We start from the raw sequence: 144179 nt of genomic DNA on the forward strand, positions 1-144179 counted from the left end.
CTACATCTAAGTAAATACCAGTTTATAACGTCACTGATCGTCGTATTTAAAGCAGACACGTTGGTTAAAGTTCCCTCTACATGCTCTCTATGAGAAGTGTTTGGCTTGGCCCGGGCGGTCAAAATCAACTTTAAACATACAGATGTATCTTCAAATGTGTTTACATCCATAGATTAGTATTAAATCTACCTATATACCACTTGATAATGTCACGGTGCATCATATTTAAAGAAAACAAGGTGCTCAAAGTGAAGCCCATTTCCCTCTACATTCTCAACATAGTCTCTATCAGAAGTGTTTGGCTTGTGTTGGGTCCGACTTGGCCCGGGCGGTCAAAATCTACTTTAAACACACAGATGTATCTTCAAATGTATTTACATCTTTGGATTAGTGTTATATCTACCTATATACCACTTTATAATGTCACGGTACATCGTATTTAAAGAAAACAAGGGGCTCAAAGTGAAGCATTTTTACTGTATTTTCTTAAGAAAATCTATGTCAGAAGTGTTCGGTCCGACTTGGCCCGGACTGTCAAAATCAACTTAAACCTCAAAGATGTATCATCAAATGGATTCACATCTATAGATTAGTATTATATCCACCTAAATACAACTTTAAAAAGTCTCGGATCGCCGTACTTAAAGAAAACAAGGGGCTCAAAGTGAAGCCGTTTTCCCTCTACATTCTCAACATAGTCTCTATCAAAAGTGTTTGGCTTGTGTTGGGTCCGACTTGGCCCGGGCTGTCAAAATCAACTTAAACCTCACAGATGTATCACCAAATAGATTCCCATCTATAGATTAGTATTATATCTACCTAAATATCACTTTATAGTGTCTCGGATCGCTGTACTTAAAGAAAACAAGGGGCTCAAAGTGAAGCCCTTTTCCCTCTACATTCTCAACATAGTCTCTGTCAGAAGTGTTTGGCTTGTGTTGGGTCCGACTTGGCCCGGGAGGTCAAAATCAACTTTAAACACACAGATGTATCTTCAAATGTGTTTACATCTTTGGATTAGTGTTATATCTACCTATATACCACTTTATAATGTCACGGTTCATCGTATTTAAAGAAAACAAGGGGCTCAAAGTGAAGCATTTTTACTGTATTTTCTTAAGAAAATCTATGTCAGAAGTGTTGGGTCCGACTTGGCCCGGGCTGTCAAAATCAACTTTAACCGCGAAGATGTATCATCAAATGGATTCACATCTATAGATTAGTATTATATCTACCGAAATACCACTTTATAGTCTCTCAGATCACTGTACTTAAAGAAAACAAGGTGCTCAAATTGAAGCCCTTTTAAACGCCGCACTCAGCCATATTCCAGCTATATGACGGCGGTCTGTAAATAAACGAGTCTGGACCAGACAATCCAGTAATTATTATCATGAGCATCGATCCACGCAAATGGGATCTATGACATGCATCAACCAAGTCTGCGAGTCTGACCACCCGATCCCGTTAGTCGCCTCTTATGGAAAGCATAGTCGCCTTTTACGGCAAGCATGGGTTACTGAAGACCTATTCTACCCCGGATCTTCACGTGTATAGTTATCAGACGTAAATTTTGGTATAATTAATGACTGTTTACGTATTGTTACAGTATGCTATTTTAACATTGCATAAAAAAGTACCACTATCGATTCTTTTAACGTCGTAAATTGGACGGCGTTATTGACCTTTTTCACACTTTCGCCATCTTGGATCGAATTACAATGTTAATCATGAAAATAATTCTTGTGTCAAAATAAATATTCAGAAGGGGAGATAACTCTATTCAGTGTGTACAATGACAGATGATACTTTACTTGTTCTTCAAACATCACTTACTTAACTGATTATTGCTGATTGAGATTGCACCGTGCACGACAAAAGTAATAATGTGTGAACTGTTGAAAATAAGTTAAAAGGAAACTAAAAATTGATAAATATAAATAATGCATGAAATTGAAGAAATATAAGAATTGATACAACTATCAACTTCTTGAACACCCTCACCTAATCCTGTATGATGATAGGTAATTGTATATCAAAAGGAAGCTACTAATACATTTATCCTGAATAGTTTGAAAATGTCTTGATCAGATATGAGTACAGATAAAATAACAAAAGATAAAAAGGAATCAACTTCAATTGGTAATCAAGCCAAGATAAAATATATGTATCGGTACAAATTATGTTGATGGAACAATCTGGATTTCTCATATTTAACAAAGAAAAACAAACCAAAATTTTCATATCTTTATTTCTCACAATATAAGTTTTCAAAACTTAGCATGGACTGGGTGTCTTTGTCAGTCAAAAGCACCTAATTAAATTCCAGGAGAAATAATTTTCTTGCTTGTAAACCAATGGTACAATGTGCTTTTTTAGTGTCTGATAAATAATGGCCATGTTGTTTTGTGAGTGAATAACGCTTTTCACTTCCTCGTCCTATTTAAGTCAAATGTGACAGGAAGCACATTTGTTGACAGGACGCACATTGTAACCATTGTGTTACTGTCAGCAGAAAGCTCCTCCAGACATCCGTCACCCGAATACTAGTACTTCATTGTGTTGAGTCGCTGGCCTGAAATGAATAATTCAATAATATTGTAATAATATTCCTACTTCAATAACATTTTTTATAAACAATGCTTATTCACCTTCTCTCAAAATATTGCTTATTTAGAAAAAAACATTCTTCTGAAATAGAGAAGTTTAAGGAAAATTAATCACAGTGTGTAACATTACATGCTACTTTAGAACAATCTTGAAGGCATAAATTCATCTGATATGTCTAAAACTCAAACAGTATTTTCTGTGTAAACAGTAAACTCAACAGATACATCAATTTAATGACAGTGTACTACAGTTCTTTATATCAATGTCACACAGAAATTCACTCTTGTTTTAATGAAACACGTTTTGATATTTGTATTATGTATTTAATCATGAAATACTTTGTTTAGTCTGACCATGCTGAAAACATACTTTCGCCAGAGTGAAATAAATAAGATTTTTATTAAAATCAGGTGAAATATCACGTTTTGTCACACCTACAGTCAGTCTGCCTCATTGACACTATGGTTTTCTGAGTAAGGTCAAGAAGATCACAAAGAAAATATAAGCCTTGAATTTATTTTGTCAAATGCAATGTTTATCTCTTCATGTTGTTTACTAAAGTTGATATCTTGAATTGATAATATTAACTTTGTCAGATCACAAGATGAGATATTATTAAACATATTTTATTGTCCAAAAAGACAAAGGGATTGGGCACAAGGGCAGCACTTATTACCACCTTCTCCCTATATACAGTTATACATAATATTGCATAATGAAAATGAACAATTTACAGTTGAAGCTTCACATTGTGGAAACATAGTGCGCAATATATATACAGTGCTCATATGAAGGATATGTACAATGTGCTGGAAAGTGAAGACAGTGTGCATCTCATACATATCCCAATACCGTATTCGACGTAATAAGCGCTCCACTCTAATAAGCGCCCATGGCGGTTTTTGCTAATATATTGGCTAGTGAACAATCCTAATTAGCACCCCTTCCGATTGATCAATGTTCACAAGACTTATTTATTTGCGTACAATACGCACTCGTGTTATATGCACCCTTAATTATGGGCAATTAAATTCTAGAATAATATATCTGACGTACATAAACATTTCAGCATAAACCACAAAATTTATCTTTCAACTCTGTTTTTTTTTCACGAAAATAATATTCCAATCAGAGCCCCCTATTTTTAATTTCGAGAGCGCTCTGGGCGCTTATTACGTCGAATACGGTATTATACATTTTAGTGTTGAATATAGATTTAACAATATTAATGATTAACAGTTTGGAAACAATAATATGCTAGCTACTGAATCTGTTTGTCGTTTCTATAAATTTGTGTACAGACAAGAATATTTTTGTATTCAGGAAAACATCTAAGTTTGTCCTCCAAGATTTGTCCTCCAAGATTATCGATAGCTGTCAGTAATGTATCCCTAAAATCATCATATAAGGTACATTCGAAGAAGAAATGGAATGAATTTTCACAAGGAGCATGCTATACAAGGAGCATGAGATAAATTCATGCTATCATCGTTATTTGACAAGGAAAACAAATTTCTTATATGTATTTATATTTTTTTATTTTTCTCGTTTTGATTGAATTATAAAAAAATATCAAAATAATCACACCACTTGACTTGATTGAAATAAACTAAAGTTCTAAAGATTGTTAGCAATAGTAAAATATTACATCATAACAATATAATTATTGCAAAATGACACAGTAAGCACAACTATATTCTTACATATAAATTGATATGATTAATAATCAATAATACATGGCAAAAGTTTCAAAACATGTTTGTGGACATAAAACCAGATGGGTTTCACAATTAAACAAAGGGAATAAATGAGTTATGATTGCAATACTCATGGGAATTAAAACTAATTCTGTTTATACTTTAAGTTTTTATTAATGTCAATATCAATTTATGCATTTGAAATATTTGAATACGAACTGTTAAAGAGTTATCTGTTTCTGTAAATTATATAAAGATCACATGTAGATTGAACATTTACTGGACATTAATTAGTTGGGTTTTTGTTCATTTCATGACATGATTAAATTGGTACAGTAAAGTAAATATCATTTTGGTAGAAATATTAATTGTTACCAAAATTGCAGATCCAACTGTACTTTACTTCAAATATTTACACACCCTTTATGTAATAATTCAGTTGAAATATTACACCTTATTGTGAGAATATTGCGGGAATTACCAAATTTAATCCCGCTTGTTCATAAAATTTGACTTGTCCGACATTGCCGCGGACGGATTCTGTTCAGGGAGTCATCATTATTTAAATACGGGTAAATATTTTGAAAGCAGGTACTTTAAAAATTGTACTTACATCCTTAAAGAGTGAGTAGGGGCGGTCGGGTAGCCTAGTGGTTAAAGCGTTCGCTCATCACGCCAAAGACCCGGGTTCGATTCCCGACATGGGTACAATGTGTGAAGCCCATTTCTGGTGTTCCCCGCCTTGATATTGCTGGAATATTGCTCAAAAGCGGCGTAAAACATACTCACTCACCCACTCACTAAAGAGTGAGTATGGTTTTCCGCCGCTTTTAGCAATATTCCATCAATATCACAACGGGGGACACCAAGATAAACGCGATGGCTCAACGATCGCATCCAAAGGTGGGAGAGGCATGACAGTCGATATTGGGAGAAAAGGTACAGGTAGCCTAATCCACGTAAGAATTGTGAGAATATCTGGGAAATTCGTCATCATCGTCAGCATTATTATTATTATTATTGTTGTTGTTATGATACCATTACGTTCCGATCACACATTCCGTGAAGATCCGGGGTAGAATAGGTCTTCAGCAAACCATGCTTACCGTAAAAGGGGACTATGCTTGTCGTCAGAGGCGACTAACGGGATCGGGTGGTCAGGCTCGCTGACTTGGTTGATGCATGTCATCGTTTCCCAATTGCGTGGATCGATGCTCACGATATTAATCACTGGCCCAGACTCGATTATTTACAGACCGCCGTCATATAGCTGGAATATTGCCGAGTGCGGCGTAAAACAACAAACCAACCAACCAATTTAACCGATCACACATTCACAGATTAAGAGTAATTCAAGTACTCTTAAAAATTGTTAGTTTACAATCATTTATCCTTATACCGCATGGTTGTATCGCTTATTTTCTAATCTATTTATTTAACCATTGGCTTGTTTTCATGGAACGTCTATTCACTGAATCATTTATTCATAAATACTCGCGTTTTTCGGATTGTTTGAACTCTTCCGTTCTTCTTTCCGATTTGCGGTAGCAGTTACCTCCCTTGGTTATCTCGGAGTTTTGCCCGACATAATCCGGGCTGTCGTGTCGTGAAGTAAAATGGCGGATGGGACACAACTGTAGTAAGGTCAAATACACATAACAGCCCGCAGACCACATTGGGGGTTATCAGACGATATCAAGAACATAGAGTAAGCTCCTTTGTTAGTCAGAGTCATCGTTTGTTTAATTTTCAAGTCGTTTTGTGTTGTAAATATTGATAATTTGGTTGTTTCAAGCGATGGTCCTAGCATATTCAGGTCGCTTCTCGGAATTTCGTAGCGGCGGAGAGTGATATAGTTTAGAAGGTGTGAGTGTTCTGCGAGTAGATCTTTGGCATTGGTAGTGACAATGTATGGGGGAGTGCGATGTCGACATAGAGAATGCTAAAATAGCATGTGACACTATCATATATTTTTAAAGCCTTTATTTTTCCTTTTATTAATAATAAGTTGGACGAATTCCTTGTTATTTTGAAAAATATAAAACATATTCCTGATTAATATGAGGGACCTGTCATTTATTTATATAGTGGGTTGGGTCGGGGGGGGGGGGGGGGGTGGGTCAGGAAAGGGTCACACATAAATATGAATCTCCGGGGGACGGTCATAAAAAGTAATGGTAAAATATTGTACGTATTTGGGGAGACTGTCATTACACGATGGACATTTTATAATGAATTAGAAAGTGCTTTTGCAATTTATCTTTTCAGAAGGGTCATGAAAAAAATGTACAAGGACATGGAAAGAGTCAACCAAAAATATGAACAGCTTTGGGGGAGGGTCATTATGTAGAAGGGAATGTCAGAGAAACACCCCATTCCTTAAAAATAATGGAGCCAAGACCCATTATTTTTAAGGAATGGAGAGTTACAAGCATATTCCCCAACTTAAAACACATCCTACTTGTACACTTTGACAAAACATTCTCTTGTGGAAAATATTTTTAAAAAAGAACTCTGTATTTGTAGACTGTATTTATGCTGCGTGAGTGGCCCTTGCTTTCTGCACGGCGCATACGTTTTCATGCAGCCACCGTTGCATGTGCACAGAGCTCCGTAATTTCTTGGGGTCCTATACTAGTATTTTATCAATCTCTTGACCTTTGTAAATACATGCCGACGGGTATTATTGGAAATATAGAGCCCTGAACAAGGATACCTATCGAAATGTGTTTTACTTGATTTATTTTTCTTGTCAAAGGTTTGTCAAATTACTTCAAATATGAACATTGCTTTAGGGAACCTAGGGCTCAGGTTAATGCCATCAAATCAAACAATGTGGGTTTGATCCCTGCTGGCTACACATTTTCTGACAAAATTTGAAATCATTCACCTGTCAAAATATTTAAAAAAATAGTTCTGTCTATTCCAAGTGTAAATTTATTGAAATGTTGGTTCAAGATATGTATCATTGACAATCATCCGTACATTCCTGATTGGTGATAGGGGAAAAAGAGTTATGTGTAAAATAAAATAAAGAAAGTATCAAATAAAATTATGTAAAGCATAATAGGTAAACATCTGCTTCTGCATAATGATAAGACCTGTGAAGATCCGGGGTAGAATAGGCCTTCAGCAGCCCATGCTTGCCATTAAAGGCGACAAAGCTTGTCGTAAGAGGCGACTAATTGGAGTTAAGATCGTATTAGCACTACACTCAGCTTGTAGATGGGGCCTTACGTGAAAAGAAGATCATATGGTTTTATGTCAGCTGTCCTCAAAGTTACGACTAAAATGGTCGCCAATGCGACCTAAATATAAATTTGTCTGCTGTCTAAAATTCAGATGTAGCCAAATGACTACCTTGAAAAATATCTTGTGGCAACTAAATCCGATTGCTACACATATGTAGACACAAAAATAATTATGTCTGCTACTAATTGTACTCGCAAATAATTCCTCCTAAAGTCAACAATGAACTGAAAAACATGAATATTTATGTAATTAGTATTTTATTTTAGTTGATACTTTATTGGATAAGCAAGGATATACCTATGTATTCTAGTATCATAAATTGCATCATTGTTCGAGGCACAAATAACAAAACTCAAGTACAGTTTCCACTAATATACAATTCCAAGGCTAGTGCTATGCCTTGTATATGTAGTAGTTATTTGATAAAAGATTCAAATTTTGGCTACCTACAATATTGGCTTGACTTCTTGATTTTACCACTGGCTACCTGGAAAAAACTACCGTCAATCTATAACGAATTTGACTTTTAACGAGTCAAAGTATGGCATTTATGATACATGTATCCATTCTCTGTCAACTAAAGTTCATTTAAAGGCGTCAATAGCGGTAATCTGACCGTGGTTGCTGTTAATATCGGTGAGTTGTGCGATCTTCCGATCGCTTCACATACGATTTTGCCGAAATTAATTAAAACAATATTAAAAGGAATAAAAAAAAATTGAATAAAATTAATGAAATAAGTTACAAACATAAATCCAGATGTACAAAGAACACTTTTTATAGCCAGACAGTGTAAATTTTGATTAAAGTGATTAATTTACATACCTCAGTATGGATTTGTTGACATGGTATTTTCGGTGTTACGTGCTCACGGTAATGTCTTTCCATGGGGGGGGGAAAACATCAAAACTCATTATTCCGTGTATAATGCACACACCCCTCTACACAGCTGTGGGGTTTTTTTAATTTAAAAGTGCGGACTATACAAAAGAAAATACAGTACTTGTAGCCATATGCCTACGTGGTAAAAAAATAAACTTTGAGGCCTGTGTCATGTTAATGTTTCAGAACTCAAGCATAATGGAAGAAGCCCTGGCGTCCGTACCGATACCCCACACCGTCACGGTGACTATAGATGCATGCCAGCAGATCGTCACCCCACCCATACAAGTACAGCTCCCTTGTGAAGTGTGCGGAAAAACATTTGGCAAAAAGTTCCAGCTCAACCGCCACATGAAACTACACACGGACGACAAGCCACACAAATGTGATTTCTGTGACAAAGCTTTTTTCTACGCGAGCAACCTCAACCAACACCGACGTTCACACACAGGTGAGAAGCCCTACAACTGTGGAGAATGTGGGAAAAGGTTCGCCAAACTCAGCGGTCTGAAGAATCATATTTTCACCCACACTGGTCAGATGGCCAGTGGAAGCGGTCAAGGGAATGTACCAAAGAAAGAATTCACCTGTAACGTGTGTGGAAGGTCATTTCCGCAGAAATACCAAATGAAGCGCCACCTTGACATGCACATGGCAGGGAGGTCAGAGAGGTCGTATAAGTGTCGTGTGTGTGGAGACGTAGCTCCAAACTATCACGCTTTCATTGCACATACAAACGTTCATCTGGTGCCACCGAGCGCCAACCCTGCGAGGAAGGAAGGAAAGTGGTGCTCCATCTGTGAGAGGAATATTTCCGATTCTGAACTCGTGGACAATAAATGTGAAACATGTGGCAAGAAAAAAATCACGAATGTAACATGGAAGACTGTTTAAGTCGAGACTCGCATCGGAACTGAAACAGTCCGATCAAAGCATGGCTTGTTGAATATTTGCAGGGAGAACGCCTGTAATTGATTCATTCCTCAGGTGATTTTGATGGAAGCATTCTTTATGTGAAATTTAGAAACTGTATTCACTCTATTTAATGCCCAGGAATCTGTTAAATTTGCAGAAGCCATTGACCCAATATCTGTTCTGTTTAATGCTGACACAGTGCAACTCACTATCTTACCAAATCTCGTATTCTACTGTCACACAAGGGGAAAACGTCATAGTTCCGTGAGGGGAGTAATCACTGCATGCTGTGAGTCAATGTGATAGGGGTTAGGTCTATCAAATGATGGACCTGGCTTCTAAAAGAGAAAAGTTGAAACTTTCAACGCAAGATTTTCTGTAGTCAAGACATCAGATTTTGAGTGTCTGAATAATCATTCAGTCCAACAGATACACAGAGAAATACATATGATGAATTCTGATCACAGTGGTGATAGCATAGTATGATGGAAGTGTTACTATGGTTACTGAGTGAATATCTGAACTCTGCATCGGAAGTGTAGTACTCATTTATACGTACAGAAGTATTGTAGTGCGGAATATTTCGAATGGAGTCTTTCAACAGTGTTTCTAATTTTCCATATGGCACATGTACAAATATTTATATATATTTATATATATATATATATATATAGGGGTGAAACGATACATCGGTGCACCGCTGCGCGATACTTTTAGTTTCTGTATCAATACAAGACACTTGCTCAAATAGATTACTTACCTGCTTACTACTCGTGTAATGTCACTCTTCCCTAGCTTTTTTGTTTGCCAGATATTGCAAAATGTGTTGTTATTAGCACTTCAAGTTCACTAACCGCTAACAGAAATAGCTGCTATGAACATGTGTCTACAGCTAGCTTTACATTTTGAACCAGCTCTGAAATATTAAAAGTCAAGAAGTTTCCAAGCGATTTGACGTAAATATGGGTATCGCGATACGTATCGTACCGTGACCTATGTATCGTGGTACTATTATATCATGACCTTGCTGCATCGTTTCACCCTAATATGATATACTTGTGTGAAACACAAAAGAAGAAGAATGTAGTACAACCAATGAAATAATTACCGAATCTTGATAATCACTGAGTGTCCAAAACTTCTTCAATACAGGGATGAGAATTTTCCTCAGATTTTGTTGTGTCAAGGGTAACTTTCATTATACATGCCATTAGTGATTACAGTGTACGCCTGTACGGCATCATATTCCCTTGATCCCTGACCAACTTTTCAGATTTTTTGGTTATATAAGAAATACATTCTTATCTCTGACAGATACTGTTGTCCTAATTACTATTTGCATAGTACTATGAGGTTTGACGTAAGGTATAAATTTGTTATAAATGGTATTTTCGATTTATCAACTCAAAAATGTGATATGTCGATATAATAAAATTGTTCTTTTTGTACAGAGCTGCAATTAATCGGTTTAATGCTAAACATGAACTTAATTATATGTTTAAATTGAATTTTCTGCCTTTTCATTGTTCATCCTTATCATGGTGATATTAGATGTAAACACTCCAGTGGCAGTGAGTTTTCAATTTAGTATTGCTATTCATCAATTGTATCGATTTGATACAGTATCAACATTTAAATATATATATCAATGATGATACACCATGAAAAATTGATGACAGACTGTGGACTTGAAGTGATCAGGTGACTATGAGGCATTATTTGATATTTTAGAAACAATAAACAATATCATTTGTTGCATGAGCATTTTCAAAATGGCAGTTTTCCGAACATCTTTTTATCTGGGTGTGTGATTATGACTGAATTTTTGTTTGATGTCTAATGCCGCATTCAGCAATTTTTCAGCTATATGATGGTGGTCTGTAAATAATCGAGTCTGGACCAGACAACCCAGTGTTTGACATCATGAGCATCGATCCACGCAATTGGGATACGACGCATCAACCAAGTCAGTGAGTCTGACCACCCGATCCCATTAGTCGCCTCTTACGACAAGCATAAATGCCTTTTATGACAAACATGGGTTGCTTAAGACCTATTCTAACCCAGATCTTCATGGGTTGAAGTGATAGAATGTAATTTAATGACAGTCTCTCACTAACCTGCAGTGTCAGAAATATTCCTGCCATAAGGGGCGGTTTGGTAGCCTAGTGGTTAAAGCGTTCGCTTGTCACAACGAAGGCCTGGGTTTGATTCCCCACATGGGTACAATGTGTGAAGCCTATTTCTGGTGTTCCCACTGTGATGTTCCTGGAATATTGCTAAAATAGATGTAAAACTATAGTCCACACTCAAACTCACTCACTGATATTCCAGCCACATACATAGTGAGGTCTGGACAAAACAAACCTGTCACAGAAATAATGAGCAACGATCAAAACCATCGTGGCATATCACAATCAAAATGACAATGAACCCGTGAAGATCCAGGATTGGATAGGTCTTCAGCAACCCATGCGTGCCGTAAAAGGCAAGGTGAGATGCACGGTTTCAAAAAAGCAATTTGCGAAGACGATTGTATCTCCTTCTTTAACACACACTTGAAGACAGTCACAGCACCGACATCACTTCATCACGTGACAATCTGGGGTAGAGAATAGGTCTTCAGCAACCCATGCTTGCCATAACAGGGGACTATGCTTGTCATAAGAGGCGACTAACGGGATCGGGGGGTTAGGCTCACTGACTTGGTTGATGCATGTCAACGATCCCAATTGCGTGGATCGATGCTCATGATGTAAGTCACTGGATTGTCTGGTCCAACCTCGATTATTTACAGACCGCCGTCATATAGCTGGAATATTGCTAAGTGCGGCGTTAAACATCAAACAAAACATGTTTTTTGAGGTTGAAAGCTGGAATCGGGTTGTATCCAGTCAGTACCATCATGCATCTGTATAGTTCTCCATTCAACGAGGTTAATCAAAGTCATGTATGAGGATATGACATTCATATCCATTAGCTGCTCAGTGGTACTACCCAAATATTTATGTTACACTTGCATGTTATATTCCTCATCGGTCATTTTGGCAGTATTTTGTCAGCATGAAATATAAATTCAACAATGACAACAAATTACAATGTATATCGTGTTTGTTTTGATTTGTCTTTCCTGGATGAAAGTTTACCCTGACAAGAAGTTCTCATTTGGGGTGAGTGAGTATGATATAATCCACTCTCTGCAATATTCCAACCGTATAACGGCAGGGATAAAAGATGTCTGCGACTGGGCTCCATCTAAGCGCAAACGGTCGTAGCTAAAACAATTGTCAACTTGTTGCGTGGTGATTCACGTATTCTTCCACCATATATCATATTTATTCCAGATGCTATTGAAAACACATTAGGACTTACAGTATTTATCCAGTAGGATTGAACACATTTAACTGTATCTTGGGTATATTTTTAATGCAAGACATGTAAAATCAAAAATTATTTCTGAGGGATTCTTTGACCGAAATACTTGTAGTCATACACGCATTCTGATTGGATGTCATATTTTTTAACATAATCATCATGATCATCAATAGGGGGGACGGAAAGGGGCGAGAAGTGACGAATGCAGATAACTTATTTGGAGATGAAGGGGAGACAACTCCTACTAACCAAGTGCAGCTCCACAATGGCAGCAGTTTCTCAATGCTGGAGCCAGGGATCCCAGGAATGGTTAAAGGAAGGAGCTTGTTTCATCATTCAGTCAAAAGGGAGAAATGAAAAGTTCAGGTTTCCATAAGGCCATACATAACAAATTAAAATATTTCCTTGCACACTCACCTCATAGAAAGGCCCAGCCTTCACATGACATAACTTGTTGTCCCCAAGTAATCATGGTAATAGTTTATTATCCCCCGCCACGAAGTGGAAGGGGGATATAGGAATGGGTGCCGTCCTTCCGTCCGTCCGTCACATTTCGTTTCCGGAGCAGATCTTGAAAACTGTACCATATTTCTTCACCAAACTTGGCACATACATAGGTCTAGTGGTGAACTGGTGTCTTTTGATAGTTTGGAGTTTTTAAAAACATGGGTGCCGTCCGTCCTTCCGTCTGTCCGTCACATTTCGTTTCTGAAGCAGATCTTGAAAACCGTACCATATTTCTTCTTTTTTTAGTGCTGCAATTAGGCCATTTACAAAAAGGCCCAGTGAACATAGTTCACAGGGTCTAATGCATTGCACACAGCCAGACATGTCATATTTGTGGGGGATATGAGTATTTCATGTTTGTTTGTATTGCACTTTTCTATGCTGGATATCATTCTCATAACACACTTATTTGCCTGGTCAAATTGGGTCAGTGTGTTCTCAACTTTCATTCTCCACTCCTTGGCTATCATCCAGTCCAAGATGCCTGGGAGCACGGGTGGCCCAGTCTTCCACAGTGCCGTGATTATCTGTGCAGAGCATCCCTTGGGCACGCCAGAAACCTACAATTGTGGGTTTGATTCCATGTCAGCACCATATCCATGCTCGTTGGTTTCACTGAAGTGGTTAACGTCTGAGACCTGCATCACTTCTGTATCAAGTACTGGTATGGTGCTGACAAACCTAGAAACATAATCGGGGCGAACCGGGATTCGAACTCACAATCATAAGTTTCTGGCATGCCCAAGGGACACACAGCGAATCGTGGTACCTTAGACGACTGGCCCACCCGTGCCCTCTTGATGCTCATGATGTCATTCACTGGATTGTCTGGTCCAGACTCGATTATTTACAGACCGCCGTCATATGGCTTGAATATTCCTGAGTACGCCGTTAAACAACAAACATCATCATGAGATGCAAGGAGGAGAAGGCACCTCTAATGACAAGCACAGGTTACTGGGGGCTTGTCTCTACCCCATACTTCCCACATTACAGTGTGGCTTGACATTTACATGTGTGTAATACTCCTGGCTTACAGTCAAGCCGTATATCAGTCGTTGACATAATGATGATGAAATCCCCATCTGTGTACATAGTCAAAATGTCACAACAAATGACATAAGACCCGTGAAGATCTGGGGTAGAATAGGTCTCCAGCAACCCATGCTTGCCGTAAAGGTGACTATGCTTGTTGTGAGAGACAACTAACAGCATTGGGTGATCCGCCCGCTGACTTGATTGACGCATGTCATCATATCCCAATAGCATAGATCCATGCTCATGATGTCAATCACTGATTTGTCTGGTCCAGACTTAATTATTTACAGACCGCCGTGATATAGCTGGAATTTTGCTGAGTGCGGCGTTAAACAACAAACAAACAAATGACACAAACACATCAAATATTGTAAGTATTTATTTTGGTTGGGTTCTCTGCCCATTATAACCATGACTTACAATATAACAAATACATAAAATAATATCTCTGTATATATTTGACAATATTGCATATCGGTGAGTAACTATATTTCTTTGCAGGGACAGAATCTCAGTCCACAAGGTGACTTCCACATCTCGTTCATCTTGTGTTCATTTCTATAAAGGTCATTAACCTTGACTTTCAGTGAAATAAATAGAAACCCAGGCTTTCATGTTTACAGACTCAAAACTCAAGCTTTTTATGGACCATTATCACATTTCAAGGAAATTTCATTACCTTTAAGCAATGACAACTGCTGGAATTTTTGACATACATATATTGAAAAAAGAATTGGCGATCATGAATATGTTTGGGATATTTGTATGAAATTGTGCACTGTATTCACTACAAAAACATATCCCAATAATATTCATGATCCCTAACTTTGTTTGTTCAGTATACATTCAAAAATTCAATACATAACAATTTTGCAATCGGAGAATTGTCAGTAAAGAACTGGAATTTCTTCAGTTAATAGGCATTTGATTTACTTCAGATGTGCCTGTTATTCAAGAACACTACAAGAAATTTCCATGGATGTCCAATACTTCAATGGACACCTCCAATATTTATAAGCACTGAAGCCAATTGAATTAGATCACTGATTAGATCACAAACCAGTGCAAAACCAGAGTGTTCTAATTAGGGTAATTGTGCTCTTTGGTATTTAGACATTAATGCTGTGGAAATCCCTGCAATGCAATTTGTCATTACAATTCCACATGTGGACTGCCTGTTCTGTCTCTGTACCCACGGTCTTCTCAAGCTCACAGCATCCTCACACACAAGCATCCTTCCGTAGAGTGAGTGAGTGAGTTGGGTTTAACGCCGCTTTTAACAGTATTCCAGTTATATCACGGCGTGTCAGCTTAATGTGGGAGGAAAGCCCGAAGTGATGCAGGTCTCAGACGTTTACCACTTCGGTGAACCCACGAGCACAGGTATGGTGCTGACAAACTTAGAAACATAATTAGGGCGAACCGGGATTTGAACCCACAATCATAGGTTTCTGGCGTGTCCAAGGGATGCAACTCTGCACAGCGAATCGCGGCGCCTTAGACGACTGGGCCACCCGTGCCCCCTTCCTTCTGTAGAGAGTACTACACAAAGCAGTTTATCCACACGCTCACTTCATGATGTGGACTTTAGATTTGATTTTCAAGGGGTGGGGGGGAAGGGCGTCAGGATTTTTTGGAAAAAAATAATGAAGCCTCTGTTTTACCGAAAATCAATCGTTTATACCTCGCATTAAAGGAACTACAATAATGTGTTCAAAAGAAAGTGTCAAAGTTCATTATTTTATATTTTAAAAATAATATTACAAGAGGACCTGTTAGAGTTGGAAAATATAATTGAGTTCCTAAACATCCAAAAGAAAATTCTGATCTCAAACTAAAACATTCTCCCCAACCCCCACCCCTAGTCTGTCATACAGACTCTGAAACAAATGTTTGGCAAGTCTAGATTACTGCAGTATCTGAAAATGAAGAAAGTCTCTGAGCTCCTTTTTATTACATTTTTAGTGTTATTATTTTTTTAAGATATATTCTTTTCAGAGACTAGATGATAGTCTACTCCACCCCTCTGAAATCAAATGGTTTCATCAAGGTGTGACTGGACAGCACAATGAAGACACTACTGGAACACTACTGAAGCAGCATGAGCTGGATATATGGTTTGTTTATGTATATATATATCGATATACTCCATCCACTGACAGGAACCAATGACAGCCCTGGATTATTTCGAAGTCGCTGCTCATTGTGGAAGGGAATGTAAGAAGTTGGAGAGGTGTGTCTCAATCTCAGAAAGGCAATGTCCGAGTTTAACTAATCCGTGTAGCGCTAACGCTGCATCTTAAATCTAATCTAGTGGATGACGATGATGGGGATTCATGCACCAGAGCTATAAGCAATGGGCAATATCTCGTAAGGGAATGACCCTCATATTCTGGTTGGGGTGGAGTCGGTTCTTTTTGAAAAAATAATCTCATTTGAACACATACATTTAGGGGGAAGACCAACCTTACTCAGACCATGGACATCTACCACTACACACTGACATGGCGCAGACAGTCCAAGGGTAATAATCACAATCAGTGGAACCAGGCGCAGGGAAGGGACACAACTCTGCAAAGCAGGATCCTGCACCATAAAGGGACACAACTGCACAGGACTCCTCTGCAGACCTCCCCCCTTATCACATGCAACGCTTCTGATGCTGCACTTTCTGACCTTTTCTATATTGGTATATCGACTCATGATGTATTGAGTCATGTGATGAATGAGTGCATAACACTCTAGATACTGTAGGAGCTGATCTTACTATGTTAGTCATGAACACTAAACTTATACTTGTATAATTCACACTTCGAAAAGAAGTAATTTTAAATAGATAATAGCTAATGAGTGAGTGAGGTTTAACGCTGCTTTTAACAGTATTCCAGTTATATCACGGCGTGTCCGCCTAATGTGGGAGGAAGGCGGAAGTGATGCAGGTCTCAGACGTTTACAACTTTGGTGAAACCCACGAGCACGGGTATGGTGCTGACAAACCTAGAAACATAATCGGGGCGAACCGGCATTCGAACCCACAACCATAGGTTTCTGGCGTGCCCAAGACACGCAACTCTGCACAGCGAATAGAAGCGCCTTAGACGACTGGGCCACCAGTGCCCCCTTAATAGCTTATGAATGGTTCATCGAAAAAATTATTTATTGTGGAGAAGAGGACTCGTGTAGCAAAAGCAAAGAGCTTGAAGTTTCACAAAGCATGCTCGTATACAATACCAAGTAGCATAGTGCGATATAACCATCTTCCCGACGCAAAAGTGTTAACTGACTTTTCCACCGAACTAGGCTGGAATTCCTGGGCTCGATCGTAGCGGCCCCAGTGGTTATTACGAGTTATGTCCCCTCTAAGCCTCTCCTATGGACCAATCAGATTCCACCTCTCATATCACTTGCATTTGCTTCAAACAAAACGGTGGTGCCCAGTCAAGACGATCTAATTGATAACCAAGATCTATATTGTGATAAAACAGGTCTTACATTGCAAAGTGCATCAAATCATGTGAGCACCTTGATCAAAACTATGAACAGATTTGGAAAATATCTCTTGAATATGAGTTGGCAGTGCACATCCTTTGCAAATCCTGCATTCGACCAAAATCTCCATGACAGTTTACGAACCAGATTTCGATTTCATTGCACGATTTTGATTGGACTATGCATAGACTCTTTAGTCCAGCCAAAATATAACTTCATAATACCAGCCTAGTTTGGCAAGGGTGGAAACTTGGACTTTTCTAGTCAGTTAACTCTCTTGCCTCGGGAAAATGTGATATAACTGGAAATAGTGATGGGTGGCTGGAACAGGGAAGATTAGTGTTCATGGTATAACTGATATATATATTGACTTGGTAGAACGATGTTCTGATACATGGACTATTTCTGTAAACTACCCTGTAGATAGTGAGTGGACTGTACTTTAAAAGGACAAAAACTGATTTACTGAACAGCAACCCTTGGAGGCTTCTACAAACATCAACACCAGGAATGACAACTCAGGAGCAACAATCTGAAACCTACAGCTTCACAAGGTCACTGCACGGGAAATATTGCTAGCATGGTGTTCCATGTTAATGCTGTTATTATGTTACTATTTTATTTCGATGACGACGTCAAGCCTTGTACCCTGGGTCTGTAAAGTGTACTGGCTCAGTCAACTTCAGATATAATACTGCCATTGGAACTGTTTTGTTTGTTTGTTTGTTTGTTCTTTGTTCGTTGTTAAACACCGCACTCAGCAATATTCCAGCTATATGACGGCGGTCTGCAAATAATTGATCCAGTGATTGACATCATGAGCATTGATCCATGAAATTGGGATACAACGACATGCATCAACCACCTTTGACCACCCAATTCTTTATCGCCTCTTACAACAAGCATAATCGCCTTTTACGGCAAGCATTGGTCCTGAAGACCTATTCTACCCCGGATCTTCATGGGTCAGAACTGTTTTAAATAGAGGTGTAATGACTCATCAATTCTATCCAAATGTGCACAGTAAACAGCCCCCTACTAAGTTTCACTGCATTTCTCATTTGTGTGTTGATTAGCTCCACACTCAGCAATATTCCAGCCAATCCAGTGATTGACATTGTGAGCAACAATCCACTCCGCCAGGGTATGATGACACCCAATCAACCAGATCACCCTGACCACCTGATCCCGTTAGTCGCCTCTTCTCACCAGCAAAGGTTGCTGGAGACCAATTCTAAACCGAAATTCTTTCTTTGAAAGTATGCAAAACATTTGACTACTTGTAACATACTGCTTAGATCAGGGGGCTTTCAAAAGGCCTGGTAGTATATTTATTATTTTGGATATATAAACAATATAAATAGTCAAATTTGCTGACAATAAAGGCAGATATAGTTGCAAGTAGGCTACGAAAACACAACTCTAATCAAGTAGGGTATTGCTTCTCAGGCACTGCCCGCATCATCATAAAGTTCGCCACACATTTCGTTTTTATTTCAATTTTTTAAAAATATATACAAAATCCTTAAATATTCCAAGTCCAACTTGTATTCTATTATCGTACTCATCAAGGAATACATTTATGTTGGGAGGCCCTTTCCCAGGTTCATTGTACACAATTGTTTTATTGATAACACAACTGTTTATTGGTTACATATAAGGTTTGAACAACCAAAAAAAAATAAAGACACCGCCTGCCCGCACTATATTTTCAAAAACCATTGCCTGAGAACCAATTCTTTCATTTTTTAATCCTAAGGAAATTGTTAAAAGGTTAACAAATCCATTACATCCAGTGTAAGGTATTCAAGCGTCATGCAAGTTTTGATGCATTTGTGAGGAATGTCAATGCAGGTTGCAAAGCATTACAGTAAATCAATAATATTTATTTCCTGTCAATTTTTTTCTGCATACAAACTGATATATTTTTATTCTTGTAAAAGACAGTCCATCTACTTTCTACTGTTCGGTAGCAAGGCATATTTCTTGTGACTTGATTCTTGCATATTGTATAAATATATCACAGACAATCAGGAACACTGAATGGTGGTATCAGGATTTGACACCAGAGGGCTCTGTACTGTCGTTACCGCTGTCATCGGAGAAGTAGTTGTCTTGGGAGACTGACTGTTCGGCCAGACGCTGTTTCCTGGATAAGCGAAAAGCAAGACATAATATTATAGACTTATAATCTTCAAAACAGAAACAAGGTCAGACAACATCGTTATCCTTGCCGTTGTTTTACGCCGCACTCAGCAATTTTCCAGCTATATGACGGCGTCTGTAAATAATCGAGTCTGGAACAGACAATACAGTGATTGACATCATGAGCATCGATCCACACAATTGGGACCCGATGACACGCATCAACCAAGTCAGCGAGCCCGACCACCCGATCCCGTAAGTCGCCTCTTACGACAAGCATAGTCGCCTTTTATGGCAAGCACAAATTACTGAATACCTATTCTACCCCGGATCTTCACGGGTCTTATCCTTGTCAAATGGAATGATAACATGTAGCAGATTTTCATGTCAGAATCTCTTATTAAATAGGAATATTATTCCACAAAGCAATCATTGCCCTATAACTAAGGTGAGGTGAAATGGGTTTAACGTCACATTGTAGTTAATTGCACGTGTGTGTCTGTGTGTGATGCTTGTACTAGCCCGGACTAATGCCGGTTTTTATAGTGCTAGCCCACTGAGATACCATGCCTCAGTCTGACATGGATACCACACTCAGCACAGCATACTGACTCCAAGTCAATCAGCCCTCATTATGTCCCTTTATGGTGAGTGCCAGGTAGGGAATCAACAAGTACCAGATATTAATGATCTAGATGCTCCATCCACCAGACCACAGAGGTGGCCTAGGACTAAGGTAAGTCTATGTTAACATACAGCTACCATAGTTCTCAGATCACTGTGTCAAAAGAAGCCCTGTTATTAAACTACACAAATCTATCTTAAATATTTATTTATACCAAGAAAGCTGATTGTTAAGCAATAGACAAGGCTCTCTAGCTCACCTGACTGTAGCTCACCTGACACAAGCAGAATCATTTTCATGACACTTCAGCCTTATTTTGGTACAAACATCTACATTGAGAAAAATGGTGCAAAAAAATCCAGGAAAAAGCAAAAGAGGTATCTTTGCAATATTATTTTGGACAATATTCTGTGCTAATAGTGATGCCTTCATGGATCTTCTTGTATTGATTACATTCACACTAAGTTTAAGCCCTCAAAAAGACGTTTTTAACTTTTTGTAAAATCTGAGTTCCTTCGCATTTAGAAAAAAACAACAATAAAATCAAATTGATTTTAACAAGATAAGATTTCTTCATAAAAAGGGACCTGCATGCCAAGTTTCATCAGTCAAACAGTATCAGAGGACACAGTTAAGACCAAGGTTATGTGCACAGTTCAACCAACTGCAAAGGTCAGGGTTACTGGGGGTCAGGTACCTTGTGAGTAGTCAATCACATCAAGAGGTACGGTGAGGTGAAATTTGGTTTAAGGTCGCGTCCAAGATTATTGCACTTATATAGCGATGTGCATGCACGTGTATGTGTGTGTGTGGCTGCTTGTACTAGTCCGGACTGATGCCGATTTATAGTGCTAGCACACTGAGATACCATGCCGCAGTTTAATATGAATACAGTATACTGACTCCGAGCCGACCAGTCCTTGCTTTAGCCCCTTAATGCCGAGCGCCAGACAGGGTAACAACAAGTACCATCTTTTAACGTCTTTTGGTATGACGCGGCAGGGGATCGAACCCCGGACCTTCCGCTCTCTGGGCGGACGCTCTACCACTAGACCATGGAGGCGGTTCCATCACATCAAGAGATCCTTATTTGAAGTGATGTAGGTCACTAGCCTTTGCCTCGACATCCGAAGCAATGGCTGTTTTGGCTTTGACTGGCCTAGGGGTTACATTGTCCCAAGTGCTGGCCTGCTATCTGACTTGATAAGGAATTGTTTCATAGGCATTACTTAGAAGTTGACGGATGACAGGGTAGACACAATTCATGGATAACAGCTTCTTTAATTACTGTAAAGGCAACGTTTCTGTCCAGATACGGATCTATCCCGAAACGTCACCTTTACAGTAACTAAAGAAGTTGTTATCCATAAATTGTGCCTTCTCTGACCTAGTAATGGCCAAGAATGACAATTTCAATATGGCCACCATAGCAGCCTTGTATGAAATCAGATCTTGATTCTGTGATCAAGTTTTAAAGACACCATAGCTGGATCATTCACACAATTTCAGCTTCATAGGCCTTGATAGTTTCGGAGGTGATGCTGAAAATGCCAAAGTTAATGGAGGACTGACACACGGACCACACGCCCCAACATAAGCTCTCTTGACTTCAGTCAGGTGAGCTAAAAAAGTGTAGAGTTGTTCTTCATCTTACCTCAGTTCTATCCTGGAGCACTTTGGACATTTGCCTGGTATGTAGCAGGTCCTGTGATAGCACGCATGGCAATCTGGAAACAAGGGCATCACATCAGAGCATTGACGTGTTGGTTTCATGCCGGAACGGAGTCTGGGCTGTGCAACGAGAACTGACCAGCAGATTTCTGTTAATTCTAGTCTATTTTACAAGTTTGGGGTACTGGTTGGCTGGTTGGTTTGTTGTTTTACGCTGCACTCAGCAATATTCCAGCTATATGACGGCGGTCTGTAAATAATCGAGTCTGTACCAGACAGTCCAGTGATTGATATCATGAGCATCGATCCACATAATTGGGATACGATGACACTGACCACTCGACCACTCGATCCCGTTAGTCGCCTCTACCGACATTTATAACTCCATAAACGCCAAAACAATTATATGTCAATTCTTATAAATATTGTGACAACTGCTTATTTATCAGACAACGGTGACATTGTACAGCGCAATGGTGCAACACAAAACCCTGTTCATCCTTTTGTCATTAATTTGGTTTATGGGGACATATTTATTGTAAAATAACAATATTTTGCAAGAAGAGCATGTGTAGTCTAGTCAGATTTCAGACGAGGAGACTCGTGGCTATGTCTCTAACATTTACCACTTTGGTGAATCACACAAGCAGGGGTACAGTGCTGACAAAATCTAGACACATAATCAGGGCAAATCTGGGATTCCAACCAACAATCACAGGTTCCTGACACACCAAGGGACACAACTCTACACAGCAAATTGTGGAGCCTTAGATGACTAGTCCACCCGTGGTCACAAGACCTGTGTAGACACTGCAAAGTATATATGGTAAACCTGCTCTTGATGCAAGCAGTAAGTAACATTAAGAGATGATTCACATACCTGCACAGTGCTTAAGTCGATGTTGCTTACCTGGACACTGGTACACCTTGTCTAGCTGGAAGGGGAATACCTGGACACTGTTAAGTAGATGTTGCTTACCTGGAAACTGGTCCACCTTATCTAGCTGGAAGGGGAATACCTGGACACTGGTAGACGATGTTGCTTACCTGGACACTGGTACACCTTGTCTAGCTGGAAGGGGAATACCTGGACACTGTTAAGTAGATGTTGCTTACCTGGAAACTGGTCCACCTTATCTAGCTGGAAGGGGAATACCTGGACACTGGTAGACGATGTTGCTTACCTGGACACTGGTACACCTTGTCTAGCTGGAAGGGGAATACCTGGACACTGGTAGACGATGTTGCTTACCTGGACACTGGTACACCTTGTCTAGCTGGAAGGGGAATACCTGGACACTGGTAGACGATGTTGCTTACCTGGACACTGGTACACCTTGTCTAGCTGGAAGGGGAATACCTGGACACTGGTAGACGATGTTGCTTACCTGGACACTGGTACACCTTGTCTAGCTGGAAGGGGAATACCTGGACACTGGTAGACGATGTTGCTTACCTGGACACTGGTACACCTTGTCTAGCTGGAAGGGGAATACCTGGACACTGGTAGACGATGTTGCTTACCTGGACACTGGTACACCTTGTCTAGCTGGAAGGGGAATACCTGGACACTGGTAGACGATGTTGCTTACCTGGACACTGGTACACCTTGTCTAGCTGGAAGGGGAATACCTGGACACTGGTAGACGATGTTGCTTACCTGGACACTGGTACACCTTGTCTAGCTGGAAGGGGAATACCTGGACACTGGTAGACGATGTTGCTTACCTGGACACTGGTACACCTTGTCTAGCTGGAAGGGGAATACCTGGACACTGGTAGACGATGTTGCTTACCTGGACACTGGTACACCTTGTCTAGCTGGAAGGGGAATACCTGGACACTGGTAGACGATGTTGCTTACCTGGACACTGGTACACCTTGTCTAGCTGGAAGGGGAATACCTGGACACTGGTAGACGATGTTGCTTACCTGGACACTGGTACACCTTGTCTAGCTGGAAGGGGAATACCTGGACACTGGTAGACGATGTTGCTTACCTGGACACTGGTACACCTTGTCTAGCTGGAAGGGGAATACCTGGACACTGGTAGACGATGTTGCTTACCTGGACACTGGTACACCTTGTCTAGCTGGAAGGGGAATACCTGGACACTGGTAGACGATGTTGCTTACCTGGACACTGGTACACCTTGTCTAGCTGGAAGGGGAATACCTGGACACTGGTAGACGATGTTGCTTACCTGGACACTGGTACACCTTGTCTAGCTGGAAGGGGAATACCTGGACACTGGTAGACGATGTTGCTTACCTGGACACTGGTACACCTTGTCTAGCTGGAGGGGGAATACCTGGACACTGGTAGACGATGTTGCTTACCTGGACACTGGTACACCTTGTCTAGCTGGAAGGGGAAGATGACGTCATGGGAGCTGCACAACTCACAGATGAAGCCCAGACCCTGACAGAACTGAAACAGCAGCAGTTCACTGTCAACATCAAGATTACTATGCTAAACCTGCTTTCACTGTCAGTATCAAGATCATGATGCTAAACCTGCTTTCACTGTCAGTATCAAGATCATGATGCTAAAACTGCTTTCACTGTCAACATCAAGATCACCATGCTAAACCTGCTTTCACTGTCAATATCAAGATCAAGATGCTAAACCTGCTTTCACTGTCAATATCAAGATCAAGATGCTAGACATGCTTTCACTGTCAATATCAAGTTCATGATGCTAGACCTGCTTTCACTGTCAATATCAAGATCATGATGCTAGACCTGCTTTCACTGTCAATATCAAGATCAAGATGCTTGACCTGCTTTCACTGTCAATATCAGGATCATGATGCTTGACCTGCTTTCACTGTCAATATCAAGATCATGATGCTAAACCTGCTTTCACTGTCAATATCAAGATCACCATGCTAAACCTTCTTTCACTGTCAATATCAGGAGCATAGTGCTAAACCTGCTTTCACTGTCAATATCAAGATCACCATGCTAAACCTGCTTTCACTGTCAATATCAAGATCACCATGCTAAACCTGCTTTCACTGTCAATATCAGGAGCATAGTGCTAAACCTCCTTTCACTGTCAATATCAAGATCACCATGCTAAACCTGCTTTCACTGTCAATATCAAGATCACGATGCTAAACCTGCTTTCATTGTCAATATCAAGATCACGATGCAAACACTGCTATATCAGATCCTACAGTGTAAACTACTGTCATTATTCCGTAATTTTAACCAGGTCAGACATGGGCTGTTTACTACCACACTCAAAGAGACTGGACCAGAAAATTCACAGATTATCATCATGAGCATTGATCTACACAATTGGCAGTCAAGGGTTGATATGCACTAATAATGCACCGTTGGTCCAGATAACGGAGGACTTTTTTCATAAAAAGGTGTTTCTATAAGTGAGTGAGTGCATGTTGTTTTGTACCCCAGTCAGCAATGTTCCAGCCATATCACAGGGGTCTGCAAATAACTGGAACGAAGCTGTTGATGTGACAAGCAATCAACCAAGGCACTGAGTCAATCCAGTTGCATCAAATTTGTGTTTCTTTGTTTGTTGTTGTTGCCATGCCACCCCTTTGGACTAGTTTCAGGAAACCTTAAGGTTACTTGGCAATGGTCTCTTCACGCCGCCTTCTTGGTATGTTATGTCTGCTGAAGTGAAACCGCTGTCTAATATCGGAAGTGTATTGGTTGTTGTGCCTTTCCTAACTGGTGCTGCACTCAACGATATTCCATCTACATGATGTAAATAATCAAATTTGGACCAGACAATCCGGTCATTGATATTGTGAACAATGATCCACACTTTCAGGTACGAGGACACACAAACAATCAAGAGAGGTGAGATGAGGTGAAATTGGGTTTAACGTCGCGTCCAAGATTATTGCACTGATATAGCGACGTGCATGTACGTGTGTGTGTGGCTGCTTGTACTAGACCGGACTGATGCCGATTTATAGTGCTACCCTACTGAGATATCATGCCGCATTTTAGCATGAATACCCCACTCAGACACAGTATACTGACTCCGAGCCGACCAGTCCTTGTTTTAGCCCCTTAATGCCGAGCGCCAGACAGGGTAACAACAAGTACCATCTTTTAACATCTTTTGGTATGACGCGGCCGGGGATCGAACCCCAGACCTTCCGCTCACTGGGCGGACGCTCTACCACTAGACCACGGAGGCGGTCCAATCAAGAGAGAGAACCAGACCACCTGACCCATTTGGTCGCCTCTTGAAACACTGAACCCCTACAGGGTGCATCAAACTGCCTACTCTAATGACATGCATGGGGTAATGGGGTCAACTCTGCCTGGGTGTTTCTCTCAGACTAATATCTCAGACCTTTGGTGGGGATCACCAACCCAAATCCATATTCCAAAGGCAAGGGCGTTAACTGACTGTAAAAGTCCAGTTTCCACCCTTGCCGAAAAGGCTGGAATTTCTGGGCTTCATCGTAGCGCCACCAGTGGCTATTACAAGTTATGTCCCTTCAATGTCCCTCCTACTGACCAATCAGATTTCACCTCTCATATCACTTGTACGGGCTTCAAATAAAATGGCAGCACCAAGTCAAGACCATCTCGATCTCATCAATAATCCAAATCTATATTATGATAAAACGAGTCCTACTTCTCAAAGTGCAACAAATCATGTAAACACCTTGACAAAAGTGAGTAAGTGAGTTGGGTTTAATGCCGCTTTTAACAGTATTCCAGTTATATCACGGCATGTCAGCTTAATGTGGGAGGAAAGCCTGAAGTGAGGCAGGTCTCAGACGTTTACCACTTCGGTGAAACCCACGAACACAGGTATGGTGCTGACAAACCTAGAAACATAATCGGGGCGAACCGGGATTCAAACCCACAATCATAGGTTTCTGGCATGCCCAAGAGATGTGACTCTGCACAGTGAATCGTGGCGCCTTAGACGACTGGGCCACCTGGGCCCCCCCCAGGAAGATGAGCCAACATACCGGGCAGTCTTGGATGTGGGACAGAGCGTTGTGGACACAGTTCTTCAGTTGGTTCACCATGTCCCCACTCTTCACCTGCAACAACAAACAAACACATGGAGAGCTGTCAAACAATACCACAGCAAGGCCTTTATCAGTCAAAAGGAGTGAGTGAGTGAGTTGGGTTTAACAACGCTTTTAACAGTATTCCAGTTATATTGCAACATGTCAGCTTAATGTGGGATGAAAAGCCCGAAGTGATGCAGGTCTCTAGATTCAAACACCTCCCTCATTTCAAACACTTATTATGACAGTTTCTTTACTCATGCAAATTCCATGGATTATAAGTACTACAGCCTTAGCAATAGTATCTCTTTCATTGGACCATGGGCTGCCAGTCTGTTTGCTGGGCGCCTTCGGCTCGTCAACTCACTCGTGTTAGATCTTCCATGGAGAACACTGTTGTTTCATCCAACCAGTGCCGAGGTAATTTTTCTATATCATCTAGCAATCTGTAAACATATGGAGAATTTCACATTAGTGTCGTTTGATATCAATATATCAACATGCGTCAATAAAGTGTATTTGTAAGTCAACAAGTGTACTTATCATCCAAAATCATTCTTCCAACTTTTTCAGTTTTGTAACGGTAATAACCTCCTCTATGTGATAAGACTGCTAACCAGCTTCGGAGGCAGAGAGTGAGTGAGTGAGTTCGGTTTTACGCCGCTTTTAGCAATATTCCAGCAATGTCATGGCGGGGGACACCAGAAATGGGCTTCACACATTGTACCCATGTCGGGAATCGAACCCGGGTCTTCGGCGTGACGAGTTAACGCTTTAACCACTAGGCTACCCGACCGCCCCTCAGAGGCAGAGAGGTTAGTGAGTGAGTTGGGTTTTAACCCGCTTAATGTGGGAGGAAAGCCCAAAGTGATGCATGTCTCAGACGTTTACCACTTCCGTGAAACCCACGAGCACAGGTATGGTGCTGACAAATCTAGAAACATAATCAGGGTGAACCAGGATTCGGACCCACAATCATAGGTTTCTGGCGTGCCCAAGGGACGCAACTCTGCACAGCGAAGTACCGCCTTAGACGACTTGGACACCCTTGCCCCGCAGAGAGATTAGTGATGTCATGGTAACCAATGAGGTCATAATGGTCTGCCAGGTATTGTCATGCAACTTAATTATCTCCGAGAATATATTGCTTCTTAAGTTATGCACGTGATATCTTCTGTGGAAGCCAATTTTTGAAGATAGAAGAAAAAGCAAAATCACAAACAAAAATATGTCCCTTATAGCTTGTTACCAAACTATCAGTCGCAATCTGTTTCCTGTCGAAACCTTTTCATCTAGAGGAACAAACAACATTGTATTTATTTACATCTGATGTCTTGAATATACTGTTGCATCAAGTTGGAACATAATCAATTTCTTTGAGTCAGTTTTATTTTCAGACTCCAAATTCGTTTCAACCAAAATGTTCCCAACACAGAAACATATAAAACTGCCCAGATTAAAGTAGAGTGAGCAAAGATGACACATTTTATCTGACTGTTCAGTTTGAGAACAAAGAATGTCTACTGGCTCAGATAACGCTTACAACTCAACAGTTAAACCAAATTTTAACCAGAAACAGGGACAGATAACCCTCAAATTGTCTGGTCCAAGCCATATTTTAACCGTCAATATCAGGTATATATACCAGAGACTGGAAACACTGTGTTACTCTCATCACAAGCAGCCACCAATGTCTGAACACCTTACAGTATCTGGTCTATATACCGGAAAATTTAAAATCCCAATCGGACATTTGCATTTAGGCCACGCCCCCATCAAATAGCGTATTTTAGTACGACTTTTCACACACATTACAAGTTTACGTATTCATAATATGATGAATTATGAATTGTTTCAATTTAAATTGTTTAAATCACCGGACAATTAATAACAAATAATATCATTTTAGATTTAAATGGAAAACATACGTTTGTTTCTGTTATAATAACGATCTATTAACGTAGTGAACGGTCTAATTAATATTCATGAGTTATATTCATGAGTCTGCTCAAGTGTACGCGTTGTAACATTTGGATCGAGACTATTATCCCATATTTGGTTATCACGTGACCTCACGGGAAAAGTGTTTTTTTAAACTAAAGATTTTTTTAAAAACAAGACAGATAATTTAATCACAAATACTAAAATATCGTTGATAGCAATAGTTATTTGAATACTTTTTTCATCTGTACTTAATTATTGACCATAAAAAAATTGGATTTCGATCGTCCGAGAAAGCAAAATGGCGGTCAATCAAGATTCAATATACGACTAGCTACTGAAAAAAATAAAATCTGCAAATCCTCATTGTATGTCAACCAAGTGAAAGCCGTTAGCCACGACTTACAAAATGATCGTCCAAACTTTGAGGGTTTGGCAGATCCGCTCGACTGATCTGCATCGGTCGACTGGCTGTCGTCACGCTTTCGCTTCTTGTCTGAGGTTACGTATCGTAGCAGTGTGAGGATAATGAGGTACATCGATGATGCAAGGTATTAATGTACAGTTGTAAACACCTTTCACTCAAATTAACAAGATTTTCTCAGTAATTAATCCTCAATTAATCAGTGTCAACTCAGTTTATTGCCTATTACAGTGATTGACCGATTGGACTATCATGTAGGTATGATGTATTTACAGCAATCAAAACAAACAAAGCTTGTCAGTGTAGTTAATCTTCATTGTGTTGCAACTGCAGACAGAAACTGCTCAGTCCTAACTGTTGATCATGTCCGGTCAAAATTTAAGAATGTCCGGACAATACTTTTTAAAATGTCCGGTAAGCAATATTTTAAAACGGACATTTGAGATTCCCAATCGGACATGTCCGGCGCATATGATGGTTTCCGGACCCCTGCTATATACACCAGAGAATGGAAACACTGTGTTACTCTCATCACAAGCAGCCACCACTAATCACTGGACCCTCACCTGCTTCCCTGCTTGCAGACTCTGAGGAAAGATTTAAGATGGAAGAGCTGTTTCCGACAGTCACGTATTGTCTCCAGGTTCCGAACTCGCCGGAATAACAACGCATTGATGTCAAGGATATTAAACAGAGGGTCCTGGAAGATCTTCGCCAGTAAATCATGGGCAAAGTTTGACACACAGTATCTTGTAAAGTCCCACTTGCGGAGCACCCTCCCTGGCACTAGGTCCACTGAGTTGGAATGGCAGCACTGACAGAAGTATTTGCCGAGGTACTCACAGTACCGGAATCGTTTCACATATGCTGCAATGAATAGAGAAATACCACATGACATACGTAACAAACAGGACGTAATAAGCGCCCAGGGCCTCTCAAGATTAGAAATAGAGGGCTCTTATTAGAATATTATTTTGGTGAAAAAAACAGAGTTGAAAGATAAATTTCCTGGTTTATGCTGACAGCCTGAAATGTTTATTTACGACAGATATATTTTTCAAGAATTTAATTGCCCATATTTAAGGGTGCATATAACACACAAGTGCGTATTATACGCAAATAAATAAGACTTGTGAAAGAAGAAATGATTTTATTAGGGAAAGGATTGATTGATTGATTGATTGATGGATGGATGGATGGATGGATGGATGGATGGATGGATGGATGGATGGATGGATGGATTGAGCGAGCACAGGTATGGTGCTGACAAACCTAGAAACAATCAGGGCGAACCAGGATTCGAACCCACAACGATAGGTTTCTCACATGCCCACGAGTCGCACCTTGCGGCACCTTAGATGACTGGGCCAGCCGTGCCCCCTATACGGAGAGGAAGTTCTAGCAAAAATACAAACCTGGCTCGACTTTCATCCCACACCCAGCACACCGGTAGTTCTGTTTGGCTAATATAACACTACGTCTGAAACAAGCAAAGCATCTCTCTCCATTATATATACAAGGTCTTCAGGTATTGTTTGTTTGTTTGTTTGTTTGTTTGTTTGTTTGTTTTTTAACGCCTCACTCAGCAATATTCCAGCTATATGACGGCGGTCTGTAAATAATCGAGTCTGGACCAGAAAATCCAGTGATTGACATCATGAGCATCGATCCACGCAATTGAAACCAATGACATGCATCAAACCAAGTCAGCGAGCCTGACCACCCGATCCCGTTAGTTGCCTTGTATTACAACCATAGTCGCCTTTTACAACAAGCATGGGTTGCTGAAGACGTATTCTACCCCGGATCTTCATGTGTCTCTTCAGGTATTGAACTGTTGAGAGGCCAAAAACCAGATCAAAATTACAAAATTTCCTTAACAACCTGAGTAAACCTTAAAATCAGGACCCTGTGCTTGGTTATCGTGGAGTGAGTGAGAATGGTTTTATGCCGCTTTTAGCAATATTCTAGCAATATCACAGCGGGGACACAAGAAATGGGCTTCACACATTGTACCCATGTCGGGAATCGAACCTGGGTCTTCGGCGTGATGAGCGAATGCTTATATCATCACTAGGCTACACGACCGCCCTGTATATGGTGGAACTACACAGTCTAAACATGGTAAAATCTCCCACAGCGTATGGTGATGACCTACTTGGGAGGGGGATGTATGTTGAAGATGATCTGTGGCCGTGGAGGAGCCCACTCAAGGTTCCCTCGTATTCGTGTCTGAAACACAAGCAGAACATCACTAATGGGAATCAATTTTAACATTAAACTTCACAGGAATCTTCAGGAAATTTTTCATAAAAAGAGATCTGTTTGTTTCAACTGTTTGTTGTTTAACATCACACTTGACAGCAGTCTGTAAATAATCGAATCGGGACCAGACAATCCAGTGACTGATATCTTGAACATAGATCTATGCAATTGGGATACAATGACATGCATCAACCAAGTCCGTGAGCCTGACCACCCAATCACATTAGTGGCTGAAGACCAGTTCTAACCCGGATCTTCACAAAGGCAGGCAAACATGAGGTGCTGAAGAACCTGTTTGTTCACGGGTTGAGATGTGGAACGAGACTCACAGAGCTCCAGATAACTTTTAAGCAATTCAGTTTTTAATCGAAGGTTTCTATTTTAATTGGGTTATTACATTTTTCATTGGGTAACCAATATTTTTTCACTCATTTAATAATCACTCTATTGGGTTTTTCCCGAAATGAGTAGGCATTTTGAGATTTAAAAAAATACAAAATAATGATTTAGATGTATATAACGGTTCTACATATAGGCTTGACTCAGAAATTAGCTTCGTTGTACACATGCTGAAAAAGCTTTATTGGGTATGAAATGTGCTGTTTTCAAACAATTGAGTTTTCATATAATGCATGCGTTTCTGTACGCATGTTAATTGAAAGTAATTGGGTTTTGAAAAGTTTTGGGGGGTATTTTACACAAATATGCAGCTTATCTGTAGCTCTGACTCACCTTTCTGTTCTTGAGCAGGTCAGCATTTTCTCCATCGTCAGGCGACACCGGGTAGGAGTTGGGCAGGGGCAGCAACTACAGCAGGGATAATGGACAAAATAGTGTAGAATATTTGAATGTTCAGCTTAGCTTGCAGTTTTGTTTGTATGTTTGTTGGTTTGTTTGTTCAACACTGTGTTCAGCAATATTCCAGCTATATGAGGGTGGTCTGTAACTAATCCAGTCTGGGTCAGACAATCCAGTGATTGACATCATGAGCATCAATCCACGCAATTGGAATACGATGACATGCATTGACCAAGTCAGCGAGCCTGACCACCCGGTCCTGTTAGTTGCCTCTTACATTTGAATTTTACTGCTTTAGTCATAATTCATTATTTCAAAAATCTTATTCTTCAGAAGAAAATGTCTCATTTGTATTAAGTTACCAATGGATGACAACATGATTTTTATGGGCTTACAACCAAGAATAATAATAATAACAACAATAATCACAACAACAACAACAATAATACATCACACTCACGGCCTGAGGAGCATCTTGTTCCGAGACCAGCCACTCCAGGTCCGAAGCCTTGGGAAGCTGCTTCTCCGAGAACTTCTTTAGTAAAGAGATGGCCACAGACTCGGCTGACATGTTGGCCCCACCGCCGTCCTGGATTGAACTACAAACACATGGTCAAACTATAGCCTTCTAAAGTGAGTGAGTGAGTGTCATATCACATCTTACCAAGGCCAAGGAGTTAACTGAAAGCAAAAGCATATCAGATTCCACCTCTCATATCACTTGCATTTGGCAGCTTGCTAGTCCAGCCAAAATGGTCGGAATTCCAGCCTAGTTTGGCAAGGGTGGAAACTGGACTTTTACAGTCAGTTAACTTCCTTGGCAAGGAAGATGGTCATATCATAGTTTGGTAAACCCACAAGCATAGCTATAGTGCAGACGTGCCAGTGATCTATTTCACGTGAATATACAAGCACATCCCAGACTTCAGCGAGTGAGTGAGGTTAACACCGCTTTGGACTGTATTTCAGTCATATACAGTGTGTCAGCTTGATGTGGGATGAAAGCCCAATGTGACAGATATTCAGTGTTAAACATATATACTTTGGTACTACCCACCAGCACGGGTATGGTGCTGACAAACCCAGAAACATAATCAGGGCACAGTTTCAGTTCCTGCCACGTGCAAAGGACACAAATCTGCATGTGTTCAAACTATGTTATGTTTGTGTTTGCTGTTAAAACGCCTCACTCAGCAATATTCCAGCTATGTGACAGCGGTCTCTAAATAATCAGTCTGGACCAGACAATCCATTACATCATGATACGATGTGGTGCACACGATCCACTGAGTGGACAAGCATGGGCTGCTGAAAACAAATTCCAACCTGGATTGTACCCGGGGTTCATAATTCAGAAGGTCATAGGCTCCTTGACCTGCTATGGTTTCTAAATCCAAGCCACTAAATTTCTGTTAAAACTTTTTACATTAGGGTTATTAAACAAAGCCGATGAATTATATGGTTAATTTTCCATCACTGTGTAGATGTCAGCTATATTGGACTTGGTAACATCCAGTGTTCAATCCAGTGATTGATATTGAGAGCACCATCAACCAAGTCACTGTCAGCCATTATGGACATAATTCCATCCATCCTCACACTAAATAGTAAATACTGAAACAGAGTCTGTGAAAGGATTTCTTCCTTGAAACTGATACTTACTTCTGTTTTTCTAGAGGCTGGCTGCTCTTACGTAGGTCAGCATCTGGAAGGGAGAGACACACATTCTCTACATCACATCATCACTGTCAAGATCAAAAGATTTTCCATAATTGAAATTGGATTTTTGAACACTGTAAGTATAAGCTTAAGAATGTCAAAAGGTCATATCTACCAAATCTGCCAATAGACAATAGGATCAGTAAAACATAAAATGACGGTTGTTGTTTAATGCCACACTCAGGAATATTCCAGCTATATGAAGGCGTTTTGTAAATCATTCAGTCTGGACCAGACAATCCAGTGATTGATATTGTGAGCAACAATCCATGCAATCGTGGTATGATGATCCATAATCAACCAAGTCAGCAAGCCTGACCACTCGATCGGTAAGTCGGCTCATACGACCACCATAGGCTGCTGGGGACCTCTTCTACATTGGAATCCCCATAGAGCTAGCAAACATTTCAGCCTACTTATTTTATTTACAATAGAACGAAAGAAAAGAAATTCAGAGCATATTTCAAATTCAGTGGTGTGAATATGATATCAGGCTTATTCAACCGATGTTGGACATGTATTTTCTACAGGGTCAGAACATTTCTCCAGGTTTCCGGAATAACTGAGATTTGTGAAACTGTTCACGCTAACCACCAACGTGTGAGAAAATGTTCATCAGAACGCGCCAGCCGGGACAGCTAGGTACAGGCCTCAAAGTTTAAATTTTTACCAAGTAGCCATATGGCTACAAGTAGTTTTTTCCAGGTAGCCAGTGGTAAAATCAAGAAGTCAAGCAAATATTGTAAGTAGCCAAAAGTATTTGAAATTATCTTTAATCAAATGACTATTATATGTACAAGTCATAGCACTAGTCTTGGAATTGTACATTAGTGGAAACTGTACTTGAGTTTTGTTATTTGTGACTCGAACAATGATGCAATTTATTTTAATAGATTACATAGGTACATGTATATCCTTGCTTAGCCAATAAAGTATCAACTAAAATAAAATACCAATTACATTAATATTTATGTATTTCAGTTCATTGTTGACTTTAGGAGGAATTATTTGCGAGTACAATTAGTAGCAGACATGTTTATTTTTGTGTCTACATATGTGAAGCAAAAGAATTTAGATGCCACAAGATATTTTTCTAGGCAGTCATTTGGCTACCTCTGAATTTTAGACAGTAGTCAAATTGAAATTTAGGTCGCCTTGGCAATCGTTTAAGTTGCAACTTTGAGGCCTGAGGTAGTTATTCCTGTTACAAGCTGATTTCAGTTTGAAGTAGCCAGTTTTGTACCCAGCCAAACACATGGAGGAATCTGGTAGCAGAGGGGAAAACGTCAAGTTTGACCAAGGTTTTACCTACAGTCTGAGTCAATATCAAACAGGTTTCTGTCACTAACAGAGCTAGTGCAAGTAGTGGTAGCTGAATAACACGTCATATTATTGTTTTAGTAGAAAACAAATCTTATTTTTCATGTGAACATTTTCTATTTTCGATGGGTGAATATTATATATTGCAGCTCACAAAACAGAAAACTAAGCAAGCCTGTTGGGCTAGTAAGACTCTATTTTCACTGGCCAGAAAGAAAGAAAGTATAGCCATAGGCTACCGGGTGCTTATTTCTCACACCGCTAGCCACTCGCTAGTCGTCTATATGGTGTAGGGATGCTGTGCTGGGATGTAGGTGTTAGTGGGGAAATAGTGTGTTAATACGCTACATCTTCTACATCTCCAGGGCTCATATTTCGGTAAACCTACAATAGCCCCTGGATCAATTCCTATGGTTCACGCAATCTCAGATAACCCGCCCTTGATTTCATAAGCAATTTGCTTGCTACACCACTGAGTCTATCGGACCAATCAGAATGCAGGTTACAAACCAGCCTTGGGTTGACGACATCAACAACATGGTTGCCAGTCGAAAAGATTACGATAGAGTTAGCCAGGAATTCAATATTGAAAAACTGACTGACATGCAAAAGAAAAACTCCAAAAATCTTATTGATGGAAAGGCGGTTTTCATGTCCATAAAAACTGACAGTGCCAAGTCCTGCCTTACCTATTTCCTTCCACCTCATCTTGACATTTGATTGGTCGGTAAAATGTTAATGAAAGTCAAGGGCGGATAGTTTGAGATGGCGGTAACCATGGGAACAGATCCAAGTTCCTGAAATGCTAGCCCTGGGGATACAGAGGATGTAGCTGGGAGGATGGGAGGAACTCCTCACACTGACAAATCTTCAAAACCCCTTATCTACTCTAGGATCACTCTTTTAAACTCATGAAACAAATACAAACTCATTATTTTACTCGTTGACACATTACTTGAAAAATTATAGTAAAAATGACAAAAATATTTTTACTTGAAACATGAATATAAGAAAGAAAACAACTAAAACATCTCTACAGCGACTATTTCGTTAAAAGCGTTAATGGCGTATAGAGTCAGCCTTACAACAAAAGTACAACATGGTTACCAGAGTATAGAGATGCCATTGAGAGAGATAGACCACTGGACTTTAGCATTGACAAGTTGCTCTGCTGATCTGCTGCCGATCCTGACACTACAAACAAATTATCTCCCTTTAACTCATTCACTGAAAATTCAGTGGAGATATTTCCAATCGGAGCATAATAAAGGGGTGGTGCTCAATTGGGTTACATGACAGGACATGAGTGGCACATGGTGGTAGTCACGCATTCACATTGTCAAAGAGAAATCTGCAGAATATGCGTTATAAAAAAAGTTCATAAATGTTTGCATGCGAGGTAATCGAATGCTGATAATACATATTTCACATTAACAAATTGATACAGATTACACACAGATTATTTGCAAGACAAGTTGTACTTTATTACAGCCTTGCAATGCTTCTGTGACAAATACACCTTCATCAGACATGAGAGTGATCTGTGACAGGCGATGGACAAAATATCAACATTTCACCAAACAACAGACCCACTGCGCCGAAAAAGTCCCTTTAACGATGCAGTTTTCTCAATATATCAAGTCAATTAAAGTGGTTTGCAAAGGCCCGCCTTGCTGGAGAGCTGAGATATATTTGCGTCAGCTTCCAAACTGAACACATTAACATCACAGTTTCAATACACCAAACTTATCACTAATGAGTGAGTGAGTTGGGTTTAATGCCGCTTTTAACAGTATTCCAGTTATATCACGGCGTGTCAGCTTAATGTGGGAGGAAAGCCCGAAGTGATGCAAGTCTCAGACGTTTACCACTTCGGTGAAACCCACGAGCACGGGTATGGTGCTGACAAACCTAGAAACATAATCGGGGCAAAGCGGGATTCGAACCCACAATCATAGGTTTCTGGCGTGCCCAAGGGAGCAACTCTGCACAGCGAATCGCAGCACCTCAGCCAACTGGGCCACCCGTGCCCCCTTAGCACTAATGCCATTCAAAGACTTCAATGTTGCTCTTTTCGTTTATATTACATGAAATAACGAGATCAGATCATGTTGAGGGGAGTAATTACTCCATGTTAATTAAACATTAGATTTTGTTGACTTGGACATAGTACTGACTAAAGTGCGGGTACAATGTGTGGGGATATTACGCAGCGATAGATGTCATGACAAGCAGTAACTGGCCGTGATACGGCCGAAGGGACATAAACAGGGCGGGGCTTGTGCGCAGACTACTGTCCTGGTATCTACAAAACTTATGTGACATGTTTGTAAATACTCACATAATGGGATAAAATATCATAATTGTATCATATAGATGAACAGGCTAGTGCTACTGAAAACCTTATTTTTTGTATTTATAACATCTATATGCCAAACTTATCAATAATAATAATAATGGTTCCTTTCCATGTGTGTATATAATTATGAGTGTTTGCAACAAATGAAACATAAACTGCAACGAAATAATTTGAACACAATCAATCATAAAAACTAACTCATGTTCATGGGATCATGCATATGATAACTTTTTGTTGTTTAATGCTGCTCTTATAAATATTCCAGGTACATGACGGCAGCCTCAAAATAATCAAGTCAGCACCAGACAATCCAGTGATTGATATTGTGAGCATTGATCCATGCAGTCGGGGTACAATGACACACAATCAACCAGGTCACCGAGCCTGACCACTCAGTCAAGGACCTAACTTAACCAGTAATCCATAAGAGATGTAAATAAAGCTGTGAAAACAATCTGTGAAATGCAACATGTACCATCTTAATTCAATGATTGTCTCTTCTACTTCTAACTTCAAAGTTTAAAGTCCTAATACTGTTCAGCTGACATTTATATTTTCCTGCTCTTTCAAGAGCAACCCCTTTCTTACTTACACAGAAAGACACGCCCGGAGACGATGGAGTTGCTGAACGAACAGAGGGAGTGATGGTCATACTTACACGTCAGTTCAATTTCCTCGTCATCTACATCGTCACTTGAATCATAACTGTCTGCAAGACATAAAACAGACTGCTAGACAGGTGATAAATGAGTAGTTTTACACCACAGCAAGATTTCAGCAATATATTGACAGGGGACACCAGAAATGGGCTTCACACACTATACCCATGTGGGGAATTAAACCCTGGTCTTAGGTGTGACAAGTGAACACTTCAACCACTAGGCCACCCAACCACCCCACAAGTGATGAGTGAGTGAGTATAGTTTTACACCACAGCAATATTCCAGCAATATCATGACAGGGGACACCAGAAAGGGGCTTCAAACACTATACCAATGTGGGGAATCGAACCCTGGTCTTAGGTGTGACAAGTGAACACTTTAACCACTGGGCTACCCCACCACCCAAGAAGTGATGAGTGAGTGAGTATAGTTTTACACCACAGCAATATTCCAGCAATATCATGACAGGGGCACCAGAAAGGGGCTTCAAACACTGTACCCATGTGGGGCTTCAAACCCTGGTCTTAGGTGTGACAAGTGAACACTTTAACCACTGGGCTACCCCATCATCCCACAAGTGATGAACTGGATGAGGGTGACTGGATGATACCACTGTGAATAGACTTGACTCACGGTCCCACTAGTCCGAAGCCCGAGTCTAGTCAAATCCGAAATAATTAACTTTTAACATTACGTTATGACAAGGACACCTTTCATGCTTCAATACTGGTACATTGTACAAAATCTATGTGAAAATGTTCAAATACAACAACCATCTCTGCAAATACAACACTAACATATTATGTATTGATTATCATTTACATTAATGTGAATGTTGTTTAATACCTCAGTCAACAATAATAATCATGTAAATATTCGGGTCTGCAATGTCAGCGTATGCATAACATTAACCTGATATGGTTTATTGGCCAACTTTGTGTGTGATATGAACCTTTAATGGCTTATTGGTCAAAATTGTGTGTGATATGAATCTGTAATGGCTTATTGGTCAACATTGTGTGTGATATGAATCTGTAATGGTTTATTGGTCAACATAGTGTGTGATATGAATCTGTAATGGCTTATTGGTCAACACAGTGTGTGATATGAATCTGTAATGGCTAATTGGTCAACACTGTGTGTGATATGAACCTTTAATGGCTAATTGGTCAACATTGTGTGTGATATGAACCTGTAATGGCTTATTGGTCAACACAGTGTGTGATATGAATCTGTAATGGCTAATTGGTCAACACAGTGTGTGATATGAACCTGTAATGGCTTATTGGTCAACACAGTGTGTGATATGAACCTGTAATGGCTTATTGGTCAACATAGTGTGTGATATGAACCTGTAATTGCTTATTGGTCAACATAGTGAGTGATATGAACCTGTAATGGTTTATTGGTCAACATAGTGTGTGATATGAACCTGTAATGGCTTATTGGTCAACATTGTGTGTGATATGAACCTTTATTGGCTTATGCTCAACATAGTGTGTGATATGAACCTGTAATGGCTTATTGGTCAACACAGTGTGTGATATGAACCTTTAATGGCTTATTGGTCAACATAGTGTGTGATATGAACCTGTAATTGCTTATTGGTCAACATAGTGAGTGATATGAACCTGAAATGGTTTATTGGTCAACATAGTGTGTGATATGAACCTGTAATGGCTTATTGGTCAACATAGTGTGTGATATGAACCTGTGATGGCTTATTGGTCAACATTGTGTGTGATATGAACCTTTATTGGCTTATGCTCAACATAGTGTGTGATATGAACCTGTAATGGCTTATTGGTCAACATTGTGTGTGATATGAACCTGTAATGGTTTATTGGTCAACATAGTGTGTGATATGAATCTGTAATGGCTTATTGGTCAACATATTGTGTGATATGAACCTGTTATGGCTTATGCTCAACATAGTGTGTGATATGAACCTGTAATGGCTTATTGATCAACATAGTGTGTGATATGAACCTGTAATGGCTTATTGGCCAACATTGTGTGTGATATGAACCTGTAATGGCCTATTGGTCAACATAGTGTGTGATATGAATCTGTAATGGCTTATTGGTCAACACAGTGTGTGATATGAATCTGTAATGGTTTATTGGTCAACATTGTGTGTGATATGAACCTGTAATGGCTTATTGGTCAACATAGTGTGTGATATGAACCTGTAATGGCTTATTGGTCAACACAGTGTGTGATATGAATCTGTAATGGTTTATTGGTCAACATTGTGTGTGATATGAACCTGTAATGGTTTATTGGTCAACATTGTGTGTGATATGAACCTGTAATGGCTTATTGGCAAACATTGTGTGTGATATTAACCTGTAATGGCTTATTGGTCAACACAGTGTGTGATATGAATCTGTAATGGTTTATTGGTCAACATTGTGTGTGATATGAACCTGTAATGGTTTATTGGTCAACATTGTGTGTGATATGAACCTGTAATGGCTTATTGGCAAACACAATGTGTGATATTAACCTGTAATGGCTTATTGGTCAACACAGTGTGTTATATGAATCTGTAATGGTTTATTGGTCAACATTGTGTGTGATATGAACCTGAAATGGCTTATTGGTCAACATAGTGTGTGATATGAACCTGTAATGGCTTATGCTCAACATAGTGTGTGATATGAACCTGTAATGGCTTATTGGTCAACATAGTGTGTGATATGAACCTGTAATGGCTTATTGGTCAACTTTGTGTGTGATATGAACCTGTAATGGCTAATTGGTCAACATAGTGTGTGATATGAACCTGTAATGGCTTATTGGTCAACACAGTGTGTGATATGAACCTGTAATGTCTTATTGGTCAACATACTGCGAGTTATGAACCTGTAATGGCTGATGCACAATAAAGTGTGTCAGCTGGTCAATATGAAGAGATAGCAACCAGAACCTATTTGTGAACGTGTGTGCTACCAACCTGAGTAGGTTGACGAGTCGTGTGGAGAGCTGACAGGTGAGGACGTTGCCGTGGCTACAAGACACAAACACACGCACATGCTGCACAACACCAAAGGAAACACAAGTACATGTGTTGTGGTTGTTGTTGTTTGTTGTTTTACGCCGCACTCAGCAATATTCCAGCTATATGACGGCGGTCTGATAATAATCGAGTCTGGACCAGAGAATCCAGTGAGTGACATCATGAGCATCGATCCACGCAATTGGGATATGATGACATGCATCAACCAAGTCAGTGAGCCTGACCACCCGATCCCGTTAGTCTCCTCTTACGAGAAGCATAGTCGCCTTTTACGGCAGGCATGGCTTACTGAAGACCTTTTCTACCCCGGATCTTCACAGGTCACAAGTACATCTGACATCAAAAGCACAACATTACATCAAAAAACTATTACTGAAAGGCATATATCTTATAAGGAAACTGAAAAGCGTGTTCACTAAAAAATCAACTTCAACATGTTTTGCATTTACAGGGGTACAAAAACAGAACATAGTGTGCATACAGTGTTAATCTGTGTAGAGGATTTATGATAAAGTGTGCACACCATTTTTTATGTTTATAACTCCATAATCACAAAAACATATTGTAGTCAATACTTATAAATAAATATGTTGTCAATGATAACTTCACATACTGCTAAGTGTATAGCAAAATAACTGAAGCGTGTTGAAAGATTACACTGAAAACGACCTACAAAACATGTTACACAACAACGAAGATTTTCATATGTCACACACATCATTCCTATATATGAAATCTACATGCAAATTGAAAACATATCTATCAGCAATGTCTTGAACGTATCATCAAATATCAAGCCTCACAGTTTTGAACTTTTAGGGGCTCTGGTTGACATATATGACATCAAAAGACCCTTGGTGGTATTCTCTATTCATTCAACACTTACTGTCTGTTCGCCCATCGCTGAAAGCAGGAAACCCACGGGCTTTCTGAAACACAAAGTGCAGCTGTTAAACACTGGTTTCTGTAATACAGAGTGCAGCTGTTAAGCACTGGTTTCTGAAACACAAAGTGCAGCTGTTAAGCACTGGTTTCTGTAATACAGAGAGAAGCTGTTAAACACTGGTTTCTGTAATACAGAGTGCAGCTGTTAAGCACTGGTTTCTGTAATAAAGAGAGAAGCTGTTAAGCACTAGTTTCTGTAATACAGAGTGCAGCTGTTAAGCACTGGTTTCTGTAATACAGAGTGCAGCTGTTAAGCATTGGTTTCTGTAATACAGAGAGAAGCTGTTAAGCACTAGTTTCTGTAATACAGAGTGCAGCCGTTAAGCACTGGTTTCTGAAACACAAAGTGCAGCTGTTAAGCACTAGTTTCTGTAATACAAAGTGCAGCTGTTAAGCACTTGTTTCTGTAATACAGAGAGAAGCTGTTAAGCACTTGTTTCTGTAATACAGAGTGCAACTGTTAAGCACTGGTTTCTGAAACACAAAGTGCAGCTGTTAAGCACTAGTTTCTGTAATACAAAGTGCAGCTGTTAAGCACTTGTTTCTGTAATACAGAGAGAAGCTGTTAAGCACTTGTTTCTGTAATACAGAGTGCAACTGTTAAGCACTGGTTTCTGTAATACAGAGAGAAGCTGTTAAGCACTGGTTTCTGTAATACAAAGTGCAGCTGTTAAGCACTGGTTTCTGTAATACAGAGTACAGCTGTTAAGCACTGGTTTCTGAAACACATAGTGCAGCTGTTAAGCACTTGTTTCTGTAATACAGAGTGCAACTGTTAAGCACTGGTTTCTGAAACACAAAGTGCAGCTGTTAAGCACTAGTTTCTGTAATACAAAGTGCAGCTGTTAAGCACTTGTTTCTGTAATACAGAGAGAAGCTGTTAAGCACTTGTTTCTGTAATACAGAGTGCAACTGTTAAGCACTGGTTTCTGTAATACAGAGAGAAGCTGTTAAGCACTGGTTTCTGTAATACAGAGTACAGCTGTTAAGCACTGGTTTCTGAAACACATAGTGCAGCTGTTAAGCACTGGTTTCTGTAATACAAATTGCAACTGTTAAGCACTGGTTTTTGAAATACAAAGAGCAGCTGTTAAGAACTAGTTTCTGAAATACAAAATGCAGCTGTTAAGCACTGGTTTCTGAAACACATAGTGCAGCTGTTAAGCACTGGTTTCTGAAATACTTAGTGCAGCTGGGTTTTTGGTTTGATACAAGGCGGAAAACCCATCCACTGCTGAAATTAAGGGACTTTTTACTTGAGACAGAGAACAGACTGAAGAAAAAGAATTGCCTGTCCTTAAGTGGTCGCAATATGGCATTTTGTTGACCATGCATAAAACAACATTCACTCACTCACTCAAACCTCTAAACACATGAGGCATGAATCTGTACATGTACGCAAGTGAATGTTGTTAAATATCACAGTCAGCATTATTCCATCTGTCTCAAAGTGGCCTTTAGAGAATCAAACCTGGACTAGACAAACCAGTGATTGACCTTATGAGCAACAATTCAAGCTACCAGTGACTTTGTAACCATCCAAACTGATAGTTTAGCTCTTACACACCGACACTTAATGTACACAGATGCTTTGAACAGTTTTAGCTTACCAAAAACTTACCATGTATCGTATTGTCACATTCAAACCCACGTTCAACTGGTCTATCATTTTCACCCCTAACATAAACCACAAAATGCTGACATTGTTTTAAGGTTTGGAAAGACAATTAATTCATTGTGGCCTTATGTGGCCTGACAAGCTGCGGTAGTGGTAGGTGTACCTCCTTCTGCCGCTCCCGTCGCCGGATCCGGATCCTCTGTTTCAGCTCCTGGATCTCCTCATCCGACTCTTCCTCGATGTCGGAATCCTTCCTGGCGGGGGATATCACATGGTTCCACTTCATCTGCTCTATGGCAGCTATCAAGGCCTCAGAGATACTGAAATGGGCATTTTCCTGAAAGAAATAATCCATTTGAAAGCATTCTTATCACAAATCAAACTAGTTTAAGCTACAAAACAGCCTTGACAGACTTAGATTACTTGAAAGAAGTCCACAAGTGGTTAGGCTCAGTGACTTGGTTGATGCATGTCAAATATTGCCCAAAAAAATTAAAACGTTTTTTCACACGTTTTGTGAAATGTGTAACAAATTCGTTATTATTACTATAACCTCAAATGAATCCTTCTGCCAGCATTTCTGCATATTTAACAAGATCTGAAAATGTGTATAATAAGACAATGAACTGGTCTGTTCTAAATAGTGTATTCAGAGCACATGCCATCTGAAGTTCACACAGCCTTCCAAAATTCACGCTAGTCCGCCAGCACGGGACTACCACTTTGTGTTAAGGACAAGTGAATGAGTGAGTGAGTGCATATTGTTTTACGCCGCTTTTAGCAATATTCCAGCAATATCACGGCAGGGGACACCAGAGTGAGTGAGTGTATATGGTTTTACGCCGCTTTTAGCAATATTGCAGCAATATCACGGCGGGGGACACCAGAAATGAGCTTCACACAATGTACCCATGTCGGGAATCGGACCCTGGTCTTCGGCGTGACGAGCGAACGTTTTAACCACTAGGCTACCCCACCGCCCCGTTAAGGACAAGTAAAAATTCAATTTTGGTAGTCCTTATTGACTAGCAACATTTGAGGGCTACAATTCCAAACCAGTTCTTAATCCTTCAATTTTGCTACAAATTGGAACTGAACAAAACTTACAGAAAATGTAAAAATAGAGAACATTTTCAGGGTCAGAAGTAAGCTCAAAAGCTTTACAAGCCCATATAAAGATAAAATGTCCTTGTAATGTTAAAACAATGGGGAACTCGAGAAATTTGTACTAGCCTGCAGGGATTTGTACTAGCCCCGGGCTTGCGGGCTAGTGTTAAGCTCTAACCCTGATTTTTGTCTTCTCAAGCAGGACTTGCTGCAAACTCTGAGGACTAGAGAAAGAGTGAGTGAGTGAGTTGGGTGTAACGCTGCTTTTAACAGTATTCCAGTTATATCGCAGCGTGTCAGCTTAATGTGGGAAGAAAGCCTGAAGTGATGCAGGTCTCGGATGTTTACCACTTCGGTGGAACCCCCAGACACGGGTAGGGTGTTGACAAACCTAGAAACATAATCGGGGCAAACCAGGATTCCAACCCACAATCATAGGTTTCTGGCGTGCCAAAGGGACTCAACTCTGCACAGCGAATTGCGGGGCCTTAGACGACTGGGCCACCCGTGCCCCCGACTAGTGAAAGAAGGCTTACACCAGTCATAAGGAATGTCCAAGGCTGCCCCACTTACTTTGTCCAGGTTAGCACAAGTGTGGAAGTCCTGAGAGGAGAGGTAACTCATGAGAGACTGACCCTGAGCCGGAGGATGGAGGCGGCCATCAAACCTACCACCTGACGCTGATGCTGAAACACAGAAAATAGTGGAATCATCAACACGGGATTTAACCTCAAGCAGCACCATCATCAAGGGATGAACATACAATCTGCCACACAGCTCATACCAGTACTGTATGAGTGTGTTGTTAAACGCCCCACACTCTCCGACTTAAACAGAAGTCCGAAGCCAGGGTCAAATAAAACTGTGTCTATTTGTTGTTTAATGCCGCACTCAGCAATATTCCAGCTATATGACGACGAACTCTAAATAATCGAGCCTGGACGAGTCAATCCAGTGATTGACATCATGAGCATCAATCTACGCAATTGGGATATGATGACATGCATCAACCAAGTCAGCGACAATCCAGTGATTGATATCATGAGCATCAATCTACTCAACTGGGATACGATGACAACCATCAACCAAGTCAACAAGCCTGACCACCTGATCCCGTCAGTCGCCTCTTACGACAAGCATGGTTGCTGAAGACCTATTCTAACCCACATGGTCACTGCACTGCACAGGTAGCAGTGAGATTCAGAGATTCACAGCGACATGTAATGTACAGCACATGGTTACGTTTACATTGTACGATGACCGAGAAAAATAAGTACAAAAACCTCTTCCAGCAACTTATACATCTTTTACAAATTGCAAATTATCATCTGATATGATTACTATAGAACAATTACAATATTCTTCAGTTAATCAATACTTATTTCATCCGTGAATATGTAACAGAAGTTCAGAAGATATTTTCATGCCTTTAGATATTCCTAAAACACTTAGATTACTTGCTAAATTAGTATTGTTTGTCAGTTTGACAGAAGAAAAGATTGTAGCTTTGTAATGAATCTACATTTCAGTAAGAGATCGTAGAGGTAGACTACTAGACCACTAGATGTTAGTAGTTGTAAGAGAGGTATATGAGTATGGTATCGTTAGTACATTTCTGCATTACCAACAAGCATAGCAGGAGGAATCTACGTCCTAAGTCGGCCATGTACCTAATCCTCACGGGTTAACCATACAGACAGAGATTTGTTGTTTCTTTGTTTCTTGTTTCACGCTGCACTCAGCAATATTCCCGTTATATGACAGCAGTCTGTAAATAATTGAGTCTGGACAAGACAATCCAATGACTGACATCAAGATCATCGATCCATGCAATTTGGATATGATGACATGCATCAACCAAGTCAGCAACCCTGTCAGCCGATCCCGTTAGTCACCTCTTACGACAAGCATGGGTTGCTGAAGACATATTCCACCCCGGTCTTCTATGAAGGGGGTATGATGTCGTAAGAGGCAAACCATAGGAAGAACTTTCATATAGATTTATACATTTGTATATGGGATTCTCACTGATGAATGGTCAGTTGAACAGGGGTCGATTTAACTGCTGGCCCTTTGGCCCATGGCCAGTTAAAATTACAAAGGGCTTGCTGAAACTTAAAGTGGATGGCCTGTCTGGCTTGTCAAAATTTCACCCCTTCTCAGTGTGTGTTTAATATTTTTTCAGTGAACACTGCTCGATAAGGAAATATTGAGGGGGGTTGAGATTATGTGAAAGGATTTGGTTGGTTGGTTTGTTGTTTAACGCCGCACTCAGCAATATTCCAGTTATATGACGGCCGTCTGTAAATAATCGAGTCTGGACCAGACAATCCAGTGATTGACATCATGAGCATCGAACCATGCAATTGGGATCGATGACATGCATCAACCAAGTCAGCGAGCCTGACCACCCGATCCCATTAGTCGCCTTTTACGACAAGCATAGTCATCTTTTACGACAAGCATGGGTTGCTGAAGACAATTTCTACCCCGGAATCTTCATTGGTCTTGTGTGAAAGGAAACTCAAAGAAAGATATCTGTCGATCATCATGTAGAATGACAACCGGATGCCATTTTGTAATGGGGACAACAGCATCTTTATTTGCTCATTCGAAATGAAAGCCAAGACTTAACCTCAAAGTGCAGGAAATGGCATTTTAGCGGTGAGGAGTCAAAATTTCAGAGCCCTGAAAGGTGGCTACACAAACTCAGGTCCGGCCACTTTGTGGACTTCACCATTTAGTTGGAGGTCAGTTAGTCAGGAGAAGGGCCAGTAACTTTTGAAAGGAGCCAGCCCTACTGGCTACATACAAATTTGTTGCTAAATCAAACCCTGTTGAAACAAGATGATGTCACATTGTGCCATTGTTGAGAACAATACACTATGACACAATCCACAATTTCACACAAAGTCTAACTTCAGTGAAGCTTCTCTTTGGAATTGACATGTAATACATGTAACATGTTCTTACTTGAGTGAGTTTGCTTTTACGCAGCTTTTAGCACTATTCCAGCAATATCAAGGCGGGGGACACCAGAAATGGGCTTGTACCCATGTCGGGAATCGAACCCGGGTCTTCAGCGTGACGAGCAAACGCTGTAATCACTAGGCCACCCGACCGCCCTGTTCTTACTTGAAATGACAATGTATGTTATATATAGAGGCTAACTTACGTATTTCTATATTATTATATGGGTGTTTTCAAATTGACCTTGTTATATGTCCAAGGTCAGTCATATTGGCTCGAGGCAGGCTGTATTGCCATAACAAGCACCCTTATTGCTAAGAACATTGATAAAAGGACGTTGCTTACACAAATTTATTGTTAATCAACGAGCGGTAGTGGACAAACTAAAATTTGTTTGATAACAATTACTGGGCTATCATATTCCCTTTCTTCACTTTTGTAATATACACAAGACACTATAGATGGTGATGTAACAGTTTGGTATCAGTAGGGGGTGCTTACAAATTGGTCTTGAAGTTGGTCATAGGATCAATCTCATTAAAATCAGATGTAAGTTCTCGCTGCCGCTAAAAATAGATCTGAGGACATCCTATTACGTCACGTCAGAACGACCGTTCGTGAACTTTGACCGACCACTGAAATGACTAACAAGAAGTCGACATCAGCCAATTAGAAAGAAGCTTTCTTGAGCTTTACGGCACTCATGTCAACCTGGCGACTTCCATTTCAGACTACACTTGAAAAATATGTTGACACAGTTCTCGATTAAAATTTTGAAAACTGAACAAACAAAGAGTCAAATATATGGTTGAGATTGTGTGGCAGTGCTTCCCACGTACTGTGCAACGCCTCTTCCATTCAAATGTTTATCCCACGGATGTGAGAGACAGATGATAATTTTGACGGAATCAGTCGTAGGGGCCGTAAATGTTGTTCAGAATACCCCGTTTTCAAGGTTGCATGATTAGAAAACACATTCCGACTGTCACTATCATGATCTGTTAGGATGCGTTCTGACGTGACCTGTAATGGGATGTCCTCAGATCTTTGCTTAGCAATCTAAGATCTGATTTCAATGAGATTGGTCATAGGATCTTATTGGAGCAGGGCACTTAATACGGCAAATACAGTCCATGTTCCTCTCCAAAGGCTTGGTGCTTACACCTGTCACCCAAGAAGGCGACGGGGTAGCCTACTGGATACAGTGTTGGTTCTTCATACTGAGTGAGTGAGTGAGTGAGTTGGGTTTAACGCGGCTTTTAACAGTATTCCAGTTATATCGCGGCGTGTCAGCTTAATGTGGGAGGAAAGCCCGAAGTGATGCAGGTCTCAGACGTTTACCACTTCGGTGAAACCCACGAGCACGAGTATGGTGCTGACAAACCTAGAAACATAATTGGGGCGAACCGGGATTCGAACCCACAATCATAGGTTTCTGGCGTGCTCAAGGGACGCAACTCTGCACAGCAAATTGCAGCACCGTTGACGACGGGGCCACCCATGCCCCCTCTTTATACTGAAGACCTGGGTGTAGTTACCTACACAAGTACAATGAGCGAAGCCCATTTCTTGGGTCCTATGCTGTCATTTGACAGAAAAGTTGCTATAAAGTCACTTACACTGGACAGACAAAGCGTTTAAACTGTAACTTCCATTAACCCCACCTAGCAGGGATTGAGAACATGGATGTACCGTAAGTCCCATCATTAAGGCACTCCAAGACTCCTACTGACACGAAGGAGCCTAAACATTCCCTTTGATGCTCAACATTAATATGGGGTGCGGGGTAGCCTTGTGGTTAAAGCAATCGTCTTCACGCCGACAACCCAGGTTCAAATCCCCACATGGGCATAACATTTGAAGACCATTTCTGCGTCCCCAACTTGATATTGCTGGAACATTGCTAAAAGAGGTGTAAAATCATACTCACTTACACATATAAATATGAGCCATATCATCTCTTGAAACAATGAATAAATTATGAAAAAACATGAAAATCACTTTTTGGAGAATTGGTAGAATTTGTCAAATCGTCAATTGTCAAAGACTGGATGCCCAATGATCACAATTCAGTGTTTCTATAGGGGCCACGGGTGTTACAAATGTGGGTTAACCACAAGTGAAGCATCCACGTTTAGTATGATTAATTATCATCATCAACACCAGATTCACATACGGGACAACTGAAGGTGACATTTAGCAGCTGTCAGTATCCTTTGTTCACAGCACCACAATCATAATTATCCTCTTGTTAAAGAAAATGGTTGCAGAAAGTGGCCTCAAATGCTCAAAGCATCCATTACATGTCTATACTGTGAATCACTCTTTACTTACCAGAAAAGCATTTGAATACAGTTGCATATATCCCTCTTAAGCATGCAGACATATTAACATAGCCAATCGAAATGCTGCTTGGCAAAGCAACTGGGAATGTAGCACTGCTATATCTAGTAATAAGACCATCAAAATATGTCTATAATTATGTATCAAATACACCTAAATTTCACCAGGCTAAATCACACATCACTGAGTACAGAGAAGCAATAAGGTATGCAGCATTCAGACTCAATATTAAGGCAACTGGCCCTAAACATGAGTATTTAGCCTTGCCACCACGTGTGACAGTTCTCTGACAACAGCTGTTCTGCTCAGAGTGTTGTGTGGAAGGCAGTTGTGAGATTAGGATTACACGGCCATTATCAGATTGATTATCATGTCTAGGTGCAAGAAACATGCCTAGTGTCCTCTCGTAACCTTGTTACATGTTTTGACATTTACTTTAGAAGAATTGTCTTTGTCTGTTGAGATTGAGGATCAGATGTGAGGTCAGGTGATTTCACTCCCATTTTCCAAAGCAGTTACAAGGCAGTGTGTCATACTCCAATTTGCAGAGTGAGTAATTTGGAATACTTTGAACGTGTTGAAGTCTGTAATTGCAACAAGTAGATTTTTTTACAGAAACAAAAAAGGTCACAACCACACCTGCTTAGCTCATATATATACAGTGAGTGAGTGAGTTGGGTTTAACCCCACTTTTAACATTATTCCAGTTATATCACGGAGTGTCAGCTTAATATGGGAGGAAACCTGGAAGTGATGCAGGTCTCAGACGTTTACCACTTCGGTGAAAACCCAAGAGCATGGATATGGTGCTGACAAACCTAGGAACATAATTAGGGCAAACCGGGATTCGAACCCACAAACATAGGTTTCTGGCGTGCCCAAGGGACGCAAAACTGCACTGTGAAACGCAAGCCTTAGGCGACTGAGCCACCCGTGCCCCTTGCATATATACAAGTAGGATCCAGAGGTGGATCCAGAGGGGGGTCCAGGCCCCCCACCATTTTGAAAACCAACTGTAGTTTGTTGTGGACAATCACCACCACACACACAGAACCTCTGTGATGACAGCCTATATGATCGCAGCCTGTTTATAGTCGTGTATGGACCAGACACTCCAGTGATTGACATTATGAGCTTTGATCCACAATCTTGGGGAATGATGACCAGACCACTGAGTCGGACAAGTAATAACCTTTTTTGACAAAATAAGCACCCAGGGCGCTCTCACAATTAGAAATAGGGGGCTCATATTAGAATATATTTTTGGTGAAAGAGTTGAAAGATCGTATATTTCGTGGTTTATGCTGACAGCCTGAAATGATACAAAAGAAAAGTCTGTGTGTATTTTCACGACAGATATATTTTTCCAGAATTTAATTGCACGTAATTAAGGGTGCATATAGCACATGAGTGTGTATTATACACAAATAAATATGTCCTGTGTACACTGATCAATCGGAAGGGTGCTAATTGGGATTGTTCACAAGCAAATATCGCCATGGGCGCTTATTAGGGCGGGACAAGTACAGGTTGCTGGACCATACTAACATGGAATTACTATTATTGTTCGAAGATGGAGTGAGTGAGTAAACACCTTATGGGAGAGTTAGAACTGATCCCAGCAACTTCTGCTTATTGCAAGATTCGACTAAAATTATTTGATGGATGGAGTGGCTTCGGTGTCGATGGATCTTGCATTCAGTCACTGGACTTGGCTCGATAATTCAGAATATGGCTGACTGTTTCATCAAATAACATTCACTCACTCACTCTCCGACTTAAACAGAAGTCTGAAGCCAGGGTCAAATAAAACTGTGTGTAATTGTTGTTTAACGCCGCACTCAGCAATATTCCAGCCATATGACAGCAGTTTGTGAATAATCAAGTCTGGACCAGACAATCCAGTTATTGACATCATGAGCATCAATCTACGCAATTGGGATACTATAACCAGGGTATTTTGGAAAAAGGGGTTTTTAATATTTACTTAAAATGTAGTTTACTAAATGAAGCTTTTGGGTAAAATATGGATGCATATGAGAGAAGTGACCGTACAGGGTCAGGGCAACAACTCCTGGGGCAAGTGATTATTGGTTTTGCTTCTCTTAAGTGATAGAGTTTACTTTTCATTAGTACAATGAATTAGGAGAATTGGTCTTGCAATAAAAATGTCAGAAGGGAGATAGATAGATGGAACAAAATTGTTAGTCTTGTGGTGATCAAATATTTATGAGTATTACTGCTTGATTAGAATGTCAAAATAACATGATTAAGTATCTTTTCGGTGCCTTCCAGTCTGGCAGAGTACTTGAGGGTATTTGATTACATGAGTATGTCCGAGTTGACCAATGACCCTAGAGAGGTAATCAAATTGGTTAGACCAAAGGGCTTGATGATAAAACTAATTACTATTGAAATTGGGGAATGACCATTATGACTCATTTCTCATGATGTCAAATGTGATTTTGGAGGGAGGAGCTAAAATTATCATCGATAGTATTTTGTGAGTTGTCCGAGATTGGTGCGGGGAGTCGGGAGCATACAGCTGAATAGAAAGGTTCACTGTGGTTTTGGGACCCCGAGTCAGAAAAGAAGTAGAGTTAACGTTCATCAGAAAAAACCATCAGGCTCTTCAACCATCATCTAGGTATGTGTTGTATTTATATCAGGCAACAACAAGAATATATCTGAGGACCATGTGTGTGTATTTATGATTAACTCTATCATAAATAAAAAGAGACTGGAGCAAACCATCTGACTTGTGATTTTGAGAGAGCTACATCATCCCTAGAACTAAGGAGTAGTTGATTAATACCAAGTGACCATAGGTAGAAGGGTAAAGTACCCGGAACCTAAGGTTACAATACCATGACATGCATTAACCAAGTGAGCCTGACCATCCGATCCTGTTAGTCGCTTCTTACGACAATCATAGTCACCATTTACGGCAAGCATGGGTTGCTGAAGACCTATTCTACCTGGATCTCTACAGGTACGGCTCAGGTAAAAAGATTAGCTAACAATAATCCATATAATAACACTAACATCTACTGAAAATTATGCTAACAGCAATGTTTGGGACTGTAGATTCAAACGTTTTAGGCACTGCCTGCTCCAAGTTTGTTATCCTTGCTGGGCTCTTGCAGTAGGAATGGTTGGTTGGTTGGTTGGTTTGTTGTTTAACGTCGCACTCAGCAATATTCCAGCTATATGATGGCGGTCTGTAAATAATCGAGTCTGGACCAGACAATCCAGTGGTTAATATCATGAGCATCGATCCACGCAATTGAGATTGATTACATGCATCAACCAAGCCAGCGAGTCTGACCACCCGATCCCGTTAGTCGCCTTTTACGACAAGCATAGTTGCCTGTTACGGCAAGCATGGGTTGCTGAAGACCTATTCTACCCCGGAATCTTCACGGGTCTCTCTTGCAGTAGGAAGACTGGCACTTCGTATTTACATGAAAACCAATCGGACCACCTCAAACCCTATGGGTATTCTGGGTAGTTGAGGTCCTGACACCCTGGCTGCCTGGTCCAGATTTGATTATTTGGCCACCATGAGAAACCGCTAGGCTACACAGACAGAATAGTATCTCAATATGGGCTGCTGGCTACACAGACAGAATAGTATCTCAATATGGGCTGCCCGCTACACAGCTGTTTTCTCAATGACCTCGTTATTCTGGTAGTGATGCTGCTGCAATCAATATGGCAGACATACATATATACACCATACAGACAGCAACACCAATTTGTTCGTCTGTTGGTTTGTTGTTTAAAGCTGCACTCAGCATTATTCCAGCTACAAGTCTGGACCAGACAATCTAGTGCCTGACATCGTGAGCATCGATCTATGCAATTGGGATACGATGACATGCATCAACCAAGTCACAGACCCTGACCACCTGATCCCGTTAGTCGCCTCTAAGGACAAGCACAGTCGCCTTTTAGGGCACGCATGCAGCAACATCAAGCTCATCATTTGAGTAAGTAAGTGAGTGAGTTGGTCAGTATTTCAGATCTGTCAGTGCCAGCTTAGTGAGGAAGGACATTTCAAACTGATGCAGATGAGACCTACTACCTCTGTGACAACCATGCTGACAAGCCAAGAGTCACCAGGAAAAGCTTGGAGTGCTGCATCCTCGTCTTGCACCACCTGTGTCCCATCACTGGATGCACTTGGCATCATTTTAATATAACATGTGGACACTTGGAGCCTGCAACATTTGGCGCTCATAATAAGCAACAAATGATAGTGCATATAACAATGGGATATGGGTTATGTGTGACCCTGTGTGGGCCGTTTGTGTAATGTGTGACCCTGTGTGCGACGTGTGTGTAAAGTGTGACCCTGTGTGCGACGCGTGTGTAATGTTTGACCCTGTGTGCGACGTGTTTGTAATGTGTGACCCTGTGTGCGATGTGTGTGTAAAGTGTGACCCTGTGTGCGACGTGTGTGTAATGTTTGACCCTGTGTGGGACGTGTGTAATGCTTCACCCTGTGTGGGACGTGTTTGTAATGTGTGATCCTGTGTGCGACGTGTTTGTAATGTGTGACCCTGTGTGTGATGTTTGTAATGCGTGACCCTGTGTGTGACGTGTGTGTAATGTGTGACCCTGTGTGTGACGTGTGTGTAAAGTGTGACCCTGTGTGGGACGTGTGTAATGTTTGACCCTGTGTGCGATGTGTGAGTAATGTGTGACCCTGTGTGCAACATGCGTGTAATGTGTGACCCTGTGTGCAACATGCGTGTAATGTGTGACCCTGTGTGTGACGTGAGTAATGTGTGACCCTGTGTGTGACGTGTGAGTAATGTGGGAACCTGTGTGCGACGTGTGCGTAATGTGTGACCCTGTGTGCGACGTGAGCTGTGTGTGACCCTGTGTGTGACGTGTGAGTAATGTGTGACCCTGTGTGTGACGTGTGTATAATATCTGACCCTGTGTGCGACGTGTTGGTAATGTGAGACCCTGTGTGCGACGTGAGTAATGTGTGACCCTGTGTGTGACGTGTGAGTAATGTGTGACCCTATGTGAGACATGTGTATATCTGACCCTGTGTGTGACGTGTGAGTAATGTCTGACCCTGTGTGAGACGTGTGAGTAATGTGTGACCCTGTGTGCGACGTGTGTGTAATGTCTGACCCTGTGTGCGACGTGTGTGTAATGTCTGACCCTGTGTGCGACGTGTGAGTAATGTGTGACCCTGTGTGCGACGTGTCCGTAATGTCTGACCCTGTGTGCGACGTGTGAGTAATGTGTGACCCTGTGTGAGGCGTGTGTGTAATGTCTGACCCTGTGTGGGACGTGTGTGTAATGTGTGACCCTTTGTGCGACGTGTGTGTAATGTCTGATCCTGTGTGCGACGTGTGAGTAATGTGTGACCCTGTGTGAGACGTGTATAATATCTGACCCTGTGTGTGACATGTGTGTAATGTGTGACCCTGTGTGCGACGTGTGTGTAATGTCTGACCCTGTGTGCAACATGCGTGTAATGGGTGACCCTGTGTGGGACGTGTGTGTTAGCATATAATAGTTACAAACATCTCTTATCAAAGCAGCCACAAAGCTGTCAGGTCATCTACCAGCTTGGTTGTACACAACTTAAATCATCTCCTCATCAGTCTCAGAAACTTAACTATGGTCATAATGATAAGACAAACAAAGGCATTCAGAATGACAGTGTTAGTAATAGGGCTGGGATAGGTAACTCAGGTACTCGGGTCAGGTGGGTACTGAGAAGGACCCGGGTACCCACAGGACTACCCGGACCCGTGGTTGGTCATGTGATATATTGTTTAATGAGAAAAATGATCTTGAACTCTATGGTTACACTACAAGTCACTAATGTTAGCATTTCTTTCTGACTATGCACCCAGACTTTTATATGTTTGAATAAAGATAAAACTTCAGAGAATGTCAGTGTATGCATGACCAGATGGATTTATATGTGTATCTAAATACATTTTGTCCAGGGCTACAGTCAAACTATTCCCAATCCGACATACTGTACCTATCTCTTGAGACCAACAGCGGGTACCCGGGTAGGGTCGGGTAATAGGTGGGTGGGTACCCGGGTAGTAGATTTGGACTCGCCCCAGCCCTAATTAGTAATATATATATACCAGAGCCAAGTTGAAATGACCTTTCACCCTCGTCCTACAGTCACACCGACATTAGCAACACAGAACTACCAGCCTAACTACTTATCATGGATAGAGAAGAAGGTAGTGTCTGCTTCAGGCCTCGGGAAACATGGTCGAAGAGATCGTGACAGTTATCAGATATTCTCTCACTGTATCTTTCAAAATGTCTAATTACTAAAAAGTCTTTAATACTGGCGTTAGTTTAATTTTCAGTCACTTTTCTTGCCGCTTAAACAGTTTTTCCGTTATTTCACAGTGTATCCTACCTACCCAACAGCAGGGAACTGGAATAAAAAAGGTTGCCAATTGGGCAATCGTATTTTGGTCACGCCTACCTCATATTTGACATTTACCGGTGGACGTGCATATGTGAATAAAATAATAAAAGAATAAAATCAGGGGTCACTTTCATAATATATACCATACTTTCTTGAGTGAGTGTGTGAGTATGGTTTTACTCTGCTTTTAGCAATATTCCAGCAATATCACGGAGGCAGACACCAGAAATGGGCTTCACACATTGTACCCATGTCGGGAATCCCACTCAAGAAAGTATGGTATATATTATGAAAGTGACCCCTGATTTTATTCTTTTATTATTTACACGTCTTCGGTGTGGCGAGCAAACGCTTTAACCACTGGGCTACCCGACTGCCCCTACTTTCCTGAGTATAGTTTAATTTTTTTTTAGTTTTTTTTTTCTCTCCATAAAAGATACAACAATGAGTTTTAATGGGTTTGTTTTTTTTCCCCATACAAACTGAAGACAAGATATGTGTTAACCAAAACCTTCAATACAGACTCTAGACGTGTTAATTTCAACAGTTTGCCGCTAGGCCTGAACTATTTCTCACACAAGCAGAGCGTTAAAGTCTGGCGGGCAGAAAGCACCAGTTACAAGCACACCAACTTACTCTTCAACCTCCTCAATACATGAGGGAAAAGCTCTGAAATAAACAAACAGTGAATGACACACGATCAGCACAACTCAACGGCACCATTGGTTCAATGGCACATCATTGACACGTTAGCATTCAGTAAACAGTGTTTGAAGCTGAGCTTGTCAGTCAAAGGGTCCATGTTGAAGCTTGAACATTTAGGGAGTCACGTGGTTCAAATATGACAAGGGCAACACACACAAATCCCAGGATGATCCCCACCTCCTTAGTGAGTGAGTTGGGTTTAACGCCGTTCTTAACATTATTCCAGTTATATCGCGGCGTGTCAGCTTTATGTGGGAGGAAAGCACCAAGTGATGCAGGTCTAAGACGTTTACCACACGGGCACGGGTATGGTGCTGACAAACCTAGAAATATAATCAGGGCGAACCGGGATTCGAACCCACAATCATAAGTTTCTAGTGAGCCCAAGGGATGCAACCCTGCACAGCGAATCACGGCGCCTTAGACAACTGGGCCACCTGTGCCCCCCTACAGGATGAAGAACAGGATGAGACGGCTTCAGAAGTATCCAGGTACCATTAACCAATGACAATGAAATGAACTAGGGCAAGATCTAACTATGTCCCTTTGATTTTGTATGTTTGTTGTTTAACGCTGCAATATTACAAGCCAGTGATTGACATCATGAGCATGACCTATGCAATTTGGAAACAATGACTATAATGAACCAAGTCAGCAAACCTGACCACCCAATCCTGTTAGCCGCCTCTTACGACAAGCATGGTTTCTGAAGACCAATTGTAACACGGATCAACACATGGCACAATTACCCGGATCTTAAAAGAGTTTATCTCCCTCTGAACCTGACAACTCACCATAACCGGTATACTGTGTTTTCTCTTGCTGAGGTAGCGTAGATGACAGCGAAGACGGATCAACTAACGTAGAATCGGACTGGCTGCCACTGTTGTCATTAGCAATAGCATTAGTAAACACCATTGGATGATTATTAGTTCCATGTTTGATGCCACTCATATCTGACCTTGACCTTTTGTGACCTAGTTTGGATGAATCTTTTTTCGTCCTCTTGTCTCCATCGTAGTTATTGGAAGCATTTCTTCCACCTTTTGTGTGTCCACCTTTCCGACTTGGAATGTAAATATCACTGAGAGTTTGGCTGTTGCCATTGACAACTGGCCCTTTCACGATGTCATCGCCATGTGACTTGCACCGTCGAGCATTGGTCTTCCCAATGCCGTCCATGGTGTCGTACATGGGCAATGTTCCACTGTCAAAGAATACAGGCGACATAAGAGATCCCCTGTTCATTGGGAAGTCAACGTTCAACAGAGGATCGCTGTGTATTCTGTCATAGAAGCTGAATCCGGGGGTAGGTGGCGTTGACGACAAGGGAGGTGACTCTGCGCCTGATTTCCTCAGCACAGAACGTAAAGCCTCTTTTGCTGTTGTTCTTGTATCATCAGGGCTTGAACCTGGAACAAGATTATTCTATCAACATCTATTTTAATAAAGGTGATTCTTATTATGGCAGGTTTAGATCCTTGTTCCAACGGTTGTATTGTTCAATATGCAAAAGGCAAAGTGAAAAATGTTGTCAGGACTAATTTGAGATTGTTAGTGTGAGTGAGTGAGTGAGTGAGTGAGTGAGTGAGTGAGTGAGTAAGTGAGTAAGTGAGTGAGTGAGTGAGTGAGTGAGTGAGGGAGTGAGTGAGTGAGTGAGTGAGTGAGTGAGTGAGTGAGTGAGTGAGTGAGTGAGTGAGTGAGTGTGTGAGTGAGTGAGTGAGTGAGTGAGTGAGTGAGCAGGCGAGCGATTGTGGTTTTACGCCGCTTTTAGCAATATTCCAGCAATATCACAGCGGGGGACACCAGGAATGGGCTTCACACATTGTACCCATGTAAGAAATCGAACCCGGGTCTTCGGCATGACGAGCAAACGCTTTAACCACTAGGCTACCCGACCGCCCCTTTTGATTGTTAGACCTAGACAGCATATTTTCAGAAAAACACAGTACTTCAATTCTTAAATAACCCATAAATATACCTCAAAGAAACAAAGAAACCATAATTATCTGTTCCTGGGCAATTATAATTCAATGTATTCACTGTTCATATGAAGGCAACTAGATAAAGGCCATTACATACTTCACATGGTCTCTCAAAGCATCTTACATACAATAACACTTCAGTCAAACATTAGGGGCAGTAGGGTGACCTTGATTGAATCGTGGGCCTGGGTTCAATTCTCCACATGAGTACAATGAAGCCCATTTCTGGCTTGTTAAAACCAGTCACTCACTCACAAATCACTCAAGTACAGCTGGCCAGGCATGTACAGCCCCTGATTAGTGAATATTGCTGACTTCCACCTCATTGAGTGGATCATGTTTGTTCCCTGGATGTAGCACACAGTCTACTCCAGTCCAGCATCATCAGCTAGTGTTGCCATCAAGTAATCACTAGCCATAGGCCATCAAGTAATCACTAGCCATAGGCCATCAAGTAATCACTAGCCATAGGCCATCACGTAATCACTAAACATAGGCCATCAAGCAATCACTAGCCATGCACAAGTAATCACTAGCCATGCACAAGTAATCACTAGCCATGCCACAAGCAATCACTAGCCATGCACAAGTAATCACTAGCCATGCCACAAGTAATCACTAGCCATGCACAAGTAATCACTAGCCATGCCACAAGTAATCACTAGCCATAGGCCATCAAGCAATCACTAGCCATGCACAAGCAATCACTAGCCATGCACAAGTAATCACTAGCCATGCACAAGTTATCACTAGCCATGCCATAAGCAGTCACTAGCCATAGGCCATCAAGCAATCACTAGCCATAGGCCATCAAGCAATCACTAGCCATGCACAAGTAATCACTAGCCATGCACAAGTTATCACTAGCCATGCCATAAGCAGTCACTAGCCATAGGCCATCAAGCAATCACTAGCCATAGGCCATCAAGCAATCACTAGCCATGCACAAGTAATCACTAGCCATGCACAAGTAATCACTAGCCATGCCACAAGCAATCACTAGCCATGCACAAGTAATCACTAGCCATGCCACAAGTAATCACTAGCCATGCACAAGTAATCACTAGCCATGCACAAGTAATCACTAGCCATGCACAAGTAATCACTAGCAATGCACAAGTAATCACTAGCCATGCACAAGCAATCACTAGCCATGCACAAGTAATCACTAGCCATGCCACAAGCAATCACTAGCCATAGGCCATCAAGTAATCACTAGCCATGCCACAAGTAATCACTAGCCATGCCACAAGTAATCACTAGCCATGTCACAAGTAATCACTAGCCATGCACAAGCAATCACTAGCCATGCCACAAGTAATCACTAGCCATGCCACAAGTAATCACTAGCCATGCACAAGCAATCACTAGCCATGCACAAGCAATCACTAGCCATGCACAAGCAATCACTAGCCATGCACAAGTAATCACTAGCCATGCACAAGCAATCACTAGCCATGCCACAAGCAATCACTAGCCATGCACAAGTAATCACTAGCCATGCACAAGTAATCACTTGCCATGCACAAGCAATCACTAGCCATAGGCCATCAAGTAATCACTAGCCATGCACAAGTAATCACTAGCCATGCACAAGCAATCACTAGCCATGCACAAGCAATCACTAGCCATGTCACAAGCAATCACTAGCCATGCACAAGCAATCACTAGCCATGCACAAGCAATCACTAGCCATGCACAAGCAATCACTAGCCATGCACAAGTAATCACTAGCCATGCACAAGTAATCACTAGCCATGCACAAGTAATCACTAGCCATGCACAAGTAATCACTAGCCATGGGCCATCAAACACAAGAAGCACATGACCCTGGATGTGACACCACTGTACACTGATCCATCTCGCCTTCACACATCTTCACACTCCAAAACCAATCACTTCAACACACAAGTAATCCTCATCAGCTAGATCATCACAACCCTCCTCCCTCCGTCTCGACCACTCCTGAGGACAGCCAGTAGCATCTCACCCAGCATCCAGCAGTCCAGCACCTCCAATGTCCATCAACACTATTCCTTCTGAGTCAAGGGGAACACAACTCCAACAAACGACTAACCCAAACCCAAGGACAGCGGTTCACAGCAGCATCTCACCACAGCATCCAGCAGTCCAGCACACTATTCCTTCGGAGTCAAGGGGAACACAACTCCAACAAACGACTAACCCAAACCCAAGGACAGCGGTTCACAGCAGCATCTCACCACAGCATCCAGCAGTCCAGCACACTATTCCTTCGGAGTCAAGGGGAACACAACTCCAACAAACGACTGACCCAAACCCAAGGACAGCGGTTCACAGCAGCAAGAGACCAGTTTCCTTCATGCAAGAACTACCACAGCAGTGTTACTGCCGGCCTATGTTTCTCCAGTGGTGGCAGATGGTCAGCCTGAATAATAGTTCCTGATGAATATCTGTCTCACAATACTCTATTATGATCTAGCAATATAACTGTATGTTCTCTGAAATGTGTTGGCGGCACAGAACATGATTTGGTTCACAATGAGCTTTCAGTTGAGTAATAAATTAGTCATTGATATGTACTTTTGACACAAATTGTTGTGCAATTCTGACAAAACTATGAAACAAGGATCTGAGAGTTCTAACAAGGATAAAGAATTTCAGTTTCCAGTTTGAAATTTACTTAGAATTATCCCAGGCTAAATATATTTCAGTCTTGTCTTTGGTTTCGCTTGTAATTTAACGCCGCACTCAGCAATATTCCAGCTATATGATGGCGGTCTGTAAATATTCGAGTCTCGACCAGTCAATCCAGTGAGTTACATCATGAGCATCGATCCACACAATTGGGATATGATGACATGCATCAACCAAGTCAGTGAGCCTGACCACCCGATCCCGTTGGTCGCCTCTAACGACAAGCATAGTCGCCTTTTACGGCAAGCAAGGGTTGCTGAAGACCTATTCTAACAAAGATCATCACAGGTCTACAGTTGTGTCCTAATTGTAAATACCTGTATATATGTATTCTATCCCCGTAGTGTACAATCAGTACCCTTCTATAATGAGAAACACATGATCAAAAGTTACAGCATCGTCTACTTTTGTATGCCTTGATTGGTACAGTGATCCCTCGCTACAATGCAACCTTCGGGGTACAAATAATTGGTGAGCGTTAACAGATGATCAGCGTTTAACCAAGGTGGAGTCATAGGGAGTAGATATATTTTGTTACAAAATAATAATAATAATAATAATAATAATAATAATAATAATAATACCGTATTCAACGTAATAAGCGCCCAGGGCGCTCTCAAAATTAGAAATAGGGGGCGCTTATTAGAATATTATTTTGAGTGGAAAGGTCGTAAATTTCGTGGTTTATGCTAACAGCCTGAAATGTTTACATACGACAGATTATATTTTTCAAGAATTTAATTGCCCATAATTAAGGGTGATATAACACACGAGTGCGTGTTATACACGAATAAATAAAGCTTGTGTACATTTATCAATCGGAAGGGGTGCTGATTGGGATTGTTCACTGGCCAATATATTAGCAAATATCGCCGTGGGCGCTTATTACAGCAGGGCGCTTATTACGTCGAATACGGTAATTAAAAAAAAGGCATGTTTGGGCTAGTGGATTCAAAGAGTTTTGGGCACAGACACATGAAACATTAAGGCCCACAAGAAAAAATTCAAATTTGAAATATTTATTTTTGAACACATGACATTCCTTTCTAACTAATTCCTCAAACAATTCTCACTAAAACTCGAGGAGAAAAGACAGCAAGATGATTACATTTAGAAAAGAGAGCTCTACCGATACTCCCTGGGTGGGTGAGGTAACAGAAAGTATGCATGGGCGTGCCGACAATTAATTTACATCCCTAGTTAGCGCTGAAACTAAAGACAGTATATCACCATGTTTACAACAGCATCCATATGGACTGGAGCAATCAGGAGACAGGTGGAAAGGTTTCGAGTCCTTTTTTCACTGTCACGACAGCTTGCAGTGTGTGGGGGGAATACAAATCTATACTATGGTTGACTGGGCTATTAGTCAAGGTTCAAAACACTGGCTGCCCCACTTCCATCGAAGCTAGAGAAACACAGATGGTTGTTTAATGCTGCAGTCAGCAATATTCCAGCTATTACATGGAGGCCTGTACACGACCTGAACTCTGAACCAGTGATTGATGTCATGAGCACCGATCCACACCATCAAGTATGATGTTTTGTTTGTTTGTTTGTTGTTTAACATCGCACTCAGCAATATTCCAGCTATATGACGGCGGTCTGTAAATAATCAAGTATGGACCAGACAATCCAGTGAGTGACATCATGAGCATCGATCCACACAATTGGGATACAATGACATGCATCAACCAAGTCAGTGAGCCTGACCACCCGATCCCTTTAGTCGCCTCTTACGCCAAGCATAGTCGCCTATTACGGCAAGCATGGGTTGCTGAAGACCTATTCTATGACCCACAGTGACCTTGAAATGAGCAGAAGTCAGTCATAATCACCCTGATTGCACTGTAAACCCTGTAACGTCAGTTCCCGTAGCAAATAGTTCATAAAACACGACGTGCATAAAGGGACAGAATGTTGACGGTTCTGATGTTATCAAATCATGCATGAAAACATTTCCAAATGTGACATCACACCTTTAGTTCATGCACGGTTCAATTCTCAAACCAAACAATAGAACTCCGTACAGTGAAGCCGACAATGCAAGTGCTGCGCAGAGTAAACAGGCTTCAGTCAATTTTTGTAGGCAAATTTAAGAGAAGGATTGTGTGTTTTTCTTATGGATGAGTCACACAATGCCAATTGCCAGCTTGGTTAGATTAGAAGCCAGTGTTTATCAAAGCCAAGATTACAACATAAATGTGCCATAGTCGTATTAAACCAATCACTCTCCTTCCTAGAATTCTGTACGGCCAGACTGATACCTCTGTCAAATCGTCACCACTTATGCAGTCCATGCATGTGTTTTTCATCTGTTTCATTTTGGACAAGTATACACTTCAGATAAACATATGTCATGAAATGTGAAACGTGTAACTTAATACTTCTATTTCCATTTACATATTTATCCTTCACAAGCTGTCACTGAATTCCTACAGAGAGACTGATATGTGGTCACTTTGATATGTACAGCTACAGTGTAATGCACCCGAATGTCGCATTTGTAGTAGGAAATCCATATAATTATGCAAAATATGTAAAGCACACCGAAATGCTTGAAATTGGCCTGCCTGTTCTTATTTCAGAATAAGTGCATTTGGTTAGAAACAAGAGAAAAGTCTGGTCACATGATAAGCCTATACCTGCAGTGTGGTCACTGGAGCAGAATATTCTCTCGTGGAAAAAGGCAAGCAGAACCGAGTAAGCTTAGGGGTTATCGGCTATTGTTTACAAACAATGCATTGACATATTGTCCCTTTAACAAAAATCAGTTCAACATTCTGATCTGAAGACAAAAGCAAATGGAAACTTGCTCATTAGGTTCATGATTACTGCCTTGAATGCAAATTTTCCCAACAAAATAATGATTTAATTCGATATTTGTTCTAAATAATTAATTAACTGATTAGTGATAGTCATGTAATCAAATCAGGCAGTCTAATCACTCCAACCAAGACAATTACCTATATGTTTGGACACAACACATTCAAAAGAGGTACTTAATTCAGACACTCTAATCGCTCTAACCGACACTTACCTATGTGTATGGCCACAGCGTGTTCATCGGAGGTGCTCAATTCAGACACTCTAATCACTCTGACAGACACTTACCTATGTGTATGGGCACAGCGTGTTCATCGGAGGTGCTCAATTCAGACACTCTAATCACTCTGACAGACACTTACCTATGTGTATGGGCACAGCGTGTTCATCAGAGGTGCTCAATTCAGACAGTCTAATCATTCTGACAGACACTTACCTATGTGTATGGCCACAGCATGTTCATCGGAGGTGCTCAATTCAGACACTCTAATCACTCTGACAGACACTTACCTGTGTATGGCCACAGCGTTCTCATCAATGGTGCTCAATTCAGACACTCTAATCACTCTGACAGACACTTACCTATGTGTATGGGCACAGCGTGTTCATCAGAGGTGCTCAATTCAGACAGTCTAATCATTCTGACAGACACTTACCTATGTGTATGGCCACAGCATGTTCATCGGAGGTGCTCAATTCAGACACTCTAATCACTCTGACAGACACTTACCTGTGTATGGCCACAGCGTTCTCATCAATGGTGCTCAATTCAGACACTCTAATCACTCTGACAGACACTTACCTATGTGTATGGCCACAGCGTGCTCATCAGAGGTGCTCAATTCAGACAGTCTAATCACTCTGACAGACACTTACCTATGTGTATGGGCACAGCGTGTTCATCAGAAGTGCTCAATTCAGACACTCTAATCACTCTGACAGACACTTACCTATGTGTATGGCCACAGCGTGCTCATCAGAGGTGCTCAGAACACTCTCCTTCCCAGGGGATGCGAAGGGTGAGGGCGAGGCCGGCCCCAGCATGCTGTTCCTATCTCTGTTCTTCATCTCGTCAGTGAGAGCAGCCTGGTTGATGGGCAAGGAGGCACTACGCGCGTGAGATCTTGTGCGATGTCTTGCACTCAACTGAAACAGAAATATGTGTCTTGTGGATACATTGACGACTGTCATACACAGGTTCTGACTGTCACTGACATTCATGATAGATCCACACTGCTTGTTAAGATGGAGATGGAGATGTAAGTGATGTGAGTGAGTTTTACGCCACTTTGAGCAATATCACAATAGGGGACACCAGAAATGGGCTTTACACATTGTACCCATGTTGGGAATCAAACCCCGGGTCTTCGTCATGACGAGCGAATGCTTTAACCACTAGGCTACCCAAACGCCTCTAAGATGGAGATGTAATTTTCAGTAGACTTTCACTTCAATGGTTAATGATTAGGATGGAGATGTAATCATAAGCCACTTGCCACAAGTCTGAAGTGAAAGTCAGCCGAAAATGATTCAAGTCTAGTTATCTTATTTTCTAGTTACCGTATAGTGCACATTTTTATCCAAAAAACACTGTGTTGAAGGGGGTTTGCATTATACACGCCATAATGAGTTTTGATGTTTCCCCCCTCTCCCAACACAAAGAGATTACCGTGAGAACGTAACTCCGGAAATACGTCAACAAATCTGTAAAGGACTACGCAATGGGCTCAAGAGACTTTACCTTAGGGGAACATAAAGAATGGGTTCAAGGCACCTTAACATTGGGGAACTTCAGGAGTTCAAGGCTCTTTACCATTGGGGAAATCCAAGAATGTGCTCAAGGCACTAAGCAAATGGGGAACATAAAGACTCAAAGTACTTTACCATCGATGGAACACCAAGAATGGGATCAAGGCATCTTAACATTGGGGAACACCAAGAATGGGATCAGGGCACCTTAACATTGGGGAACACCAAGAATGGGATCAAGGCACCTTAACATTGGGGAACACCAAGAATGGATTCAAGACACTTTACCATTTGGGAACACCAAGAATGGGATCAAGACACTTTACCATGGGGGAACACCAAGAATGGATTCAAGGCACTTTACCATTGGGGAAAGGAACCTGGGTTCACTGCCTTGTGCTTGAACAACTTAACCAACAGTCAATAACACAGGAGTAGGGGTGGGATAGCTTAGCCGTGAAGTGTTGACACACACGGCTAAAAGAGTCCTGAATGAAAACACTGAAGGACACCGGGGATGACCACTCACCAGACTGGGCTCTATTTCAGCAAGGAGTGCCACCTTATTGAGCTCCACAGCCTTGAGGCAGATGATGGTGGCCTGGAAGTAGGCAGGGGAACACAGGAAGGCATCGGCTGAAACACAAACACTAAACGTTAGCTAACACACACACTCCCAACTCGTAAACTACAACAGAATTGTACATAAGACTGTTGATTGAAGTGACAAACTTGCTGTTCCAGCTCCGATGAACTTTATGCTCAGCTGATATCAAGCTGTAGGAAACAAAAAATTGTCTGAAAATAAACTCAACCAATCAACATACCGGTATTAAACTGATAACATCTTAAATCAATTTACTGTACTGAATATTGTGAGTGAGTATGGTTGACGCCGCTTTTAGCAATATTCCAGCAATAACACGGCGTGGGACACCAGAAATGGGCCTCACACATCATACCCATGTCAGGATTCGTACCCGGGTGTTCGGCATGACGAGGGAACGCTTTAACCACTAGGCTACCCGACCGCCCCATACAGAATATAAGTCAATAACAGAGAATAAGCAATCTTGAGTATCTGCCAAAACATATTCCAATGGGCAAAAAAGGCAAAACAGCTGTGAAAACAATACGACGGATCACTGAACAATAGTGACGTGTTTAGAAACACAGAACTTACTTTTTCAAGAAAGAGATGTTGGATTGCAGTTCATATGAAACTTGGTAAGTAGGCGTTCTGTCTAATTTAAGTTTTTGCAAAACAATTTCACATAAGCTCATCTGTAAAACTTGGGGCAACATTTGCTGTGGCCCACAAAACGCCTAAGTTATTTCAAAAGTGCTGCTGTAGACATATGTCATGCCATGGAGATTTTAAGGCACTTCAGTCAATCAGTGAGTTGGAGAAAGGAAATTAACCTATTCACAAAACACTGACAGAAATTGGGAAGATTTTATGGTTCTTCAACAGATTTCATGTTCATTTTCTCCATCGTCTGACAGACACACTTCTCTAAGTATTCTGACCAATCAACACTCAGCAGACTCTGCGAACTGTGTAACCTGAAGTTTGGGCAGAGTTTTACAACCCACACAGATAACATCTTTATCATTTACCAAGTATCAGTGCATCACCATTATTTGTCAGGGGTAGATGTAAGAACAAATTCCTATGTAGCCTGCAGGGCTTGCTCCTTTCAAAAGTTAGTGGCCCTTGTCCAAACTAACTGGCCTACAACTAAATTTTAGAACTCAGACTCCGGATAAGCTTTTGGTGTTGTTGGTATTTTACCCATGCATTTTAAAATCATTGGGTATCAGTAATTCTATCTGGGTATTCAAATTTCTGTTACCCACTAGATTTTACACATGTGGGTATTTAGAGTTAAATATTTAAAAACACTATTCATCTAGTCCCTACAAACTGGTGTCGTGTGGGTTCGAGAGCTTTTAGGACTCAAAAATACCACGATACTTCCACAAGAAAGTGTGATGGCAAATGAACATGATGCAACTGTCATCGTGGAGTTTGGCCAGGTTGACGGAATGCCCGTTTATAATTTCAAAATAAGTTGTGGATTTGCTAATCGAATACGCAGGGTTACTTCACAATATTTTGATGATACGCACAAGTTTTATTTTTGTAGCGTATCTGTAATGTTCGTTGCGTATTTGATACGCTTGGATTTTATTTTACTGCGTATTTCTGCATTTCTGATGCGTATTTCATGCAGATACGCTGCTTATCTGGAGCTCTGGAACTAAAACGTCTTATCCTGCACTCGGAGATTGAATGTTGGCTTCCATTTGCCTCATTTCGTGGCAATTTATGAGCAAATAAAGATTTTCTTGTCATTCTACCGAAATGATCGTTGAGTTAACCATTCACACGACGTCATCCCCACTAAATACTTTCTCACTGAAATTACACGATACATGAGCAGTGTCAAATTTGAAAAATTTAACAAACATGGAAGGGATGAAATTTGACCAGCCAGCCGAGCTATTTACTTTACATTTGAGAAAGCCTTTCATAATTATAACTGGCCATGGGCCAATAGACCAGCAGTTAAATCGACCCATGCTAGTATGTCATAGTGAGGCCACACAGCAATTCAAAATATCAACACTCCGCAAACCTCAGACTTTTAACATTTGTCGACTCTTGATGTCATATTAGATGTCCAAAGACACTCAGGTGAGATTCTCTACATCAGGGAGGCCTGTGAATAATCAAATCTGGGCCAGGCAAACCAGTGGTGGATATCATGAACACAATTGTACCCTTCAGGGTATGATGACACGTGGTCAATCAATCTCAGACTGACCATAAACACCTCTTACAAGCTAGGGGCCTATTCTAAAGGGTCTCAAATTATTTGTCAATGGTAGTGTACAACACAATACAGTTAATTATTAAAACAACTAAAGACATCGGAGATATTCTGAAACAGTGTGACAAAACATGACACCAGCAAGAAGGAGACAATACTACCGGACCACTTGACTTGGGAAGTATCTGATAACGACTTTAATGTCGTGAGGAAATTTGAAACGATAATCCTAATTTTGACAGATCAGTTCATCATTGACAAATACACAGTGACTTGCTCTAGACGAGTATTAAACCCAGTGCATAAAGGATATTCAGTTGAGCTGAACTGTGAAATATTAGGATGCAGATCAAAATTTGTGGAAAACAACTTGCATGTGGATGTTTGTTTGTTTGTTTGTTGTTTTATGCCACACTGAGCAATATTCCAGCTATATGTCTGTAAATAACCGAGTCTGGACCAGATAATCCAGTGATTGACATCATGAGCATCGAGCCACACAATTGGGATCAATGACATGCATCAACCAAGTCAGCGAGTCTGACCACCCGATCCCGTTAGTCGCCACTACCGACAAGCATAGTCGCCTTTTACGGCAAGCATGGGTTGCTGAAGACCTATTCTACCCCGGATCTTCACAGGTCCCATCAGTGTCATGTACAAATATTGCTTGAAGTCAGCAGGGTCGAGCTGACAGCAGAGAAGGGAGAAACTGTCCCAATTACAATTCATGACACAACCACTTGACCCGCATGTCACTCGGTGTACACAAAGGTCATGTCTCTTGTCAGTGTGACTGGTGACGGAAGCGTGACCCAGTTGGCCTGACCCAGTTGGCCTGACCACATGACATAAGCACATGTTTTAAAGCATTGGTGCTGGAATGGAATGTAAGTTTCATGGTAACACGTATAGGTGAGAGGCCATGTGTGACAATTTGTGTCCAGTCACACAGCCGGACTTCCCCTGCCCTTTGCCCTGACTCATAATCACAGGGACGATGACATTCAAGAAAACGTACAACTCTATGGATAACAATATCTGGTTGAGTGCACTCCAGCTTGATATTGATGTAAGAATCTACATCAAAACGTTGCTTTTGGCAATAAATCAGAAGCAGTTATCCATAAAGTAACAAGTTTTCTTAATTACTCACCAACTTCTAGAATGCCAATCAAACAGTCACAGCGATCAAAATATAACACATTTTATTATATTATTCTACAGACACTAAGACTGGAATCTGCATCTTTCTAAATTCATATGTGATTGGTTTTATCTTCAAATTTCTTATTTCACCTTCACCATGTTTAATCAACTGCTCCTCATCAATAGGCAAAGTAGAGGAGGCAACTTTAGAAAATATTAATCTTGTCAAGAGTGGATTTGAGGTTAGTTTTAGCATATTTTCAACAAGAAATAGCTTCTTTAAAAACATTTTTTTCTAAGTAATTTTTTTTTACTTCTGATTTACCTGTTGATTCACCAACCCCACAACCCAGTTTCAAATCCCTGATTGGCTCTAATGTCAGAAAACCATGGCAATTACCTATTTCTAAGGTCAGACTTTTTAAAAAATGGTTTATGAATCCGGACACTCAAAAAACAAACTGAAAAAAAAAAGTTTTTTACTCCACAAACCAGAAAAAGTGAGATGTCATAAAGAACTCATTTTCTGTTGCTATAAATAAAAGAAAAATCTTTAAAATACCTTTACTAAAACCTGTCAAAACTTTCCTTAAAACCTATTTTTCCAACCTACTTGACATTTTAAGAAAAACAATCCAAGTAAATACAATATCAAGGTAATTTGACTAATATCCTTGTCTCCCTTTACACAGGATCAGGTTCTTACAGGAACCACTGACTGTATAACAAGTACACAGACGAACGATTGCTGCATCTCTACTGATGTTAACATACAGACATTACCATACCATTCCTGGTACATAGTGCTCGAAATTTAGAATCAAAGTTAGAGACTGTAGTTATTTCAATCTTAAAGTTACGTCACATATAATGGAGGTCCCTGGAAATACAACAGAAAAACCTCCAAGATCCTCAGACAGGATGGAACTACATGTCTATCACAGTTAAACACTGGCTGGAGATTACATACCCACCTTAGAGTTCTATCATTTGGAAACAATTCTATGAACAATGGATGCATGAAAAATATTGAATTTTAAAAAAAAGATCAAACTGATGCTTGACACAACAAAACAAAACAGCCAGTAAACTGAAGAATAGGCTGAAATCCTCTGCCTTTAATGCATAAATATCCAAACACCACAAATATAATAAAATATGTAAAAATTCAAATAAGAAAAGCATGTCTTGACCTACCTCATATGAGAGTAAAGTGCTACAGTTAAAGACATATGATGTCTACTTCCACTGACTTTGTGTTGATATGCGTGTTAAGTCTGGTGGTGAATACAATGCTATATAGACCAGCAGTATTGATCTGTGTGTGGCTGCGTAATGGGACAATAACACCAGCACGTGGGTCAGGCGTGTCGAACAGGCAGGAAGTCACTCACTTCTATTTATATATGTCTGTCACGAGAGCCGCATGGAAGGAATAGCTCGGATCAGGAAACAATAAAAGACGTGAAGGGGAGAGTACTATCTGTCTTAACACTGTAACACAATGTCAAACTGACACATACTGTTAAATAACACAATCATAGTAAATAACACAACCATAGTAAATAACACAATAGTAAATAACACAACTATAGTAAATATCACAATCATTGTAAATAACACAACTATAGTAAATAACACAACTATACTAAATAACACAATAGTAAATAACACAACTATAGTAAATATCACAATCATTGTAAATAACACAACTATAGTAAATAACACAACTATAGTAAATAACACAACCATTGTAAATAACACAACTATAGTAAATAACACAACAATAGCAATGTCAGGGTTGAAGAAGCCATGAGATCAACTCAACTTGTCCTCACATCAAGTGTTACTTACGTTTTGTTTGTTTGTTTGTTTGTTGTTTACGCCGCACTCAGCAATATTACAACTATATGACGTCAGTCTGTAAATAATAGAGTCTGGACCAGACAATCCAGTGATTGACATCATGAGCATCAATCACAATTGGAATACGATGACATGCGTCAACCAAGTCAGTGAGCCTGACCACCCGAACCCGTTAGTCGCCTTTTACGACAAGCATAGTCGCCTTTTACGCCAAGCTTGGCCAGTAACTCTTAAAAGTGCAAGCCCTGCTGGCTACATACAAATTTGTTGCTAAATCAAACCCTGCAAACCCTGTGCCATTCCCAGTGAAATTGTCAAAATGAACAAGTCTGTGACTTTAGCCACTAGTTCAAAGCCAGAGGCTTGTAAAATTCCTTATGGTGTCGTAACCGTTGCTAATTAAAGTCCAGATATTGACACAACTCTACGAAAAAAGGACCTCAAGTGACAAGTTCAGTCCAGTAGACTAGAAAGCTTGGGCACAGACTGAAACAATAACAGAGTAAACCCTGTGTAATTACACACGTAAGACATTTCCTACACGAACCAACTGGAAAGTGGGTTTCCATATTAAATGGGTCTGGTTTTGCTATCGTATAGTTTTGTAAATATTTTCTAAACCATGAACAAGAACTTGTGCACTTTTCCCTGTGGCCTACATATTGAATCAATGTTTTCTGTCTGAGTCTATTATGTTCTCGCCATTCAAGTTTTTCGCTATTAATTTCCCGATATTTGACACAAAGAAGAAGGTCCTGTCTAGCCGACTTCCCCAGTGACAACAGCACTGCATGATCTCATATAGATGATGTCTACTGTATTTGTTAAAGCACTAATAGAGCGATTTAAGACTTCATATCAGAAGTATTGGGTAATCTTCCCATTCAATACTGGTCTGGGGCCGCATGAATTGAACAACCCAATATCCTACACCTGTCTCCTCATCAACTGACACAGGGGCGGCCGGGTAGCCTAGTGGTTAAAGCGTTCGCTCGCCACGCTGAAGACCCGGGTTCGATTCCCGACATGGGTACAATGTGTGAAGCCCATTTCTGGTGTCCCCCGCCGTGATATTGCTGGAATATTGCTAAAAGCGGCGTAAAACCATACTCAATCACTCACTCACTCAACTGACACACCTGTCCACCCCTCCATCCTCCAACCCACCCCCAACATGTTTGTTACAAGACAACAGGACAGTCAGGCAGGTGACCCATAAGTGTTGCCTCCCCATCTTCACAGTTACCTGCCCACATTCAGACATTTTAAATATTGAAAAAACACAAAAAATAAGGGACAAATTGCATCTTGATTCGATGGAAATATTGCAAGCAAGTACTTGAGTGAGTGAGTGAGTATGGTTTTACGGCGCTTTTAGCAATATTCCAGCAATATCATGGCGGGGGACACCAGAAATGGGCTTCACACATTGTACCTATGCTGGGAATCGAACCCGGGTCTTCAGCGTGACGAGCCACCGCTTTAACCACTAGGCTACCCGACCACCCCTAGCAAGTACTTGAGAATCTATGAGGTGTTATAATAAAACTGAATACAGAAGTAGTTTTAAAATCACTGCCAGACAAATGGGCAGGTGGAGGACAATTTCAAGCAGCCCGACTGAAAAGTTACCAGCCACAGGAAGGCAGGCAGGCAGTTATTTTGGACACTGTTTGTACTCTCAATGAATGCATTAGTGTCATCATGCTATTAAATATCAATGAATTCTTAAGTCAGCCAAAAATGCATCTTTTTCTTTGAAGATTAATATTTTACAAAAATATAAATCAATTCAAAATGTTGGTTGGTTGGTTGGTTGTTGAACACCGAACTTAACAATATTCCAGCTTTATGACGGCGGTCTGTAAATAATCGAGTCTGGACCAGACAATCCAGTGATTAATATCATGAGCATCAATCCACGCAATTGATATACGATGACATGCATCAACCAAGTCAGCGAGCTTGACCATCCAATCCCGTTAGTCGCCTCTTACGACAATCATAGTTGCATGGGTTGCTGAAGAAATGTCAATTCAAAATGTATAATATAAGTTCTGCCCATCCATATCTGTGTTCTCTTACACAACTGATTAGCAAGATATCTCAATACTTCTAAATGAGAGACATAAATAGCAGTTTGAAAAGGAAAGAAAATCGGAAGTGGTTTTTTTTGGTTTTGGTTTTACACAAATACGTGTTGAAACAGGAAGAAGTTTCCCTGGTATATCTTGACAAGTATGTTTTGTATCTACATAGAAAATTACAAAGCCTGGAAACATGGTGAAGCAATATCATCATAATCATAACAAACTTCTAGTTATCAATAGTAAATAGAATAAGGATACGAGTCACATTTGAACACATTGTCCATCATAGGCCTTCAATCCGAGCCTTCTGTGAACTCGGTCAATTGTTATGTTAACCACTTGTCGGTGTTCACCAAGTTTGGCAAAGGTCTCTGGCAGTGTGATGAATGCATCAGACATATTCAGCGATTATGCTGAATGACCTATGGCATCATATTGTTGTATATCCCCATAGATTGTCTCCCAGTAGCAAGACACTGTGTGTATATCCCAATAGATTGTCTCCCAGTAGCAAGACACTGTGTGTATATAACCATAGATTGTCTCCCAGTAACAAGACACTGTGTGTATATCCCAATAGATTGTCTCCCAGTAGCAAGACACTGTGTGTATATCCCCATAGATAGTCTCCCAGTAGCAAGACACTGTGTTGTATAGCCCCATAGATTGTCTCCCAGTAGCAAGACACTGTGTGTATAGTCCATAGATTGTCTCCCAGTAGCAAGACACTGTGTGTATATCTCCACAGATAGTCTCCCAGTAGCAAGACACTGTGTGTATATCTCCATAGATTGTCTCCAAGTAGCAAGACACTGTGTGTATATCCCAATAGATTGTCTCCCAGTAGCAAGACACTGTGTGTATATAACCATAGATTGTCTCCCAGTAACAAGACACTGTGTGTATATCCCAATAGATTGTCTCCCAGTAGCAAGACACTGTGTTGTATAGCCCCATAGATTGTCACCCAGTAGCAAGACACTGTGTGTATATCCCCATAGATAGTCTCCCAGTAGCAAGACACTGTGTTGTATATCCCCATAGATTGTCTCCCAGTAGCAAGACACTGTGTGTATAGTCCATAGATTGTCTCCCAGTAGCAAGACACTGTGTGTATATCTCCACAGATAGTCTCCCAGTAGCAAGACACTGTGTGTATATCTCCATAGATTGTCTCCAAGTAGCAAGACACTGTGTTGTATAGCCCCATAGATTGTCTCCCAGTAGCAAGACACTGTGTGTATATCCCCATAGAGTCTCCCAGTAGCAAGACACTGTGTGTATATCCCCATAGATTGTCTCCAAGTAGCAAGACACTGTGTTGTATATCCCCATAGATTGTCTCCCAGTAGCAAGACACTGTGTGTATAGTCCATAGATAGTCTCCCAGTAGCAAGACACTGTGATTATATCTCCATAGATTGTCTCCCAGTAGCAAGACACTGTGTTGTATATCCCCATAGATTGTCTCCCAGTAGCAAGACACTGTGTGTATAGCCCCATAGATTGTCTCCCAGTAGCAAGACACTGTGTGTATTTCCCCATAGATTGTCTCCCAGTAGCAAGACACTGTGTGTATAATCCCCATAGATTGTCTCCCAGTAGCAAGACACTGTGTTGTATATCTCCATAGATTGTCTCCCAGTAGCAAGACACTGTGTGTATATCCCCATAGATTGTCTCCCAGTAGCAAGACACTGTGTGTATATAACCATAGATTGTCTCCCAGTAGCAAGACACTGTGTTGTATATCTCCATAGATTGTCTCCCAGTAGCAAGACACTGTGTGTATATCCCCATAGATTGTCTCCCAGTAGCAAGACACTGTGTTGTATATCCCCATAGATTGTCTCCCAGTAGCAAGACACTGTGTGTATATCCCCATAGATTGTCTCCCAGTAGCAAGACACTGTGTTGTATATCCCCATAGATTGTCTCCCAGTAGCAAGACACTGTGTGTATATCCCCATAGATTGTCTCCCAGTAGCAAGACACTGTGTGTATATCCCCATAGATTGTCTCCCAGTAGCAAGACACTGTGTGTATATCCCCATAGATTGTCTCCCAGTAGCAAGACACTGTGATTATATCCCCATAGATTGTCTCCCAGTAGCAAGACACTGTGATTATATCCCCATAGATTGTCTCCCAGTAGCAAGACACTGTGATTATATCCCCATAGATTGTCTCCCAGTAGCAAGACACTGTGATTATATCCCCATAGATTGTCTCCCAGTAGCAAGACACTGTGTGTATATCCCAATAGATTGTCTCCCAGTAGCAAGACACTGTGATTATATCCCCATAGATTGTCTCCCAGTAGCAAGACACTGTGATTATATCCCCATAGATTGTCTCCCAGTAGCAAGACACTGTGTGTATATCCCCATAGATTGTCTCCCAGTAGCAAGACACTGTGATTATATCCCCATAGATTGTCTCCCAGTAGCAAGACACTGTGATTATATCCCCATAGATTGTCTCCCAGTAGCAAGACACTGTGATTATATCCCCATAGATTGTCTCCCAGTAGCAAGACACTGTGTTGTATAGCCCCATAGATTGTCTCCCAGTAGCAAGACACTGTGATTATATCCCAATAGATTGTCTCCCAGTAGCAAGACACTGTGTTGTATAGCCCCATAGATTGTCTCCCAGTAGCAAGACATTGTGTTGTATATCCCCATAGATTGTCTCCCAGTAGCAAGACACTGTGTGTATATCCCCATAGATTGTCTCCCAGTAGCAAGACACTGTGTTGTATATCTCCATAGATTGTCTCCCAATAGCAAGACACTGTGTGTATATCCCCATAGATTGTCTCCACGTAGCAAGACACTGTGTGTATATCCCCATAGATTGTCTCCCAGTAGCAAGACACTGTGTGTATATCCCCATAGATTGTCTCCCAGTAGCAAGACACTGTGTGTATATCCCCATAGATTGTCTCCACGTAGCAAGACACTGTGTGTATATCCCCATAGATTGTCTCCACGTAGCAAGACACTGTGTGTATATCCCCATAGATTGTCTCCCATTAGCAAGACACTGTGTTGTATATCCCCATAGATTGTCTCCCAGTAGCAAGACACTGTGTGTATATCCCCATAGATTGTCTGCCATTAGCAAGACACTGTGTGTATATCCCCATAGATTGTCTCCCAGTAGCAAGACACTGTGTGTATATCCCCATAGATTGTCTCCACGTAGCAAGACACTGTGTGTATATCCCCATAGATTGTCTCCAATTAGCAAGACACTGTGTGTATATCCCCATAGATTGTCTCCCAGTAGCAAGACACTGTGTTGTATAGCCCCATAGATTGTCTCCCATTAGCAAGACACTGTGTGTATGTCCCCATAGATTGTCTCCCTGGAGCAAGACACTGTGTGTATATCCCCATAGATTGTCTCCACGTAGCAAGACACTGTGTGTATATCCCCATAGATTGTCTCCCAGTAGCAAGACACTGTGTGTATATCCCCATAGATTGTCTCCCAGTAGCAAGACACTGTGTGTATATCCCCATAGATTGTCTGCCATTAGCAAGACACTGTGTGTATATCCCCATAGATTGTCTCCCAGTAGCAAGACACTGTGTGTATATCCCCATAGATTGTCTCCACGTAGCAAGACACTGTGTGTATATCCCCATAGATTGTCTCCAATTAGCAAGACACTGTGTGTATATCCCCATAGATTGTCTCCCAGTAGCAAGACACTGTGTTGTATAGCCCCATAGATTGTCTCCCATTAGCAAGACACTGTGTGTATGTCCCCATAGATTGTCTCCCTGGAGCAAGACACTGTGTGTATATCCCCATAGATTGTCTCCACGTAGCAAGACACTGTGTGTATATCCCCATAGATTGTCTCCCAGTAGCAAGACACTGTGTGTATATCCCCATAGATTGTCTCCCAGTAGCAAGACACTGTGTGTATAGCCCCATAGATTGTCTCCCAGTAGCAAGAAACTGTGTGTATATCCCCAGATTGTCACTGCTTTGTCTGATATAAGTCAAAATATGACCCACTTTCCCTAATGACACATTGTTCATTACGTATGCTAAACACTTTGTGACTCATCAGATAGATATGAGATGAACTAATTAATAGCGACAAATACTGCGACAGGCAAGCCAATCAGGTCAGGATGAATGTAAAAAAACTAATATTATCATATATTTTAATGTTCCGTTTTGATGAGTTTACTTGATGACTCATTGATGCAGAGACAAAACAAATGTCAGAATCACCAGATCAAAGTGTCGGTAGGGTTTGTGAGTGGAGTTAGTGAGTAGTTTTAAGCCGCTTAAAGTAATATCCAATAAGATCATGGTGGGGAACACCAGAAAAGGGCTTCGCACATTGTATCCATGTGGGGAACGAACCAGGGACTTAGGCGTGACAAGCAAACACTTAACCACTGGGCTACCCCACTGCACTTAGTTGGGTCAAGGCGAATTGACAGTGTCAGTGTCAGTGTCAGTGTCAGTGAGTACGGTTTTACGCCGCTTTTAGCAATATTCCAGCAATATCACCGCGGGGGACACCAGAAATGGGCTTCACACATTGTACCCAAGTCGGGAATCGAACCTGGGTCTAAGGCGAACTCAAGAATTGAGAACTAGCCCAACTCTTTGTCAACTGAAGTCACAACTGAAGATGTACCTGTTTAAAGTGTTATGACCGATGATTGACCGTTTTCTTAATGTGCAATGAGCATGCCACTGGTGCTGAATTTAGCATTTTTTTACTGGACTTATTGCTAATTTTGGTCATACAGATATGTAGTCAAGAATTTTCTCTATTTGGATTTGTCTGTATGTGTGCCTGCGGCGAGTGAATTGGTATAAATCATTGTTTGGGGAATTGTCTTCTACTCCTACATTCCGAGGTATTTAACACAGCATTCCTTGCCATAATGTCAAAAACCAAGTCACATAAACACTCAACATTTTTGTGTGAAGAATAAATGTTTCCATTTATAATCCATTTATCTCCATGAATTCTGATGAAAACACACATTGATAATAAAAATACTTTCATAAATTAGCAACCCATGCTTGCCGTAAAAGGCAACTATGCCTGTTGTAAGATGCACTTCGCAAGGTATTAGACCCGTTTAATTACAATATAGATCTTGATTATCGATCAGATCGACTTGACCAGGCGTCGCCATTTTGTTTGAAGCAAATGCAAGTGATATGAGAGGTGAAACCTGATTGGTCAATAGGAGGGACAAAAAGAAGGAACATAACCTGAATAGTGCTATGATCAAGCTTGGAAATTCCAGCTTATTCTCATCTTCCATATAAAAAGTAGAAAAGTAAAACCAGTTATTGCCAGTGGAATTAAAGTTGTGAATTTTAGTTTTCGTGTCCCTGTACAGATACAAAGATAACAAAACTATATTATCTCAAGATTCAGCCTTTCTAACACATTTTAGGCTCACCTGTGCATTTAATGTTGGTAAGAGTCCCAAAAAGAAATGCAAACAAAATAAATAAACTGACATGTCTTTTCATATGACATTTCTGTCCAAACCAACCAGCCAGTATATTTCACAAACAAATTCATGAACCAAGAAATTAACAAAGTCTTGCAGACCTCATAAACAAGATTGTCTGCGTTTCCTCATAAACCAGGAAGTGTATCTGTGGTGTACACTATTAATGCAACCTTAGTGGGCTGGGCTCTGTATCTTGTAACCATGCTAACTGTGTACCAAGATCCAGGAACCACTTTATGTCACGTCCTAAAACATTTGTGATATGTGTGAGGAAAGACAGACAGATGACAACAAAGTCCTGATCTAATCTTCAGATCAATAACCAGTGTTTACTAGCCTGAGACTCAGATAGGTTTATAATACAAACGCAAAAACAACCTGAACTAACCCAATGAATGTTGAGTAGTTTACATGCAAAATATGCACAAAAAATTAAAAAAACAATACTATAACAATGTTCTAAGAAAATACCCAATGTATTCTTTTCAAATAGTGTACCTGTATATAGATATCTATCTGAAACGCAGGCAACAACCCCCAGAAAAGGAAGTAGAAAAAAACTGACATTGATATAGGTGATCGAGTACATCTGATGATATTTTAGACAATCCCCCCAGGACCCGGTTTCAAAAAGTCATTTTAGGGGCATGCCGATTGTAGCTCACATACTTCAACATAGACTTGCATTAGTCATAGCGATAAGATAATTAAAACTCCCATACTTTAACATGGACTTACGCTAGTCGTTGGGATAGGATGATCGTAGCTCCTACACTTTAACATGGACTTACGCTAGTCGTTGGGATAGGATGAACGTAACTCCTATACTTTAACATGGACTTACGCTAGTCGTAGCAATATGATAATTGAAACTCCCATACATTAACATGGACTTATGCCAGTCTTTGTGATAGGATGATCGTAACTCCATACATTAACATGGACTTAGGCTAGTCGTGATAGGATGATCGTAACTCCTATACTTTAACATGGACTTGCATTAGTCGTAGCAATATGATAATTGAAACTCCCATACATTAACATGGACTTACGCCAGTCTTTGTGATAGGATGATCGTAACTCCTATACTTTAACATGGACTTACGCTAGTCGTAGCAATAAGATAATTGAAACTCCCATACATTTACATGGACTTACGCCAGTCTTTGTGATAGGATGATCGTAACTCCATACATTAACATGGACTTAGGCTAGTCGTGATAGGATGATCGTAACTCACAAACTTTCACTAAAGTGTCACACATCAGTACAGAAATAAAGCAGCTTCTCAAAATAGAACATTTAAAATACATATACATACACAATGTATGCAGAGTACGTATCAATGGCATACGTCAAGACATACATAGTTCCATGCCACAAACCACATACACAGCCTACATGCTGCAATACATCCACGTCACACATACATCCATTTAACCATTTTGATGAGGACACGCTATTGTTGTTGCAGTTGATTCTGAGCCAGGAATTAAACGACTGTGACCTTACAACTCCAGGCAAAAAACTCAACTGTCACATCTTCTCATTTGCAAAACATTTTTGACTTCCTGTTCATAAGTGAATATTTAATTCCATAAATAATGTATTAAGTGTTCATAACACTGTGACTAAACTGCTACATATATAATATTATTCTGGAAATTTTGCGACAACACAAACCCACAATGCATCACGCTGTACAGGGTCAACCGATCAGATAGTTTGGTATTTGACCTCGGCCAACTACTGATGAACCTGATGAAATATATCATACAAAACCCTAAGTAGTATGACTCACCGAGAGCTGTCACACTCACTTCCAAGTAATTCAAAATAAAACTACATATCTCAAAGTAGGTAAAAACTGCTTTAAAAACTTTAAGTTGTATTTTACTTCCTGAAAGGAAAATTTGAGAAAAGTTAAGCAATGTTATAATACCACAGACACATTGCAACGTGTTTGTGACCACAGAAAATAAAATATATAATATACAGATGGGCCCTTAACCAGCCTGTCACATCTCGTCAGGTCTCGACTTTTAACACCCAGTAACCATGGCAACTTCTAATTATCTACCATCAGTTTGATCCAAAAAAAACTTGACAAGGAGCAGTCAATTATTCCAGCCCACACTATGAAACTACAGCCTTCTTAGGTCCAAACATAATTCTCATAGTCTCACGTATTTGAGTTTCTTTTAAAACTGTTTAATTAAAACTTAAATTCTAAACTAATATGACATGGATTTAAAACATTTACAGCTAAAACAGTATCCCTTGGTAATTGTTGGTAACAGTGTTAGAAATTGGCACTTGTCCTGTAGTCCTTGCCAAACTGCCCAATAGTAAAGGTATCCTAAGGACAAGTAGAAATACGCCAATTTTAAAGGTTTTGCTGTGTTATCATTATAAGGACTAGTGGACAAAAACTGTCAGTTTCTAACGCTAGGTCTACCCTTATGCCTTTGTAACATTATGTCAGTTGTTTTGACATTCCATATGCACCAAAACATTCCCTGTAATTGTTTTTCAAAACCAATTAATGTGAAAATGATTTTCTCAAAACTGTTTCAGCTCAAATATCAACTGAATGAAGCCAGCAGGAGGATCACGTTCAAGAGCCACTCACCTGCCAGGTCGCAAGGCTGTAGTCACAATTTGGGTGTCTACACTATCTGTAGACCATGCAAAGGCTATAGTCACACCATCTGTAGACCGTCACAGGGCTGTAGTCACATCGTGGGTGTCTACACCATCTGAGACCGTCACAAGGCTATAGTCACACCATCTGTAGACCGTTACAAGGCTGTAGTCACATTTTGGGTGTCTACATCATCTGTAGACCGTCGCAAGGCTATAGTCACATTGTGGGTGTACACACCATCTGTAGGCCATCACAGGGCTGTAGTCACATTGTGGGTGTCTACACCAACTGTAGGCCGTCACAGGGACCCAACCTGAACCTGACTGGTCACGCCTCACGCAGTGCTGTGACATAAGCTGACAACACATCACAGCTCATGTACTCTACAGCTATACCTGTGTGTACAGGTGACCCAGGGGCAGTTTAGCCTCAGGTCCATTGGCCAAGGTCAGTTACAACAAGGAAGGACTAGTTCTGGTTCAAAGTAACAGGCCTCTGTGTCCAGTCAAACTTTACCCCTCATGAACAGAGTTAATCATTATTATTTTTTTACACCTGATATCACCTCCCATTGGTAACAGATGTTTATGAATATGTACTTTTTATGTTGTGGTAACTTAAAATTGTATGCAGAGCTCCAGATAAGCTTTTGGTGTTGTGGGTATTTTACCCATGCATTTTAAAACCATTGGGTATCAGTAATTCTATCTGGGTATTCAAATTTCTGTTACCCACTAGTTAATACACATGTGGGTATTTAAGTTAAATATTTAAAAACACTATTCATCTAGTCCCTGCAAACTGGTGTCGTGTGGGTTCAAGAACTTTATAGGACTCAAAAATACCACGATACTTCCACAAGAAAGTGTGATGGCAAATGATCACGATGTAACTGTCATCGTGGAGTTTGGCAAGGTTGACGGAAATGCCCGTTTATAATTTCAAAATAAGTTACTGATTTGCTAATTGAATATGCAGGGGTACTTCACAACATTTTGATGATACGCACAAGTTTTATTTTTGTAGCTTATCTGTAATGTTCGTTGCGTATTTGATACGCTTGGATTTTATTTTGCTGCATATTTCTGCATTTCTGATGCGTATTTTATGCAGATACGCTGCTTATCTGGAGTTCTGTGTATGTGAACTAAGTGAGTGAGTGAGTGAGTATGGTTTTACGCCGCTTTTAGCAATATTCCAGCAATATCACGGGGGGGGGACACCAGAAATGGGCTTCACACATTGTACCCATGTCGGGAATCAAACCCGGGTCTTCGGCGTGACGAGCGAACGCTTTAACCACTAGGCTACCCGACCGCCCCCATATGTGAACTAAGAAGGCCAGCTGAAAGGGTTTTGTTCTGGCCCTGGTCTGAATGCTGAAGGGCCAGTCATTATTCACTGGAGATAGCCCTGATGGCCAGTGACAAGATTATTATCCCCCCCCACAAAGTGGAAGGGGGATATAGGAATGTGTGCATCCATCACATTTTGTTTTCCGGAGCAGAACTCACAAGCAATGAGAGATGTCTTAACCAAACTTGACAGAGAGATAGGTCAAGTAGTGAACTGGTGCCTCTTGATAGTTTGGGATTTTTTTTTAAATTATTTTTTTGAGTTTCCATGGCAATGACTTTGACTTAGACTGAAAATGGCATTAGTGCTCCTTTCCGGAGCAGACCTTGAAAACCATAAATATTTCTTCACCAAACTTGGCACATAGATAGGTCTAATGGTAAACTGGTGACTTTTGATAATTTGCGATTTTTAAAAAAAAAAATTTCGAGTTTCCATAGCAACGACTTTGACTTAGACTGAAAATGGTGGTTATTCTCATTTCCGGAGCAGATCTTGAAAACCGTACAATATTTCTTGCCGTGCTCACAACCGCAAGTCATATATGATAGGAGTATTTCACGCTTGTTATACATGTTCCCCTGCATGTGGCACGAGTGGAAAAAAGGCATTTCATCAGCTGAATGGGTTTGTCACAAATATAAACACACCTTCACCTCTACAGGGTGTGAGGTCACCATGGTCGCACATGATAGAACACAAATACAAACACACCTGCGCCTCTACAGAGTGTGAGGTCACCATGGTCGCACATGAAAGACCACAAATACAAACACACCTGGACTCTACAGAGTGTGAGGTCACCACGATCGCACATGATAGAACACAAATACAAACACACCTGCGCTTCTAAAGTGTGTGAGGTCACCATGGTCGCACATGATAGAACACAAATACAAACACACCTGCGCTTCTAAAGGGTCACCATGGTCGCACATGATAGAACACAAATACAAACACACCTGCGCCTCTACAGGGTGTGAGGTCACCATGGTCGCACATGATAGAACACAAATACAAACAGACCTGGCCTCTACAGTGTGTGAGGTCACCATGGTCGCACATGATAGAACACAAATACAAACACACCTGCGCCTCTACAGGGTGTGAGGTCACCACGGTCTCACATGATAGAACACAATTACAAACACACCTGCGCCTCTACAGGGTGTGAGGTCACCACGGTCTCACATGATAGAACACAAATACAAACACACCTGCGCCTCTACAGGGTGTGAGGTCACCACGGTCGCACATGATAGAACACAAATACAAACACACCTGCGCCTCTACAGGGTGTGAGGTCACCACGGTCGCACATGATAGAACACAAATACAAACACACCTGGCCTCTACAGGGTGTGAGGTCACCACGGTCGCACATGATAGACCACAATTACAAACACACCTGCGCCTCTACAGGGTGTGAGGTCACCACGGTCGCACATGATAGAACACAAATACAAACACACCTGCGCCTCTACAGAGTGAACTCAGAGGTCACCACGGTCGCACATGATAGAACACAAATACAAACACACCTGCGCCTCTACAGGGTGTGAGGTCACCACGGTCGCACATGAGCGACCACAATTACAAACACACCTGCGCCTCTACAGGGTGTGAGGTCACCACGGTCGCACATGATAGACCACAAATACAAACACACCTGGCCTCTACAGGGTGTGAGGTCACCACGGTCGCACATGATAGAACACAAATACAAACACACCTGCGCCTCTACAGGGTGTGAGGTCACCACGGTCGCACATGATAGACCACAATTACAAACACACCTGCGCCTCTACAGGGTGTGAGGTCACCACGGTCTCATATGATAGACCACAATTACAAACACACCTGCGCCTCTACAGGGTGTGAGGTCACCACGGTCGCACATGATAGACCACAATTACAAACACACCTGGCCTCTACAGGGTGTGAGGTCACCACGGTCGCACATGATAGACCACAATTACAAACACACCTGTGCCTCTACAGAGTGAACTCAGAGGTCACCAAGGTCGCACATGATAGAACACAAATACAAACACACCTGCGCCTCTACAGGGTGTGAGGTCACCACGGTCGCACATGATAGAACACAAATACAAACACACCTGCGCCTCTACAGGGTGTGAGGTCACCACGGTCGCACATGATAGACCACAATTACAAACACACCTGCGCCTCTACAGGGTGTGAGGTCACCACGGTCGCACATGATAGAACACAAATACAAACACACCTGGCCTCTACAGGGTGTGAGGTCACCACGGTCGCACATGATAGACCACAATTACAAACACACCTGTGCCTCTACAGAGTGAACTCAGAGGTCACCAAGGTCGCACATGATAGAACACAAATACAAACACACCTGCGCCTCTACAGGGTGTGAGGTCACCACGGTCGCACATGATAGAACACAAATACAAACACACCTGCGCCTCTACAGGGTGTGAGGTCACCACGGTCGCACATGATAGACCACAATTACAAACACACCTGCGCCTCTACAGGGTGTGAGGTCACCACGGTCTCATATGATAGACCACAATTACAAACACACCTGCGCCTCTACAGGGTGTGAGGTCACCACGGTCGCACATGATAGACCACAATTACAAACACACCTGGCCTCTACAGGGTGTGAGGTCACCACGGTCGCACATGATAGAACACAAATACAAACACACCTGGCCTCTACAGGGTGTGAGGTCACCACGGTCGCACATGATAGACCACAATTACAAACACACCTGTGCCTCTACAGAGTGAACTCAGAGGTCACCAAGGTCGCACATGATAGAACACAAATACAAACACACCTGCGCCTCTACAGGGTGTGAGGTCACCAAGGTCGCACATGATAGAACACAAATACAAACACACCTGCGCCTCTACAGAGTGAACTCAGAGGTCACCACGGTCGCACATGATAGAACACAAATACAAACACACCTTCACCTCTACAGGGTGTGAGGTCACACAACGTCACACATGACTGACCACCAATAATCACTTAATCTATATATTCACCTTACCTTCTTTTCACTGCCCTAGATGTAAGCCTCACACACTATCAGAGCTTGAGTCAGTTGTTATGGCCGTGTTACAAACAGGTGAAATAGTCACTATGAGATAACAGTTATAAATAGGAACACTTTGCATCTGACTGACATGTCACATAGCTAATCTTGACTATAGACAAACCACATTTACCACTTTGGTGAAACCCAAGAGCGTGGGCGTGGTGCTGACAAACCTAGAAACATAAATCAGGACGAACTTGGACTCACAGGTTTCTGGTGTGCCCAAAGGTCGAAATTTGCACAGAGAACAGAAGCTCTAGTGCTTACCAAAATCAGAATCATAACAATATTACATAATGTTCAAAACTGTTAAGGACACAACTATAAGAAATTAAACTAGTAGGTTACACATAATGCAACCCGCGAAGATCCGAGGTAGAAAAGGTCTTCAGCAACCCATGCTTGCAGTAAATGGCGACTATGCTTGTCGTAAGAGGCGACTAACAGGATCCCAATTGCATGGATCGATGCTCCTGAAATCAATCACTGGATTGTCTGGTCCAGACTCGTTTATTAACAGACCGGTGTTAAACAACAAACAAACAAACAATAAACACCATATGCTGTCTACCTGCTGGTACAAATTTTTTCAAAACCAATCACCAAAGAACACTTTGACTCATCATAACATAAGCATGATTTATATATTTTACACCATAATGTAACATTATACATGTACATTAGACTGCATCTGACATTACAATCTGCATCAAGGACGATCCAAGCATGAAACAAAGCAGCATCCCTGCTACAGGTATCTCACACCAGCTGTGCCATTACGAGTCATACCATCACACAAGACATGTATTTAATTCCAAATAATCGTGACAGTGACGCTGTGAATGTTATTCCCTACTAGATCAGCTGACTCAGTATTCTTGGTATTTGACATAATGATATTGACAACCCAACAGCTGATACACAATACTGTACTAAAGAACCCAGAGCGAATATCAATTTTTCACATCCAGTTTCAAATTATCTTATCAATTCTGCTCTTAATGCTAGACTGAATTTGACTTTCTTTATCAAGCTCTGTTGATTCAGTGTTAATATGTTGATACAGACCAGCTGACAATACAACAGAGTGAGTGAGTTTGGTTTACGCCACTTCTAGCCTTATTCCATCCCTATCACAGCAGGGGGCACCAGAAATGGGCTTCACACATTGTACCCATGTGGGGAATCGAACCCGGGTCTTAGGTGTGACAAGTGAACACTTTAACCACTGGGCTATCCCACCACTCAACAAGCGATGAGTGAGTGAGTATAGTTTTACACCACAGCAATATTCCAGCAATATCATGACAGGGGCACCAGAAATGGGCTTCACACATTGTACCCATGTGGGGAATCGAACCCGGGTCTTAGGTGTGACAAGTGAACACTTTAACCACTGGGCTATCCCACCACTCAACAAGCGATGAGTGAGTGAGTATAGTTTTACACCACAGCAATATTCCAGCAATATCACCGGGGGGACACCAGAAATGGGCTTCACACATTGTACCCATGTGGGGAATCGAACCCGGGTCTTCGGCGCGACGAGCAAACACTAAAACCACTGGGCTACCCACCGCCCCTACAATATGAAAGGGTGGTCGGGTAGCTCTGTGGTTGAGGTTCTTACCCTGAATAACATGTTCAATTCCAAAAGGGTACAATGTGTAAAACCGATCACTGATGTCACCTGCTTTGGTAGGGATGGAATGTCAAAAGCTTCATAAAACTAAACTCACTTCCTCCCTACCAGCAAGCGAAAATTTCAGTTGATTCTCAACCCCACATCCTTAAATTTCCTAAAACATTATTTTGTTCTTGGATGTTTTATTTAATCTCGTTTTCTTAAATTTTTTAGAATTTGTCACATATTTTAACATAGCACTCCAAGGGCGGATCCAGAATTTTTAAAAGAGAGGGGACTAAAATATCAAAATCCTCTCTCAGATATTATTACTGCCTACAACATACTATATTTGGTTTTCAAAAAGGGGTAGGGGTTTGGGGTCCAGACCCCTGGAAGATCCGGGGTAGAATAGGTCTTCAGCAACCCATGCTTACCTCCCCCCGTGAAGATCCGGGGTAGAATAGGTCTTCAGCAACCCATGCTTGCCGTAAAAGGCGACTATGTTTGTCGTAAAAGGCGACTAACGGGATCGGGTGGTCAGGCTCGCTAACTTGGTTGACGCATGTCATCATATCCCATTTGCGTGGATCGATGCTCATGAGATCAGTCACTGGATGGTCTGGTCCAGACACGATTATTTACAGACCGCCGTCATATAGCTGGAATATTGCTGAGTGCGGTGTTAAACAACAAACAAACAAAACTTTGCTTATCAACAAGAACTGTCACAATACAAGGGAGATAATCTACCCAAACTAAATGTTATCCCGTTGATTATCTCCACATATTAGCAACAAGGGATCCTGAGTTTGATAGGATATAGTTCAACAGACAAACTCTACACAAGATGTGTTGACAAACGAACATCATTATTCCTTTGCTATGCAAAAACAGTCCACATACTTTCCCATGAAGTTCCAAAAAGCTGAAATAACCCGCCTAAGTATTGTCACTCTGTGATAGTTACAGTATTTGCCATTATTAGCACCCATAAGCACCTAAGTGCTTAGAAAATTGATAAATCAGCGTTAGCAATTGGCACTAGTCCTATAGTCCTTGCAACCCGTGAAAATTCAGGGGTAGAATAGGTCTCCAGCAACCCTTGCTTGACGTAAAAGGTGACTATGCTTGTCGTAAAAGGCGACTAACGGGATCGGGTGGTCAGGCTCGCTGACTTGGTTGATGCATGTCATCGATCCCATTTGCGTGGATCGATGCTCATGATATTAATCACTGGATTGTCTGGTCCAGACTCGATTATTTACAGACCGCCGTCATATAGCTGGAATATTGCTGAGTGCGGCGTTAAACAACAAACCAACCAACCAACCTATAGTCCTTGTCAAACTGCCCAATAGTTGCGGTATCCTAAGGACCAGTAGAAATTTGGCCTTTTTAAGAGTTTATGTTATCATTGTAAGGAACAATGGGCTGAAACTGTAAGTTTCTATCACTGTCAAGGGATCGTTTTATTAAAACTATAAACAACAGGTCAAATGAATTTTCGGAGAACGAGTGGATGTGAACAAATTTTGTTCAAACGTTGGTGAAACGGAAAAAAATGATTACAGTCACAAAGCAATTAAATACCCATTCTCGTATATATAGAGATATCAGTGTAGCATTAATAGTAATGTCAATACTGCATCGACACTAAGTTCTGAATATCAATACTGAATTTGTAATTCACTGCCACAGAAACATTTACATTTAATAAGTCAATGGCAAAAGTCAATTCATGATTGGATGAATATATATGATCTGGCCATTGAACTTTGCAAAAAGCGCTTGACGAAGTCACTATAGCTGCTGACAGCTCTGTTCCCCTATGATACAGAAAGTATGATGCAAAGACATGCTGCTCAGAATTTTAATTACAATTTTTGATGGCTGTGCATAGTTGTATTAAATCGATGTCTTAAGTAGGATTAATCGTTACTATTTACTTTTAATTTATGAATATATAACACATGAGACACCTTGCTCAGCATTTCTATCGGTCAAAAGACTGACCAGTTAAACAATTCATCTGTCAAATTGAAATTATTATCAGTCTATGACCGGTGACCGACAACCATCTGAAACTCTGTGTAAGGCAGAAAATTCAATTTCATGCAAGATAAGAGTTCATATTTAGAATATTATTGCGAGTCAACGTTAGAAATTGGCTTTATTCCTACAGACTTGCCAAACTGCCCAATAATTAAGGTCTAGTAGAAATTTGTCCTTTTTAAGCATTGTTAAGGGTTTTGCTATATGTTATAATTATAACATTTAAAGACTAGTGGATTAAAACTGTCAGTTTCTGTTGCTGTATAAACATACAGAACAATTCACCTTATTAATTATTCGATATTATACAATTATAGATATATCCATAATATTCAAGGCATATAAATAATTACCGTATTCGACATAATAAGCGCCCACGGCGATATTTGCTTGTATATTGGTTTGTGAACAATCCCATTTAGCACCCCTTCCGATTGATCAATGTACACAAGACTTATTTATTCGCGTATAATACGCACTCGTGTGTTATATGCATTCTTAATTATGGGCAATTAAATTCTGGAAAAATATATCAGTCGTATATCAACATTTCAGTCTGTCAGCATAAACCACGAAACTTATCTTTCAACTCTGTTTTTTCCACCAAAATAATATTCTAATAAGAGCCCCATATTTCTAATTTTGAGAGCGCCCCGGGCGCTTATTACGTTGATTACGGTAATTTTAAGGGTCCTTGCTGGCAATATGAGGGTCCTGTTAAGTAATGAAATGGTGTAGTGTCTGTAAGCTTAGATCATTACTTTAGATCCTGGAGAGAATCAATGATCATGTGGACAGTGGTCATGATTGATGGATGACATGACAGACACCCACAACTGCTCTTTTTTCGATGTAGGTACAATGAATATTAAATATTGTCCATCCCTTTGCATGCAGTATATTTTTTTCTGTGTCCATTATCTACGTGTGTGTGTACTGCACATTTGTTAGTCGTAAAACCCTGTATATTGTGATACCTCTGAGTCGATGTAGTGATACTAAATTTAATCAATGACACCCCTATTGTGAAATTCCATGCAGTTTGAAGAGGTACAACACCTGTTGAAGGCAGATTCTAGTGCAAGGCCTTTCCCAGTGTGTGAACAGATGCTGAACCATGTCTATAGCCTGGCAAGGTTTTGTGAAACCATTTGTCACACATGGCCAGGTATGTTTGTCTATTTTTTCTCGGTCTCCGAGAATGGGAGATAATCAATCTTACCAGAAATGCATATTCACATTATCTAACCACATGAAGTGTCATAAAATCTCTCTGCCATGCAGACTGCTGAGAGAGAACATGTTTAGAGGTGATGTCCATCAGGAACATTAGTGTTTGTTTGTTTGTTTGTTTGTTTGTTGAATGCCGCACTCAGCAATATTCCAGCTATATGACGGCAGTCTGTAAATAATCGAGTCTGGACCAGACAATCCAGTGATTGACATCGACAGCATCGATCCACTCAATTGGGATACGATGACATTCATCAACCAGGTGAGCGACCCTGACCAAATGATCCTGTTAGTCGCCTCTTACGACAAGCATAGTCGCCATTTACAGCAAGCATGGGTTGCTGAAGACCGATTCTACCCCGGATCTCACAGGGGTGTGTATGGGCAAAATATTTGTGTTGCAATATATATAATATCATCTCTGTATGCACTAGACCACACAGGCGGTCTCTCAGAGCTAGGACAGACACACAGTTGGGTATACTCACCATAGTAGAAGTTGTGCAGATGATTGGTGTTCTTGACAAGCACCTCCAGCTGTGCAGACAACATGTGATCATGGAGACTGTCTCGCAGCCACGTGATCCCCTTCCCCGAGTCCTCGCAGGTCTGAGACAGCTTGTTGAGCCGCTCGATGCTCGGTGCCAGGACTGGACTCAGCCATTTCAGTCCTTGCACAAAGTCCCAGAAGTCGGAGTCACTGGGAAAGTGGCTCTGTAACACAAGCATCAAATTAGGCCTTACGTTATCAATTTGGGCCTTACAAGATCAATTTATCCTCAAGTTGGGACTACATCATCAAATTAGGCCTTATGTCATCAACTTAGGCCTACTATCATCAAGTTAGGACTACATCATCAAATTAGGCCTTATGTCATCAACTTAGGCCTACTATCATCAAGTTAGGACTACATCATCAAATTAGGCCTTATGTCATCAACTTAGGCCTACTATCATCAAGTTAGGACTACATCATCAAATTAGGCCTTATGTCATCAACTTAGGCCTACTATCATCAAGTTAGGATTACATCATCAATTTTGGCCTACTATCATCAATTTAGGACAACATCATCAATTTAGGATCCAACGACCTTAAAAATAGAAAATTCAGAAGAAGAAAAAGTCAAAACAACAAGGGCTTCTTTTCATCGGCGGTAGAGATCTATTTGAAAAAAAAACTATAATGAAATACTACTGTCCAGTTTGAAAATAATAACTAACAGAAAGGGAAAACATTAAAAACATTCTTGTCTTTTTCAAGCTGAACTCACTACAAACTTGGAGGACCAGTGAAGTGGCCTGTAAAACATCAAATGTGGGCCTAGTAACTGATAGGTGCACAATGGCCTGCATCCTATCAAATCTGGGCCTGGTGACTGATAGGTGTGCAATGGCCTGTAAAACATCAAGAATGTAGACAACTACAATGGTACAATGACACCACCATTCAGGTCACAGCACAGTGCTAGTTTCCCCGGCACAGATACTGGTTGGGGGCCAGCAAGTTATTACTGACACAGATACTGGTTGGGGGCCAGCAAGTTATTACTGACACAGATACTGGTTGGGGGCCAGCAGGTTATTACTGACACAGATACTGGCTGGGGGCCAGCAAGTTATTACTGACACAGATACTGGCTGGGGGCCAGCAAGTTATTACTGACACAGAAACTGGTTGGGGGCCAGCAAGTTATTACTGGTACAGATACTGGCTGGGGGCCAGCAAGTTATTACTGACACAGATACTGGTTGGGGGCCAGCATGTTATTACTGACACAGATACTGGCTTGGGGCCAGCAAGTTATTACTGACACAGATACTGGTTGGGGGCCAGCAAGTTATTACTGACACAGATACTGGCTCGGGTCCAGCAAGTTATTACTGACACAGATACTGGTTGGGGGCCAGCAAGTTATTACTGGCACAGATACTGGTTGGGGACCAGCAAGTTATTACTGACACAGATACTGGTTGGGGGCCAGCAAGTTATTACTGACACAGATACTGGTTGGGGGCCAGCAAGTTATTACTGACACAGAAACTGGTTTGGGGCCAGCAAGTTATTACTGACACAGATACTGGTTGGGGGCCAGCAAGTTATTACTGGCACAGATACTGGTTGGGGGCCAGCAAGTTATTACTGATACAGATACTGGTTGGGGGCCAGCAAGTTATTACTGACACAGATACTGGTTGGGGGCCAGCAAGTTATTACTGACACAGATACTGGTTGGGGGCCAGCAAGTTATTACTGAAACAGATACTGGCTGGGGGCCAGCAAGTTATTACTGGCACAGATACTGGTTGGAGGCCAGCAAGTTATTACTGACACAGATACTGGTTGGGGGCCAGCAAGTTATTACTGATACAGATACTGGTTTGGGGCCAGCAAGTTATTACTGGCACAGATACTGGTTGGGGGCCAGCAAGTTATTACTGGCACAGATACTGGTTGGGGGCCAGCAAGTGATTACTGATACAGATACTGGTTGGGGGCCAGCAAGTTATTACTGATACAGATACTGGTTGGGGGCCAGCAAGTTATTACTGACACAGATACTGGTTGGGGGCCAGCAAGTTATTACTGACACAGATACTGGTTGGGGGCCAGCAAGTTATTACTGATACAGATACTGGTTGGGGGCCAGCAAGTTATTACTGATACAGATACTGGTTGGGGGCCAGCAAGTTATTACTGGCACAGATACTGGTTGGGGGCCAGCAAGTTATTACTGGCACAGATACTGGTTGGGGGCCAGCAAGTGATTACTGATACAGATACTGGTTGGGGGCCAGCAAGTTATTACTGGCACAGATACTGGTTGGGGGCCAGCAAGTGATTACTGATACAGATACTGGTTGGGGGCCAGCAAGTTATTACTGATACAGATACTGGTTGGGGGCCAGCAAGTTATTACTGACACAGATACTGGCTGGGGGCCAGCAAGTTATTACTGATACAGATACTGGTTGGGGGCCAGCAAGTTATTACTGACACAGATACTGGTTGGGGGCCAGCAAGTTATTACTGACACAGATACTGGTTGGGGGCCAGCAAGTTATTACTGAAACAGATACTGGTTGGGGGCCAGCAAGTTATTACTGGCACAGATACTGGTTGGGGGCCAGCAAGTTATTACTGACACAGATACTGGCTGGGGGCCAGCAAGTTATTACTGGCACAGATACTGGTTGGGGGCCAGCAAGTTATTACTGACACAGATACTGGTTGGGGGCCAGCAAGTTATTACTGACACAGATACTGGTTGGGGGCCAGCAAGTTATTACTGACACAGATACTGGTTGGGGGCCAGCAAGTTATTACTGATACAGATACTGGTTTGGGGCCAGCAAGTTATTACTGGCACAGATACTGGTTGGGGGCCAGCAAGTTATTACTGGCACAGATACTGGTTGGGGGCCAGCAAGTGATTACTGATACAGATACTGGTTGGGGGCCAGCAAGTTATTACTGACACAGATACTGGTTGGGGGCCAGCAAGTTATTACTGATACAGATACTGGCTGGGGGCCAGCAAGTTATTACTGATACAGATACTGGTTGGGGGCCAGCAAGTTATTACTGATACAGATACTGGTTGGGGGCCAGCAAGTTATTACTGACACAGATACTGGTTGGGGGCCAGCAAGTTATTACTGACACAGATACTGGTTGGGGGCCAGCAAGTTATTACTGACACAGATACTGGTTGGGGGCCAGCAAGTTATTACTGAAACAGATACTGGCTGGGGGCCAGCAAGTTATTACTGGCACAGATACTGGTTGGGGGCCAGCAAGTTATTACTGACACAGATACTGGCTGGGGGCCAGCAAGTTATTACTGGCACAGATACTGGTTGGGGGCCAGCAAGTTATTACTGGCACAGATACTGGTTGGGGGCCAGCAAGTTATTACTGACACAGATACTGGCTGGGGTCCAGCAGCTCGGACGACTTCATCACACTGCACTATGTGATGCTCTGATGCAACTGACACATCTACATTTGCTAATGAGACAAACACAATTTAGAAATAATAGTTTCATCTCGCTTTTGTTGGTAGTCATTCATTTGACATTTCAGGCAATTGAGATGTTCAGATAGGCGTGTGTGTGTTTGTTGTTTAACGTCGCACTCAGCAATACTCCAGCTATACGACGGCGGTCTGTAAACAATCGAGTCTGGACCAGACAATCCAGTGATTGACATCATGAGGATCTATCCACGCAATTGGGATACGATGACATTCAGCAACCAAGACAGCGAGCCTGACCATCTGAACCTGTTAGTCGCCTTTTACGGCAAGCATGGGTTGCTGAAGACCTATTCTACCCAAGATCTACACGGGTTACGCAGATTATCTGGAGCTCTTGAGCATGTCAAGTCGTATCCAGGGACGATATAACTGCTGGCCTGTTGAACCGTGGCCAGTTAAAATTACAAAGGGTTTGCTGAAACGTAAAGTAGATGGCCCGTCTGGCTAGTCTAAATTACACCCCTTCTCTGTGTATGTTTAATATTTTTAACTGGACACTGCTTAAAGAGAAAATATTTAGGGGATGACGCCATGTGAATGGTTACCTCAAAGAAAGATAAATGTTGATGATCTTGGTAGCATGACAACCAGCCAGTTTGTAATGTTGTGTACAACAACATCTTTATTTGCTCATAAATCACCACGGAATGAGGCAAATGGAAGGCAAGATTTAACCTCAGAGTGCAGGAAATGGCATTTTAGGGTTGAGGAATCATGAGTATGTCAGAGCCCTGTAGGTGGCTGCGTGACTTCAGGTTCGGCCTCTTCACGGCCTCCACCATTTAGTTGTAGGCTAGTTTTGGAGAAGGGCCAGTAACTTTTAAAAGGAGCAAGCCCTGCTGGCTACATACAAATTTGTTGTTAAATCTACCCCTGTCGTACCTACCTGCGCTGGTCGGATTCGGTGTCTGAGTATCTGGTTGACGTGGCTACAGACGCGGTTCAGACCCCCATACGTGTTCCAGACATTGGTGGTGTGGGTTGCCAGCAGGCCCTCGATTGTTGACTTCAGTCCAATCAGCAGCTCATGGTGAGTCGATCTGAAGTTACAACAGTATCAGCATGACGTAGGTCTTCTCCAGAACAGACTGTCATCCAGAGCCAATGTGAAGTGATCAGTTGCTACACATAGTATATTGTTACTCAGTGTCAGGCTAGATCTGTCCTTTCACTTGTTTTACAGATTGTTATGCCAATAATTAAGCCAATATACTTAATTTTACAATAACATTATAATCCTGCATTCTGACTGGTCTGCCAGAGGTATCAAATCAGAGGTCTCAGAGGTTAGATCATGATTTTGCAAATTACTGCATCTGAAAATATTTATTTCGAACCACTTCTTTCGCAAACCCATCCGTTTAAATCTAGTGTGCCTATAACATGTATTAGCATGATTAGGAATACAAAATAAATCATCAAATTCTCAGCCACTTTAACTGGTCGGGCAACAGGCATTTTCTTTTTATTAAATATATACTGTAAATCTTGAAATCAATGCGTCTTCAATTTAATACGATTGCTGACCCCAAGCCAAATATGCGACTCAAAATCAATGAGACTCCCCCACCCCATCCCCAGTGGAATGATACATATCCTTACTTTAATCCAATCAAACAGCAAATAGCACCGCTTATCAGCACTGGGTAAACCACTCCGTAATAACAATAAACAGTGTTTACCTAAACACAACACACAGTTTATATGTTTATTCTGTTGACTGGCATTAAGGAAGTTCAAATGCAATAAAATAATTGAACCAACAACAGTTCACTGCTTGGATTGATTAATGATGCCTAGTTTGACCCAAGTGGGTAGAACTCTTGACCCCAGCAATGATAACTCACCGGATGCCAATCGTGTAATTCGTATTCTTTGAATGACAATGTTATGTACTGGTTACAACAGCTGCTAAATAAACCGTGTTTGTGTAGATATTCAAGATGGTATTTCCGCTATAGATGAATACTAAACCCTCAAAATAAACTAGAAAACTTCAAGGCCCTAGGCGTATTCCTAATCAAAACAGGCCTAATTAAGCGCATCTAAAAGGTCATTAATCTACCAATCCAAAATCCAATAAACATACAAACACCCACCTCACCCGGCTCCCTTAGTTCCCTCCTCCACCCACTTTGGCATTTTTTTCAAATTTAAAAATTCCAAAAATTCAATATAAGCAACCCCTAAAAGCCCCCTCTTGGGTTGCACACACCACTTTCACCCTTTTCGCAATACACTAAATGGCCCGGCCAGCCCCGTGTGCGAAATACGCTACAGTCGGAAAGCGCACGTTAAATCTCCGATATCAGTCAGTCAGTCCGCTATCCAAAGTGTGAAATGAGGTTGTCTTATTGTCTTATTTTTTGCATTTAATTCACGCTCACGTTAACAGTAGTTTATCGTGGTCATGGACACTGAATCAAGCTTGTGATCAGATTCTGTAACCAAACAATAAAAAAACTACTTGTTCCAGACAACAGGGACACAACAGGTATGGGTGGGTAGGTATTAGGGCCGTTACAATTCACTCGCGTATTCGGTGAATCGAACCGCATCCATTCATGAATTGAATTCGTTATTCGTGGCCATAAGAATCGAATATTTATGAATATGCAATCATGTGCATTTACATACCCTGTACCTAAAACATCCATAAGAACATATGATATCCATAGATTTCTTTAAAGACAACACTCTTATAATATTTAATTTAACAGGAATTTGGTCACTGGTCATTGTAGCATTTGAGCAGATACTAAGACTAAGTACCTGGACAAGTGCAGCATATAAATGTATAATATAGATAATTAACAAACCATGTCAATTACTTTATGTTGTTAATGTTTCACTTAATATAATAAATAATACATAATTAATATTCGTATTCGTTACCCTATATTCGTGATACAAATCGCATTCGCCTCATAGGTTGTTCATTGCAGCCCTAGTAGGTATAGTTATTCTTTTTACTTACTATTTCTTCTACAATGTTTAACAAAGACGGCTAGTTCAGTACTGATGGTGGTTGCAATGTTTCATGAACTCGTAGGTCACAATCGCTACAGCAATGACAATACATGGAAACATCCGATTTTTCCCAGCTTTTAAACATGGGATTTCTTGATGACTGTTTCCCGCTTTGACAAAAACATTTGGGTCGCACGTGAAACAATGGGTTGGTCAGTCACCTTAAACACAAGAATTCTTTTTTTGGCCTTATTCATCTTATTATTCATTTAACCTGTCTGAACCAGGTAACTTAGGACGTCTTATTCAAATAAGGAAGCATATTTCTGGTTTAAACATATTTATTTTCACAAAAGTGTGAAAATGGATTGGTAAACAAGCGAAGCGCTTATGTTAATACCGCTCCATTACACATAGGACATAGTACAATAAATACATAAATGAAGGTTAGATGCAACAAATGAATGGTACATGCCAAGCTAGATGTGTATATACACTGATATATAATAAATCTATTTGCAATTTATATTAAACAATCATTTAACTGAAAATCTGCCAGTTGTTAATATAAAGTCTTGAATAGAATCTAATATTAGCATTTGCTCTTCCTTACTCAAATCCGAATTTCCGCATAGCACTGTTTGTAAAGAATAACCATGTTGGTAAAAATACATTTCATTTCGAAGAGCATAGTAATTTGTACACACAAAAAAGAAGTGTAAAGCATCCTCGGTATGGTATCCACAGGAACAAGTTTTTGTATCAAAGATATGTTTATTATACTGATCTGCGTTAAGATCGCTGCAGCCAAGCCTGAGGCGACGGTGAATAATTTGACATAATCTGCTTCCATAATTTAAATCCCAGTGTATACCATTATCTCCCTTTGCGTGAAGCAAATTCTTTAATTGTGTAACGGTCTCTGCCCCCGTTAGGTTTTCTGGTAACATATTCCAAAGTTGTGTTGTAGCTGGTATAAATGAATCTGCATAAGCTTTTGTTTTACACTTCACTGTTTGAAGATAAGTTTTATCCCTTAAGTCATAATTTGTGTTTTCCGAAACTGTATTAGGAATAAGCCTACAAAGATATTCCGGGGATAAATGGTTATTCATTTTGTAAAACATTACCAGTTTTAAATTGTATCTTCTGTCTTTTAATGACCTGTGTGTTTCATTGTAAATCTTCTGATGACTCGTACCCCGAACAGCGCCAGCATATAACAGCATATGGTTCTAAGAGCATCTAAGTGTAATTTTTCCAATAAGTTAGTTTGTTCATTAGTACAGTTTTCCCAAATATTTCTGTTCATAAACTTGTGTAGTGCTCTTATTCATGACACCCTTGATTCATGAGTGAGAGAGTTGGGTTTAACTCCGCTTTTAACAGTATTCCAGTTATATCACGGCGTGTCAGCTTAATGTGGGAGGAAAGCCCGAAGTGATGCAAGTCTCAGACATTTACCACTTCGGTGAAACCCATGAGCACGGGTATGGTGCTGACAAACCTAGAAACAAAATCGAGGTGAACCGGGATTCGAACCCATAATCATAGGTTTCTGGTGTGCCAAAGGGACGCAACTCTGCACAGCGAATCGCAGCTCTTAGATAACTAGGCCACCCCTGCCCCCTCCCTGATTCATGAGGTAACCATGGTAACTCTGAGTTCCTGAAAGCAAAATACATCTTAAAGAAAATATTGCTTTTGAATATGTCTCTTCTGTAAATGACCAAACAGTATAATTATGAATATGTTAAATGTACAGCTGTCGGAACTCAGCTACCTCACACATTAACCTAGGTGATGACAATAGCAGTTGTCCTCACAGGTCAAAGTCCATTACAAAGTCTGTTTGCATGGTTAGTGGGATCAAAGCCATAGCTGACGCACAGAGGATCACAGTAGTTGGAAATCAGCAGATCATGACACAGCTAAGGGACACACCGAGGATCACACTAGTTGGAAATCAGCAGATCCTGACAAAGCTAAGGGACACACCGAGGATCACAGTAGTTGGAAATCAGCAGATCCTGTCACAGCTAAGGGACACACTGAGGATCATAGTAGTTGGAAATCAGCAGATCCTGACACAGCTAAGGGACACACCGAGGATCACAGTAGTTGGAAATCAGCAGATCCTGACACAGCTAAGGGACACAACGAGGATCACAGTAGTTGGAAATCAGCAGATCCTGACACAGCTAAGGGACACACCGAGGATCACAGCAGTTGGAAAATCAGCAGATCCTGACACAGCTAAGGGACACACTGAGGATCATAGTAGTTGGAAATCAGCAGATCCTGACACAGCTAAGGGACACACCGAGGATCATAGTAGTTGGAAATCAGCAGATCCTGACACAGCTAAGGGACACACCGAGGATCACAGCAGTTGGAAATCAGCAGATCCTGACACAGCTAAGGGACACACTGAGGATCATAGTAGTTGGAAATCAGCAGATCCTAACACAGCTAAGGGACACACCGAGGATCACAGTAGTTGGAAATCAGCAGATCCTGTCACAGCTAAGGGACACACCTAGGATCACAGTAGTTGGAAATCAGCAGATCCTGACACAGCTAAGGGACACACCGAGGATCACAGCAGTTGGAAATCAGCAGATCCTGACACAGCTAAGGGACACAACGAGGATCATAGTAGTTGGAAATCAGCAGATCATGACACAGCTAAGGGACACACTGAGGATCATAGTAGTTGGAAATCAGCAGATCATGACACAGCTAAGGGACACACCGAGGATCATAGTAGTTGGAAATCAGCAGATCCTGACACAGCTAAGGGACACACCCAGGATCACAGCAGTTGGAAATCAGCAGATCCTGACACAGCTAAGGGACACACTGAGGATCATAGTAGTTGGAAATCAGCAGATCCTGACACAGCTAAGGGACACACCGAGGATCACAGTAGTTGGAAATCAGCAGATCCTGTCACAGCTTAGGGACACACCTAGGATCACAGTAGTTGGAAATCAGCAGATCCTGACACAGCTAAGGGACACACCGAGGATCACAGTAGTTGGAACTCAGCAGATCCTGACATAGCTAAGGGACACACCGAGGATCACAGTAGTTGGAAATCAGCAGATCCTGTCACAGCTAAGAGGCACACCAAATATCACAGTAGTTGGAAATCAGCAGATCCTGCACAGCTAAGGGGCACAATGACCACTTGATCTATTATAAGAGGCAGGACACAATGTTGTGCAAGCATTTTCGGGTGTTTTTTTTCTTTTGTTTAATGCCACACTCAGCAATATTCTAGCTATATGACAGAGGCACGTAAATAATCGAATCTGGACTAAACAACTCATTAGTCGATGTTGTGAGCCAATCGTCATCAGAGTACAATGACACTCTATCAACCACCACACCCAGCATGACCACCTCATCCATTTGGTCGCCTCTTACAACCAGCATAGGTTGCTGGGGACCCATTCTAACCTAGAAACCCCACAGTGTGCATCAATGGTAATCTACTCTTGCGACCATCACACGTTGCTGGGGACCATTCACTCTAACCCTGGTCCTCATAGGTAGCACTAAGTAATAGGGCGCGGATGGGTAACTTGGTACACGGATAGGGTGGGTACTAAGAAGGACCCAGGTACCCACAGTACTACCCGGACCCATGGTTAGTCATGTGATATAAACATGTTTATTTCCATAAAGTGGAGGGATTGGCAAACAAGCAAATTTTGCTTATCTGAATGCCTCTCCCAAACATGATACATATACAAATAGCAATGTATTGATAGTGACATGAGAAATAGCAATAGCATACATTGTATAATTTGCATCAAAGGTAAGTATTGTTCTGTAAGTGTTTAATTACTGGATTATCTTCCATAACCACAGTTACATTATTATTTACATTCAGCAGAACAACATCGCAGTATCATATAGCAAAGCCATCATCTCAGACAAAATCTCTTAATCGGCAAGAAGAAAGAATAAAACTGTGCACCGATTTCAAAATTTCAAGATTTGTTACTGTCGTTACATTTGAATTACCATTTAGAATTGAATTTAAATCTTAGCCTTTTACGAAATAATACATGTTTTGCCTTACTGTACTGTTTGAGGGACACGTAAGAAAGAAATGAAGTGCGTCATGTGATATATAGTTTAAATACAATAACAATAAAAGTCACTTTGGTTTGCATTTCTTTCTGACTCTGCACACACTGTTTCTGACTTTTATATGTTTGAGTAAAGAAATAATTTCAGTTGACTTCAGTGTATGCATGATCTTATCCTTTTATATGTGAATGTAAATAGCACTTGCCAGGGCTCCGGTAAAATAATTCTTAATCGGACATCATACACCCAACTCTTGATACCTACAGTGGCTACACTGGTAGAGATTGGTAAAAGGGGGTCGAGTACACAGGTCGCAATTTGGAATCGTCCCAGCCCTACTAAGTAAATCAGCATTAGAAATTGGCACAAGTCCTTGCCAAACTGCCCAATAGTTAAGGTATCCTAAGGACTAGTAGAAATTTGCCATTTTTAAGGATTTTGCTATATGTTATCATTAAAACAACTAGTGGACTAAAAATGTTAGTTTTCTACCCCTGTAAATGTTGGAGAATGAACAATTTTTCGAGTTCACACCCCATAATGACGAACAAGGACTGTATTACCGTATTCTACGCAATAAGCGCCCCGGTCTAATAAGCGCCCACGGCGCTATTTGCTAAGATATTGGCTAGTGAACAATCCCAATTAGCACCCCTTCCCATTGATCAATGTACACAAGACTTATTTATTCGCGTATAATACGCACTCGTGTGTTATATGCACCCTTAATTATGGGCAATTAAATTTTGGAAAAATATATCTCTCGTATATATATATATTTGAGGCTGTCAGCATAAACCACGAAATTTATCTTTTAACTCTGTTATTTTCACCAAAATAATATTCTAATAAGAGCCCACTATTTCTAATTTTGAGAGCGCCCTGGGCGCTTATTACGTCGAATACGGGATATTGCACCGACATGTTTGATGTCAGAGTACTAAACACATTTTTTAATCATACATCCTGTTCAACTCAGTGCACTCACTTTGAATGTTCTGTTTGAGGAACTGAAATATTGAAAGGTAGATCAGCAAATATCCCGGGATTTGACTTGCAACAGGTACATTTTGACATGAAAACCAAGTTTCTGAACCGTATGATCTTGACGATATACTGTAAATCTTGAAATTAACGCGAGCGTGAATTAAATGCGAAAAATGTGAGTGGTCTTTGCTCGCATTGTTAAACATCACATTTATATCAACAATAAGACATTTTGGATAGCAGAAATACCAACTTAGACATATGCTGAAAACAAACAACTATGTATTCCACATCACTGTTTATTGAGCAGCACTTGTAACAAGTATATAAACAATGTCATTCAAACACTAATTACATCCTTTGAATTGTCACTGCTGGGGTCAAGACTAGAGTTCTACTCACTCATGTCATCACTGATCACACCTGCAAGTCCAGACAGACGCCAACTATGCAACGCGGTGTCTTTGCCAGCGCGCATGTATTGTTTTAGCGGAAGTACTCTACTCAGCGCTAATCAGCGGTGCTATTTGGTGTGTATTTGGATTAATGTAAGGTTGGATTAAGGTGAGGATTCTCCTGTAAACCTAACAGAGGACGTTTTCTTTAGATATATCCATTGATGCTTGAGAGGAAGGGGGTGTCGCATTCATATTGAGTCGCATTTTTGGCTAGGGGCCAGCTGTCACATTCTTTTTGAGGCGCATTAATTTCACGATTCACAGTACCAGTTCTGCCAATCATATTTGATAGAGATCGATGCGGAAGCTCTAATCTCCTATCAAAACGTTTGTATGGTAATCCCCTGTACAACAAAATGAGTCTACGAATTCACTCCCAGTTTTTCTACGAATTCACTGTAAGTTTTGTGTTTACAAGTAGGACTTGTTTACGAAATCACCACATCCCTGTGAATATGATCACGTTGGTACCTAGCTAAGCATACTACTTAGAAGCAGTAAATTTATTGTGAATCTGAAAACTTTAATTTGACATAAGTCCACCTCTTACCTAAGTGTATTGATGTTTCCATAAAGAACAATTAGCAAAAGTTATTCTAATTTGTAGCTGGGCTTCTCTTAGAAACAGAAAATAGAGCTGGCTGTCTTGTTACTGGCCATGTCCAATAGGCTAATATTAGTTAAAACATCTACGATTTATTTCAGGTAAAGCAATCATGTAGCAAGTGTATTTTTTCCGAATTAAATGGTGTCGTCTCCTTTAGCCTGCTTGTGAGCTAGGTCAAAAATTATTTCTCGAGTTGCCTGTTGCTGCGATCTGCATAGCATTTACATTATAAATAGGTACAGGATCAGTCGTGACGACACCAATCTGGGTTTAATACGATCATTTCGGTTATTTTGATGTGAATATGTGCTTGATATGGCAGATGTTGTTTGAAAAATAACACCAGATTCTCCTGTTGCGAAACGAACACAGATTGCGTAAATAATTAGCGAGGAATAGCCTGGTATCGCTAGGCGTATACACGGAACATGTGACAGGTGCAGCGATCTTCATCCTGTGGTAACGAAGCGTCACCGGTTTTATTTACAATCGACAGAGGGACATTCCAGTCACGCTCGGCATATTGCTAATCATTTATTACAAGCCTTTTGTACATGATTACAAAATTATATTCAGTGACAATAACCTTACCCTGCATTTGGTTCCTCAAAATCACCACTGTCCGCCATTGTTTACATGGCTGACGTTCCCATATTTAGCAAGGGAGGTAACTGCAGATGCACTTTGCCGGCTGTTCCGGGTCCAGAATGCGCGGATGGTGGTTGCATGTTTCGATACAGTTGGTCAGTCCTACATCCGCTGCACTGGCATTTGCGATTCCGTGATAGCTGTCCATTTTCTCCTTTTCTTTTCAATAAGGTCCAAGTGATCTTATGATTAATATGAAGCGATGAGTTTCATTGTAGGGCGTAAGTTTAAATTTAACTTTCCATCTCCGGCGATGACAAAACGGACAGAAAAAAAGACTGTGATTTGGGTTAATTGGCTTAACGCCGTTTTCAACAGTATTCAGTAATATTAGAGCCTCGGGTACAGTCTAGATTTGTTCTAACTTGGCACCAGTCCAAAACTGGAAAGAACATCTGGATGTCGATCGCCGAGCCTTTCTGTTGTAAAGTTGGTTGGTTGGTCTGTTGTTTTACGCCGCAATCAGCAATATTCCAGCTATATGACGGCGGTCTGTAAATAATTGAGTCTGGGCCAGACAATACAGTTATTAATATCATGAGCATCGATCTACGCAATTGGGATCGATGACATGCATTAACCAAGTCAGCGCGCCTGACCACCCGATCTCGTTAGTCGCCTCTTACGACAAGAATTGCATGGTTGCTGAAGACCTATTCTACCCCGGATCTTCTGTTGTTAAGAGATACAAGTGTACCGTGTTTCATCTATAAGACGCCGAACATCCACTCCGGCCTCTATTTGACGTCTGGTCATAACCTTTGTCAACAAAATAGAAAAAAAACACACTGTCACCAAAAAACGAAATTTAAACGTTCATATATACATCTGTAGGGCACTTTGAACAGCCACTCAATTTAATCACCCAGAGATTAAATATAGATAAATCATCTCTGAATCTGTGCATTCGCCATGAGAGATATTTATTGTTGTCGAATGACTTTCAACAAAATCAATAAATGCGCCATCGTGTCACTGAATTTACCGGTCCATCACATGATTGTCTGCAGGCCGTTGTCGCATGTACTGTCACGTTGCGGTGTCAGATAACAAACAAACATGCACTCACTGTTTAAGCAAATTGTGTGACAGTCGGGTGCTACCGATCAACCAGGACATGCTTGCCCTTACCGTAACACCTGTTGTCGTCATTGATTTTCAGTGATTAATTAATACAATTTTCACCGCTTTTGTGCCTATTACGACCAATGATATCTGTTTCGGCGGAATGTTGTTTACCGCCTCGGTAAGTAATTCTGCAGCTATATCACGGAGGCCTATAAATAATCTGATAACATAAGAAACCATGCCACGAGCTAGGGAATGGTGACCCGCAAGACCTGTCTTCAAAATTCACTCACCGTACACTCAATCTCATTAAAATCAGATCTTACTTCTCGCTATCGCTAACCAAAGCTTTGTTTAGCGGAAGCGAGCAGTCAGATCTGATTTTAATGAGATTGCGGTACACTGGATCTTTCACGATGGCCTTGACATGTCCAGCACGTGGAAGTCCTACGTCGGTGCTTGCGTTCGATTTCAAACCTGTGGACGACCCAGGTGAACCCGTGATGACCAAACACAGTTAAATTAACCTTGGCTGATCAATGTCAGCACATGTTGGACCCGTGAAGATCAGGGGTAGAATATATTCAGCAACCCATGCTTGCCGTAAAAGGCGACTATGCTTGTCGTAAGAGGCGACTAACGGGATCGGGTGGTCAGATTCGCTGTCTTGGTTGATGAATGTCATTGTATCCCAATTGCGTGGATAGATCCTCATGATGTCAATCACTGGATTGTCTGGTCCAGACTCGATTGTTTACAGACCGCCGTTATATAGCTGGAGTATTGCTGAGTGCGGCGTTAAACAACAAACACACACACCTATCTGAACATTTCAATTACCTGAAATGTCAAATGAATGACTATCAACAAAAGCGAGATAAAACTATTATTTCTAAATTGTGTTTGTTTCATTAGCAACTGTAGATGTGTCAGTTGCATCAGAGCATCACATAGTGCAGTGTGATGAAGTCGTCCGAGCTGCTGGACCCGAGCCAGTATCTGTGTCAGTAATAACTGACCACCCGATCCCGTTAGTCGCCTCTTACGACAAGCATAGTCGCCTTTTACGGCAAGCATGGGTTGCTTAAGACCTATTCTACCCCGGATCTTCACGGGTGGGACATGACAAACTTACAATTGCAACCTGACTACAGGCGTCATCAGCCTCAAGCTCAGAACAGCTTCCGTTTGTATACATCGCACTCAGTCGACACGTGTAGCCGTTGTCGGCGTTACAGAAGGGGGCGGACAGACAGCCTGGGTTATTCAGGCAGTGCATGGTGCACTCATTCTTGTTAAGGGTTATCCTGATTGAGATAAAGTCACTATCAGTTTTTGATGCGGGACAGTTCTTGAACAGGACGCGTCTTCTCGTCCCGATGACTTTCGGGAACACGAGTAGCACCGTCAGGCAGGTCAGTAGGAACTTCATCGTCAGTTGCAAGCTCGTACAACAGTTCAGTTTGTTTAATATCTGCAGCAAATAAATAAATAAATAAATAAATAAATAAATAAATAAATAAATAAATAAATAAATAAATAAATAAATAAATAAATAAATAAATAAATAAATAAATAAATAAATAAATTAAATAATTAAATAAATAAATAAATAAATAAATTAATTAATTAATTAATTAATTAATTAATTAAATAATTAAATAAATAAATAAATAAATAAAAGCTGAGGTTGACATTAACACAGACATGTTTGTTGGTTGTTGTGGGGGGACATTCACCAATCTGAAAGTGTGTCGGCATATTTTCAGCGGATGAGGGGCGATGGGGTAGCCTAGTGGTTAAAGCGCTCGCCCGTCACGCTGAAGACCCGGGTTCGATTCCCCACATGGGTACAATGTGTGAAGCCCATTCCTGGTGTTCCCCGTGATATTGCTGGAATATTGCTACAGCGGCGTAAATCCACACTCACTCACTCAGCGGAGGGCGGAAAGTTGCCAGGGTCGTAGGCGTTAAACTACTTTGGAGAAAGAAAATAACGACACTCATATGGACGTATTCGTGATTAAAACTGACGATCAGCAGATTCTAGCGTGGTTAATGTACGCAACTCTGTACAGCACACACCCTACTTGGTGAGATGAGGTTAAGTGAAATGGGTTTTAATGTCGCGTCCAAGATTTTTGCACGTGTTTCTCACTGAGATACCATGCCGCAGTTTAACATGAATAACCCACTCAGACAAAGTATACTGAGTCGACCAGTCCTTGCTTTAGCCCTTTAATGCCGAGCGCCAGACAGGGTAACAACAAGTACCATGTCTTTAATGTCTTTTAGTATGAAGCGGCCGGGATTCGAACCCCGAACCTTCCGCTCTCCGGGCGGACGCTCTACCCTTAGACCACGGAGGCGGTCTATCCTGCTTGGATACCCGTAGCCTTGTATATGAAATATTAAATGTATATGATACTAACATTTAAGAAACATTAATTACGGTCAATTATATATAATTTAACCATACTCGCCGTCTCCCTGGTCCCATCGTCGTTTGGAATTGAAATCAAACACGAAGTAGTAGCAACATTTGAAAACAACTAGCAAGTTATCGAACTACTGTTGCCACAGTTTTGTTTCGCGGTTGTCAAAGCAGATGACGTCTGTAACTGGTGTATATGATAAATAAATCTAGCCTGTATATTGCTCCATGTCACATTCAGGTAATGTATTGATTCGCGAACACCTGGAGTCATCACTGATTTTCAGTCACCCATCCATACATGTTCACCACGATGGAGACGTAAGGGCAAAAGTCAGTGAGTGAGTTGGGTTTTACGCCGCTTTTAACAATATTCCAGTTATATCACGGCGTGTCAGCTTAATGTGGGAGGAGAGCCCGAAGTGATGCAGGTCTCAGACGTTTACCACTTCGGTGAAACCCACGAGCACGGGTATGGTGCTGACAAATCAAGAAACATAATCGGGGCGAACCGGGATTCGAACCCACAATCATAGGTTTCTGGCGTGCCCAAGGGACGAGACTCTGCACAGCGAATCGCGGCGCCTTAGACGACTGGGCCACCCGTGTCCCCCTTAAGCGTAAAAGAACTTGCTTGATTAGCCAATGAAATGCCATGGAATCGTTACCATTAGGAATGTAAACAAATTCAACAGCAAATGTTTTTTTGTTTGATTATTGTGGACATATTTGTTGCAAATGGGTTTTTTTCTACGTAACGAAATTATAAAATGAAAATATTAATCAATTCAAGAACACAAAATAATTCGGTACATGTGTACGAGGGTGGCAGATAGCTTATTAACCACGAAGGGTGTACAGTAGTCTTAACAGTTTGCATGTAATAAGTTAGATACTTCCCATACCTACAGGCTACAACTGAACCAAATACACCACTAGGCAGCATATTTGAGAGTCTAGTTATTCTCTGTTGATGAAAATCGACAAAAAGGGCTACCGCGCTATCATCTTCATCTTCCCATCCAGTTTCCACCCTTGCCGAACTAGGTATTATGGAGTTACATTTTGGCTGGACTAACGAGTCTATGCATAGTCCAATCAAAATCGCGATCCGAAATCGAAATCCGGTTCGTAAACTGTCATGCAGATTTCGGTCGATTGGAGGATGTGCAAAACATGTGCACCTCTAACTCGTTGTCAACAGATATTTTCCAAATCTTTTCATGTTTTTATATAAGGTGCTCTCGTGATTTGATGTACTTCGCGATGTAAGACTCGTTTTATCAAAATATAGAGATCTTGATTATCGATCAGATCGTCTTGACTGGGCGCCGCCGTTTTGTTTGAAGCAAATGCAAGTGATACGAGAAGTGGAATCTGATTGGTCAATAGGGGAGGCATAGAAAGGGCATAACTCGCAATAACCGCTGGTGGCGCTACGATCGAGCCCAGGAATTCCAGCCTAGTTTGGCAAGGGTGGAAACTGGACTTTTAAAGTCAGTTAACTCTCTTGCCTCTGGAAGATGCGCTATGGTCTCCACGCATCGACAACAGTCATCCGTGCGGACAGGGTCTCACCTTCAGGGGATTGGCCCTCCTTGTTAAGGGGGGTGCAGCAGAGATCCAGGGGAAGAGAGGGTTTCGAAGATGATACAAGACCAGGAAGACCTGCAACTGACACCACTAAGGACTGTGACGTGGAACGTCCCCGTGAAGATCCGGGGTAGAATGGGTCCTCAGCAACCCATGCTTGCCGTGAAAGACGACTACGCTCGTCGTAAGAGGCAACTAACGGGATCCGGTGGTCAGGCTCGCTGTCTTGGTTGATGCAGGTCATTGATCCCAATTGCGTGGACCGATGCTTATGATGTCAATCACTGGACTGTCTGGTTCAGACTCGATTATTCACAGACCGCCGTCATATAGCTGGAATATTGCTGAGTGCGGCGTAAAACAATAAATCAACCAACCAACACTAGCAGAACAAACATTGTACAACTGCAAGGCATCTAACGAACACAAGCTCTTGTGGTGGAACATTACAGTCGTACATTATCCCTATTATGAAACATGCAAACGTCACCTTTCAACACGACAATGTTAGACCACACACAACATGTGTAAAACGCATTAGTCTTGGTTTAATAAATGAGTGAGAGATACGAGACGGTATTAGCTTTCGTAAAGCAAAACAGCGCTACAAGAAAGCCAAGAACCCAGTCAATCGCTCGTTTGATCGTCGTCAGGGGAAATTATATTTCAAATTTAACAAAAATTAAAGGAAAAAAATGAAAAAAAAATCAAAATAAGTATTCACCGAAGGAACTTTAGAAAACTCTAAACGCAAAAAAAAGTACGTTAGTCCTAGTTTAGGAGTATTCCATGACTTTTTCAAAAACACAAATGAGTCATACCATGATTATGCCAACAATGCTGATTATGAATAGGTTCAAGGTGAGTATGATAACTCGACCTTGAATAATGATATAACAACGGAAGAGAAAAGCCCAACCATTAAGCGACGGAAGAGTAAAAAAATCACCCGATGTTGATTTGATAGAAAACGATTACTTTTTCTAATCTTTTGATATTTTTGTAACTTTTATGCTTCGTATTTCAATTCATTCCTGTCTTCTGGTATTATTCCCTTCTCGTGGTTGCCTGTGGGAATGCAGCCGATATACAAAAGAAAAGGTATCCCTGCGGACAAGTCTTACCGTTCAATCACCAATCTTAGTTGTTTCCGAATATTTTACAAGCGTTCTAAATGACAGGTTAAACACCATTATCTGGAGTCCAGTCCAAGAAGGTTTTAGATTAGATACTATTTTCATTTTAAATATGCCACTGCTATTCTCTAAATTTCTAAATGACTTCGATGTATAACTGGTCAGTAGAGGATGTGAAGGTGTCAATATCAACTGTCAGGGAGATGATTATGTATACATGTGCATTAAATTTCTTATTTTATTTTACGTTGATGAAGCAATACTCCGAGGAGACAATTCCAAACAATTCCAGACATCCCTTAATATATTTAAAGATTATTGCGAACTATGGAAGCTAAATGTAAATACATCAAAAACTAAGATTGTTATATATGGCGGAGGACCTGGACAAATATCTAAATTATCGTTCGAATTTGGCTCTAAATCCATTGCAATAGTAGACAAGTGTGTGTACCTTGGTATAAAACTTTCACAGAAATATATTAAACTTTATCATTAAACATTTATAATCCAGTTTTTTTAAAAATATGTAGCACATTCAAAATTGCCCGTAGTTTAGATTCAGCTCTGGATATTCTTCTTTGTCTCTTTGATGTACTAGTGTTGATTAGTGTTGCATAGGACTCAGACATTTGGGGTTACGAAAATATAGATAACATTGTAAAGGTTCACTTATAATTCCTAAAACCATCTGCTGGATTTCGCCAATCTACTCCTAACTACATAGTGGCGGTCGGGTAGCCTAGTGGTTAAAGCGTTCGCTCGTCACGCTGAAGACCCGGGTTCGATTCCCGACATGGGTGCAATGTGTGAAGCCCATTTCTGGTGTCCCCCGCCGTGATATTTCTGGAATATTGCTAAAAGCGGCGTAAAACTAAATTTATTCACTCACCTAACTTCATGGTTTATGGTGAATTAGGACGATTCCCTTTTAATACTAAAATAGCCAGATAAAATGATCACATACTGGTATTATATAGAAACAGTAACTTTCCCATGTAATTTGACTTAATGCGTTCTTAAACTTTAGATTAGATAGCAACTTAAATCCTCTTATTATGCCGACCGTTTACGAAGCATTGAGAATATTTCCAACAACTGTGGATGTTTAATGCAATGTCATCTTTGATAATCGTAGTTCTGTATCTGAACAATGTCCAGTTCAATGTCCAGCTATATGGCGGCGGTCTGTAAATAATCGAGTCTGGACCAGACAATCCAGTGCTTGATATCATGAGCATCGATCCACGCAATTGGGATCGATGACGTGCATCAACCAAGTCAGTGAGCCTGACCACCCGATCCCGTTAGTCGCCTCTTACGACAAGCATAGTCGCCTTTTACGGCAAGCATGGGTTGCTTAAGACCTATTCCACCCCGGATCTTCACGGGTGGGAAATGACAAACTTACAATTGCAACCTGACTACAGGCGTCATCAGCCTCAAGCTCAGAACAGCTTCCGTTTGTATACATCGCACTCAGTCGACACGTGTAGCCGTTGCCGGCGTTACAGAAGGAGACGGACAGACAGCCTGGGTTATTCAGGCAGTGCATGGTGCACTCATTCTTGTTAAGGGTTATCCTGATTGAGATAAAGTCACTATCAGTTTTTGATGCGGGACAGTTCTTGAACAGGACGCGTCTTCTCGTCCCGATGACTTTCGGGAACACGAGTAGCACCGTCAGGCAGGTCAGCAGGATCTTCATCGTCAGTTGCAAGCTCGAACAACAGTTCAGTTTGTTTGATATCTGCAGCAAACAAATGGAATAAATAAATAAATAAATAAATAAATAAATAAATAAATAAATAAATAAATAAATAAATAAATAAATAAATAAATAAATAAATAAATAAATAAATAAATAAATAAATAAATAAATAAATAAATAAATAAATAAATAAATAAATAAATAAAAGCTGAGGTTGACATTAACACAGACATGTTTGTTGGTTGTTTTGGGGGGACATTCACCAATCTGAAAGTGTGTCGGCATATTTTCAGCGGATGAGGGGCGATGGGGTAGCCTAGTGGTCAAAGCACTCGCCCGTCACGCTGAAGACCCGGGTTCGATTCCCCACATGGGTACAATGTGTGAAGCCCATTTCTGGTGTTCCCCGTCGTGATATTGCTGGAATATTGCTACAGCGGCGTAAATCCACACTCACTCACTCACTCAGCGGAAGGCGGAAAGTTGCCAGGGTCGTAGGCGTTAAACTACTTTGGAGAAAGAAAATAACGACACTCATATGGACGTATTCGTGATTAAAACTGACGATCAGCAGATTCTAGCGTGGTTTATGTACGCATCTCTGTACAGCACACACCCTACTTGGTGAGGTGAGGTGAGGTTAAGTGAAATGGGTTTTAATGTCGCGTCCAAGATTTTTGCACGTGTTTCTCACTGAGATACCATGCCGCAGTTTAACATGAATAACCCACTCAGACAAAGTATACTGAGTCGACCAGTCCTTGCTTTAGCCCTTTAATGCCGAGCGCCAGACAGGGTAACAACAAGTCTTTAATGTCTTTTAGTATGAAGCGGCCGGGATTCGAACCCCGAACCTTCCGCGCTCCGGGCGGACGCTCTACCACTAGACCACGGAGGCAGTCCTTCCTGCTTGGATACCCGTAGCCTTGTATATGAAATATTAAACGTATATGATACTAACATTAAAGAAACATTACTTACGGTAAATCATATATAATTTAACCATACTCGCCGTCTCCCTGGTCCCGTCGTCGTATGGACTTGAAATGAACCACGAAGTAGTAGCAACATTTGAAAACAACTAGCAAGTTATCGAACTACTGTTGCCACAGTTTTGTTTCGCGGTTGTCAAAGCAGATGACGTCTGTAACTGGTGTATATGATAAATAAATCTAGCCTGTATATTGCTCCATGTCACATTCAGGTAATGTATTGATTCGCGAACACCTGGAGTCATCACTGATTTTCAGTCACCCATCCATACATGTTCACCACGATGGAGACGTAAGGGCAAAAGTCAGTGAGTGAGTTGGGTTTAACGCCGCTTTTAACAGTATTCCAGTTATATCACGGCGTGTCAGCTTAATGTGGGAGGAAAGCCCGCAGTGATGCAGGTCTCAGACGTTTACCACTTCGATGAAACCCACGAGCACGGGTATGATGCTGACAAACGTAGACACATAATCGGGGCGAACCGGGATTCGAACCCACAATCATAGGTTTCTGGCGTGCCCAATGGACGAAACTCTGCACAGCGAATCACGGCGCCTTAGACGACTGGGCCCCCCGTGTCCCCCTTAAGCGTAAAAGAACTTGCTTGATTAGCCAATGAAATGCCATGGAATCGTTACCATTAGGAATGTAAACAAATTCAACAGCAAATGTTTTTTTGTTTGATTATTGTGGACATATTTGTTGCAAATGTTTTTTTTCTACGTAACGAAATTATGAAATGAAAATATTAATCAATTCAAGAACACAAAATAATTCGGTACATGTGTACGAGGGTGGCAGATAGCTTATTAACCACGAAGGGTGTACAGTAGTCTTAACAGTTTGCATGTAATAAGTTAGATACTTCCCATACCTACAGGCTACAATTGAACCAAATACACCACTAGGCAGCATATTTGAGTCTAGTTATTCTCTGTTGATGAAAATCGACAAAAAGGGCTACCTCGGTATCATCTTCATCTTCCCGTCCAGTTTCACCCTTGCCGAACAAGGCTGGTATTATGGAGTTACATTTTGGCTGGACTAACGAGTCTATGCATAGTCCAATCAAAATCGCGATCCGAAATCGAAATCCGGTTCGTAAACTGTCATGCAGATTTCGGTCGATTGGAGGATGTGCAAAACATGTGCACCGCTAACTCGTTGTCAACAGATATTTTCCAAATCTTTTCATGTTTTTATTTTAGGGGTTCTCGTGATTTGATGTACTTCGCGATGTAAGACTCGTTTTATCAAAATATAGAGATCTTGATTATCGATCAGATCGTCTTGACTGGGCGCCGCCGTTTTGTTTGAAGCAAATGCAAGTGATACGAGAAGTGGAATCTGATTGGTCAATAGGGGAGGCATAGAAAGGGCATAACTCGCAATAACCGCTGGTGGCGCTACGATCGAGCCCAGGAATTCCAGCCTAGTTTGGCAAGGGTGGAAACTGGACTTTTAAAGTCAGTTAACTCTCTTGCCTCTGGAAGATGCGCTATGGTCTCCACGCATCGACAACAGTCATCCGTGCGGACAGGGTCTCACCTTCAGGGGATTGGCCCTCCTTGTTAAGGGGGGTGCAGCAGAGATCCAGGGGAAGAGAGGGTTTCGAAGATGATACAAGACCAGGAAGACCTGCAACTGACACCACTAAGGACTGTGACGTGGAACGTCCCCGTGAAGATCCGGGGTAGAATGGGTCTTCAGCAACCCATGCTTGCCGTGAAAGACGACTACGCTCGTCGTAAGAGGCAACTAACGGGATCCGGTGGTCAGGCTCGCTGTCTTGGTTGATGCAGGTCATTGATCCCAATTGCGTGGACCGATGCTTATGATGTCAATCACTGGACTGTCTGGTTCAGACTCGATTATTCACAGACCGCCGTCATATAGCTGGAATATTGCTGAGTGCGGCGTAAAACAATAAATCAACCAACCAACACTAGCAGAACAAACATTGTACAACTGCAAGGCATCTAACGAACACAAGCTCTTGTGGTGGAACATTACAGTCGTACATTATCCCTATTATGAAACATGCAAACGTCACCTTTCAACACGACAATGTTAGACCACACACAACATGTGTAAAACGCATTAGTCTTGGTTTAATAAATGAGTGAGAGATACGAGACGGTATTAGCTTTCGTAAAGCAAAACAGCGCTACAAGAAAGCCAAGAACCCAGTCAATCGCTCGTTTGATCGTCGTCAGGGGAAATTATATTTCAAATTCAACAAAAATTTAAGGAAAAAAATGAAAAAAAAATCAAAATAAGTATTCACCGAAGGAACTTTAGAAAACTCTAAACGCAAAAAAAAGTACGTTAGTCCTAGTTTAGGAGTATTCCATGACTTTTTCAAAAACACAAATGAGTCATACCATGATTATGCCAACAATGCTGATTATGAATAGGTTCAAGGTGAGTATGATAACTCGACCTTGAATAATGATATAACAACGGAAGAGAAAAGCCCAACCATTAAGCGACGGAAGAGTAAAAAAATCACCCGATGTTGATTTGATAGAAAACGATTACTTTTTCTAATCTTTTGATATTTTTGTAACTTTTATGCTTCGTATTTCAATTCATTCCTGTCTTCTGGTATTATTCCCTTCTCGTGGTTGCCTGTGGGAATGCAGCCGATATACAAAAGAAAAGGTATCCCTGCGGACAAGTCTTACCGTTCAATCACCAATCTTAGTTGTTTCCGAATATTTTACAAGCGTTCTAAATGACAGGTTAAACACCATTATCTGGAGTCCAGTCCAAGAAGGTTTTAGATTAGATACTATTTTCATTTTAAATATGCCACTGCTATTCTCTAAATTTCTAAATGACTTCGATGTATAACTGGTCAGTAGAGGATGTGAAGGTGTCAATATCAACTGTCAGGGAGATGATTATGTATACATGTGCATTAAATTTCTTATTTTATTTTACGTTGATGAAGCAATACTCCGAGGAGACAATTCCAAACAATTCCAGACATCCCTTAATATATTTAAAGATTATTGCGAACTATGGAAGCTAAATGTAAATACATCAAAAACTAAGATTGTTATATATGGCGGAGGACCTGGACAAATATCTAAATTATCGTTCGAATTTGGCTCTAAATCCATTGCAATAGTAGACAAGTGTGTGTACCTTGGTATAAAACTTTCACAGAAATATATTAAACTTTATCATTAAACATTTATAATCCAGTTTTTTTAAAAATATGTAGCACATTCAAAATTGCCCGTAGTTTAGATTCAGCTCTGGATATTCTTCTTTGTCTCTTTGATGTACTAGTGTTGATTAGTGTTGCATAGGACTCAGACATTTGGGGTTACGAAAATATAGATAACATTGTAAAGGTTCACTTATAATTCCTAAAACCATCTGCTGGATTTCGCCAATCTACTCCTAACTACATAGTGGCGGTCGGGTAGCCTAGTGGTTAAAGCGTTCGCTCGTCACGCTGAAGACCCGGGTTCGATTCCCGACATGGGTGCAATGTGTGAAGCCCATTTCTGGTGTCCCCCGCCGTGATATTTCTGGAATATTGCTAAAAGCGGCGTAAAACTAAATTTATTCACTCACCTAACTTCATGGTTTATGGTGAATTAGGACGATTCCCTTTTAATACTAAAATAGCCAGATAAAATGATCACATACTGGTATTATATAGAAACAGTAACTTTCCCATGTAATTTGACTTAATGCGTTCTTAAACTTTAGATTAGATAGCAACTTAAATCCTCTTATTATGCCGACCGTTTACGAAGCATTGAGAATATTTCCAACAACTGTGGATGTTTAATGCAATGTCATCTTTGATAATCGTAGTTCTGTATCTGAACAATGTCCAGTTCAATGTCCAGCTATATGGCGGCGGTCTGTAAATAATCGAGTCTGGACCAGACAATCCAGTGCTTGATATCATGAGCATCGATCCACGCAATTGGGATCGATGACGTGCATCAACCAAGTCAGTGAGCCTGACCACCCGATCCCGTTAGTCGCCTTTTACGACAAGCATGGGTTGCTGAAGACCTATTCTACCCCGGAGTCTTCACGGGTAGTTATGATACCAGGTGTTCGCGAAAATGTGAGCGTATCCTGTCCCACAGGTGACAAATCGGCGTTAAACCCAACTCACTCACTCATAGTACCTGTACAACAAAGACTTGAGGTTATCTACTTACAAAAAGTGGCCATAGCAAGTTGTATGTTCAGAAAAATGTAATTATTACAAGTTTGTTTAATACATATATTTCACCAGAATACTATTTACTTATATACATTTTTAAGCGGTTTAGAGTAATGTTAGCACACTTTATTTGCATTAAGCATAGACTTATGATTGAAGAAGGCAGACATAGAAAAATAGCTAGAGAATTGAGAATATGTCAGCGGGTGGCCCAGTCGTCTAAGGCGCCGCGATTCGCTGTGCAGAGTTGCTTCCCGTGGACGCGCCAGAAACCTATGATTGTGGTTCGAATCTCGGTTCGCCCCGATTATGTTTCTAGGTTTGTCAGCACCATATCCGTGCTCGTGGGTTTCACCGAAGTGATAAACGTCTGAGACCTGCATCACTTTGGGCTTTCCTCCCACATTAAGCTGACACGCCGCGATATAACTGGAATACTGTTAAAAGCGGCGTTAAACCCAACTCACTCACTCACTCTGGCTGTGTGCCTTACTCCAGGGGCGTGGATGAGCGCTCATGCTTTCGTTCACTTGTTTACCTGACCTAGACTCGGTTCCTTGCAGGCCGCCATGATATTGCTGTAGTATTTCTGACTGCAGTTACTGTATTAAGACATAAATTCATATCTTGCAATTTTTCATGAAAATGAGGCGTCTGGTGTTTCAGCTCAGCGAACGCAAAACAAATGAGATTGGTCGCGAGTGTCGAATCGAGATATTGGGAACTATGTTCTTTTTCGTATGGCCAAAACAATTAAATGAAAATGAACAAGGAGAAAAATTGTTTATGGTTATCAACAGGAGATGTAAAATGAACAATGTAAAATGAACAATGTAAAAAGAACAATGTAAAATGAACAATGTAAAATGAACAATGTAAAAAGAACAATGTAAAATGAACAATTTAAGATGAACAATGTAAAATGAACAATTTAAGATGAACAATGTAAAATGAACAATGTAAGATGAACAATGTAAAATGAACAATGTATAATGAACAATTTAAAATGAACAATGTATAATGAACAATTTAAAATGAACAATGTAAAATGAACAATGTAAAATATAACAATATAAAATGAACAAAAACATGTTAAAAAGTCGGACCCGATACACATAGCATAGTTGGTAGTAAAAATACCCTTTTTCCAAGAAATGTATGGAATAACACAACTATAAACAAAAAGAACATAAAATACACGTTTGTTTGAAAACCGCGGGGCCCTGGTTTCGTGGCTGTTGTTTCAGCAATGAAGCCAGACAAGCTGTGCGGACAGAAGCCGGTGTGGCGTTGTTTTCTCTACGACTGTTTATCATCACAGTCGGCAGTGTCTCTACTCTCTGCTAATCAGGGGCTGCACCTTCTTCTCAGTTAACGCGGAGAAGACACCGACGCTCACTGCCATCAGCCCAAGCCTAGATATAAGCACCATCACCGTCAGTAGCAGCATCATCTCCCGCATCAACTGTTTCCACTTCGTTGTCAGCCACATCCTCCAATATCCAAGATGTCTGCCACTACATCCAGCCTCCAGATCCGACTGGCGCGTGGGGAGCGGATATACCGGAAAACCTGTTTCCAGCTTCATCAACTGAACTCTCGTTTTGAAGACCTCCAAGGGTCCTACACCTCGGCCATACTCTCGGACCAGCAGGACTTACGCCACAGCATCCGTCTGCGCATGTTCACAATCGGCAAGATGCGGGACATGCGCAGTCTGTATGCTGAAAAACTGAAGCTTGAAGTGCAGGCACTGCGCGAGCAGACACAGACAAGCACTTCAACTGGTTCACATGGTTAAGTAGATGTGAAGAACCGTCCAAAAAGGACAAACACTCAAAGGCACTTTTCAGAGCCACCCATATGTCTTCAAAGATTACTTTAAAACATTGATCCAGCGTATGAAATATAATACTGCATGATTTGTACGTTTGTTTATATTACCAGGCCATATACGATATCTGGTCTCTGGGTTGAACGAGGGGTTAAGTCAATTCACGAAACCCTCAGTGTAAGTCTTCGCATCTCGCTCAGTCTCGCGTGAAAGTGAAAGTCTCGCGATCTTTCCGAAGCAAGGTGAGGTGATTTTGGGTTTAACGTCGCGTCCAAGATTATTGCACTTATATAGCGACGTGCATGTACGTGTGTGTTTGTGTGGCTGCTTGTACGTATACTAGTCCGATTTATAGTGCTAGCTCACTGAGATACCATGCCGCAGTTTAACATGAATATCCCACTCAGACACAGTATACTGACTCCGAGCCGACCAGTCCTTGTTTTAGCCCCTTAATGCAGAGCGCCAGACAGGGTAACAACAAGTACCATCTTTTAACGTCTTTTGGTATGGCGCGGGCGGGGATCGAACCCCGGACCTTCCGCTCTCTGGGCGGACGCTCTACCACAAGACCAAGGAGAACTATGATCTAAATCTGCCATTTCACGGGTCCAAATGCAAGTGATATGAAGAGATGGAATATGAGGGAGGGACGGCATAGAAGGGACATAACTCGTAATAGCCACTGGTGTCGCTACGACAGAGCCTGGAAATTCCAGCCTCGTTCGGCAAGGTCGGATATTGGACTTTTATAGCCAGTTAACGCCCTTGCTTTGCCCAAGCGTGTTATTATTTTTTAGACGCTCCGTGTTCCCTCTTATTAAGTTGGGGCACTCGTGAAGAGCAACCTCCTCGTGGTGAGTGCTGGGTAATGCAAATAGCTCTTCCCCCGTGTGGAACCGGGGCAGAATATTTCCACAGCCTCCCATTGCTGGTCGTATGAGGCGACTAAAATGGGCAACCTGTTTGCCGTGGGTTGCGTCCCTGTGTCGGCGGAGGACGGGAGTCTGGTAGTTGAGGGCACTGGTTCCTAGAACTGTGTTCCTTTGCCCAACACACTACTTCGACCCTTACTTCGCCTAGACGGGTGGTAAGATGGGCCCGGTCTTATCAATCGGCTGGTCATGCCAGGCCCTGTGCGTAATATTGTATATGCACTCCTGTGTTGTATTATAATGTATATTTTGGACTTGGCCAAGCATACTTTGTATGAATTACCAATTTTTGATGGAATAAATTGCCTAGAGTCTTACGCCAGAAGGCGGTGGCTCATGGGCCAATCTGGTGATGTTGACCTCTGTATTCTGTATGTCTCCAGTTTCTTGTCATGGACTGAACCTTCCTGGCACTACATCTGGTAGATAAATATAGCTATTCACGTCATATTCTCTGGAGTATACCATCCCTGTATCCCTGGTGTTTGCATCCTGGATATCCGGTGCAATATAACACCGTCCTTGTTGACACTCGATGGGGGGTGGGGAACAGGGGTGCTGAATCATTTTCTTTTCATCATGGCTCTCCCACAATCTGGTTCATCTCGTAATGAAAAAAGAGACGTCTGGAGGAAATTGAAATTTCAACTGGAAATCTTTCGCAAACTATTGATTCCTGGGCAAAATTCCTGGTGATTGAGGCTACTGATAACTTACCTATCAAATTGAATCCTTTTGCTGTTTCTAAGGCTGTGTCCGGGATTTGCGGTGAAGTCAAGAACGTCACCCGTCTCCGTAGTGGTTCGCTTCTTGTGGAGTGTGCACGGAGACAGCAATCTCTCAATCTTTTATCTATCTCTGCATTTGCCAATCTTGAGGTTGCTGTGTCTGTGCACAGAACATTAAATTCTTGTCGAGGCATTGTTCGTGACAGGGCTCGTTGTCTGTCCGACATGTCTGAAGAAGAAATCGCTACGGAGTTGGGAGACCAGGCTGTTACTGCAGTTAAACGTTTTACTTTCAAGAAGGACGGTGTCATCACCAATACAAACACGTATCTAATGACGTTTGCTCGTACAACCCTTCCCCAGTCAATTAAAGCAGGTTACTTCCACATCGGAGTGGATGTGTATGTCCCCAATCCGCTCCGATGCTACAAGTGTCAGCGTTTTGGTCATGGCTCCAAATCCTGTCGAAACTCGGTTGTTTGTCATCGTTGCGGTGTCAACCATGAGAGCACTGACTGCGAAGATGATTTGAAATGTGCTAACTGTTCTGGCCCACATGTTGCTTCATCTAAATCTTGCCCTGTATGGCAAATTGAATCTAAAATAATGAAACTGAAATGTGAAAGGAACATACCCTACCTGGATGCAAAGAAACTATTGAAAGATCAGACCACAACTACTTCAACTATTTCTTACTCCGCTGCAGTCTCACGCCCCGTAACAACATCATCTATTTCGTGTCAGACTGACCTGACATGGGTCAAGTCAGAACAACCTGTTGCTACAATTCCAAATTCCACTATTTCCACACCTATTCCTGCCATCAGTCAATCAAGTTCAGGATCTCAGACTGAGATTCAGTCTGAGACACAATCCCAAACGTCTGGGAAACAACCTGCAAATCTGAAAAAAAAAGAGAAAAAGAAATTGAGTAGAAAACAGCCACCTATTGTCCCTTCACCTTCAGAGGTTCCTTTACAGAACTCCTTTGGGCCTCTGGACATGGAGGTTACTCTGTCCTCACAGGACAGGCGGGGGAGCAGTTCCTCCTCACATTCACGCGAGCGATCACCAATTGAGCCACCATGACTCAATTGTCTAATATAATGCAATGGAATTGCAGAGGACTTAGGCATAATTTTCATGAACTGCAGTTATTAACAAGTGATTTAAATACATCAGCAATTTGTTTACAAGAGACGTACCTTAAAAATACAGATAAGTTTGATTTAAAGCAATATAGTTCATATCATTCCTTCTCTCCTCCAGGAGATAAAGCTACTGGAGGTGCTTCTCTTTTAGTGCGGCGGGGCGTTGTTCACAGTCCTGTTCCGCTTGACTCGACTCTGCAAGCAGTTGCAGTTAGACTTACACTGCATATTGCCTTCACACTTTGCTCCTTATACATTCCTCCATCTTCAAATCTTCAGCGTAATGATCTACAAAAACTATACGACCAGCTCCCAAAGCCCTGTGTCATCATGGGTGATCTAAATGGGCATAATCCTTTATGGGGAAGTTCAACCATTAATCAAAAGGGAAAAGTGATCGAAGATTTTGTTTCCGATAATGATCTTTGCATTTTTAATGATGACTCAGACACTTACTTACACCCTGCTACTGGTACCTATTCATCTTTAGATCTGTCTTTGACGGATTCAGTTTTGTTAAATGAATTCTCATGGTCCGTCCATGACGACCTATGTGGGAGTGACCATTTCCCCACGGTGCTTAAGCCCATTAATCCCGCTGATGATCCACCTTCACCTCGATGGAATTTTGTGAAGGCTGATTGGCTTTTATTTCAATCTTTATGCAAAGATAAATTACAACCTACGTCTTTTCAGAATGTTATTGACCCCATTCAGTTGTTCTCAGATCAACTGAATGAAATTGCTGATGAATCAATACCAAAGTCCTCTACCAAACCACGTGTTCGTAAACCATGGTTTGATGACACGTGCAAACAAGCTAGGAAATGTCGTAAGAAGGCGGAGAAATACTTCCGTAAACATCCTACTGTCCATAATTTAAACACTGTCAAAATTTCAAATGCTAAGGCAAGACGTCTCTTTAAGCAAAATAAACGTCAATCATGGAGGAACTATGTCTCCAAAATAAACACTCGTACCCCTATGTCCAAGGTATGGAACATGATCAAAAAGATCAAAGGCAAGGGATCAAATTCTACAGTAAACCATTTAAAGGATGGTGACACTTTGCTAACGGATAAATCTGCTATTGCCAATAGACTTGGGAAAACTTTATCTCAATATTCGTCTTCATCAAATTACGTTCCCGAATTTCAAAAATATCAGCTTCAACAGGAAAAGAAAAAAGTAAATTTTACATCTGATAATGGTGAAGATTACAATGAGGTATTTTCACTACATGAGCTACATACTGCCTTAGGGCAAGCTCATGATACAGCAGCAGGCGCTGATAATATTCATTATCAGCTACTTAAACACTTGCCAGAATCATGCCTTGAAACTTTGTTGACTATATTCGATGATATTTGGACATCTGGGACGTTTCCAACTTCATGGCATAATGCCATTGTTATACCAATACCCAAACCTGGGCGGGATCATTCTGATCCATCAAATTACCGACCTATCTCACTAACTAGCTGTGTTTGTAAAACGATGGAACGCATGGTAAATAATCGATTAGTGTGGTACTTGGAAACAAATAATCTACTTACCAATATACAATGTGGTTTCCGGAAGAACAGAAGTACTATCGATCATTTAGTGCGTTTGGAATCGTTCATTAAAAATTCCATTGTAAATAGACAACATGCTGTATCGATCTTTTTCGATTTAGAAAAAGCTTACGATACAACATGGAAACATGGTATTTTAAAAGATCTTCATGATTTTGGTTTAAGAGGCCGTCTGCCTCATTTTATATCACAGTTTTTAACAGACAGGCAATTTCAAGTCCGAGTGGGTACAACCCTGTCTGATCATTATAATCAGGATCAGGGTGTCCCACAAGGCAGTATTTTGTCTGTCACTTTATTCAGTATAAAAATTAACAGTTTGTCAAAAGTTTTAAATGATTCAGTTGATGGATCACTTTTTGTGGATGATTTTAATCTATCTTGTCGTGGTAAAAATATGCACACAATTGAAAGGCAATTACAATTATGTCTTAATAAAATTAACAAGTGGTGTCTAGAAAACGGGTTTAAATTTTCCAAATCAAAAACTAATTGTATACATTTCTGCAGAAAATATAAACCGCATAAGGACCCTGAACTATTTCTGAATGGCACCCCTATCAAAGTTGTTAAGGAAGCCAAGTTCTTGGGACTTATTTTTGATCATCACTTAACTTTCCTCCCGCATATTAAATACCTAAAAGCTAAATGCCTGAAGGCACTCGATCTATTGAAAGTTGTTTCTAATTCAAAGTGGGGAGGGGATCAAACAACCCTCTTGCACTTATACAGGTCACTCATCCGTTCAAAACTTGATTATGGCTCCATCGTCTATGGTGGAGCCTGCAAAAGTAATTTAAAAAAACTTGATACGATACATCATCAGGGCCTTAGGCTATGCCTTGGTGCCTTCAGGACGTCTCCAATTCACAGTCTATATGTAGAAGCGGATGAACCTTCTCTTAAACAACGTCGTCTAAAATTATCTTTACAATATGTCACTAAATTATATTCTAATCAGTCCAATCCAGCTTTTAATTGCGTCTTCAATCCTCTTTACCAAGATATTTACAATAAAAAGTCATCTCTTGTTCCACCACTCGGAATCAGAATCCAGTCTGCCTTGTTTGCTTCCAATATTAAACTGCAAGATATAGCTCCTACTCAACTGTTTTCAACACCTCCTTGGCAAATGATACGGCCAGAGGTTGACCTTACATTAACAAAACTAAAGAAATCAGACACTAACGAATTAATTTACCAACAAGAATACAGTCAATTAAGAAACAATTATGACACTTATAAATCTATCTTTACAGACGGGTCCAAGGATGGTGGCGCCGTTGCTAGTGCCACCGTCATTGGATCCAGAACAATATCTTCACGTTTACCTGATAACAGTTCCATCTTCACTGCAGAAGCAAACGCCATTTTTACAGCACTTAAATATATCAGTAATCAAGCTAAACATAAACAATTCATACTGTTTTCAGATTCTCTTTCATGCCTTCAGGCGATTAAAAATATGTCATCAAAACATCCACTTTTAATCAAAATTCTCGAATTATTTAATGATCTTGCTACTGGCCAATATGACATCGTCTTTTGTTGGTTACCAAGCCATGTTGGTATCATTGGTAACACAATGGCCGATGCGGCTGCAAAAGCAGCCCTCAACAAATCTGTGACACCACTTCTGATCCCATACACTGATTTTAAACCCATGATTCGATCTTACATCCGAGATCTTATGCAACAGAAGTGGGACGCCCAAGTAGGTATCAATAAATTACATGAAATTAAACCAAATATCGGTTACACCTACTTGGGCTGTCAGTCCAGATTTGAAGAGGTCATTATGCGACGATGTCGTATTGGCCATTCAAGATATACACATGAGTATCTTTTAAATGGTGAGGATCCTCCGTTTTGCATCCCTTGTGATGAAAGAATCACGGTCAAGCATGTCATGCTTGACTGTATTGATTTTTCCATCACAAGGGATAAATATTTCAGTGTCAAAACAGTTAAGGACCTTTTTAATGATGTTAATTCTCATTTAATATTAAGTTTTTTAAAAGAAATAGAACTTGTCCATAAATTTTGATGTGCTTAATGTATTATTTTATAAATTGGTAGTGCTAATAAATAACTTAGATTGTGAGTGGCTGTACCCTCGAGGGGGGTTGAAGTAGCGTAAAATTATTGTCCCCCTAAGAGGGTATGTAAGTCCCAAACCATTCGTAGTATTTTTATGCATACCAGACTTTTAAATCGTAGTATATTTGTTAGTTTTATTCAATGGCTAAACTTGCATATAATCGCCAGTGACTGAAGGGATGGTGTAAATCCTGCCAGGGTCCATGCAGGAAGCAAAGGTACTGTAAGTCCCCATGGTCCCTGGTGTGGTGATCTCCCTTAAGTTACTGACGATCTCTAGCCCATTTTTATATTGTTTTGTTCCTTAATACTTAATTCTTTTAAATGTTCCGCAACTAGTTTTAAAATCTTATCTGTGATATTCTAGTTCTCATACTGTCCTTCGATGACAGATTTTTATAAAGTTTAAATATATGTATATTTCATGTCTAATTTCTCGTCATGATATGGCTGAAATATTGCCGATGTGACGTAAAGCATTACCTCACTCACTCACTCACTTATTAAGTTGGAATCGGTCAAAACAACTACTGGTCTCACCAGAGAGACCCCGGATTTTGGACCCAAGGGAAGCAACCACCGGCGAATCGCGGCGCCTTAGACGACTGGGCCACCCGTGCCCCCTCTTTCTAAATGAGACTCTTCAGAGTTGTCTTTTTCTTCTTCTTCCGGTGGGGCGGGGGATCCCAGAGTATGGTGAACTCCCTTCAGTTACCAACGATCTCTAGCCCATTTTTACATTGTGTTGTTCACTAATACTTAAATACTTATGACTATATATATTCTCAACTAGTTTTAAATAGACTCTTTGATATTCTAGTTATTGTACTGTCCATCGTTGACAGCTTTTTTATATTGTCTAAATATATGTATTATTCATGTACTTCTCGTCACGATATGGCTGAAATACTGCCGATGTCACTCACTCACTCACTCACTCACTCACTCACTCACTCACTCACTCACTCACTCACTCACTCACTCACCACCCTATTCCGGAAAGCCCCGGAGTGAGTGTTCACATAAAAACTCAAGTAGAAACTGAGGTCATGTTTTAAGAATTTATCATATCTTGTGTGGGCGTGGTCCCGTTTGTTACGTCACAATGACCAAGATAGTGGGGTAATTAACTTGGTAGAGCTGATTACTCGACTATCACCTTTAAAACAGAGAGAAGGCTGCTGAGTCCCTTTAAGTCTGTATTCGTGGCAGAGTGAAGTATCTGCCACTGGGCTCCGTATATATAGGGACTCAGGCCTCCTGTAGAATGTGTAAGTAACCTAATATTGAAGCTATGATCTAAATCTGTCACATGCGTGGTGTATTAATTACAATTATCCGTTAGTTACGGAGTGCACTGATCCTTTATATTCCACCTATCTGATATCAAAATGACGGTACGTCCGGCCATACACAGCACGTTACAGCACGGGGCAAAACCCAGACATGGTCCCCTGGCTGAGTGAGGTAATCCAGAGTCACTGGTTTCTGACGGACAGGTACGTGCACGGCAACTGACCAACATTATCTACAGAAATATATTTAGGTTTGGCTTGTTGTAAGATAAAATATTGAGAAAAACACAAAACGTATTATTGAAATATGACCACTATAATTATGGATTAATTATAGTAATTTTAGAACTATGACACTTCTTTAGTGGTAAAACGATTGGTAAAACTATGGATGCCTTGCTATTCGCTTTGGTCCATGGCTCGCTGACTATTTGAAATGTCGATATGTTTATCGCAGTGGTATCTATTATTAAGACAAAAAGTATTTTTGACTAATGGACATCATGATTTATTTAGTCTTTCGTCCATTTTTCAGTCACAAGGCATCTTATTAAAAATTTTTTTCTAAAATAAATTGGTGATGTGCTTCGTACCAAGAGGCACGAGGGTGAGAATCAATATTCACCCAAAATCATTCTTCCAACAGCTGTCGGACGGGCGCTCGTCTGAGTGATTGGACCCAAGCCGGGTCGGGTGCTCCCTCGCCGGCGTTTCCCTCGCCGGCCTGCTCCCTGGCGAAAATCCGTCTTTGTCCGGCGCAGGCGCACTCGTGGATTTTGGGGTTACGCGAAAAGCAAATGTTTTCCCAGGGACGTTTTATTATTATTATTTTTTTCTCTCTCTCTCTTATTACTCGACAACAACCATCGGTGGTACATGAGTTGTACAACAACAAAAACTACAGTAATAGATGTACAGCTTGATGACATATATTGTAGCATACGTCACAGTATAGCATTCAAATGTCTGAGGACCTTTGAGAGGTTTTTTTTAAAGTACCTACTTTACCAGTTGTGAACAGTTTACGATATCTACTTATGTAGATTCTACTTATGTTTAGCCAGTGTGTGTAGTATACATTAATTCATTCAGTAGCTGTCGGACGGGCGCTCGTCTGAGTGCTTGGACCCAAGCCGGGTCGGGTGCTCCCTCGCCGGCGTTTCCCTCGCCGGCTGCTCCCTGGCGAAAATCCGTCTTTGTCCGGCGCAGGCGCACTCGTGGATTTTGGGGTTACGCGAAAAGCAAATGTTTTCCCAGGGACCTTTTTTATTATTTTTTTTTCACTCTCTCTCTCTCTCTCTCTCTCTTATTACTCGACAACAACCATCGGTGGCACATGAGTTGTACAACAACAAAAACTACAGTAATAGATGTACAGCTTGATGACATATATTGTAGCATACGTCACAGTATAGCATTCAAATGTCTGAGGACCTTTGAGAGGGTTTTTTTTTAGTACCTACTTTACCAGTTGTGAACAGTTTACGATATCTACTTATGTTTAGCCAGTGTGTGTAGTATACATTAACTCATTCAGTAGCTGTCGGACGGGCGCTCGTCTGAGTGCTTGGACCCAAGCCGGGTCGGGTGCTCCCTCGCCGGCGTTTCCCTCGCCGGCTGCTCCCTGGCGAAAATCCGTCTTTGTCCGGCGCAGGCGCACTCGTGGATTTTGGGGTTACGCGAAAAGCAAATGTTTTCCCAGGGACCTTTTTATTATATTTTTTTCTCTCTCTCTCTCTCTCTTAATACTCGACAACAACCATCGGTGGTACATGAGTTGTACAACAACAAAAACTACAGTAATAGATGTACAGCTTGATGACATATATTGTAGCATACGTCACAGTATAGCATTCAAATGTCTGAGGACCTTTGAGAGGTTTTTTTTTGAGTACCTACTTTACCAGTTGTGAACAGTTTACGATATCTACTTATGTTTAGCCAGTGTGTGTAGTATACATTAACTCATTCAGTAGCTGTCGGACGGGCGCTCGTCTGAGTGATTGGACCCAAGCCGGGTCGGGTGCTCCCTCGCCGGCGTTTCCCTCGCCGGCTGCTCCCTGGCGAAAATCCGTCTTTGTCCGGCGCAGGCGCACTCGTGGACTTTGGGGTTACGCGAAAAGCAAATGTTTTCCCAGGGACCTTTTTATTTATTTTTTCTCTCTCTCTCTCTCTTATTACTCGACAACAACCATCGGTGGTACATGAGTTGTACAACAACAAAAACTACAGTAATAGATGTACAGCTTGATGAAATATATTGTAGCATACGTCACAGTATAGCATTCAAATGTCTGAGGACCTTTGAGAGGTTTTTTTTATAGTACCTACTTTACCAGTTGTGAACAGTTTACGATATCTACTTATGTAGATTCTACTTATGTTTAGCCAGTGTGTGTAGTATACATTAACTCATTCAGTAGCTGTCGGACGGGCGCTCGTCTGAGTGCTTGGACCCAAGCCGGGTCGGGTGCTCCCTCGCCGGCGTTTCCCTCGCCGGCTGCTCCCTGGCGAAAATCCGTCTTTGTCCGGCGCAGGCGCACTCGTGGATTTTGGGGTTACGCGAAAAGCAAATGTTTTCCCAGGGACCTTTTTATTATATTTTTTTTTCTCTCTCTCTCTCTCTTAATACTCGACAACAACCATCGGTGGTACATGAGTTGTACAACAACAAAAACTACAGTAATAGATGTACAGCTTGATGACATATATTGTAGCATACGTCACAGTATAGCATTCAAATGTCTGAGGACCTTTGAGAGGTTTTTTTTTGAGTACCTACTTTACCAGTTGTGAACAGTTTACGATATCTACTTATGTTTAGCCAGTGTGTGTAGTATACATTAACTCATTCAGTAGCTGTCGGACGGGCGCTCGTCTGAGTGATTGGACCCAAGCCGGGTCGGGTGCTCCCTCGCCGGCGTTTCCCTCGCCGGCTGCTCCCTGGCGAAAATCCGTCTTTGTCCGGCGCAGGCGCACTCGTGGACTTTGGGGTTACGCGAAAAGCAAATGTTTTCCCAGGGACCTTTTTATTTATTTTTTCTCTCTCTCTCTCTCTTATTACTCGACAACAACCATCGGTGGTACATGAGTTGTACAACAACAAAAACTACAGTAATAGATGTACAGCTTGATGAAATATATTGTAGCATACGTCACAGTATAGCATTCAAATGTCTGAGGACCTTTGAGAGGTTTTTTTTATAGTACCTACTTTACCAGTTGTGAACAGTTTACGATATCTACTTATGTAGATTCTACTTATGTTTAGCCAGTGTGTGTAGTATACATTAACTCATTCAGTAGCTGTCGGACGGGCGCTCGTCTGAGTGCTTGGACCCAAGCCGGGTCGGGTGCTCCCTCGCCGGCGTTTCCCTCGCCGGCTGCTCCCTGGCGAAAATCCGTCTTTGTCCGGCGCAGGCGCACTCGTGGATTTTGGGGTTACGCGAAAAGCAAATGTTTTCCCAGGGACCTTTTTTATTATTTTTTTTTCACTCTCTCTCTCTCTCTCTCTCTCTCTCTTATTACTCGACAACAACCATCGGTGGCACATGAGTTGTACAACAACAAAAACTACAATAATAGATGTACAGCTTGATGACATATATTGTAGCATACGTCACAGTATAGCATTCAAATGTCTGAGGACCTTTGAGAGGGGTTTTTTTTAGTACCTACTTTACCAGTTGTGAACAGTTTACGATATCTACTTATGTTTAGCCAGTGTGTGTAGTATACATTAACTCATTCAGTAGCTGTCGGACGGGCGCTCGTCTGAGTGATTGGACCCAAGCCGGGTCGGGTGCTCCCTCGCCGGCGTTTCCCTCGCCGGCTGCTCCCTGGCGAAAATCAGTCTTTGTCCGGCGCAGGCGCACTCGTGGATTTTGGGGTACCGCGAAAAGCAAATGTTTTCCCAGGGACCTTTTATTATTATTTTTTTTCTCTCTCTCTCTCTCTCTCTTATTACTCGACAACAACCATCGGTGGTACATGAGTTGTACAACAACAAAAACTACAGTAATAGATGAACAGCTTGATGACATATATTGTAGCATACGTCACAGTATAGCATTCAAATGTCTGAGGACCTTTGAGAGGTTTTATTTAAAGTACCTACTTTACCAGTTGTGAACAGTTTACGATATCTACTTATGTTTAGCCAGTGTGTGTAGTATACATTAACTCATTCAGTAGCTGTCGGACGGGCGCTCGTCTGAGTGATTGGACCCAAGCCGGGTCGGGTGCTCCCTCGCCGGCGTTTCCCTCGCCGGCTGCTCCCTGGCGAAAATCCGTCTTTGTCCGGCGCAGGCGCACTCGTGGATTTTGGGGTTACGCGAAAAGCAAATGTTTTCCCAGGGACGTTTTATTATTTTTTTTTCTCTCTCTCTCTCTTAATACTCGACAACAACCATCGGTGGTACATGAGTTGTACAACAACAAAAACTACAGTAATAGATGTACAGCTTGATGACATATATTGTAGCATACGTCACAGTATAGCATTCAAATGTCTGAGGACCTTTGAGAGGTTTTTTTTAAAGTACCTACTTTACCAGTTGTGAACAGTTTACGATATCTACTTATGTAGATTCTACTTATGTTTAGCCAGTGTGTGTAGTATACATTAATTCATTCAGTAGCTGTCGGACGGGCGCTCGTCTGAGTGCTTGGACCCAAGCCGGGTCGGGTGCTCCCTCGCCGGCGGTTCCCTCGCCGGCTGCTCCCTGGCGAAATACCCGTCTCTGTCCGGCGCAGGCGCACTCGTGGATTTGGGGGTTACGCGAAAAGCAAATGTTTTCCCAGGGACCTTTTTTATTTATTTATTTTCTCTCTCTCTCTCTTATTACTCGACAACAACCATCGGTGGTACATGAGTTGTACAACAACAAAAACTACAGTAATAGATGTACAGCTTGATGACATATATTGTAGCATACGTCACAGTATAGCATTCAAATGTCTGAGGACCTTTGAGAGGTTTTTTTTTTAGTACCTACTTTACCAGTTGTGAACAGTTTACGATATCTACTTATGTTTAGCCAGTGTGTAGTATACATTAACTCATTCAGTAGCTGTCGGACGGGCGCTCGTCTGAGTGATTGGACCCAAGCCGGGTCGGGTGCTCCCTCGCCGGCGTTTCCCTCGCCGGCTGCTCCCTGGCGAAAATCCGTCTCTGTCCGGCGCAGGCGCACTCGTGGATTTTGGGGTTACGCGAAAAGCAAATGTTTTCCCAGGAACCTTTTTTATTTATTTATTTTCTCTCTCTCTCTCTCTTATTACTCGACAACAACCATCGGTGGTACATGAGTTGTACAACAACAAAAACTACAGTAATAGATGTACAGCTTGATGACATATATTGTAGCATACGTCACAGTATAGCATTCAAATGTCTGAGGACCTTTGAGAGGTTTTTTTTTTGAGTACCTACTTTACCAGTTGTGAACAGTTTACGATATCTACTTATGTTTAGCCAGTGTGTGTAGTATACATTAACTCACTCAGTAGCTGTCGGGCGGGCGCTCGTCTGAGTGATTGGACCCAAGCCGGGTCGGGTGCTCCCTCGCCGGCGTTTCCCTCGCCGGCTGCTCCCTGGCGAAAATCCGTCTTTGTCCGGCGCAGGCGCACTCGTGGATTTGGGGGTTACGCGAAAAGCAAATGTTTTCCCAGGGACCTTTTTTATTATTTTTTTTCTCTCTCTCTCTCTTAATACTCGACAACAACCATCGGTGGTACATGAGTTGTACAACAACAAAAACTACAGTAATAGATGTACAGCTTGATGAAATATATTGTAGCATACGTCACAGTATAGCATTCAAATGTCTGAGGACCTTTGAGAGGTTTTTTTTAAAGTACCTACTTTACCGGTTGTGAACAGTTTACGATATCTACTTATGTAGATTCTACTTATGTTTAGCCAGTGTGTGTAGTATACATTAACTCATTCAGTAGCTGTCGGACGGGCGCTCGTCTGAGTGCTTGGACCCAAGCCGGGTCGGGTGCTCCCTCGCCGGCGTTTCCCTCGCCGGCTGCTCCCTGGCGAAAATCCGTCTTTGTCCGGCGCAGGCGCACTCGTGGATTTTGGGGTTACGCGAAAAGCAAATGTTTTCCCAGGGACCTTTTTTATTATTTTTTTTCTCTCTCTCTCTCTTAATACTCGACAACAACCATCGGTGGTACATGAGTTGTACAACAACAAAAACTACAGTAATAGATGTACAGCTTGATGACATATATTGTAGCATACGTCACAGTATAGCATTCAAATGTCTGAGGACCTTTGAGAGGTTTTTTTTTTGAGTACCTACTTTACCAGTTGTGAACAGTTTACGATATCTACTTATGTTTAGCCAGTGTGTGTAGTATACATTAACTCACTCAGTAGCTGTCGGACGGGCGCTCGTCTGAGTGATTGGACCCAAGCCGGGTCGGGTGCTCCCTCGCCGGCGTTTCCCTCGCCGGCTGCTCCCTGGCGAAAATCCGTCTTTGTCCGGCGCAGGCGCACTCGTGGATTTTGGGGTTACGCGAAAAGCAAATGTTTTCCCAGGGACCTTTTTTATTATTTTTTTTCTCTCTCTCTCTCTTAATACTCGACAACAACCATCGGTGGTACATGAGTTGTACAACAACAAAAACTACAGTAATAGATGTACAGCTTGATGACATATATTGTAGCATACGTCACAGTATAGCATTCAAATGGCTGAGGACCTTTGAGAGGTTTTTTTTAAAGTACCTACTTTACCAGTTGTGAACAGTTTACGATATCTACTTATGTAGATTCTACTTATGTTTAGCCAGTGTGTGTAGTATACATTAATTCATTCAGTAGCTGTCGGACGGGCGCTCGTCTGAGTGCTTGGACCCAAGCCGGGTCGGGTGCTCCCTCGCCGGCGGTTCCCTCGCCGGCTGCTCCCTGGCGAAATACCCGTCTCTGTCCGGCGCAGGCGCACTCGTGGATTTGGGGGTTACGCGAAAAGCAAATGTTTTCCCAGGGACCTTTTTTATTTATTTATTTTCTCTCTCTCTCTCTTATTACTCGACAACAACCATCGGTGGTACATGAGTTGTACAACAACAAAAACTACAGTAATAGATGTACAGCTTGATGACATATATTGTAGCATACGTCACAGTATAGCATTCAAATGTCTGAGGACCTTTGAGAGGTTTTTTTTTGAGTACCTACTTTACCAGTTGTGAACAGTTTACGATATCTACTTATGTTTAGCCAGTGTGTGTAGTATACATTAACTCATTCAGTAGCTGTCGGACGGGCGCTCGTCTGAGTGATTGGACCCAAGCCGGGTCGGGTGCTCCCTCGCCGGCGTTTCCCTCGCCGGCTGCTCCCTGGCGAAAATCCGTCTCTTTCCGGCGCAGGCGCACTCGTGGATTTTGGGGTTACGCGAAAAGCAAATGTTTTCCCAGGGACCTTTTTTATTTATTTATTTTCTCTCTCTCTCTCTTATTACTCGACAACAACCATCGGTGGTACATGAGTTGTACAACAACAAAAACTACAGTAATAGATGTACAGCTTGATGACATATATTGTAGCATACGTCACAGTATAGCATTCAAATGTCTGAGGACCTTTGAGAGGTTTTTTTTTTGAGTACCTACTTTACCAGTTGTGAACAGTTTACGATATCTACTTATGTTTAGCCAGTGTGTGTAGTATACATTAACTCACTCAGTAGCTGTCGGGCGGGCGCTCGTCTGAGTGCTTGGACCCAAGCCGGGTCGGGTGCTCCCTCGCCGGCGTTTCCCTCGCCGGCTGCTCCCTGCCGAAAATCCGTCTTTGTCCGGCGCAGGCGCACTCGTGGATTTGGGGGTTACGCGAAAAGCAAATGTTTTCCCAGGGACCTTTTTTATTATTTTTTTTCTCTCTCTCTCTCTTAATACTCGACAACAACCATCGGTGGTACATGAGTTGTACAACAACAAAAACTACAGTAATAGATGTACAGCTTGATGAAATATATTGTAGCATACGTCACAGTATAGCATTCAAATGTCTGAGGACCTTTGAGAGGTTTTTTATAAAGTACCTACTTTACCGGTTGTGAACAGTTTACGATATCTACTTATGTAGATTCTACTTATGTTTAGCCAGTGTGTGTAGTATACATTAACTCATTCAGTAGCTGTCGGACGGGCGCTCGTCTGAGTGCTTGGACCCAAGCCGGGTCGGGTGCTCCCTCGCCGGCGTTTCCCTCGCCGGCTGCTCCCTGGCGAAAATCCGTCTTTGTCCGGCGCAGGCGCACTCGTAGATTTGGGGGTTACGCGAAAAGCAAATGTTTTCCCAGGGACCTTTTTTATTATTTTTTTTCTCTCTCTCTCTCTTAATACTCGACAACAACCATCGGTGGTACATGAGTTGTACAACAACAAAAACTACAGTAATAGATGTACAGCTTGATGGAATATATTGTAGCATACGTCACAGTATAGCATTCAAATGTCTGAGGACCTTTGAGAAGTTTTTTTTTCAGTACCTACTTTACCAGTTGTGAACAGTTTACGATATCTACTTATGTTTAGCCAGTGTGTGTAGTATACATTAACTCACTCAGTAGCTGTCGGGCGGGCGCTCGTCTGAGTGATTGGACCCAAGCCGGGTCGGGTGCTCCCTCGCCGGCGTTTCCCTCGCCGGCTGCTCCCTGGCGAAAATCCGTCTTTGTCCGGCGCAGGCGCACTCGTGGATTTGGGGGTTACGCGAAAAGCAAATGTTTTCCCAGGGACCTTTTTTATTATTTTTTTTCTCTCTCTCTCTCTTAATACTCGACAACAACCATCGGTGGTACATGAGTTGTACAACAACAAAAACTACAGTAATAGATGTACAGCTTGATGAAATATATTGTAGCATACGTCACAGTATAGCATTCAAATGTCTGAGGACCTTTGAGAGGTTTTTTTTAAAGTACCTACTTTACCAGTTGTGAACAGTTTACGATATCTACTTATGTAGATTCTACTTATGTTTAGCCAGTGTGTGTAGTATACATTAACTCATTCAGTAGCTGTCGGACGGGCGCTCGTCTGAGTGATTGGACCCAAGCCGGGTCGGGTGCTCCCTCGCCGGCGTTTCCCTCGCCGGCTGCTCCCTGGCGAAAATCCGTCTTTGTCCGGCGCAGGCGCACTCGTGGATTTTGGGGTTACGCGAAAAGCAAATGTTTTCCCAGGGACCTTTTTTATTATTTTTTTTCTCTCTCTGTCTCTTAATACTCGACAACAACCATCGGTGGTACATGAGTTGTACAACAACAAAAACTACAGTAATAGATGTACAGCTTGATGAAATATATTATAGCATACGTCACAGTATAGCATTCAAATGTCTGAGGACCTTTGAGAGGTTTTTTTTTGAGTACCTACTTTACCAGTTGTGAACAGTTTACGATATCTACTTATGTTTAGCCAGTGTGTGTAGTATACATTAACTCATTCAGTAGCTGTCGGACGGGCGCTGGTCTGAGTGATTGGACCCAAGCCGGGTCGGGTGCTCCCTCGCCGGCGTTTCCCTCGCCGGCTGCTCCCTGGCGAAAATCCGTCTCTGTCCGGCGCAGGCGCACTCGTGGATTTTGGGGTTACGCGAAAAGCAAATGTTTTCCCAGGGACCTTTTTTATTTATTTATTTTCTCTCTCTCTCTCTTATTACTCGACAACAACCATCGGTGGTACATGAGTTGTACAACAACAAAAACTACAGTAATAGATGTACAGCTTGATGACATATATTGTAGCATACGTCACAGTATAGCATTCAAATGTCTGAGGACCTTTGAGAGGGTTTTTTTTGAGTATCTACTTTACCAGTTGTGAACAGTTTACGATATCTACTTATGTAGATTCTACTTATGTTTAGCCAGTGTGTGTAGTATACATTAACTCATTCAGTAGCTGTCGGACGGGCGCTCGTCTGAGTGATTGGACCCAAGCCGGGTCGGGTGCTCCCTCGCCGGCGTTTCCCTCGCCGGCTGCTCCCTGGCGAAAATCCGTCTCTTTCCGGCGCAGGCGCACTCGTGGATTTTGGGGTTACGCGAAAAGCAAATGTTTTCCCAGGGACCTTTTTTATTTATTTATTTTCTCTCTCTCTCTCTTATTACTCGACAACAACCATCGGTGGTACATGAGTTGTACAACAACAAAAACTACAGTAATAGATGTACAGCTTGATGACATATATTGTAGCATACGTCACAGTATAGCATTCAAATGTCTGAGGACCTTTGAGAGGTTTTTTTTTTGAGTACCTACTTTACCAGTTGTGAACAGTTTACGATATCTACTTATGTTTAGCCAGTGTGTGTAGTATACATTAACTCACTCAGTAGCTGTCGGACGGGCGCTCGTCTGAGTGATTGGACCCAAGCCGGGTCGGGTGCTCCCTCGCCGGCGTTTCCCTCGCCGGCTGCTCCCTGGCGAAAATCCGTCTTTGTCCGGCGCAGGCGCACTCGTGGATTTGGGGGTTACGCGAAAAGCAAATGTTTTCCCAGGGACCTTTTTTATTATTTTTTTTCTCTCTCTCTCTCTTAATACTCGACAACAACCATCGGTGGTACATGAGTTGTACAACAACAAAAACTACAGTAATAGATGTACAGCTTGATGAAATATATTGTAGCATACGTCACAGTATAGCATTCAAATGTCTGAGGACCTTTGAGAGGTTTTTTTTAAAGTACCTACTTTACCAGTTGTGAACAGTTTACGATATCTACTTATGTAGATTCTACTTATGTTTAGCCAGTGTGTGTAGTATACATTAACTCATTCAGTAGCTGTCGGACGGGCGCTCGTCTGAGTGATTGGACCCAAGCCGGGTCGGGTGCTCCCTCGCCGGCGTTTCCCTCGCCGGCTGCTCCCTGGCGAAAATCCGTCTCTTTCCGGCGCAGGCGCACTCGTGGATTTTGGGGTTACGCGAAAAGCAAATGTTTTCCCAGGGACCTTTTTTATTTATTTATTTTCTCTCTCTCTCTCTTATTACTCGACAACAACCATCGGTGGTACATGAGTTGTACAACAACAAAAACTACAGTAATAGATGTACAGCTTGATGACATATATTGTAGCATACGTCACAGTATAGCATTCAAATGTCTGAGGACCTTTGAGAGGTTTTTTTTTTGAGTACCTACTTTACCAGTTGTGAACAGTTTACGATATCTACTTATGTTTAGCCAGTGTGTGTAGTATACATTAACTCACTCAGTAGCTGTCGGGCGGGCGCTCGTCTGAGTGATTGGACCCAAGCCGGGTCGGGTGCTCCCTCGCCGGCGTTTCCCTCGCCGGCTGCTCCCTGGCGAAAATCCGTCTTTGTCCGGCGCAGGCGCACTCGTGGATTTGGGGGTTACGCGAAAAGCAAATGTTTTCCCAGGGACCTTTTTTATTATTTTTTTTCTCTCTCTCTCTCTTAATACTCGACAACAACCATCGGTGGTACATGAGTTGTACAACAACAAAAACTACAGTAATAGATGTACAGCTTGATGAAATATATTGTAGCATACGTCACAGTATAGCATTCAAATGTCTGAGGACCTTTGAGAGGTTTTTTATAAAGTACCTACTTTACCGGTTGTGAACAGTTTACGATATCTACTTATGTAGATTCTACTTATGTTTAGCCAGTGTGTGTAGTATACATTAACTCATTCAGTAGCTGTCGGACGGGCGCTCGTCTGAGTGATTGGACCCAAGCCGGGTCGGGTGCTCCCTCGCCGGCGTTTCCCTCGCCGGCTGCTCCCTGGCGAAAATCCGTCTTTGTCCGGCGCAGGCGCACTCGTAGATTTGGGGGTTACGCGAAAAGCAAATGTTTTCCCAGGGACCTTTTTTATTATTTTTTTTCTCTCTCTCTCTCTTAATACTCGACAACAACCATCGGTGGTACATGAGTTGTACAACAACAAAAACTACAGTAATAGATGTACAGCTTGATGGAATATATTGTAGCATACGTCACAGTATAGCATTCAAATGTCTGAGGACCTTTGAGAGGTTTTTTTTTTGAGTACCTACTTTACCGGTTGTGAACAGTTTACGATATCTACTTATGTTTAGCCAGTGTGTGTAGTATACATTAACTCACTCAGTAGCTGTCGGACGGGCGCTCGTCTGAGTGATTGGACCCAAGCCGGGTCGGGTGCTCCCTCGCCGGCGTTTCCCTCGCCGGCTGCTCCCTGGCGAAAATCCGTCTTTGTCCGGCGCAGGCGCACTCGTGGATTTGGGGGTTACGCGAAAAGCAAATGTTTTCCCAGGGACCTTTTTTATTATTTTTTTTCTCTCTCTCTCTCTTAATACTCGACAACAACCATCGGTGGTACATGAGTTGTACAACAACAAAAACTACAGTAATAGATGTACAGCTTGATGAAATATATTGTAGCATACGTCACAGTATAGCATTCAAATGTCTGAGGACCTTTGAGAGGTTTTTTTTAAAGTACCTACTTTACCAGTTGTGAACAGTTTACGATATCTACTTATGTAGATTCTACTTATGTTTAGCCAGTGTGTGTAGTATACATTAACTCATTCAGTAGCTGTCGGACGGGCGCTCGTCTGAGTGCTTGGACCCAAGCCGGGTCGGGTGCTCCCTCGCCGGCGTTTCCCTCGCCGGCTGCTCCCTGGCGAAAATCCGTCTCTTTCCGGCGCAGGCGCACTCGTGGATTTTGGGGTTACGCGAAAAGCAAATGTTTTCCCAGGGACCTTTTTTATTTATTTATTTTCTCTCTCTCTCTCTTATTACTCGACAACAACCATCGGTGGTACATGAGTTGTACAACAACAAAAACTACAGTAATAGATGTACAGCTTGATGACATATATTGTAGCATACGTCACAGTATAGCATTCAAATGTCTGAGGACCTTTGAGAGGTTTTTTTTTTGAGTACCTACTTTACCAGTTGTGAACAGTTTACGATATCTACTTATGTTTAGCCAGTGTGTGTAGTATACATTAACTCACTCAGTAGCTGTCGGGCGGGCGCTCGTCTGAGTGATTGGACCCAAGCCGGGTCGGGTGCTCCCTCGCCGGCGTTTCCCTCGCCGGCTGCTCCCTGGCGAAAATCCGTCTTTGTCCGGCGCAGGCGCACTCGTGGATTTGGGGGTTACGCGAAAAGCAAATGTTTTCCCAGGGACCTTTTTTATTATTTTTTTTCTCTCTCTCTCTCTTAATACTCGACAACAACCATCGGTGGTACATGAGTTGTACAACAACAAAAACTACAGTAATAGATGTACAGCTTGATGAAATATATTGTAGCATACGTCACAGTATAGCATTCAAATGTCTGAGGACCTTTGAGAGGTTTTTTATAAAGTACCTACTTTACCGGTTGTGAACAGTTTACGATATCTACTTATGTAGATTCTACTTATGTTTAGCCAGTGTGTGTAGTATACATTAACTCATTCAGTAGCTGTCGGACGGGCGCTCGTCTGAGTGCTTGGACCCAAGCCGGGTCGGGTGCTCCCTCGCCGGCGTTTCCCTCGCCGGCTGCTCCCTGGCGAAAATCCGTCTTTGTCCGGCGCAGGCGCACTCGTAGATTTGGGGGTTACGCGAAAAGCAAATGTTTTCCCAGGGACCTTTTTTATTATTTTTTTTCTCTCTCTCTCTCTTAATACTCGACAACAACCATCGGTGGTACATGAGTTGTACAACAACAAAAACTACAGTAATAGATGTACAGCTTGATGAAATATATTGTAGCATACGTCACAGTATAGCATTCAAATGTCTGAGGACCTTTGAGAAGTTTTTTTTTCAGTACCTACTTTACCAGTTGTGAACAGTTTACGATATCTACTTATGTTTAGCCAGTGTGTGTAGTATACATTAACTCACTCAGTAGCTGTCGGGCGGGCGCTCGTCTGAGTGATTGGACCCAAGCCGGGTCGGGTGCTCCCTCGCCGGCGTTTCCCTCGCCGGCTGCTCCCTGGCGAAAATCCGTCTTTGTCCGGCGCAGGCGCACTCGTGGATTTGGGGGTTACGCGAAAAGCAAATGTTTTCCCAGGGACCTTTTTTATTATTTTTTTTCTCTCTCTCTCTCTTAATACTCGACAACAACCATCGGTGGTACATGAGTTGTACAACAACAAAAACTACAGTAATAGATGTACAGCTTGATGAAATATATTGTAGCATACGTCACAGTATAGCATTCAAATGTCTGAGGACCTTTGAGAGGTTTTTTTTTGAGTACCTACTTTACCAGTTGTGAACAGTTTACGATATCTACTTATGTTTAGCCAGTGTGTGTAGTATACATTAACTCATTCAGTAGCTGTCGGACGGGCGCTGGTCTGAGTGATTGGACCCAAGCCGGGTCGGGTGCTCCCTCGCCGGCGTTTCCCTCGCCGGCTGCTCCCTGGCGAAAATCCGTCTCTGTCCGGCGCAGGCGCACTCGTGGATTTTGGGGTTACGCGAAAAGCAAATGTTTTCCCAGGGACCTTTTTTATTTATTTATTTTCTCTCTCTCTCTCTTATTACTCGACAACAACCATCGGTGGTACATGAGTTGTACAACAACAAAAACTACAGTAATAGATGTACAGCTTGATGAAATATATTGTAGCATACGTCACAGTATAGCATTCAAATGTCTGAGGACCTTTGAGAGGGTTTTTTTTGAGTACCTACTTTACCAGTTGTGAACAGTTTACGATATCTACTTATGTTTAGCCAGTGTGTGTAGTATACATTAACTCACTCAGTAGCTGTCGGGCGGGCGCTCGTCTGAGTGATTGGACCCAAGCCGGGTCGGGTGCTCCCTCGCCGGCGTTTCCCTCGCCGGCGTTTCCCTCGCCGGCTGCTCCCTGGCGAAAATCCGTCTTTGTCCGGCGCAGGCGCACTCGTGGATTTGGGGGTTACGCGAAAAGCAAATGTTTTCCCAGGGACCTTTTTTATTATTTTTTTTCTCTCTCTCTCTCTTAATACTCGACAACAACCATCGGTGGTACATGAGTTGTACAACAACAAAAACTACAGTAATAGATGTACAGCTTGATGAAATATATTGTAGCATACGTCACAGTATAGCATTCAAAT

General features: G+C 41.5%; 2 protein-coding genes across 4 annotated transcripts; one reads left to right on the forward strand and one right to left on the reverse strand.

The window, feature by feature from the left end:
* Window positions 1–5877: 5877 nt before the first annotated feature.
* On the forward strand, window positions 5878–11111 carry LOC124151284 (zinc finger protein 845-like). The gene is made up of 2 exons (XM_046523676.2): window positions 5878–6015; window positions 8628–11111. The coding sequence occupies exon 2, from the start codon at window positions 8640–8642 to the stop codon at window positions 9333–9335; it is 696 nt and encodes a 231-aa protein (XP_046379632.1). The 5' UTR covers window positions 5878–6015; window positions 8628–8639; the 3' UTR covers window positions 9336–11111.
* An 8524-nt stretch (window positions 11112–19635) lies between these two features.
* On the reverse strand, window positions 19636–106415 carry LOC124151283 (run domain Beclin-1-interacting and cysteine-rich domain-containing protein-like). 3 transcript variants are annotated; one of them, XM_048383310.1, is made up of 24 exons: window positions 106307–106415; window positions 97476–97629; window positions 93039–93264; window positions 67615–67721; window positions 66287–66482; window positions 58644–59261; window positions 57781–57813; window positions 45975–46087; window positions 44458–44631; window positions 42618–42660; window positions 41669–41722; window positions 38706–38756; window positions 36796–36882; window positions 34312–34354; window positions 33110–33248; window positions 32584–32658; window positions 31745–31818; window positions 31002–31066; window positions 30153–30453; window positions 27589–27667; window positions 27177–27251; window positions 24547–24637; window positions 22190–22262; window positions 19636–19914 (listed from the first exon to the last, which is right to left on the reverse strand). In XM_048383310.1, exons 1-24 carry the CDS (start codon window positions 106342–106344, stop codon window positions 19818–19820), a joined length of 3006 nt encoding a protein of 1001 aa, XP_048239267.1. In that variant the 5' UTR covers window positions 106345–106415; the 3' UTR covers window positions 19636–19817. The 3 variants fall into 3 exon arrangements, with proteins under 3 accessions (XP_048239267.1, XP_048239268.1, XP_048239269.1); XM_048383311.1 differs by lacking the exon at window positions 57781–57813; XM_048383312.1 differs by lacking the exon at window positions 36796–36882.
* Between the last annotated feature and the right edge of the window lie 37764 nt (window positions 106416–144179).

The sequence above is a fragment of the Haliotis rufescens genome, unplaced genomic scaffold (assembly GCF_023055435.1).
Source record: "Haliotis rufescens isolate VD_foot unplaced genomic scaffold, xgHalRufe1.0.p SCAF_47, whole genome shotgun sequence".
In the NCBI taxonomy this organism is placed as follows: domain Eukaryota; kingdom Metazoa; phylum Mollusca; class Gastropoda; order Lepetellida; family Haliotidae; genus Haliotis; species Haliotis rufescens.

Excerpts from the sequence above, each read along its gene's own strand:
- LOC124151283 (XM_048383310.1), bottom strand. The coding sequence starts at position 106,344 with ATGGCGGACAGTGGTGATTTTGAGGAACCAAATGCAGG. Across the intron at positions 34,355-36,795 it reads AATGGCATCTCTATACTCTG|ATGCTGACCTACGTAAGAGC; the intron begins GTAACCATGTTG and ends TCTCCCTTCCAG. Across the intron at positions 19,915-22,189 it reads TGCTCCAGGATAGAACTGAG|GAAACAGCGTCTGGCCGAAC; the intron begins GTAAGATGAAGA and ends TCGCTTATCCAG.
- LOC124151284 (XM_046523676.2), top strand. The coding sequence starts at position 8,640 with ATGGAAGAAGCCCTGGCGTCCGTACCGATACCCCACACCGTCACGGTG.